Raw genomic sequence first — 140999 nt, forward strand, 5'->3', positions numbered from 1 at the left:
GCATCAGAGGTTACCAAGTATTATGTATGGGGGGGGGGGTTGCCAAAAAAAACATAACTGAGTAATAAGTATAGCTAAGACTAGATTTAAGCAGTTGGTAAAACCTGTGAATAGCAGCACATTAGCCGTTCCAGCTGAAAACTGTATTAATGTCCCATGCTCTGTAATCAGGTGGTTTAAACAGTTTATGTTATGTCTTTATTGATTTTAACTGTTTTATTTTGTTGTAATTCGCCCTGAGTCCGTTTGTGGGGTAGGGCAGAATATAAATCTGCTAAATAAATAAATACAGCATAATAAAGGAGTTCATAAACAAATGCAAGAACAGAATGATTTTAGCAATCTGCTGCTTCAGACCAACACAGCAATGCACCTGAACTTTTGTACTTACTTTATTTATAGGTTGCTTTTCTGATGGGGACTTAAGGCAGATTATACATAATGAGTCAGTACAAGCAACAAAACAGGACATTCAGTAACCAATGCATTAGGATATTAGAAGTCTGGGAACCACCAGAAAGAGCTGAAACATAGAGTAAGTATCAACACAGCTTGCTGTGGGGGGAAAGTGTAGATGACTGGGGAAGGCAATGGCAAACCACCCCGTAAAAAAGTCTGCCATGCAAACGCTGTGAAAGCAACGTCACCCCAGAGTTGAAAACGACTGGTGCTTGCACAGGGGACTACCTTTGCCTTTGTATCAACACAACACATTAAGTGGTACAGAAATTACATAACAGCAGGGCTTTTTTTTGAGAAGGAATGCAGTTCCGGCTGGCTTGGTATCAGAGGGTGCGGCCTAATATGCTAATGAGCTCCTGCTGGACTTTTTCCTACAAAAGGCTCTGTGTGAAACAATGGTGATGTCAGGGTGTGTGGCCTAATATACAAATGAGTTCCTGCTGGGCTTTTTCTACCAAAAAAGCCCTCTATAACAGAATCCTGTTTACAATAAGCTAGACATGGCAGAAAAGACCATGGAAGAAGCAAGCCGTGACTCATGAAAACTCATCCCCCATCACAAATATTGTCAGTCTTTTTGGACTCTTGCTCTTTCCTACTGCTACAGACAGATTACCACAGCTACCCGTGTTCAGGTTTCTGAAGAAGTGAGCAGTAACTCACAAAAGCTCATCCCCTGCTACAAATTTTGTCAGTCTTTACGGTGCTGCTGGACTCTTGCTATGTTCTACTGCTACAGACAGACTAATATGCCACCCAATCTTGATCTGTTTTGTACAGGGCAGCCCCTATTAAAGGAAAAGGTAGTCCCCTGTGCAAAGTCATTTCTAACTCTGGGGTGACATCGCATCAGGACATTTTCACAGATGACTTCTTTATAGGGCGGTTTGCCTTTGCCTTCCCCAGTCATCTACACTTCCCTCCCCCCACCCCCGAGCAAGCTGGGTACTCATTTTACCAACCTCGGAAGGCTAAGTCAACCTTGAGCCAGCTACCTGAACCCAGCTTCCACCGGGATCAAATGCATTGGGGAGGAACGGTGGCTCAGTGGCAGAGCATCTGCTTGGGAAGCAGAAGGTCCCAGGTTCAATCCTTGGCATCTCCACTAAAAAAAAAAAGGATCCAGGCAAATAGGCGTGAAAAACCTCAGTTTGAGACTCTGGAGAGTCGCTGCCAGTCTGAGTAGACAATACTGACTTTGATGGACCGAGGGTCTGATTCAGTATAAGGCAGCTTCATATGTTCAAGTCGTGAGCAGAGAGCTTCGACTGCAGTACTAAAGCTTTACCACTCTGTGCCACGGGGCTCTTTTACCTGTGCAGAAAAGCCTTTCCTGGGGGCACTGACTGTGCAGCCAGGAGTGTGGGAGGGAGAAAGGCTTGTGTCGTGTGAGCAAGCAGTGGGTGGGAGGAGGGTGTGCGGGCAGATGTGAGGGCGGTGAGCACTGCCAGAAGCCATGCTTCTCAGGGTATGCTGGTGCCAACTCACTCTTCTGGAAGGAAGTCTTGTGTGCCAATCTTACCTTACAAAAGGAGGCAGTTCCATGGTTTGGGGGCCAATCTGGTGCTCCTGAAAGTTCTGAAGGGCTTATTCTTGCTCAAAAGGGCCAGGCTGTATTAATGCATAGCTCTAGCATCACCCTTAAGGTGCTGTTTTGATACACACACTTAAAACCCGTAAAACCAAACTGTAAAAGCAAAACATAGATGTGGCCAGTTTTGTTTTGTTTTTCATCTTTAAAAAGGTGCTGAGACTCATAAAAAAAGGTTGCACTGATTTCCATTAATTTTCCCCTCAGGACTTGGGAGAGCCTCTGAAAAGGTGCTGGTAGTCAGTACTGGTGACGGCTGAACATCTGCTTTGCATGCAGAGGGTCCCAGGTTCAATCCCCAGCACCTCCAGTTACAAGGAGCAGGCCATAGGCTGTGCCTGAGATCTTGGAGAGCTGCCACTGCCTCTCAGGGTAGGCAAGACTGACCTTGGTCATGCAAGACTCTGACTCCGTATGAAGCAGCTTACGGCGTCTAGGACTTCAGCTTTTGCGGACTGTACTGAAGATGGCTCTGCAGTTGTTTTCTTGATGGTATCTACTTGACAGCAACTTACTAGGGTTGCCACGTCTGACTCAGGAAATATCTGGGGGCTTTGGGGGTGGAGCCAGAAGTAAGGTTGTGACAAACAACTGAACGCCGGTTCTGGAAATCACATTTAAAGGGACGCTGCTCCTTTGAAATGCCTTCCCTACATTGGAAATAATGTATGGGGACACCTTCTTTGGGGGCTCATAGAAATGGACCCTCTGGTCCAATCTTTCTGGGCGTTTTTGTTTTGTTTTTTGAGGAGAGGCACCAGATGCTATGCTGAAAATTGGTGCCTCTACCTAAAAAAATAGCCCCCCCACCACAGCCCCAGGTACTCATGGATTGATTCTCCATTATACCCTATGGGGACTGGTCTCCATACAGTATAATGGAGTGCCTGGCAGAACACCCCCCCCCCCCCCGCTTTTTGATTGAGACAGAGAGAGGACCTCCAAACATAGGATCCCCTGCCCCCAACTGGGGATTGGCAACCATACAACTTACAAGCAGTGTTCCCTCTACACTGAGTTAGCATGAGCTAGCTCACAGACTTTTAGCCTCCAGCTCACACATTTTTGTCTTAGCTCAGGAAGGACGCCCCAAAGCACAATAATTTATGCAGTAGCTCACAAAGTACAATTTTTGCTCATAAGACTCTGCAGCTTAGAGGGAACATTGCTTACAAGGTTGTCTAGGTGCTGTTTTCCAGTACATATGAACATTTGAACAGGTACAGAAGTGAGTTTTGCTGGATCAAACCAAAGAGCCGCCAAGTCCATAAAAATAAGAAAGTTGCAACCTTCTCCTATCGCTTTGCCCGCCAGCAACAAGTATTCAAAAATATACTGCCTTGGAACATGGAAGTTCTATTAGAGGTGTCAAACATGCAGCCCAGGGGCTGAAGTAGGCCCGTGAGCAACTGGCTGTCATCTGCTTCCTTCTTCCTCTCTCTTCTTCCTTCTGCATAACAGCTTGCTTTGCAAGGCTTGCTCAATTGCACAGAAGTTATGGAGCAAAATCTCTATTTTCCCCTTGGGGAGGAAGGGGTGAGGAATAGCTTGCTTTGCCAAGCTCTCTCAATCGCACAGCAGAGCTACTGAGCCATGCCCCTTTTTCTTCTATTGACTGAAGCTCTAGTCTCCCCCCCGCCCCCCCCCCCCGGGTTCCCTGGGGAAGGAAGGAAAGAGCCAGAGCTTCCTTTGCCCACTTCCCTGGATCGAATGGGAGAGATACAAAGACAGCACCATTAAGACCAACCAGTGCTAATGTCTTAATCATGTTTTATTTTTTTAAAAAAATTAATTGTGTTTGTTTGTGTCCTTTCTAAAGTTTATATCTCTGCTCCCTAATCTTAAATAGGAACACACATGGCACGGCTGACATGGCCCGGCACGGCCCGACAAAGTCTCGTTTATGTCAGATCCGGCCCTCATAACAAATGAGTCTGACAGCCCAATAGAATCTATTGAGTTAGCATGGCGAGCATCCCTTAATAAAACCCGGTAAAAGCGCACAAGACCCCCTGCAAGGTAGCAACCTTGTATTATACTCTCTCACGTCTCATCTCCCTGCAAGCTCTGCTCAGCACTCGCCGGGCTCCTTTGGCTTTAAGAGTTTAGCAGAGGGCGCGGCCCCTTTAAGCGTGTGGCTCCTCCCTGGCTCTGAGAAAGTTTCCTGTCGAAGCTGTGGCCGGTGGGAAGCCCAGCCAGGAGCCGGGAATTTGCAGGTACTTGAGACTTTTCCTGGGATGGGGTGGGGCGCGTTGCTGTTTGGTCTTTTCCCGTCCAAGCCTGGTCCCTATCCAATGTCAAAGTTTTTCTTCGGTCTTTTCTCGCTCTACTATTCTGGGGGCCTCTGCAAACTTGTTGGCGGCTGCGGGGGGAGCTTTTAGGAGTAGAAATGGATTTCCCAACAGCCTGCTTGGATGTTATATGTTGGGAAAGGTAGGCCTGAAAAGTTTCCCCAGATGTGAAAAAGGGCTGCCTGCCGTTATTCATTTGGGAACGCACCCTGCGCATGTTCAGAGGCACGCCTTTCTTGCTTAGGACTCGGACGTTGGCGCTGAAAGCCGGTGCCAGGTAAGCTCTGCTTCGCTGTACCTTAACCAGCACTTTCCCAACCAGCTTAACGCCCCCCCTCCCCGCCCCTTCAGGTTCTTTTACTTCAGAATCCGTGTGTTTGTTCCTATAAGTACCCGCCATCAGTTCCCAGAGTGCAGTGTTTTATTGAGTTGAGTCTGGTTTGTAAACTGCATTTACTTAATCAAATAATAGGTGCTGGGGTTTTGTTAAAAGGTAAGAGTTGTCCCTGAAGCCAGTTTTAAATGTGTAGTAATATTTCTATAATATATATATTTAAAAATGCACGTTTAGATAAACTCTTACATCTTTCATTGCTGCTAGAGAGTGATTGCAGTCTACTCTCAGACACTGGGGATTTTAGAGAGGACGTTTGAGGTTAAGATGTCGCTTTGAGGTATATTTGTATGGGACAACTATGCACAAGCCCATAGGAGCTGTGTTGTATCACATGTATCACGCCTTCCCGCCTTCCCAAGATTGTCCTGTATGGCGAACTCTCCACCGGTCATCGAAATAGAGGGGCACCAAAGAAGAGGTACAAGGACTCCTTGAAGAAATCCCTTAGCACCTGTCACATCAACCATCACCAGTGGTCTGACCTAGCCTCAGATCGCAAAGCATGGAGGCACACCATCCACCAGGCTGTCTCTTCCTTTGAGAACGCACGCATAGCTGGTCTTGAGGACAAAAGGAGATTGAGGAAGAATCGCACTGCTACAGGACCAACCCTAAATCAGACTTTTCCCTGCAGCCGCTGTGGCCGGACCTGCCTGTCTCACATTGGTCTTGTCAGCCACCAGCGAGCCTGCAGCAAACGTGGACTATTGCACCCTTCTTAAATCTTCGTTCGCGAAGCCAAGCCGAGAGAGAGACTGTATCACATGACCTGGAACTTACTATTTACTTAACTACTATGTCACTTTCCCTCCAAGGGGGACTGAAAGTGGCTTACAGAACATTCTCCTTTCCTCTGTTTTATCCTCACAACCACCCTGTGAAACCTTGAGAGTTTGTGACTGGCCAAAGGTCACTCAGCAAGCTTCCATAGGAGAGTGAAGATTTGAACCTGGGTCTCCAGATCCTAGCCTGAAACCTGATACCATTAGTACTGAAATCTGACTCTCACACTGCTCTGACAAAAATAATCAAATCTTGCTTGTAAGCTCCTAGGGGCTGAGACTGTCTTTCCTCAAGAGACTATGGGGCATCTGTTAGTTGGGGCAGTTGCTGTCAGTTTCCTCCTAGAGAATCTGTCTGCGTGCCAAAGTCATTTGGCCTTGTCTTGTTTATCTGTGCTAACCTGAAGAGTTATGTGCTTATCTACCAGAAGTCTATGTGAAGCATGAGGCGCTCAAGGAAGTGGTGTGCTGATTGTGTTTAATGAATTGTTGCTAATTGGCCTGTTGCAAAGGGCTTCCTAAGCTAGCCAAGGGGTTCTGTAGGGCTTGTTGGTTTCCTGATCTTGAACTGTGCAGCTGTATGTGGAAGGGTGGATGGTGAGAAAACAAAAGCAGGAATATAGAATCTCGAGGCCGGGTTCCTGGCATCCTTAAAAAGTGTTTGTCTTTCAGATGCCAGAGCCAAATGTATCTCAGATGCGTTTCCTCTTTGAGTGTGGGAAACTGGGAAGCAGTTGAAGAAGGGACTTGTGCGTGTTTACCTTCTCTGATTGGGTGGCTTTACTGGAAACAAGGCTGTAGCTAGATGGGGACTGAATATTCCAGATCTCTTCTCTGAATTTTAAACTTTCATGCAATTTTATCATTATTGATTAATATTATGAATGTCAAGACAAATCTACTGTTAGAATTCTGCTCCCAAAGAACCAAACCTGCACCTACTTTCCAAAGGATAACAAGCATTAGGCAATTCATTTATTTATTTTCTAAAAATTAGTATTGCTATGTACAGTTAGATGACTTTAAGCTACTGGTGTTTCTGGGAGGGACGGTGGCTCAGTGGTAGAGCATCTGCTTGGGAAGCAGAAGGTCCCAGGTTCAATCCCCTGCATCTCCAACTAAAAAGGGTTCAGGCAAATAGGTGTGAAAAACCTCAGCTTGAGACCCTGGAGAGCTGCTGCCAGTCTGAGTAGACAATACTGACTTTGATGGACCGACGGTCTGATTCAGTATAAGGCAGCTTCATATGTTCTGTTCTGGCTGCTTTGCAATGATTCCTGTTCTATTAAGCACACAACATTTGACTACAAGCCTGGCAAGCTAGCAGCTGCACAGGGACCCAGCCAGCTTTTTATTGCTGTGCTGATTATTCTATTTGCAGGCAGTTCTTTTTTTAACATAGGGAAGGATTCAAAAATGGGATTCCACTTCCACCTGCAGTCTGCATTAGTACTCTGTTGTACAACCTGGTTCTGCCACATACATAAACCAGACTAGTTGTACTGACTCGTCCCTTGCTAACCCTTTCCACTCCCAAACTCCCACTGGGATCTGTTTCATTCCCTCTTTGCTGCATTGAAAGCATTCTATACCTTCCAGGGCAGTAGCCTGTAGCCTAGAAGACTGAAGAGGAAGACTGCAGATTTTTACCCCACCCTTCTCTCTGAATCAGAGACTCAGAGCGCCTTGCAATCTCCTATAGGGAGGAAGGTAAAGGAGATTGTGAGCCGCTCTGAGACTCTTCGGAGTGGAGGGCGGGATATAAATCCAATTTCTTCTTCATCTTCTATATCTTCTCCCCCCACAACAGACACCCTGTGAGGTGAGTGGGGCGGAGAGGGCTCTCCCAGCAGCTGCCCTTTCAAGGACAACTCCTACGAGAGCTATAGCTGACCCAAGGCCATTCCAGCAGGTGCAAGTGGAGGAGTGAGGAATCAAACCCAGTTCTCCCAGATAAGAATCTGCACACTTAACCACCGCACCAAACCCGCCTAGGCTGAGTGTCCTTCATAGCGTAAGTGAGTATCCTGCAGTGCAGCCCTGAACAGAGTAACTCCAATCTAAACGGGTTTACACTGAAGTAACTTTTCTTAGAATTGCACTGCAAATTCTGCGCCGAAGGAAGACATTCTTCAATCTGAATGGATTATAACATCAGCCAGGGCTGGCCCTAGACTGTCTGGCACCCTTGGCAAGGTTAACTTCTGGTGCCCCGCCTTGCACTGATAACATCACCAAGTCACATAGGGGCCCCCAATTCTATGCCCCCAGAAGGCTGGTGATCTAGGCAGTCACCTAGTTTGCCTAGTGGCAGGGCCAGCCCTGACAGTAGTTTTTAGTTTTTGGCTTCATTGCCTGTAGGGTTAGCATCGACTGCAATGGTCTTAGATGTGCCCTGCTCTCCTGCATGTCTGCTTAAAGAATCCACAGGGGGAGGTGCAGGATGCCACTCTCCCACCCTCTAGTCTCATGCATTGGAATTTTTTTACTAGCTTCTGCAGTGTACCAGGCGCTGCCTACATGTTTTCATCTCTACATCCATGAGGGGTGGAATGTTGTTGTTAGTCCCCCCCCCCCACCTGACTGTAGATATTCTCACTTCTGTGCATAAGAGCAGTGATTGCATCAGATATACAGGAATGGCTAACCTCCAGACAGAATCTGGAGTTCTCCCAACGTTATAACTGATCTCAAGACTGCAGAGATTGGTTGCCTTGGAGCAAATGGCAGGTTTGGAGAGCGGGCTTTTATACCCCACTGAGTTCCCTTCTCTCCTCAGGAACCGCTTTCCATATCTCCAGGAATCCAAACTAGAGTTAGCAGTCCTTTGGTTGTACAGTGAGTTATTGATGGTAAATAGAGGATTTGTGCAGAATTTGAGGCCTTGTGTTCTAGGTAGGGTTGGTTGTTCAGTTTATCAACTTTCACTTCTTAAGAAGTGACCCGTAGAACAGACACCAGCCATACTGGGGTGTGTAGAAGTCAGAAATGATGACTCTGGAAAATTCCAAAAAGTCTATAAGGAGTACTACTACTCAGAAGTAAATTCCAAACGGAGTCCTTCCAATCCTTCAATTGAAATATATAATATGGGTGTTTGAGAGAAGCCGGTCTGAGGACCTTGTCAGTTGGCTTGTGAAGAAGCTGCAAATGCAGCGGAACGCAATTTAAGCCGGTGATTGCGTGAAGGCAAGATTTTCTCCTTTGGAAGCCGACATCAGTGGAAGGACTCCGTTTGGAATTTACTTCTGAGTAGTAGTACTCCTTATAGACTTTTTGGAATTTTCCAGAGTCATCCTTGGGAACTGTGTTTTTGTTTGGGACTTTATGCTCTCTATGTGATTTATATCTTTGGAATGAATTTTGGATGCTTTTGCACAATATAATATAGACTTCTGCAAATTTGTCTTAAGTGTTATGTATTTCTGACACAGTTGTTTTTTAGACTTCTGTTCACACTTGTGTTGCCATTCCTTACTCTGTTTGGCTGATACTGGGGTGTGTGGCTGTACAAACAGAAGGGACTTAGACTCCCCAAGGAAGGTCCTTGACTCTGCCTGAAGCAGAGAGCTCCCTCAGCTGGCTGCACCTCATTCTTCAGCTTCTTGGTGACTTTAGGTCAAGAAAGGTGTGGTTCCTGGTCAATATTTCATGGTTCGTGTCTCTTGCAAACTGCTCAGACTGGTCTAGGGCCTTGCTTGACTGTTTTCTCTGAGTAGTCAAGTCGCAGTCCTTGTCTCCTTAGATTCCTGGGGTCTCCTTCCAAGGCTTTCTCTGTAAAGGACAAATGGTGAACCCTGACTAAGGTTGGAAACTGGGTTGAAAGCTGTAAAATGCAACCGAAGGGTTCTGTTTATAAAGATCTTAGTAATTTAGAGGTCAAAAGGTTTATCACAGGGGTGTTGAACTCATTTGTTATGAGGGCCTGATTTGACATAAATGAGACCTTGTTGGGTCAGGCCATGTGTGTCATAAAATGTAATGCCAAGGAGTGGAGATAAATTTTATAAAGGACACAGACTAAAACAATTAAAGATTTTGTATCTCTCCCAGGTGATCAAGGGAACTGGGCAAAGGAGATGAGGAGGGGGCGGAGCCTCAGCCATTAGAAGGAAAAGAGGCTTGGCTCAGTAGCTCTCCTGTGTGATTGAGGCAATGCAAGCTCTTCCTCCCCAAGAAAGGAGCCTAAGCCAATGGAGAAAATAGAGGCTTTGCTCTGTAGCTCCTGTGCAACTGAACAAGCCTGGCAAAGCAACCTGTGATGCAGAAGGAAGCAAGAGAGGAAGAAGAAAGCAGACATGCTCGCAGGCCTGATAGGAACCCTCTGGAGGCCTGATCTGGCCCCCGGGCTGCACATTTGACACCCCTGGTTTATCAGAACTTGCAAAATCCAATGGGGGTCCAATGGCAATGTAATGATTGATGACATTTATTTCAGCAGAAAGTTTCATTAGTCTTTGAGGTGCCACTGGACTCCTGCTTTATATTGCTGCTACTCACTAAAATAGCTAGCTATTTGGAATGATACAGAGTAGAATGGTTTGGATGGGTTTTTTTTGAAACTTGGTACTCCTTTGTAAGAGCCCTGTGGCACAGAGTGGTAAAGCTGCAGTACTGCAGTCGGAGCCCTCTGCTCACGACTGGAGTTCAATCCCAGTGAAAGCTGGTTCAGGTAGCTGGCTCAGGGTTGACTTAGCCTTCCATCCTTCTGAGGTCCGTAAAATGAGTACCCAGCTTGCTGGGGGGAAAGTGTAAATGACTGGGGAAGGCAATGGCAAGGAAAGGAAAGGAAAGGTCCCCAGTGCAAGCACCAGTTGTTTCCAACTCTGGGGTGACGTTGCTTTCACAACGTTTTCACGGCAGACTTTTTACGGGGTGGTTTGCCATTGCCTTCCCTAGTCTTTTACACTTTCCCCCTAGCAAGCTGGGTATTTATTTTACCAACCTCGAAAGGATGGAAGGCTGAGTCAACCTTGGGCCAGCTACCTGAATCCAACTTCCGTTGGAATCTTACTTAAGTCGTGAGCAGAGAGTTCAGACCACAGTACTGCTGCTTTACCACTCTGCACCACAGTCTGCTGTGAAAACGTTGTGAAATCAACGTCACCCCAGAGTCGAAAACGACTGGTGCTTACCTTTACTCCTTTGTGGGAACTGGTGGGATGTTTACTTGCTTTGGTATTTTCATGCCTTAGTGGCTGAGCACCTGCCTTGCATGCAGGAAGTCCCAGTTTTGATCCCTGTCATCTCCAGCGAAAGGATTTGGAGTACCAGGTGTTAGAAAACAGTTCTCCCTGCATGAGACTCTGGAATTATTATTTACTTATGAAAACACTTATATACTGTCTTCTCTCATGGTTCAAGGTTGCTTGCAATTATAGGGTTTTTTTTTTTAAATCCCTGTTCAAACCAGAATAGAATAATCTCAGATTTCTCCCTCTTACTATTGCAGCTACCCATCAGAACAGACAGTGTTGAATTAGTTGAACCAGAGTTTTGACAGGCAGCTTCAAATGAAGGGAATTTGACGTTTCTCTCTCTCTCTGTGTTTCATTCCATAGTTACTATTTGATCCTTGGCAGGGGTTTTTTTCCTAGAAAAAGCCCAGCAGGAACTAATTTGCATATTAGGCCACACCCCATGAGGTCACCATTTGTAGAAAAAAACCCAGCAGGAACTCATATAATTTGCGGTAGTGTCCCTGGTGCATTCCCTGGCTGTCATTGTCTGCACATCTTTGATGTTGAACATTGAAATGATGAGCATTAAAATACAATTGAAAGTACAGCTAGCTGAATTAGTAAAGAGGAAATAAAATTGAATATGTACAACTATGAGGGCTGAAAAATAACGACCGGTAGGTTGGTGAAATATTGGCGGAGTACTTAAAGCATTAATCTATTAAAACTGTTGTAAAGGGACATACTGTAATTACAAAAAAATCATGAGAAGAAATCTAGCTGCGGTTAAGGGCTTTTGAGTCTGGTTGGAAAGAGATTATTAGTTTGTTTCTTATGGAAGTTGATAGGATTGCAACATTCTTAGCTTTGGATGGCTCACATCCTCAAGTAGGAAAGTGTAATTCTAAAGAATATAGCCAGCGATCGGTCGTGTCTTATCGTGCATTAGTTGTTTGCATTGGAAATGGAATGCAGACAACTGATATTCAAGAGTCTGAACTGTTCAGTTAGAAATGTTAGTTTTTTCTTTCCATTACCTCACCTGATTGTAATACTAAAATATGTTTTTGTGTGCTGGAAGAATGCTTTTACTCTTAGTCTTTTGTCTGGGTATCCTTTTTGTACTTCCACGTGATTAAATCTTTGCAGCAAATCTACCAGTCAGTACTATTTGAAGCTTTGTCAGATGATGTTTCCTTGTATCCTCTCCCATGCCTTTACCTTGGCCTGTTCTGTCTTATTAATTCCAGGAATAATTGTGTATTCCACATTATGTAATTATTATCTACACAACCAGGGGGTGGTGAAGAGGCTGTTTGTTTTACGCCAGGAAATCCCTGGCTTGAATTTCTGTTCTGCTGTGAACAAAATCTGAGTCCAGTGTGAACACCCCAAAACTAAGTATGGTGTGTGGGCCTTCAATGAAGCCCTCTTCAGTGCGCCTTCAGTGAAGCTCAATTCATGAAGGACTGTTAATCACATCCTACAAACAGCAGCTCATGTGAGAAGAAGAGAGCTAGGATAGTGTAGTGGTATCTGACTGGGACCCAGCTTTTGAAGTGTATATATAAATATTTAACAATACAGTAAAAACTTATAGATGTACACACACACACACCCCCAAGCAGGAAGAAGGTCCAGTAAGAGTTTATGGGGTGCACAGCAAATGAAACAGAGATGTCGTTCTCCCCCTGACATCAACAACATACCCACATCACTTATGGATGATGTTGTATTTATTTCTGGAGATGTCACTGTCCAGAGGGGAGGAATTCCTCCTGCCAGCCAGTGACAAGCAGGAGCCTGCAAAACCAGAGGATCCCCTACCCCCAACTGAGGAATGGCATCTCTACAGCTGCTGCTTTGGGCCCAGTGGTGAGAGACACCAGCAGCCGCTGTGGGTCCACCGGTGGAGGATACCGGCAACCGCTGCAGGCCCAGGCACGGCAGACACCAGTAGACACTTAGGATCTGAAAGCTATGTCAGCGGATACTGGCACCTGCTGCAGAGCTGGCAGTGGCCCATGTTGGCTGCAGGACTCAGTGTTGGGGTCTCGAGTCTCACCGGCTCAGCAACGGGAGGGGGGATATGGGATCCCCTCCCCGAGTCTTGCAGGCCTTTCTTTGTAGTTTTCTATTTTCAGTAGTTTTCAATTCTATCTTTAGTAGTTTTCAAAAGAATTGAGATGGATCCTTGAACTTGGGTGTTTGCTCAGTAGTTGAAGTTATCACAAGTAATGGCCAATAATTTGTTTTAAAATCAGATGCATAGCTTAGCTACGGTCTTTGGTTGCCTCTAGGTCAGGGCCCCCCAACATGGTACCTACCAACCCCTTTCCTGGTGCCCACGAAGTGTTTTTAGAAAGTGGGTGTGGTCACGTGGGGGTCTTGCCCAGCAAGGCTTCTGATTGGCCACTCTATATGTGCAGATTTTCAGTGGCAGCTGCCATTACACTGTTGGCTTTGTTCTCTTCTTTGTACTCCACTCTTTCCCAGGGTATTCTTAAGTTATCTCTCTTTTCCCCTGCACTTGGGCTTCCTCTGTGTGTTTAGCTCTGTCTGCTTCTGCAGTCATTTAGTAGATAAACCCACCACGCCATGTGAGAATTTCAAGGGCGTCCACAGGCTTTGTTTTTTGTTTTTTTTTACAATACTTTATTTTATTAATTTTTAGAAAGTCAACAGTTACAAAGAAAAATGAGAAAATAATAAATAAGAGGGATAACCAATATAAACAATATCAACATTAGCAAATACAAAAACACCAGGTAGGTAAGTGCACAATACAAATCAGAAAATGGAGTTTATGCACAAAGTATTATACTAAAGTCAGTTAATTTCTTTTTTAAAAGACAGGATTTTCTGGATATTGGTATTGAAAGAATATTGGAAGTAAATGTGATTGGCAAGTTTTTCCATGACAAAAAAAGTCCCAAATTATCTTAAACCATTTAGAAACTGTAAGAAGCCCTTCATTTACATCCACAGGCTTATAAAGGTTGGTGACCCCTACTCTAGAGCTGGTGAGAAATTTGCTTGTGTCCGTTCCTGTTGGTATATTAAATGAACCTGTAGTGGCTTGCTTGACCATAATACTCTTAATTTTCTTCTAGCATCTAGAATTTGCAGCAAGACTCAAGGGCAGAGGGAGGCGGTTTCTGGCTCCAAGCCATGACAGAGGCTGTTGACCTGTCCTTTCTCTCAGAGGCAGAGAGGGATTTGATCCTCCAAGTCCTCCAGCGGGATGAGGTACTCCGGAAAGCTGAGGAGAGGAGAATTAGGTGAGAAGACCAAATGGAGAGGTAGACATGGTCAACAAAGTTTGGCTAAGGGCTAAGTTTCCAAGGCTAGGAAGGTGTCTGCTGGGCCAAAAATGCACCTGTTGATGTGTTAGAAGACTTAACTTTGTGCAGTCCTATGCAGGTTTACTCAGAAGTTGGTCCCACTGGGTTCAGTTTGACTTACTCTCAGGTAAGTAGATGAAGAAGAGGGGGGCAGGCCTGTGGAATGAGAACATGGCGTGAAGAAGGCCTGTGAGACTCATGAGGGAGGTGTGTTTGTTTGACTCTTTGTATTTTTATGAGTGTACCCAGTGCTATTTATGTGGTCACCAAAATTGATAATATTTGTTTTGTTCAGGATTTTGGAAATGTACTTTCTACTTCGTTCTTATATTTGTCAATGTTTGGTATACAAAGAAATATATGTATATGTTGGTATTTGTTCTATTGATAAAGTTGAATTTAAAAAAAAGTGGTCACACACTCTCAGCCTAGCCTACCTCAGATGTGGTCCCCCAATTAAAAGGTATGTATATCTAAATTAATAGCAAAGTGAAAGGGTAGGACCATTCCTCTTGGTGTACAGTTTTCTATTTGCAGGGAAGGATATATATATATATATATAATGTGAGTGTTTGAGTGTAGGCTAGGCTGAGAGTGTCCACTGAGAGTGTAACTGCTTGATTAAATTCCTATTTTGGTTCTTTGCCTAGAAGGGCAAAAAACAGGACTTACCAAGCACCCAGCAGGGCCATCTTAGATGGCTGGCAATTGGTGGGTTGCACTTTGTGTCCTAGAGGATTCCGGGTGTTCTCCATCCACGTGCCATCTCTTTCACTGGCCCTTGTTGGTTCTGGAGGTCAAATTGGTTGTCTCTTGCCAGCCCCGCACGTGGAGAGTAACTACCCAGTTCTATCCTGTGGTTGTTAATAGCCCTTTGCTACGGTCTTCCTCCCTGTTAGGGCCCTGGTAGAGGATAACCATGTGGCATTTTGTGGAGGCTTTTCTTTACTGTCCGTTTAGACTCCTTGCAATGCTTCTATCCCTCCCCCTTTTCCCTGGGCTTTTATTTATACAGCAGTGTCAGATCCCTGCCCAGTAATAAAAATTAGAGGTAGGTGGTGGCTTTGCTAACAGGATAAGTTCTTGTGATCTCTTGTTCTTTGCTTGTTCTGTATAATCACCTGTTAATCTCCCTTTTTCTGCTGGGAGCATGCAAAAACTGCTGCTCATGATAATGTGCTTCTTGGTGATTTCACCAGCTGGGATTGGCTTGTGAATCTCTCCCATGCATTATGCAGAACGAGGTGGCAGGGAGAAATGGCCGAATACTGGAACATGCCATTTTAGATTCTAGGGTATGCATGTGACATATTTTGAATAGTCTTCTAAGGCTGTTATCACACGGCAGTGATTCTCTTCAGACCTTTCGCTGCTATTGGGGATGCAGAGTTGAATGCAGTGGGTTTACAGAGCATCCACACAGCTTCTGCCACATTTTCCTTATCTCACTCTACCCACAGCTGTTATTTCCTCCTGGAGAAGAGAATGGTGACTCACAAAAGTTCATATTAAAGTAAATGTTTATCTTGAAGGTGCTACTGGACTTTTGTTTTATTATCTACAACATACCAAAATGGCTTCCCCTTTGCAATCATTCCCTTGCCCCTGTCACTGGAGAGGATTTTTGGCTTTTGAACAAATTGGCAATTGCTAGATCTCTATAGAGCAACAATGTTAGAATGATCTACTGTTCGATCTACAAGCTATTCTGGATTCTTTTGTTTTCGGGATAATTTTTTAAAATGCAAATTTAGAATTAAGAGAAGCAGTAGATTTGTTATAAAGTTATAGCCCTATACTGATCTAGCAATTGTTGATTTTAAAAAAGGCCTTCCAGCGGCATGGGAGGAAACTGGCTATGGGGAAACTGATGCAAGGAAAATGGTGCTGACGTGGACCGGCCTTTCAAAATGCATTTGTTGTCCCTGACTTGGATAACTCAGGCAAGCCTGATCTCATCCGATCTCGGAAGCTAAGCAGGGTCAACTCTGGCAAGTACGTGGATGGGAGACTTCCTTGAAATACCAGCAGTTGGGAGGGCAGGGGCAGGTTGTATTCAGCCACATCTCTGAATATCCTCAAGGCCCCCAGTAGGGGTAAGTCACCGGAGGTTACCATAACTTTCAAGTGCGTGCACACACATACACATATTTTTTTAAAAACCAAAAATATCAAAAATGCATGTATTGCCATCTTCATGGTGTGCAAACTAGCTTTGATTCTGAACTTCCAGAAAAAAAAATCTCAAAAAAGTGGGGAAAACCCAGAAACAGAATGATTAGGGGACAACGTTGTATGGATGCTGCAATATAAAATCTCACTCTAGTTTGGTATGCAATTTGGAATGGAAACAACTGAAGTTAAAAGCCCTTTTCATGTCACCAACTTTTGGACTGGTTTAATGGAATCCTCTCCATGATGTGGTAGCTTTTTGCACGTAAAGAGCTGTTTCACAGGAAGGAGCATTCAAACAAACTGAACCCCTCTCTCCAGTGTAGTAGTGCAGCCCAGATTTCAGTCTGTTTATTCTGTGTAATGTGTAGCCCAGTTCTGGTGTCGCAGGGATGGACACACTCATTCACATATCTAAAATCCCTTTCCCTTCAAATAGAAAACTTTACACCAAGAGGAATAGTCCTACCCTTTTTCTTTGCTATAAATTTTGGTATACATGCCTACTTTTTTCTTTTTTGGGGAACCACATACATCATTGCCCTTTCCTCAGTCTAGGCTGAGAGTGTGTGACTGGCCCAAGATCACCCAAGCAAGCTTCCTTGACGGCGTGGAGATTTGAACCTGGGTCTCCTAAGTTCTAGTCCGGCTCTTAACCACTGTCCCATGCTGGCTGTCTTCTACGTTCCAAATTGTGAACTTCCATAATCTAACGCCTGAAGTGATGCAGTCTGTTCTGCCCCCCCCCCTTTGCAGCCAGCCATTTCATTCCCACCATGCTCTCCTGCATATATGAACCTGGCCTGAGAGGCAGGTGATGCTGTAGTTGTCCTCTGTAAGGCAAACCTGGCCTGAATCAACTGGTACCTGTGAACAGATGTGCTGAGCTGCATAATATCTGGGGGGGTTCAGGATTGCCTTGCCATTTGTCAACCTTGGGTCATGCCTCTTGTGTCTCTCTCAACAGGCGCCTGAAAAATGAGCTTCTGGAGATCCGCAGGAAAGGTGCCAAGAGGGGCAGCCAGCGCTACAGTGAGCGGACATGCGCCCGCTGCCAGCAGAGCCTGGGCCGGATCAGCCCCAAAGCCAACACTTGTCGTGGCTGCAACCACCTGGTCTGCCGGGACTGCCGTGCCTATAATGCCAATGGCTCTTGGCGCTGCAAAGTCTGCACCAAGGAGGCGTAAGTCCGATGGCTGCAGCTTGCTCTCACTGTTCCCATCCTGGTATCTTTTTTTGTTCTGTCTCTGACTCTACATGTGCAGCCTCGTTTCTAACATCTTGGACTCTTCTTTTCATTTAAAAGTGAGATTCATGATTTCATCTGGTTGTAGCAGCTCCTGCATCTGAATTCAGGATCTCTGATTTACCTGCTGGGGAATCAGATCTTTCCTGTCTTTTCCATTTACCAAGAATGGCACTTTGTCTTGAACGCTGCACAATCACTTCTGCAAAATCCCTCAAATGTTAAGGATGACAGTTTCAGAATTTATTGGGTGTGTTCAGGAAGATTAGTGAGGGCTAATCTTCTTTAAATGAATGTTGCAGTGTTCAGGAAGCTGAATGCACTGCTGCAAAAAAAAACTAGATTGAATATCATATTTTAAGAATGATTCCAAAATGCACAGGTTCAAATACAGTGAGAGACACTGTGGTCTTTCTGTTTAAAGGACAGCCATCTTCTTCAGCTAACTTTCATGAAGGTATTGGAAGGAATCTGATATCTCTCTATGTTAAAAAAACAACAGACTTCATTTAGCATGACCCACCTCAGCTTATCAGTTCTGGGGCTTCTCTGGTTTGGCATGTTTAAGATGTTTCCAAGTTTGTATGTTGGACTTCTATGGAATTTATTGTTTTTAGTTTGCAAAGAAATGTAAACTGTCCTAATGATTTTTGTGAAATCTGAGAGGGTTCCCCTTGAAACAGGAAGATTCTTTGATTCCCTTTAAATCGTATTTAAACTTCTACAGTTCTGTATTCTTATAAAATATGGTGATTTTACAAAAATTGGGTTTAGATATACTTTTGCAGTTCTGTGTTTACTTTTTGTTTGTACATACCAGAATTCATGCTTGCATGAAGTGGGGAAACGTGACCCTACGCTGTTCTGAGTGTTCTGTTGAAGCTCTTTTCTCTCCCTGCAGGGAGCTGAAGAAATCAACTGGGGACTGGTTCTATGACCAAAAAATAAACCGTTTTGCTAACAGGCTGGGCAGTGACCTCATTCGAATGTCCCTGCGGCGCAAGCCACAAGGTGAGGTATCTTGACAGCTATCCTTGTGGAAGAAAGCAGAAGAGTGAAAATCATTCCAAAACAGTCCTTCATCACGGTTGATACTATAGCCAGCATGTATTCTTTGCACGCTCCTGGCTTGGCTCACTTGCTTGAGCTATCTGGATCAGTTTACCTTGCTTGTATCAGTGAGTTCCTTTCCAGATCTCCTGCTGTGTTCTGAGGGATCATGCTTTGGAGCATTAGATCCTGGTGGATAAACTTGGGAACTTCTCAAAGTGTTCTCAAATTCAGACATCTCTTTCCCGGGTACAGAGGGTGGCTTTTGTAGGTTGCTACTTCAGGCTTCTCTTGACCCTGTTTCCTTTCTTAGCTAACAAAAGGGAGACAGTGGGGCAAGTTCTACTTCAGAAGGCCCAGCTCGGTGATCCCAAAGCCGGGCAAAAGAGCCCCCAGCAGCACCGCAAGGAACCCAGGTGAGTCTCCTTCCTGTTGATGTCACTGTACCTTTTTGAAGCCAAGACTGGAAAGCCCAGTAGTTTTCCATTGTGGAAATAAACACACTCACCCATCATGGGCCAATCATAGCCAGTTGAGCAGGGAGACCACCATTAGGGAGGGTGCTAGCTTCAGGATTCTGGGCTGTGGTCTGTTAGAGAAAGAAAACGTGTGGAAAGATGATAGAGATTCACTCTCAAAACAGTCCAATGCAAGGCTGACCTGCGCAGAATATGATGACAGGTGGATCTGGATGAATGGAGGAGGGGAAGCGCCACGAATTCAAACTTCGGGTGGATGACTAGCCATGAGAGCCAGTTTGGTGTGGTGGTTAGGAGTGCGGACTCTAATCTGGGAGAACCAGGTTTGATTCCCCACTCCTCCATATGCACCTGCTGAATGATCTTGGGTCAGCCACACATCTCTGAGAGCTGTTCTCTCACGAGCAGTTTCCTCAGAGTCACCTCAGCTCCATGTACCTCACAGGGTGTCTTTTTTTTTTGAGAGGGGAGGCAAAGGAGGTTGTAAACGGCTCTAAATCCAGTCTCCTCCTCTTCTTCATCATCTGTTTGTGAGTCTGGGATAGGCAGGTATTAATACTTGCCTACCTGGCAGAGCTGTTGGTGAGGATTACTGAGAGATGAGTTGGATATAGGGTAGTCAATCTCCAGGTAGGGACTGGAGATCTTGAATCACAACTGACCTCCAGACTACACAAGTCACTTGTTTGTTTTATTGATTTATTTAAAGCACTCATTCCATTTCACCTGGAGAAAATGGCTGCTTCGGAAGGTGAACTTTATGGCTCCACCCTCAAAGCTCTAACCTGGAGTTGGCAACCCTAGCCGGACAAGATGCTGGACGATCTGTGAATATCTCCTGAGCATCTGTTCTATTGTATAACTAGGATCTTTCCACTGCCCCATTCCAATTCACATCAGAGTCATAGCACTGGAAGGACACGGGGAGCTACTTTGTTCCATTCTCCTGATCCCAGAAGTCTGTTGGGGGGAACATACAGGCTACAAACAAGGCTCCATGTTTTCCTCACTGGGGCAAATAAGAGTTTTGGGGCTGTTCTGAACCTACAGGAGAAAATGAAATGTGCTTCCTCCTCCTGCTCCCCACCCCCCCATGGTGCACCTCTGACGCTATAGTAGCCCCTGCAGCTTCGATAGAACATTAAAAATGCAGTCATGGCTCTTCTAGTTATCGCATTGGATTTCACCCTTAGATACTGTATGGGGAAAGGCTCTGGACTTTCTCTGCAGAGCTCCTCAAATGCAGGGTCGCAGAAGCAGCAGTAGCATTTAGGGTACCGAATCTGGACTAAAATCTAGTAGTAGGGAGGGAGAGTGGGATAGAGGGAGGGATGGAGGAATGGCTAGAGGGAGGGAGGGAGAAATGGATGTATGGTTATTTGACTTTTAGGCTGCTCTTCCTTGTATAGAGCTCAAGATAGTGAACAACAATTCGACTCAGGTTATGTTAGGCTCTGGCTCAGCTGGAGGGAAATACTGTGGCTGCTTGTCTTAAGCAAGCATGCTTGGATGTGTCCCTTGCCCAGTCTCTTGGTGGCCCTGACAGCAGAAGGGCTAAGGTTCTTCTCCTGGTCCCATTTCTCTTCCCTTCCCTACCTCTCAAGTGGGGACATGCCCTGCTGCTCCCCAGGCTGTCCTTGTTAGTTTGACCTTGATCTTCCTTCCAGCCTGACCTCCGACTCTGTGGAGTCACGGGACGCCAAGAGTGATACGGAATCGACTGAGAACATGAGTCTGGATGGGTACCATCCTGCCTCTCTTCCTGCAGCGGCCAGGTGAGAAGAACCACTCCCTCCTGTTCATGTTTGTTGACCACCTTGGTCTGGCGGTCGGCTTGTTGTGGTCTGATGGATCTGAAACGGTCGGGTGGTGTGAAAGGGGAATAGCCAGCGGAGGAGTATTATGCCCTTCTCCGATTGTGCTTCTGTCCTGTTGCATTTTCTTGCAGCCCGAGGCAAGAGAAGACGAAAACCCTCAGCCCTTCAGGGTCCAACGCATCCAGCTTGACCATCCCTGTCCGCTCCAGAGAGGGCCTTCCTTCCGATTCAGACAGTGTAGGTTTCCTCTTCTGCTTCTCTTGGGGCTTCTATAGATGAGTGATGGATGGATGAAGTTGCCTGTTTGGAATTGACTTGGTATTGGTGTGCCTTCTGGATAAATGGCTTGGTTTTTAGCATTCTTCCTCAGCTCTCTGTTTGGGTTTGTGTATTGTGCTATTGCCCTGAGGGAACTTAGTTTTGACTTCACTTGCCCTTCGCCCACTCCACCGTGGAAATGTATCTTCCTGGTGTCCTCCTCCCAATCAAACAAACATGCCTGAGAATAAGAGTGGATTTTTGATCGGGGTGAGGGAATGATGGCCCCTTAGAATATTTGTAGGAGACAATGAAGAAGGCAAATGGATTGACCTAGATCATGATGGGTAGCCGTGTTAGTCTGTAGCAGTAGAAAAGAGCAAGGGCCTTAAAGACTGACAAAATTTGTGGTAGGGCAGGAGCTTTTCTGAGTCATTTCTCACGTCTTCAGGGGAAGTGAGTAGTGACTCAGGAAAATTCCTGCCCTGCCACAAATTTTGTTAGTCTTTAAGGCAGGGGTGTCAAACATGCAGTTCGGGGGCCGAATTAGGCCCCCCGGAGGGCTCCTATCAGGCCCCCAAGCAACTGGCCGTCATCTGCTTCCTTCTCCCTCTCTCTTGCTACCTTCTGCATAACAGCTTGCTTTGCAAGCCTTGCTCAATTGCTCAGGAGCTACAGAGCAAAACCTCCATTTTCTCCATTGGCTGAGGCTCCCCCCCCAGTCCCCTGGGGAAGGAAGGAAAGAGCCAGAGCTTCCTTTGTCTAGTTCCCTGGATCCTATGGGAGAAACACAAGGAAAGCATCTTTAAGACCAATGAGTGCTAATGTTTAAAGCATGTTTTAAGTTTTTAAAATATATATATTTGTGTTTGTCTGAGTTCTTTATAAAATTTATATCTCTGCTACTTAATCTTAAATAGGTACACACATGGCCCGACCTGCCATGGCCTTGCCCCTCCAGCTCTCATTTATGTCAGATTTGGCCCTCATAACAGATGAGTTCGACACCCCTGCTTTAAGGTGCTATGGAAGTGTGCAGTGACTTTCAAAAGCTCACATCCTGGCATAAATTTTGTTAGTCTTTAAGGTCCTACTGGGCTCTTGCTTTTTTTCTACTGATTGACCTAAAGAGAGAAGAAGTTTGTTAAACAAAAGGCTTTTTTGGTTCATTGATCATATCAATGAATAAGAGTCTTGTGGAAATAAATGAAATGAATGAAATGGTGTGAAGGATGAGGGGGATGTTCAGCTGTTTCCCTTCCAGGAAACCCGTCTGGGAAGCCGTGGTACAGCTTCAGCTGATGAGAGTGAAACTTTATTCAAGAAGAATCCCAGGAGAAGTCAGAGATCTTCAGGTAAGCAATATCATCATCGTTGCTTTATTACAGTACGTAACCAGCACAAAACAGTCCAGACATATTGAAAACCAATATCAAAGTATAACCATAATAGCGTAAAATTTAGAAGTCAGTGTAAAAATGGAGCAATAATGAAGCATTTACAAATAATTAAATAAAATATCTTAGAACCCGTATCACACCTTTACACACTGTTTAACAGATTCTGTAGACTGCTGCTAGATATTTGGCATACGCCAACGTGACCTCTGGATTAGAATCTGAAAGAAGCATGTTGCTTATTGCAGTATTTGAGAAACCTGAAAATCTTTCCTGGATAGGTTGTATGAATCTAGCACATACAAGCCAACAGGTGGAGAGTGGCAATTAAAGAGTGTTCATGTGATCAAAACCCATTGATCCCATCAGAGCATATTTTTCAGCTTCTGGAGCCATTCTTGGTATGAGATGCCTCTGCTCAAAGAAAGGTAACAAAGAAATTTTCAAAGAGTTGGTTTGATAAAGACTGCCAAAAAGCCAAGAGAGACCTTTAAAGATGCTTACAAAGCTTATAAGGTAAGCAGTCTTAAAAGAGAACCTCTCTTGATCTGTCTAGGTCTGTCCTCTGATTAGCGGCAGCTTTTTGAAGTCTTGGACAGGTTTCCCTGGCCTTATTAATCTGAGATGCTTCAAGAGCCGCTCTTCCATTTTTTAAAAACTTGAATGCATGTATGTTTACACATACACAGAGCTGCCTTTCATAGGATTATCATATTTTGAAAAGCAAAAAAGAGGACGTATTACCCAACTGAGTACTTTAAACAAACGATCACTATGACAAATCTCATTTTAAAAACCCCTACTGTTTAAGCTACGATAATTGCTACTAACTAGGAATATTTCAACTAACCTTCGAACCCCAAACGAGGACATTTTCTTCATTGTTTTAAAAAGAGCCCAAAATAGGATGGACATCAAAGACAGAGGACACCTAAAAAGAGGACATCTGGTAACCCTACCTTATAGGGAGCCAGACAGTTGGCCTGTCGAGGTCGATCTTGTCTGACTGGCGACAGATCTTCAGGGTCATCGGGTGAAGGTCTTTCACATCATCTGATATTACTTTAACTCAGGGGTGGAATTCTAGCAGGAGCTCCTTTGCATATTAGGCCACATACCCCTGATGTAGCCAATCCTCCAAGAGCTTACAAGGCTTTTTTTTTTTGGTAAGCTCTTGGAGGATTGGCTACATCTGGCCTAATATGCAAAGGAGCTCCTGCTAGAATTCCACCCCTGCTTTAACTGGAGATACCATGGACTGAACCTAGAATCTTTTGCCTGTAAAACAGTGCTCTACCACAGAGCTATGGTTCTCCTCCTAATGTTTTCCTTTGGCTGTAAGTGTGTGGTTCAGCCATGAAGAAGCCGCCAAGGATGGCATCTTCTTCCTTTAAGGAAGTTTGGACAAGTGCCTGTTGGGTGTCTTGGAGTGTCGAATAATCCTCTTGATTGATTAAAAAGGTTGTCTTACCATCTTGGCCTGCAGATTGCCAGCTCCTCTTTCCACCCGTGGAGCTGAAGTTGTGCTCCCTGAGACTGGGAAGGAAGAGGCTGCTTATTACTTTGGCCTACAGATCGTCCCCTTTTGTTTTGTTTCCCTGTTCTTAATTTCACAGCTGATTTTTATTTTTTTCGCTGGTGTGGTATTTTCTTCCAATTTTGCGATTTGTAGCAATAGCTGCTTTGCGTCCTGTATTTCAGGAGAAAAGTGGCATATAAATGTGTCAGATAAATCTGGGTAAATGGTCCAGGCCCACCCCCCAGCTCTGTGATGCTGAGACGGCTGCTTTTCTGATCTCTCGTGCCACCTCTGTTGCAGAATACACCAAGTCAGTGATTGACCTGCGACCGGAGGTGCCCACCAGTGAGAGTGTGTCTCTCGGAGACAGAAGCAAGTCTGTGCCAGGCCTCAATGTTGAAATGGTGAATCTCCGTCAGGAGGGAGTTGGGGTTACTATGAAGAACTGCTCTCTATGTGTCCTGTGGTTGTTTTAGTTTAGTGCCAGGTGGTATGGACAAGTTCTTTCAGTCAGTTTTAAGGCAACAGATGATGATGATGATATTTGATTTATATCCCACCCTCCACTCCGAATCTCAGTCTCAGAGCAGTTCACTATCTCCTTTACCTTCCTCCCCCACAACATACACCCTGTGAGGTAGGTGGGGCTGAGAGAGCTGTTGCAGCAGCTGCCCTTTCAAGGACAACTCCTGTGAGAGCTATGGCTGACCCAAGGCCATTCCAGCAGGTGCAAGTGGAGGAGTGGAGAATCAAACCCGGTTCTCCCAGATAAGAGTCCGCACACTTAACCACTACACCAAACTGGCTCTTAGAGAGATCAGGAAAGAGAATAGCCCCTTAAGTGGAGCCAGCGATGAGAGAAACAGAATAAATGATTGTTTGGGTATCAGAAACCCATGGTCATGCTAAAGCACTGAAGAGAGAGCCACCATCCGCCGTTTTCCAGAGGTGGCTTATAGAAGCAGTGGTGTGTTCCGCGACTGCAAGTGAGACCATTCTGATCTCTGGACGCAGTTGTAAAAGGGAGGTAGCACAGCAGGAGCAAAGACTCAAAACCAGATGACGGATGTTCTGATGGCTGCAGCGCATGGTTGAAGGAGGGTGGTGCGTGGGGATGCCTTCAGTTTGTTAGAAAGCAAAAAGCCTTGGCTCAGCATTGCCCTTGTGTGGGTCGGTGTGGTGCTGCGTAGGGATTTCACGGTTGAAACCAACTCTTGTCTTTCTTCCCAGGAGGAGGAGGAGGAAGAGGAAGACATCGACAGCCTGGTAGAGATCCATCGGCGGCGGACAGCCAGAAGCAGCATGCGCAGCGGTGTGTCCTCGGTGGGTCCCGGAACCGATTGCTATGGCCTACAAAGTTTAATAGAGCACAAGAGGGAGGCAAGAGTGAAGTGCACTGGAGAGAGAGCCTTCTTGATTGCTGCCCCCTGTTGGTGGAATTAGCGGCCGGAAGAAGTTAGGGCCTTGCGGGACCTCGCCTAGTTCCACAGGACCTGTAAGACAACACTATTCCGGCTGGCCTTTAATTGATCTGGAATGACACCTATTATACAGAACGCCATCTGAAATGAAACAATATCAAATGATATTAGCACCAGGTGGTTTTATGGTTTAATTTTTAATTTATGATGTAAGTAATAGTGAATTGTTTTGATTTTACTGGTTGTAAGCCGCCCTGAGCCTGCTGCGGCGGGGAGGGCGGGATATAAATCCAATAAACCTTACACCTTAAAAGAGGTCATTTAGAGGGAGGGCAAATGTCATGGAGGACAAGTGCCCCCTCCTGTCCATGAAGGGTGGAACAGAAGGTTTAAATGGCAGGGAATGTAGCTTGAACACTGGCCCAGAACCTGGTAGAGCTGAGAGCCATAGATGGGACAGGGCAGGTGAAAGGTGTTGCCTGAACGACATCAGTTCATATTTTTTTTCTTCCTCAGAGCACTCTGGGAAGCATGGTCAGCATTTACAGTGAGGCGGGGGACTTCGGCAACGTCCTTGTTACCGGGGAGATCGCCTTCTCCCTGAGCTACGAGCAGAAGGTGGAGATCCTGTTCATACACGTGAAGGAATGCCGTCACCTGGCCTATGCTGATGAGGCCAAGAAGCGCTCCAACCCGTGAGTGCCGAGGAGTTAGGCAGGCTGGGAGAGGGAGGGCAAGGCATGAGCCAGTGCTGGGCTCTCATGTCCCTTTCTTAGATGCCCAGGAGAATGCTGGTGGCCACTTTGAGGGTGAGGAAGGAATTTTCCTCCAGGGTTTTCTGTCTTTCTCTGGGCATAAAGCTGGGCTCTCATGGCCCTTTCTTACATGCCCTGGATCAGGCCTCAGATTCAGCAGGAGCTCACAGGAGCACAGCTCCTGAACCTTTCTGAGGGCTCCCCGTCCTCCTCCTCACCTACCTTGTCCATTGAATAGTTAGGTGCAGCTGCATAACAACCCCTGGATTAGGAGAGCAGGCAACCAGTCAGCCACCAGGGGCTTTGTCACACCCCCAGCAGCCCTCATTAACCCCTGGAGAAGCCCATACCGCCCTTTCTCCACGTCTTCTGTGATTTTGGGCAGCCTTTTGACTGTGGGGGGAGAGGCCCAGGAGAGCCCCAGGCAGGCAAGGCCTGCTTGGGTTGGCAGGATCTCTAGCCAGCCCAAGCAGGCCTCGCTCACCCGGGACTCTCCTTTCTCACATCGGGTTGCTTTTGGCGTGTGTGTGGCATGTGCTAATGAGTTATGCTAATGAGCTCCACCACCTGTTTTTCTACAAAACGACCCCTGCCCAGGGTAATGCCGATTGACACTTTGGGGTGAGGAAGGAGTTTTCTTCCAGGGCTTTTTGCCTTCCTCTGGGCATAAAGCAGGGGTCACTGGGGAGAATGGGGCACGATGGGAGGTAGTTGTGAATTTTCTGCATTGTGCGGAGGGTTGGACTAGATGACCTTTGGGATCCCTTCCAGCTCCATTTCTGTGAGTGTGTCAGAGGGGCGGGGGACAGCTGCAGCAGTAGGGCATGTCTGCTTACTGGGAAGGGGTCAGCTTGGCCCTTGTTCTGACAGGAAGGGGCCTGTTGAGTTTCGAAGCTGTGGGCACAAAGTTGGCAGCCCAGTTCACACTAGGCCCCAAAGCCTCTACAAGGAAGCTGAGCTATCATTTACCTTGATGTCAGAACAGACAAATATTAGTTTGTAAACCACCTTTATTCTTCTCCTTGGCTGCTTTCCCCTTATTGAATGCTGGGGATCAACCCTGGAGTTTCTGTCCTTGGGGGAGGTGGGGGGGAGTATTGCACTGCAGGTGTTCAGTCCCTGCTGCCCCCTGGTGGTGGAGTGCTGGTATTCGTTTAGGTAAAAGGGGTTTGGATGTATTCAGGGAGGGCAGGTCTGTCAGTAGCTGTTGGCCATGATGAATAAACGGAACCTCCATGTTCAGAGGTTGCAATCATTTGAATATTGATGTCGGGGGGGTGGGGTAGCAAAAGGGGAAGCTTTTGCCTCTCTGCCCTGCTTGTTGGCTTTCAAGGGATATCCAGTTAGCTTCTGTCTCTAACAGAGTGTTGAGCCTGATGGGCCGTTCTGATTTTATATGGGTGCTTTTCATTTAAAGGGATTATTAGAGACACTCAGCTGCAAGCCAAGGAGAAGTTAAGTTCAGGCTTAGCATTCAGATGGGTGCTCAAGTCCTATCACAGATGCTTTTGATAGAAGAGAGCTTTGTGTTGTCATGGTGACTGTATAGCAGGCTGGCTACATTTTGAAGCAACGCTCCAGCTTCACTGTTTCATACTTAGATGTTCTATTCTGAATGTATTTCTTAAAATCTAGAATGTATATTCTATCGGATTGGTCTTTGACCGTATTAAAACTATACTACTACAGGTTCACTGGCTTAGCGCACCAATGCAAACCATCTGAAAATGGTTTGAGGGCTTCATTGGAGACCTACATCCCCCCCCCCAGCATATTTATGAATGCACATAACTGCTTGACTCCAGGTCGTCCTGTCTCATGCACCTCATCACCCTTAAAAAGGGGCTGTGCAGACAGCGTAGGTGTGTTCATTTGCACAGCTGCAGATAGGTGGAGTGAAATGTGCCCCTTTGATTCCTTCAGGTATGTGAAGACGTACCTTCTTCCAGACAAATCCCGCCAAGGGAAGCGCAAGACCACCATCAAACGGAGCACTGTCAACCCCCTGTACAACGAGATGCTAAAGGTAAGGGCTCAGCTACAAGGAGGGACATAGGAGGACACCTGGGGCAAGTAAATACCCAGGGCTTCTTTTGTAGCAGGAACTCCTTTGCATATTAGGGCACACCAATCTGATGTAGCCAATCCTCCTGGAGCTTACAGTAAGCCCTGTATTGAGAGCCGTGTAAGCTCTTGGAGGATTGGCTACGTTAGGAGTGTATGGCCTAATATGCAAAGGAGTTCCTGCTACAAAAAACCCTCCTGTAAATACCCATTTCCCACGTGCTGGTCACCCTTTGCACATTGCCTCCCCCCAGAGTTGTTCTCTCTCCCTCTTCCCCTGCTTGCTTTGCAACCCCATAATGGCAGTAGAGATCTAATGGGACCATGCTATAAGATCTCAGTGGCCATTTGAGAGTTGCTAGGCGACCACAAACAACATGCTGAGGCTTTCCTCCCTTGGACAGAATGTGATACTTAGTTTGCTCAAGGCCTTGTGGCCATCTTCAATGAATTGAGAGAACATCAATGCCTTTTTCTGGTTGCCATTTTTAAAAAGTTGCAATGTCTACATCGTTGCTTCAGTGATTGTGTGTGAGGAGACCTAGCCTCCAATTTCTTCCTCCTTTTCTTTTTTTTATTAGGTTTTAATTTTTTTCCTGCAGTAACAATTGCCTTATTCCTGGGTGGTTCCATAGTGTGGGTGTCTTAATCCACACAGTTGGGTCATCATGGGAATTAGATAAGATACTTTCCTCAGCTTGCATTGAACAATTCCATTAGCATCTGATTAAGCAGGTACATTCCTCATGAAGGCACAAAAGGTGCAACCCAATTTTCTAAATTTACTTCGGTGGCTTCCCTGGCGTTTTAACAAATAACGGGGAGGCGACTGCTGTTCCACAATCCCACAACATTGACACCTGAACCATCCCAGTACAAATCCAGAGTGCCAAATAACATCTTATAATATCATTATATGAGGCGCTCAATAAGAATTTAAACCCGCAATCTGGATCCTGGCGAGTGAACCTGGAACCGTACTACATATTTTAAATTGCATGAACTGTGGAAATGTTTTAATGATTTTATTGTACTTTGATTTTAACACTCTGTTATTTTAACTGTTGTTAGCCGCCCTGAGCCCTTTAGGGGAGGGCGGGATAGAAATGCAAATAAATAAATAAATAAATAAGGTTTGCCTTCTTTTTGTTCTCTTTTTTCCTAGTATGAGATCAACAAATCTCTCCTGATGACCCGGACTCTGCAGTTCTCTGTCTGGCATCACGATCGCTTTGGTCGAAATACGTTCTTGGGAGAGGCGGAGGTTCCGATGGCCTCCTGGAATTTCGAGAACCAGTTGGAGGAGTGTCTCCCGCTGCATGGCAAGGTGTGTGCTCCACCCGTGGCCCCTTTTCTGACCTCGCTGGAGCTTAGTTCCTCTTAAGGGTGGAGTGCTGTTCCCCAGGGAAATGGCAGTGAAGTTGGCCGTGAGGTTTCGAGCTCTCTGTCATCATGTGGGTCTTTGGCTGCAGCCTCGGTAAAGAAACAAGTGTGGATAGTTATCTGCCAAAAATATGTATGGCACCCAGGGCTTTTTTGGTAGGAAAAGCCTAGCAGGAACTTATTTACATATTAGGCCACACCCCTTGACACCACCATTGTTTTGCATAGGGCTTTCTTGGTAGGAAAAAGCCCAGCAGGAGCTCATTTGCATATTAGGCTACACCCCCCTGACACCAAGCCAGCTGGAACTGTGTTCCTGTGCGTTCCTGCTCTGAAAAAGCCCTGATGGCACCTATATGGAAAGCGGCAAATGTCGCCTTAATCACAGAATACCTCAGTAAGGTGTGGCACTGGCGCACAGCAAAATGGGGAGAGCTAACAAATCCTGCTCATGCTGAGAAGCTTAGGCAAATCGGAGCTGTCATTAGAAAGGCGGATTGGAAAGAACCGTTTGAGTCAACAGGAGATGCATCGGTCGCGGTTTATGTCGACCAACGTCTTCAGTGCTAGGCATGGTTTCTTCCTGTTTGGTGTAGTGGTTAAGTGTGCAGACTCTTATCTGGAAGAACCGGGTTTGATTCCCCACTCCTCCACTTGCACCTGCCATAGCCCTGGCAGAGGTTTTTGGGGAGCGACGGTGGCTCAGTGGCAGAGCATCTGCTTGGTAAGCAGAAGGTCCCAGGTTCAATCACTGGCATCTCCAAAAAAGGGTCCAGGCAAATAAGTGTGAAAAACCTCAGCTTGAGACCCTGGAGAGCCACTGCCAATCTGAGTAGACAATACTGATTTTGATGGACCAAGGGTCTGATTCAGTATAAGGCAGCTTCATATGTCCTTGAAAGGGCAGCTGCTGTGAGAGGCCTCTCAGCCCCACCCACCTCACAGGGTGTCTGTTGTGGGGGAGGAAGGGAAAGGAGATTGTGAGCCGCTCTGAGACTCTTCGGAGTGGAGGGCGGGATATAAATCCAATATCATCTTCTTCTTCTTCTCTTTTTGCTTGATATGCAGCATGTATCAAGAATAACAAAAGTTGCCCTGACTGGGATAGCCCAGGCAAGCCCGATCTTGTCAGATCTCAGAAGCTAAGCAGGGTCGACTCTGGCAAGTACTTGGAGGGGAGGCCTCCTTGGGAGGCAGGGGCAGGCTTTATTCAGCCACCTCTCTGAATATCCTCCAGAACCCTAGTAGGGGTCAGTCGCTAGAGGTCACCATAGCTTCCAGGTGCTCACATGCACACTCTCACGCACACGCACATAAAAACACAAAGGAAAAAGGAATAGCAAAAGTTATAACAGGACAAACTATGGACTTACCTCTTTTCAGTTACATACGCTCAGGGGTGGAATTCTAGCAGGAGCTCCTTTGCATATTAGGCCACCCCCCTCTGGTAGAGCCAGTTCTCCAAGAGCTTACAAAAAAGAGCCTTGTAAGCACTTGGAGGATCGGTTACAACCGGGGTTTGTGGCTTAATATGCATAGAAGCTCCTACTAGAATTCCACCCCTGCATATGTTTTATTTTCAAGAATGACCACCAATATTAGGGCCGTAAAACTTCAGAATGGCTCTGTCGTCTTATTTGGTGTTTGTGAGGTGGAGAAATCAGTGTTGTGTAGTGAGGAAGGCCACACTAGGACACCCGAGAGATGCAGGTTCCTCTCCCCTCTCAGACATCAATTTCATTGGGGGACAGTGGGCCAAGCACACTCTTAATTGAGCCTACCTTGTAGGAGAGTTGTAAGGATAAAAGGCGGGGGGGGGAGGGAGAACCATTCTATGAGCCATACTACTTGTTACAACACCATATAGCGTAGGTTCTGGGTTCCCCTGATCTGACTTTGATTCTGACATTGTACTGATAAGCTACATGTATCTGACACGCACCCCGGGGCAATTTCGGGTCAGGAATTGCAACTCCTTCCTCCCCTGCACCAGTTATGATCCAAATCAGGCCCCTTCGGTGCTTGGAAAACATCCCTGAAGTCTTGACTGCCAAAGTCAGGTTGATGCAACCTAGACCTTATAGGATAAAAAAAAAAATGCAGCATGTTGTTTGGGTCTGAGATCTGAGGAGAAAGGGTGGGATGAAAATGCAGCAGACTTTCAGTTGCTCTTACGGCTAAAAATTGGAGCTTGCTCCTGTGTCTTTAATTCCTTTCCATTGAATCTTCCTTTCACTTAAATCTCTGCCCTCCCAGTCCTGCTTTTTGGAATCGCCCTCCGCCGATAATGCGGCTCCCTTTCTTGAAATCTTTCTTCCACCTTTTTGCAACCAATTTAGACACCTCTCCTCCAAACTATATATAATGCTATGCCCCCTGCTCTGCATTGTCTTGGATCAATCTTCTCTTCCAGTTACCTTTCTGGACTTAAAAAAAAAAATCTGCCCCCCCCCCCCCCGCATCAATCAGTGCTGCAAAAATTAAGGTAGTTGCATGGGTCTCCAACTCACAAAAAGCAGAGCTTATTTCCACATATTGGATTGTCTTTTTCTCTTCTAGGATGGTTTTGACTCAACTGCCTCCTCTCACGATAAAGGCGAGCTAGTGGTTTCCTTAAAATACATCCCACCTGTTAAGCATGCCAGTGCAGGGAATGGAAGAAAAGGTAAGGATTCAGGACACTCAAGCAGCAGCTTTTCCCCCAACTGCAACGTGAGCCAGGTAGATGACAACTTTCTGGTCTCTCGTCAGGCACTGCCTGATCATTTATGTTTTTTCCTGTGGGATTTAGAAACTTGATTTTGCTGTTTGATTTTTTTTTAAAAAGCCAAGGTTCTTGGAGTTCTCAAATTTCAGGTGCCTGGTTGCATGGTTAAAGGAAGCTTGTGGCATGCTTTTGTTGTGAAGAACTGTGCCTTGCCATAATTGTGCAGGCCTCTGGGCCTACACGGTTCCATGTTTAATCCCTGAATGCTTATCTGTACTTTAGTAACTGTTCACAAATAACCGTTCTGCCTCAGCTGCATATTCTGTGAGGGATGAAGGTTGCCAGTTAGCTGCAGACTGAAGTAACTTTTGCTTTGGAGAAGAGTCTGTGAACTGTGAGGAGGGATGGATAAGGTGTCTGCCTTTGAATAGCTTCCTGCCAGAATTCACATGCCCATTTGCACTGCATAATTAATGGCTTTTGGCTACCTGTTAAGGTGTGATCTGTTCAGTGTCAACCAGTTTTGGCAAAAGTCCTTCTTTGCTGTGACCATGTCTACCATTTCCAATAAAAGCCTAATTTGATTTACAGCGAAGAGGTGAACTGGGGGATAACCGCACAGGACTTGACATTTGTATCAACCTGGTGTCGTTCGTCTTACCACCCGTGTCTCTTGTAGGCAAAAGGGAAGAAGGTGGGGAACTTCAGGTCTGGATCAAAGAGGCCAAGAACTTGACAGCAGTCAAATCTGGGGGGACGTCTGACAGCTTTGTCAAAGGGTGAGTGAATGGGAGCCTTTTTGTAACTGGATGAGGAAAGGAAATGGAGCTGGAGGCAGCGACCGTTTGAGCTGGTGTTTCCCCTGTCCAGATGGAGCACTGATTTGGCTTGGTGGGAAGGAGGCAAAGGTTGGGGGCATTGGACCGCTTCCCTTGCATTGCGTTGCTTGTCTTGCATTCTTGAGTGAAGATTACACTACGCAATCAGGGACGTTGGGGTTTTTGCTGCCCCAGACTGCTGCCTCACCTGCGCCCCCCTCCCTGCCCCCCATGGGGGGGTCTTTAAATGGAGGGGAGGTGAGCTGCTTCTGCCTCCTCCCTGCTAGGCAGAGAAGCGGAAGAATTGGCTGATCGGCGGGAGTATTTAAATTGTGAGGAGGAGTCAGTGCTGCCTCTTTCGTCTGCCTCTTTGAGCAGCCTTGAGCAGGGGAGGAGGCCTTGATCAGGGCCACATCCCCTCGTTTGTCCGCCTGGGTCTCGCGTGGGCGAGCGAGGTGGTGGTGCTCCTTTGTCTCACTCTGAGGCTGCCTTTCCTCACAGGGAAGGCAGCCTCGGAGCGAGGCCGCACCGTCTCTTCTGTCTGTCTGGGTCTCAGGCTGGCAGAAGGAGCAGTGAGGCATGGGCGGCAAGTGGGGAAGGGGCACCTAATGGCGCACCTTAAGCCCAGGTGGCTTCCCAGGGAGCTGGCTACATTGCCTACTCCCACGCTCTGGCTGTGTCCACAACATGTTGGCTGTGTGTTATCTTGTAAAAAGCAAGCCAGAAGGACCACAATCTGGGCCCCACATGCCTGCTTCTTAAAAAGAATACTCCCAAGCAATTTTTTTAATGCAGCTGCCAGCACATCTGGCAGTTTGACCCTGAAGTTTCATGATCTCATGTGTGCATTAGTGTCAAGGGGAAACGAGGGGAAGGGGTGTACATCTCTGTTCTTAGTGCTGTTTTCCCAGATCAGGCATGCCCCAGCATTCTTCTCTCACGCTTTTAGCCTTCATAGGTGGGGGGAAAAAAAGAAAGGCATGACATGGGGACTTGGTTGTCTTTTCTCTCCCAGCTTGGGTAAAAGCAGCCTGGGTGGGCCCACTTTGATACAGGAACTGTACCTGGGGGAGGAGTTAATGCTGCCTCCTATAGCTGCTTTTCGAGAGGAGCTCCAGTGATAGATACCTGGGGTCCAGTATAGTTTCAAGGTTAGGTGTGTGGCCTCTGAAGACAGGGATGCCTTTGCTCTCATCCCTCCCCAAAGATAAGCACCTGATACCTTTTCGATACCCAGCAAGGGTCAAATTACATGTTCACACTGGAGGTCCATAGCTGATGTTGTGACTTGTATTTTAAACCTTAAAAAGCAGCTGCAAAGAGCCTGAATTTTGGAGTGGGCTGTGAGATGGTCTGGAGGCTGTTTAACCCTTTTGCAGATACCACTTCCCCAGTGCAAGTCACCCGCTATTCCCCAGCTACTTCTCACCCTGGTGGTGCTGAGAAACAGGAAAAACATGTGATGTACCTGTCTGTTTCCCTAACAGCAACTTTCCCTAATAGCAACTTTCCACCAGGGGAAATGTCTTGGAAAGAAAAGGATTGACACCCCGACTCTTGTTGTATAGCCTTGATACAAATTGGGGTCCTCCTCATGACTACCTTTTGAAGGTTAAAGTTTAACCTTAACCTTTTTAAGGTTAAAGTACAGATTGGTTGAACCAGTCAAAGCCTTCCTTGAGCACTCAGCGGACAACACTCCCTGTGCAATTCTATTGCCCATCTCCTTCGCAGCTGCCGGTTCTGTTGTACTTGTGGGCATTCAGGCTATTTGTTGCTTTAATTGATACAATTTGTATGTGACACTTGGGTGGCAAGCTGCCTTGATGGTCTTGCCACCCAAGGTGTGTTGAATGCCATAAAGAAATAAGCCTCTTGTCTGCAGGTACTTGCTTCCTCTGCGGAACAGGACCACCAAAAGGAAAACACCAGTTGTAAAGAAGAGCCTAAATCCCCACTACAACCATACATTCGTCTACAACAATGTCACTGCGGAAGAACTGCCCCACATCTGTCTGGAGCTTACCGTCTGGGACCGAGAGCCCTTGTCCAGCAACGACTTCCTGGGAGGAGTCCGGCTGGGGGTTGGAAATGGTGAGGAAGCTGCTGAGACCCAGTTTGGTGTTAGTGGTTGAGAATGCAGACTCTAGTCAGGGAGAACTGGGTTTGATTCCCTACTCCTCCACATGCAGCTACTGGGTGACCTTGGGCCAATCACAGTTCTTGAAAGAGCTGTTCTCTCGAGACCAGTTCTCTCAGAGCTCTGTCAGCCCCACCTACCTCACAAGGTATCTGTTCTGGAAAGAGGAAGGAAAGGAGACTGTAAGCTGTTCTGAGACACTGAGTGAATGGTGGGCTATAAATCTAGCTCTTTTACTTATTTGGCATGGTGGGAGGGTCTCCTTAAGGGAGCACATTGTTCTTGAGGTCTACCTGAGAGCCAGTTTGGTGTAGTGTTTAAGTGGGTGGACTCTTATCCAGGAGAACCAAGTTTGATTCCCCACTCCTCCACTTGCAGCTGCTGGAATGGCCTTGGGTTAGCCATAGCTCTTGCAAGAGTTGGCCTTGAAAGGGCAGCTGCTGTGAGAGCTCTCTCAGCCCCACCTACATCACAGGGTGTCTGTTGTGGGCAGGGGGGGAAGGTTAGGAGATTGTAAGCTGCTCTGAGATTCTAGAGATTCATAGGGTGGGGTATAAATCCAGTATCATCTTCTTCCACCTGTTGGTCTGTCTAGCTCGGTATTATCTAAGGTGAGGGTCTTTCCCAGCAATCTGAGATCCATTTCACTGGAGAGGACGAGGATTTGACCCTAGGACCTGTTGGGGCATGAATGGGTTCTACCCCATGCCCTAGTGACGTCCATAGCTGCTGGCTTAACTTCCTCTCTCATTGTTTTGCTCTGTTTTAGGAATGAGCAATGGCCACATGGTGGATTGGATGGACTCTACGGGTGAGGAGATCAGCCTGTGGCAGAAGATGCGCAAGTACCCGGGGTCCTGGGCGGAAGGCACGCTTCCTCTCCGCTCGACCATGGCTAGGCCGAAGCCCTAACCTCATTCTTGCCTGACCGGGGACTGAAAATGAGAGGCCGAGGAGAATCAAGGCTGCTGTTTTGCTGGAGAACAGCTCTCTTAAAGGGAAGCCGGAGCAAGACTTCCTGCCTCAGAGTGTGTAGCAATAAAGGGAATTTTGCAGTGGCCCTTGAAGCCAGCTCTTTCTGAAGGGTGGTTCTTGGCAGCCTGCTGTATTGGATGGGTCTTGTTTTGAAACTCGGTTGGAACAGGATTCCTTGCAGGCTCCCTGTGGATGCTATGGAGACCTTTTCCTGGGAGTGGGTGGAACCTCAAGTGCCTCTTAACTTGTTTTCCATGTTCTCTTTTTCTTTCTCCTCTTCCTCTGCCCTGTGTCTGTTTCCTTTTTTGTAAAGGCTTCAAGGGCAGCCTGCTTTCTCCATCTGTTCCTGCTTAATGTCATTTGTTTTAAGTGCTGGGCTGGGGTAATTGAAATAAAGTTCAAGTAGATGAGCTGGAGGCTGCAGAAATCAAATGCCGGTTAGCCTTGTGAGATCAAGTGGATAGAAAGGGAGAGAAGATGCACTTCAGCGTTTGGGGGAGTCAGCAGACAGTCCCCATTGATCTGTGAGTTGAAACCGACAATATCCACTTTGAGGGTTGTAGCAGTGTGGAAAGTGCCCTCTCTAACCAAGCTAGGAAGGGGAAGGAGCCTCTGGCATCTTGTGGGGAGTTTTAACAGAGGAGAGTGTTCAAATTAGTCGTTCTTCTCTTCATTTGTAATTTAATTCAGGGCTTTATTTTGTAGAAAAAGCCCAGCAGGAACATCTTTGCATATTAGGCCACACCCCGATGTCACCATTGTTTTACACAAGGCTTTGTTTGAAGAAAAAGCCCAGCAGGAACTCATTTGCATATTAGGCCACACCCCCTGATGCCAAGCTAGCTGGAACTGTGTTCCTGTGCATTTCTGCTCAAAAAAAGCCCTGTCTAAAGTTGATCCAAGCCTGTCCTATTGTATGCACAAGGCTAAGCTTTTCAATCTTAACAGTGTGGTGGGCTTCCTGGCTGAGCCAGAGCCAGCTGTGCTGCACATTTCCCCCTGCTTCCTCCCTCTTTCCCATGTGGACGCCTATCCTGATATCCTCTCTCCCCAGCACATTTGGAGAAGGCAATCACATCTGGCGGGAATATCTTCTTTGCTTAGAGGAGGAGAAAGCCAGAGTTGCAAATTGGTGGGACTCTAACACTGTTGGGTGGAATGACCCCTGCCAAATAAATAGGGCAGAAGACTGCAGAAACCTCACATTATATATTTCCATACTTTCCCCTGATTCATGTTCCTGTGTGCTGTTCAGCATATTGTTGCTGTGGTGTAGTGATGCACAGCAAAGCCTAGGGGTATAGGCAGCAAAAGATCTTTTCCTTCCCTGCTCCCAAGCTAAGAAGCTGGATCACCCTTCTTCTTTTAAATGACCTCTCCCATTCCCTCTTACAAAAGTCACAGGACATGTTTTTTCTGTTTGAAAGTATTGCTTCATTTCTTTATTGGTAAGAAGTCTGAGCCTTCTGTCTTCAAAGTCTGGCTCTCCTCTTGGTGATCTGGGTTACGGTCTAGAATTGTATTTGGTCTAGACTGGATATGTAACTGTACCATTTTGTGTGATGCAGCTAAGAAAAAGTTGTAGGCCCCTGCATCCGTTTCAACAGTTCTGTGTTAGTTTTCATCACTTTTTCAATGAGCCGAGGGAGCTGAAGGCAACGGCAAAACCACCTCTGCCCATTTCTTGCCCTGAAAACCTCCTGAAGAGGAACTTCGTAGGGTCACCATGCGTTGGTTGCAGGGCTTTTTTTGTAGCAGGAACTCCTTTGCATATTAGGCCACACACCCCTGATGTAACCAGTCCTCTGGGTGTTTACAAAACGCCCTGTAAGCTCTTGGAGGACTGGCTACATCAGGGGTGTGTGGCCTAATATGCAAAGGAGTTCCTGCTGCAAAAAAAGCTCTGGTTGGTTGCAATTCAACAGTATGCTTTAAGGGAGCTAAAATTGGGCAGAAGCAAAAGTGCATACTCTGGAAAGAGCAGCAGGTGTTCCTACTCATACAATGAACAGAACCAGAATGCAGCTTCCTCTGCTGGCTAAGGGCAAAGTGAGACTGATAAAACAGAACTTTTTGGATATCAGCTAGTGACCTCTGTGGTTGGGATCCTCCTTGTGGGGCATACATACCATTGCATAAAGCGTGCACGCCCAGCATTATACCCAGAATTGTTGGTCTCAAAGTTGCCACTGGACTCAGACTTTGTTCTGTTGCTTTAGACCAACATGGCTACCCACCTGAATCTGCCTTGCACAAAAGGTCAGTGGTGCAGTTTGGTAATCTGGATTTAATGGTCTTATGGGGGGGGGGGGGAGAACACCTTTTAGATGAGCATGTATACTTCATGTGTGAAGCTACTGCCTGCCTCTTCTCCTCCTCTTGAGCCCAGGAGTCAGGGCCTGGACTTCCCAAAGTTTGCAGAGTGGGTGAGCAGTGTAGGAGCCAGGTGTGCACTCTCATGCATTCCCTACAAGTCATCTTGATGTCTTGCCTCTGTTTGTGTGAATGGAGCCCAGTTTTCATAACTATCTGTGTTGTAGTGACAGAGCCCTGGAGAAACTACCTGCGCTCTTTCTGAAGGTTCAAAGTTGGCAATTCTTCTTTCCCCCGCAGTCAAGTACAATGCTTAAAAGGAAAGGCCCAGTTGATTCTTTAGCAGCTGACGGAGTCGGAGATCTGTCGATGCCCTTGCAGGTGGCGTGGCTACTGTCAATTGCACGTGTCCCTATTCTGCTCCCTCTGGAGCCCTTCCTGGCTGGTCAGCAGGTAGGTATCGACATAGGAAAAGAGCTCTTCAGGGGAAACGGGCTGGATGTAGCGGTCGCGGTCCACACCGTCTTTGTCGACGAACACCACGTTGAAGCGGGAACGGGTGATGTGCAGGAACTGCCTGCAGAAAGAAGAAAGGTCTTGAACAACCTGTCTTGCTGCACACGAGAGAGAACGTGACAGCTGAGAAAAGGAGTTGTGGTTTGAATTTTGTTTATTTAGAAGGTTTGCTGCCTCTCTAGGAAAAAGTGCCGAGGCCAGCTCAGGACACCATTGCAGTTCCAGCTTTTGCAGCTGTCAGTAGTAAAATAGAAGCAGCTGCCTAAAAACAAGGGTGCAAAGTCCCCTCAAAATCAGCAAATGAACTGATACTTTATCTATGAAGCCCTCCTAAATAAGCTGCTTGAAGGCCTCTTTTGTGTCCACTGCAAGAATGGACTGTGGCCATTCTCCTTATAGAACACGTTAGAAGGTGGGAAAGATGTGTACTTTAAGATGGAAATAGCTTTCATGCAGAATCAATCCTTAACGGCCAATCTCGAGAGCTGGAACTCAGACACATCTAAGGTATTTCCCATTGTGACTTAAGACCCTGGGCCTTGCTGTGACTTGGCAGAAGCCCAAGACGATTGCAATCTGCTGTACCTTCCAGCGCATCTCCATTTCAAGTGGCGCATTCTGTTCACTTTCCTCATTTTTATTACCATATCCTTGTTCTGTCCTTTCTGGTTGAATCTCTCAGTTGCGTGTGGCAGGTTCTGCTGAAAACTAGTATCTACCGAGGTCGCCCCGCTCAGTGGCCGCTCTTCATTCCCGAGTGGGGATTTGAAGCCGTCTTTCTGAGTCCCCGTGCACCATCTGCCATACCATCCTGGCTGTCTTACATTGAACAGCGGAATCTGCTTATTAAAAAATGCCAGCGCCCAGGGCTTTTTTTTGTAGCAGGAACTCCATTGCATATTAGGCCATGCCCCCCTGACGTAGCCAATCCTCCTGGAGCTTACAGAAGGCCCTGTACTAAGAGCTCTGTAAGCTCCAGGAGGATTGGCTACATCAGGGGTGTGTGCCCTAATATGCAAAGTTGTTCTTGCTACAAACCTCGCCCCCTGCTGGCACCATTGCCTTGCCCATCCTTAACTTGCTTGCACTCACCTGAGCCCTTCTATGACATCATCTGAGAGTCGGTGTTCATGAATCCGTCCCACCTCGTGGGGGGGCATCCCCACCAGCTCGATGACAGTGATGTGACGCAAGTCCAGCCCACAGGTGTCTTGCTGTGTAGAAGAGAAAAGGGCTTGGTTAGAGCTGCATCTGTGGGGTGGGCGAGTGACAATGGGGATACAGAAGGCCCAGACACTCGCCTGCAACATGGCACTCTGCATCTTGTAGTACCGGTCAGAAGGGTCAGGGGCAGAGATGATGAGCAGCCGCCGCTTCTCATAGAACTGGTCCATGAGGCCGGCTACGGAGTTCACATCCACGTTGATCTTCATGGCTAAGGTAAAGGGGAAGGAAGACAGGGAGAGAAGCAGAGAATTTTTTTCATGGCTTTTTACTTTATCAGGAGAATCAATAGAATCCGTGACGTTTCTAGCAGCTTGGAGGAAAGCTGCCAGTGTTATTGTATAACTGATGCCAGGGCGAGGTGAAGTCAAACCCTGATGTCCCTGGGTGTGGCCAAGATGGAAACTAGCAATCCAAGATGAATCTGGGTTAATGGGTGGAAAATACCATTTTTTTTAAAAAAGTATTTTTATTAAGCTCTATTAGTTATAACAAAATATAAAACCAAACACTACACCTTATAAATGTGGCCACATAATTACAATTTATAATAATAATAACAACAAGAACAACAAATATGAAAAAATAATAATAAAGATACCACTTATTAATGATATTAGGAATCTCACCCTAAGAGATCAAATATTCCAATATTGGAGAAAATATCAATTTAACATGGCAGTTGAATCTACTACTGCTACCCTGAGCCAGGACTGTTTTTGTAGCAGGAACTCCTTTGCATATTAGGCTACACCCCCTGATGTAGCCAATCCTTCAAGAGCTTACAGTAGGCCCTGTAAGAAAAGCCCTTTAACCTCTTGGAAGATTGGCTATATCAGGGGGTGTAGCCCAATATGGAAAGGAGTTCCTGCTACAAAAAAGCCCTGCTACCCTACATATCATTTGTTCCAAATCACACCTACCACTGATACCATCCTTGCAAAATGCTACATGGCCCTACTGAGTAGTGCAGTATTTACTATGTCAACCAAGAGCTGGGGAAAACTAGAGCTGAAATCTCAACTTGGCCAATTATTGGGTGACTTTGGGACAATCGCAACCTAAGCTCCTTCATAAGTTTGTTGTGAGGAAAACATGACGATGGGAAGAATTATGTGCACCCTTGGAGGAAAACTAGGATTTTTTAAAAAGGCATAAATCTTAGCAAAACCACTTACGGGTGCAAGTAGGCTGAGAGCCTGACCATTGGCGGTTGGACTGGCAGACTCGCAAAGAGGCACCCTGCTGTTCGTAGCCACCGTCGCAGTGATACTCGCAGGTGGCTCCGTAGTTGTTGCCGGCTGAGGTACAGGTGAGGTAACCGTGTTCTGGTGGCTTCAGAACGGGACAGTGGATCACTGAAGGAGAGAATACTAGTCAGCTTTGAGGACAGACAGAAAACCCTCTTTGGTTTAACGGAAGCTATAGAAGGTCCAGGAAGAACTCCTCAGCTGCTTCTTCAGTATTCCATGTTTTTCCACAGTTGCTTCCTATATCAGGAAGTGAAGACTGGCCACTGTGAAACTGTTAAATACTGGCAGCTGTAACCACAAGGAGAAACTGCCTGGTTGCTGCACTGTAAATGCAGAACTGGTATGCTAATAGAGGTTCCTTAGCCTGAGTGATGAATCGGGAAATCTTGATCTGAATTCCCGTCATGGACTCATGAAGTGGCTTTGGGCAAACCACTCTCTCTGGTAGTCTCATCCTCCCCCTCAGGTAGTCCCATTTTCCTTCTAGTAACTTACAGCCTTGTTGTAAGGGTTACAAGAAGATAATACACATAAAGCACAGTATGGTTTAATATGGTCCAAGACTAAGATAATACACATAAAGGTAAAAAAAGGATAAAGATAGTCCCCTGTGTAAGCACCAGTCGTTTTCGACTCTGGGGTGACGTTACTTTCTACGGGGTGGTTTGCCATTGCCTTCCCCAGTCATCTACACTTTCCCCCCAGCAAGCCGGGTACTCATTTTACCGAACTCAGAAGGATGGAAGGCTGAGTCAACCTCGAGCCGGCTACCTGAACCAGATTTTGCTGGGATTGAACTCAGGTCGTGAGCAGAGGGCTCCGATTGCATTATTGCAGCTTTACCACTCTGTGCCACGGGGCTCTTACGCCACATACTGCAGGATATTTGAGCTTGGCCCCTTCAAAATAGTCAATGGGCAAAGGTAGCTGCTGGCCAGGGTTCTTGGAATTCGCTGTAGCTACGTGGCTAGCCTGAAATAGGAAAGTTCCAACCTCAGAGATACTGGGATAAGATGTATGCAAAAGTCAGTGTCCTCTTCCCTGTAACTTACCATGGATCCTCACAGCAAACTTGCAGGTGGCTCGGTTGCGTGCCTGGTCGTAGACGGTGTAGCGGATCACGTGCTCCCCTTCAGGAAACTCTGAGCCTGGTTCTGGGCCTCGGAGGATCACGCTGGACTCAAAAGACAGAGGGCTGAGTCAGGATGGGATGATGGGTGAGAGGCGGCATTTTGCCCCAGTAGCACTTTGTTCCCAGACTCAAATGTAGCCCCCCTCCCCACATAGGAAGAAGGTTCTGGGGGCCATTCCCACAAGCTCACTGTTTGATGATGCCGTCAGCAGAATCTGTGGCCCGCGGGGGGTCCCAGTACACCGTGGCTGTCAGCTTGTCGGGCTCAGCTATCCGCTCTCGTGAGTCGGGGCATCTGAGTTTTGGAGGGTCTATATCTGCTTGGGTGGAATCGGAAGGAAATCCATGGAAACAAACCACAAGTGGGAAAGAGTTTCTTTGTCAGGCTAGATTATGGCAAGTGACTGTTTCTGTTCTCTTCTGTAATAACGTGACTTGAGTTACTGGCTCGAGTTATCTATGCAGTAAGAATTCCCATGCTGGATTATACCTATAATTCATCTGAGTACCCTCCACATCAATGGTCATAATCCTCAGCAATGTTCCCTCTAAGCTGTGGAGTCTTGTGAGCAAAAATTCTACTTTGTGAGCTACTGGCATTAAAGTTTTGAGCTACTGCATAAATTAGTTTGCTCTGGGGCCATTCTTCCTGAGCTAAGATAAAAATGTGTGAGCCAGAGGCTAAAAAACTGTGAGCTAGCTAACACTAACTCAGCTTAGAGGGAATGCTGATCCTCAGGCATGTTTATGAACAGGTTACAATCAGGTCCTTCCCCTATTAAATCTGCAGTGTTTGGCAAGCAGAAGATTTCTTCCATTTCTAAAATTACTATGGACTAGTAGCCATCAGGAAGCGAATTCCTATTGATTTAAACCATCATTCTGTCTCCCTAAGGCTTTATGGAAAATGCAGTTTAGAGGAAGATGAAAAGGTATTTTTATAAAGCATTCTTACTGCCTTCTTGAAATCATAATTCCTAGAGCTAGCAAAGGGTTGGGGGACAGCCATGACAGTGAAACTGTGAAGAATGTAAGAACAGCCCTGCTGGATCAGACCAACAGCCCATCTAGTCCAGCATTCTTTCTCCCACAGTGGCCAGAGAGCTCCTCTGGAGGTCTGACAACTGGGGTTGCCAAATATTTAAAAACAAAATAGACACATTAAGACTGTGCTAATTCCTCCTAGAGCGCACTGTTTGCGGTGGGCGGAGCAGTCGGCCCATTTGTGCAGCAACAGCAGTGTTTCTATCAGCCCCTCCTCCCTTCCTGTCAACACAGACAACACCAAGCACGCAGTTTGCTCTGGCAGCAGCACCCAGCCCCAGAGCAAAGCAGTAGCGGTAGCTGTTGTTTTACCCTTAGGCTTGGCACTGCCTCCTCACAGGGTGAACAGCACGAAACACTCTGTTTGGGCGAGGAGGAGGTGGTGCCAGGGCAGCCCAAGTGCAAAGGAGCATTCAAATGTCTGGTGTAAAGGCAGCATCTAAATATTTTAAAAAGGGCCTTTTTTTGGTAGAAAAAGTCCAGCAGGAACTCATTTGCATATTAGGTCACACCCCATGGTGTCACCATTGTTTCACACAGGGCTTTTTGGTAGAAAAAAGCCAGCAGGAACTTATTTGCCTATTAGGCCACATCCCATGACGTCACCATTGTTCCACACAGGGCTTTTTTTGCAGAAAAAGCCCACCAGGAATTAATTTGCATATTAGGCCACACCCCCTGATGCCAAGGTAGCCAGAAACTGCGTTCCTGCTTTTAAAAAGCTCTGGTTTTAAATAAACCATGGGAGGGATGTCTGAGGACTGTAGCAGTGACATGGATCTTGGGTGTGTGTGAGAGAGAAAGCTTAAAGCTGCCCCCAAAATAGGGTGAGAATTTACCTACACAGATTGGGTCACTGCCACTCCAGTACCCGTCTTCCAGGCACATGCGCCTGCGATCCCCCTCCAGATGGTATCCAGGTTGGCAGGTGTAGGAACATTGAGAGTCGAGCTTTACCCCGTTTGAGCACTGGTACGAACCATGGTATAGCCCCGACAAAGCATGGCATCGGATTTCTAAAGCCAGAGAGAAGAACTGAGACTTAACGTTGGCACAACAGCTTTCAAATACATAACCATGCTCTCCTGATAACAACCTTGTAAAGTGGGAATTTAGGAGCCCTGTGGCGCAGAGTGGTGAAGCTGCAGTACTGCAGTCGGAGCCCTCTGCTCACGATCTGAGTTCGATCCCAGCAGAAGCTGGGTTGAGGTAGCTGGCTCAAGGTTGACTCAGCCTTCCATCCTTCCGAGGTCAGTAAAATAAGTACCCGACTTGCTGGGGGGTAAAGTGTAGATGACTGGCGAAGGCAATGGCAAACCAGCCCACTGTAAAAAGTCTGCTGTGAAAATGTTGTGATGCAATGTCACCCCAGAGTCGGAAATGACTGGTGCTTGCACAGGGGACTACCTTTACCTTAAAGTAGGAATTACGATCCCCATAGTGTGGGGTTGACGCTGAGAGAGTGTGGCTCGCTAAGAAGCCTTTAGAGCAGGGGTCCTCAAACTACGGCCCGCTGAGGACGTTTATGCGGCCCGCCGGGTTATGGCAAAATCAGACCGGAAGTGACATTCGACCTAAACTCGCGTTAGCAATGCACACTTCCGGCACTGGGCTGAGGCGGCAGAGACAGAGTGTGAAGCGATACCGAGGTGAGGTGAGTTCCCAGGCTGGGGTGTGTGGTGTGGGGAAGGGAGAGAGATGCAGAAGACGGAGAACTGACGGCCCGCGGCCTTGTACAGTAACGGCAGCCACCACAACAGTCCGGCCCTCCAACAGTCTGAGGGACAGTGAACTGGCCCCCTATTTAAAAAGTTTGAGGACCCCCTGCTTTAGAGGGTTCATAGTGCAATTTGAAGCAGGAACTTTCGGATTCATAGTTCAGCTTTTATACACCACTTTGAGCCTGGTCATGAAACTTCAATCCCCAGGATTCATTGGAGGGAAATTTGGCTTCTCACTTGTTAAAGCCCTGTAGTGAAGAGGCAATCTGAGAACAAAACCTCTACATAACACGTCTACCTATTTACTTGTCTTTTTTACCTGGGGACTGGATCTCAGCATTTTGCTGGTTGTTTACAAAGCGGTGTTTAATTCTGAAAGACTTGGTGTTTCGGAAATGAGATGAAGATTTGCTGAGGACAGCTCCGAACAGCAAATCATTAAAAAAAAAAAAGTTCCTCTTTCTTGTATTCTTATGCCCAGAAACACAGCATCAGCTGCATTCCTTTAACAGCTGCAAAAAATATCAAAGCCCAACCAGAAAACAATTATGACCTCAGTTCCCCACTTAAAACATAATTTGATGACATCTAGGACATAAGGAGGCTTTTTACGCCATCAGACCAAAGGGTCAGTATCTTGCTTCCCATGACTTAGCAGATGTCTGCGGAGTGTTACACCTCACTCTTCTATTTATCATGTTATCGTAGCTTTTCCTCCAAGGACTTCAGGGCAGGATACAAGATTCCACCCTCCACTGCTTCATTCCCTCCCAGCAGCTGAGGCTCAGTGGTATACTGTCTCTGAATCTGGAGGTTCCATTGCTCTGACCAATAGGAGCTCAGAGCACTATGCCAGGAATAATTTCATTCTGCCTAACAACCCTTTTAAGAGAATAGTGTCTGGATGAGTGGTGGCTGCCTAGGTACACTTAGTCGATGCTCCACTTTTGAATGCTCTCCTTATATCTATCTTGCGGACAGCCAGTCTCAAGCTGTCAGGTGAAGCCACAGCTACCATTCAGGCATTCTGCTGGCTTGCATGGTTTATGAGCAACTGCATTTCTGTTCTTTTTTTTTTTTTTTTAAATGAAACTAGCTTTTATAATTGATGTAGCTCCACTGCTTTTTCAGCTGGTCTTTGGCTCATACTGCTGGTCTTTGGCACTACACACAACTCTTGGCGCATAGGCTCTGACTTTACTTGATCAATTCTGGACTATGTGGTGTACAAAAAAACACTGAATGCTATAGGTATGCTCTTGATTAAGACATAAGGCTATAGAACAAGAGGTCTCAAAAATACCTCTAAGCCTTTGTCACTTCACTAAATTTCCTTGTGGTCCAGCATTGTTCTATTGTTTTATTTTGTTCTGTATTATGAGCCAATATGTGCACTTACCTTTCTGACCCCTGAAGAAGACCAATTTAGGTCGAAATGCATCAGGTCAAGTTGAGTGGGTTCCCATTGAAGTTTTATGATTTTACATAGGCTAGAGGCTTATGATGGGCCCTTAAATGGTTTCAGCTTTCAACAATAAATACATGTATGTTGATTTATGATTTTTTTACACTTTGTTTTTAATGTTCAGCCCTTTAATTGCATATTAACCTTTTAGGTTTCTTACTTTAGCTCATGAAACCAATTTGCTGGGTTTTAAGGTGCCATGAGATTCCTGTTGTTTTGGCTGTATTTTGCCTAACTTCAGTCTGCTAGTTTTGGATGTTTTAAAAGAGGGGCTGCTCTATTCTTACATGTTAGTGATTTTATTATTATTTTTTCTTTAACCTGCTTTGCAACTGACTTAGGCAGGGGTTTTTGTGCAGTCTTTATTAATAATATTTTCAGTGGCTCATGTTTTACTTTCACTTGTAGGTCATTTTGAGAGCCAAATTTGCCTGTGAGTTTGCAGAATGTTTAAAAACTAATTCTAAGAAACAAAAGCAGATGCCTTGACCTGGATAGCCCAGGCAAGCCCAATCTCATCAGCTCATAGAAGCTAAGCAGGGTCGACTCTGGCAAGTACTTGGATGGGAGACCTCCAAGGAATACCAGACCCAGGAGGCAGGGGCAGACTTTATTTAGCCACCTCTCTGAATATTCTGCCCTGAGGCACAGAAGTGGTATAGCTGCAGTACTGCAGTCGAAGCCCTCTGCTCACGACCTGAGTTCAATTCCAGCGGAAGCTGGTTCAGGTAGCCGGCTCGAGGTTGACTCAGCCTTCCATCCTTCTGAGGTTGGTAAAATGAATACCCAGCTTGCTGGGGGGAAAGTGTTGATGACTAGGGAAGGCAATGGCAAACCACCCCATAAAAAGTCTGCTGTGAAAATGTTGTGAAAGCAACGTCACCCCAGAGTCGAAAATGACTGGTGCTTGCACAGGGGACTACCGTTACCTTTTTACCTTAATATTCTCCCTGCTTAAGGGTCAATCACCAGAGGTTGCCATGACTACCAGGTGCACATGCACACACAAAATTACCCCTCCCCCCAACAAACAAACACAGGATCATACTGTGGTACTGGACAGTGCCTTTGGTGCCCATATAGCTGCTGTAAGTCTGATGCAACTTTGATTTCCTCTGAGCATAGATACAGGTCTGTTAATCGTAGGGGAACGATGGACTATGGCACAACTTGGGTAGGATTTGCTGAAAATGACCATGGTTACCTGGGTGAGGCAATAGGTCACAGAAACTGGTCTAACATCCATACACAAGTGGCTGTCACTTACGCCTGCAGTAGGTCATCCCAGACCAACGACGGTTTGGCAAGCACTGGATGGACCTCCGCCCGACTAAGCGGTACCCCCGGTGGCAAGAGAGCTCACAGCGCGTCCCCATGCTGCTGCGGTAGTTCCCTCCGCGGGGAGAGTAGCAGGTAGCCTCCCCGTGTTGAATATTTAATCGATGACACCACTGTGCCACTAGAGGGAAGGAGAAAGAGAAGCCTGACTGTAGGGTCAACAGCAAAAGCTGCAGTGATTGCAACCCTGAAGAAAATCGCAAGGGGCTACCAAAATAATTCTACAGCTTTATTTTCCTTTTCCCACATCCAGCTAAAAATGAGAGATGTCAAGGTTTGGGTCAACCAAGGAACTGGGACAACTAATTGGAAATCTTTATTTTAATCCAGCTGTGAGCAAGAGAGTCACTTTACTTATGCAGAGAATGAGAGGTAGAATGGGAAGGATCGTGGAGGACTGCATTTTTGAAATGGTCTCCTATGTTTTAAAGCAAAACACTTCTGCAAATAGAAAACCAGCCCATCAAGCAAAATGAAGGGGGTGGAATCTTCCTTCCTTCTTTACTGTTCTCTGGGCTTCTTTTTTTTTTTTGGTATGGATTTCTTTTAATGCGGAAAAAATGTTCAAAACTGGAATCCACTACCTGTCATTCTGAGGGTGCCGTCAGTTCTGCTACTTCACCATTCCACCCTTCACTGCCCTGCATGTGTGAACCAGGCCTCGGTGGCAGAGAACAAGTGTGGGCCCAGGTTCAATTCCTAACACCTCCAGTTAGTAGCACCTTGGGGTACTGGGCTGAGAAGCACCTTAACCTGAGGGCTCGGAGATCTGCTGCTAGTTAGAAGAACAGGGCTTTTTTTATAGCAGGAACTCCTTTGCATATTAGGCCATACCCTCCTGATTTAGCCAATCCTCCAAGAGCTTACAGGGCTCTTAGTACAGGGCCTACTGTAAGCTCCAGGAGGATTGGCTACATCAGGAGGGTGTGGCCTAATATGCAAAGGAGTTCCTGCTACAAAAAAAGCTCTGATTGGAACAAATAATAGGGAGAATCTGAGACTCTCTTTAGTGTGGTTTACTATATTCTGATGTGTGAATTAGCTGTAGTTCTTCACTGGAGTGAGAAGGTATTCTGCACATGGGCCTCCCTTCCTGATTACTTCTTAACTTGCTCCAAAGATTGACAACAGGACTGTGGCCTTGGCTCTGTCAAAACTGTGCTCAGATTTAGCCTGTATACTTCCCCACCAGCTGTCTCTAATTGGTTTCAGCAACCGCAGTAAATTGGATTTGTGTCGACTAATTTCTTCTTTTTAAATATCCATTATTTCTTGAGACCGACCCAGCTGCAGATTAAACAGCAGTTGTTGGCTGTCCCCACTGGATCCCATGGCTGGCATTCTCCAGGCTGACTAGGGAGGCCTGTTCCCAGAAAGGATGAGAGGACACACATGATGGTTGCCTGGCAACTTCCATATGAGTTCCTCTCTCTTTTGTCCTCATGGTACTATGGAAAAGGTTCACTGGGGACACAAGGGGTGACAATAATATTAGGTGGTTCCAGAAGAGAAACATTCTCTAAAATTGCAGTTAGGGGACCTTTCCACTGGTCTTTAGTCTCCTTGGCTTTGTTCACCTTCAGAACTAGGGATTAGGCTTCCAAAGAGATGGGATTTTGCTGTGAATATTCCCGACTGATCCTATGTTTCCCCCCAAAAATCAATACAAATACTATCCAAAACAGCAGATTAAGAATTTGCAACAAAGACTTTAAAACAAAATAAGCAAAAACACTTGAAGATAGGTGGTAGATTCTTGGTTAACTGACCCAAAGGAAGGAAATTAATACATTCATATTGAGAATAATAATTTAAAAAGACACGGGTTACAATGTTGGTTTAGAATAACTAATGTCCGTACAATCTAGGCAGGACCATCCTTTCAAGAAATCCCCTCCCCAGACGGTTTAAGAACAAAATTCAAGTCCAGCGGCACCTTTAAGACCAACAAAGTTTCATTCAAGGTAAAAGCTTTCATGTGCATGCACACTTCTTCAGATACTTCACCCTAGGGGGCTGTTGGTTGAAAACCTTTACCTCTGTACTCCGGGGGAGAAACCTGTGGAGTTTCCTCAATGTACACTTCATTGGTCTGTCTTTCTGCAGCAGCATAGCCAGATCCTAGAATAAGGGACAGGAAACCAGACTGTGACAAACTTCCAGAGAGTTCTTCTTTCTTACTTAGGAACATGGTTTCATAGTGGTTTGCGATGACAAATGATCTGGGATGATTCTGATGATTAAAGCACTGTCCCTGTTTTGACGCTGTCTAATTTCTTTTTAAAAGTTTGTTACTGAAGGCAAAAGCAAGATCAGTTTAACTAGAGCAGGAGTCACCAATGTGGTGCCCACTGGTGCCATGACACCCACCAATACCTTTCCTGGCACCTACTAATATCTTTCCTGGTGCCTGCCAAGTGTTTTCAGAAAATGGGCATGGCCAGGTGTGGCTTTTGCCCAGAAAGTCTTTTGATCAGACATTGGGGGTTTGATTGGTTCTGCAGCTGCTGCCACCACAGTGCAGAAATGTCCACAATGTGACTGAAGGTAAACTCATGGCAGCCATTTTGTGGCTGTCTCTGTCTGCCTCCTGTGGCAGCCATTTTGTGGCTGTGCTCATAAAGCTATGTCAAAATTCCAAAAGTGCCTGCTGACTCAAAAAGGCTAGGGACATCTGTTCTGCGGAATCTGGGATTGTCTTTCTGCTGGTAAAGTGGGGAGGCTATGACAAGAAAGGGCATTGTGGATGTCCTGGTTGCAACTTGTTACATCCTGAAACATCTCTGGAAAGAGGGCTGCTGAGCCAGGATATGGTGAATCACACACCTAGAGACACACTGAACTATTCCATATGTAAAAAATCCATTGTGAAAAGCAACCTGGGTTGACTTCAATGTGTCAACAAAGGATCTGTGTGTAAACTGGCTTCCCAAAGCTATAGCTGAGGAGCATATTCTCAGAAAAGGACTCCTATACAAATATTCCCCCCACTCTCTTACCTGGCAACAGTTTGAGTAAACCTGCTGTCAGACTAAACAGTTTATTGTGCCAGGCTTATTAAGTATAGGAAGTAAACAGGGTTGTAGCCAAGATTTAAAATTTGGTGGGGCCACAGGCAAGATTTTTTGTTTAGGGGGGCTAGGCTCTCAGTGTCAACTCTCAGAATATCCTGTGAATGCCTCTAAAACGGGTGGGGAACAGTGGCTCTCCAGATTTTTTTTGCCTACAACTCCCATCAGCCCCTGACAGTATGGCCAATGGCTGGGGCTGATGGGAGTTGTAGGTAAAAAACATCTGGAGAGCCACTGTTCCCCACCCCTGCTCTAAAAGAATGCCATATTATCCTTTTTATTATCACAAAATTATGCACAAGCTTTCATCTTCCCCTGCACTTTTTATCAGGCTGGATGGTAAGGTGGGGAAGGATAAAGAAAAGGGTTAAGGCCTCTTGAACAAAGCGGCAGCGAGGAATGAGGGACTGACTGGAGAAGCCAGAAAGGTTACACAGGGGGTTGATTGGTGGGGCCTGGACCCTTGGGGCCCCACTGTAGCTACAGGCCGGGAAGTAACCCTTCCAAGCAAGGCAGTTTCTTGCTCAGTGAAAGGCTTTCCAATAGCTATGTTATAAAATGGCATCAAGCTCCTTTCTTTGTTCTTTTGGATAAGGACCCTGGCCTAAAATGCTAGATTTATTGACGTGAAGGATTCTTGAGAGACTGCATTGTAACATTGTCATTTATGGGATACATTTTGAAAGTGATTCCTTGCCTATCAAAAACTTGTGCTGGAGTATTTGTGTCACTTTTCCAGACCAAGATCTAAGCAGAAACTGGGGTCTTACTTATATTATTATGATAACTGAAAAAATGACAGTGATAATTTATTCCATTGCCTCTTCACCAGACGAACTGGCACACTGAACCACTTCGAAGGGCTTTCCTTTCTCTGCTGAACATTAGATTGCTTAGTAATCATTCATGTAGATGAAACTCACCCAGTTTTTCCACTGTTTCTGCAAAGATCAACAGAGCAGGAATGTGAATGGAGACAAAAATATCTTCGGTGATGAATGGCCGTAAATTAATCTGCTGGTGGCATTCCAGATATATGAAGTCACACTCTCACTGGGGAGAGGGCATAGTTCACTCTCCCCGCTTTCCTGGATCCTTCCAGTTCTCACTTGTGAATGTACCAAAATGTCTTTATCTAATTTTAGTTGCCATGCCTGAGTGGCTGCATAATTGCTACATTAGCCTCAAACCCACAACTTTCCTTAGGCAGAATCCCAGATGTTTCAGTCATTACGGTTGATATCACTTTTAAGAGAAAAATGCCAAGGCTCAAGCCAGGTTCACTGCCATGCTGAGTGAGACGAAAGCCCTCCTCCGTCCCCAAGTATGACCTGCCTGGGATGATGCTTTAGGATTAGACGAAAGGCATTCTGCCCAAGATCAGAGGCACTGCAGTCTATTTGAGTATTTCATGTGATTCAGGAGTGCGCCCACAGGCTGAGACTCAGCAACAGTTCAGCACCTGGATAAGAGGAACCTGACTGAGAAATGAATGACACTTTGCCATTGCTGTCTTGCTGCTTTGAAATGACTTTTGTTTCCTTCTTCTAAATTTCACTGCCTGGATTACTTTTAGGAGGAGATCTGCACGTGGCAAGGGATTTCTTTCCTGTCCTGCAGTTTTTTGGAGTGGGGGAAGCATCTTTAAGCATTTTTTATCCATCAAAGGGGGAACAATGAGGGGGGGGGGGTTGTGTTTACCAATGTTCCCTCGAAGCTGTGGAGTCTTGTGATCAAAAATTCTACGTTGTGAGCTATTGCATAAGTTAGTTTGCTCTGGGACCATTTCCCCTGAGCTGAGACAAAAATGTGTGAGCCGGAGGCTAAAAAACTGTGAGCTGGCTCACACCAACTCAGCTTAGAGGGAACACTGGGGGTTACCTATAGGGTTACTGCAGTAGGAATGAAAGCAGCTCAAGGCTATCCTTTCCCAGCAACACTAGCAGGAGAGGAAAGGGCTAAAGTTTCCATCTCTCCCTGTGCTCTCCTCTTTGATTACTGGAAGAAGAAAACTGTATGGTGTAGCTGAGCCTCCACCATGGGATCCTCAGCTCCCGTTCACAGGTGCGAGAGAGGCCCCATTTCTTTACTTAAAGTACTGACATCCTGCCTTTGCACGTTGCAGACGATGTTCTCTCTTTCATACACACTAATAGAGTCAGACAAGATAAACAAAACCTCAAAAGGTGTCAACTAATGAGAGCCAAAAAAACAAGCTAGCCGCTATGAAGTATAATGGAAGGGCTCTCAACTTGCCTGTCACTAAAAAAAAGCCTTACAATAAAAATGTTTTAAATTGGGGCCAAGGGAATGTGTCTAGGAAAGCTATTATGGAGTCCAGGCACTGTCACTGAAACAACTGTTCTCCAGTAAAAAGGATATGCATAGTTTTGTTTTAGTTTTTTCCCCTCCTAAACAGTCATTTCGTTACATGCATCTAGGTGAAAATGCCCTGGACGGTGTCATTTCAAACTACAAGCAAAGGGTCACATCTCCCTCCTATTTTTTTTTTTTAAAAGATCCTCATGTTCATGTTGTCTGTGTTATCTGTTAAATTTCTATGTTCTTCCCATATGTTACTGTCTGCCACCTCCTTCAGTATGAAATGATACATTCCAGGGACTTTTTTTAACCACAAGATGAGTTTTGTCTAGACTGGGCCTTCCTCCTTTCTAAGGTGCCACTATTGTTCAGCAAAGTAAAGCTGCCGGGACAGAGCCTAGACTTTATATTCACCGCAGGGTTCCCATGGCAATTGTGCGTGCTGTGTGTCACAGATTCCTGTATTGTACCATCTATGACTACTGGTCTCCAGCCTCAGGAATGTGGGATGTCTGTCATCCCATTTCTTGAAAAGAAAAGGCTGAGCCAGCCTTCCTGAGATATCTTTAGGGACTATAAGTATGGCCACCATGCAGTCTTGCCTCTCGGGTGGACTTCTGAAATCAAAACTGGCTCTTTCTGTAGCTAAATTTATTGGTGGTGGTGGTTAGGATTATTTATGCTAAGCATTGGAAGAACCAGATACATCCCAATAAGAACAAATGGTTGTCCAAAGTTTATGACAGTCTCTGAACAGTAAAACTAACTGTGCAGCAATGTTTTGGGAATATAAAGTATGAGGAATAAAGCTTTAATTAGATATAGTAAGTAGAGTAATGCATAGGATAGTGTGGTCTGTTAGAAATCAATGTCAGCCGTTGACTTTCAAATTGAATATTGTTTTGTACAATTGTTCTTTATGAAATGATAACACAATGGGGTATTTTTTATCAAAAATAAAAAATGGGGGGGGGGGAGATGCAAAATTGTCTCTTTCATGTGTGGCTCATAGTTGAATGCCTAAAGGTATATCAGGTTTGTTCCAACCAAGCCCAGTGTCTACTGACTACTCACTTATTTAGTATGCTTGTGCTCTGCTCTTCCTGCAAAGAGCACAAGGAGGCAGTCTTTCATCCAAGCAGCAGAGAGCCAGTTTGGTATAGTGGTTAAATGCACAAACTCTTATCTGGGAGAACCGGGTTTGATTCCCCACTCCTCTACTTGCAGCTGCTGGAATGGCCTTGGGTCAGCCATAGCTCTCGCAGAGCTGTCCTTGAAAGGGCAGCTGCTGTAAGAGCTCTCTCAGCCCCACCTACCTCAGAGTGTGTATGTTGTGGGGAGGGGGGGGGCGGAAGGTAAAGGAGATTGTGGCCACTCTGAGATTCAGAGTATAGGGCAGGATATAAATCCAATATCATCGTCTTCTTCAGCATTCAGGAACAAACCTGCTTGTTATGTACTGAATTTAATGCTTTGTGGGAAGCTTCGTGCATGCCCGGGCAACCATGGGAAATACTAGAGACTCTTGATTGAACATGAAGCAGTAACCAACAAGTGGTCTTGGTATGAAACTTGACTGCTGTGATTTGGTATGGGAATCGGGGTGTGTGTGTGTGTTCATTTGCATGTATATAAGCGGGGTCATAGCCCTGCCATGTTGTCTTAGTATGTAGCTATCAATAAAGCAAGTTCCTGTTTGACCTCCAATGCATCGAACCCAGTATTTAACACTGCTGCAGCAGTGCCATGTCCTTTCAACCCACTCCCTGGCTCTGTTTGGCTATGCTTGTGTCCCTGACCTTTTTGAGTCTGTGGGCTCTTTTGTTATTCTGACACAGGGAGTACTGGGTGGAATCCTAATGTGGCTGCCTATATAACTCTTAATAGTCCCTCTCCACCATTTTGGGCAGAGGTTCTGTTTAACATGAGGCCTTTTAATCTGCTCAGCCAATCAGAAGCCCTGCTGGGCAAAAGCCCCACCTAGACACGCCCACTTTCTAACAGAACTCGGCAGGTGCTGTAGTGCCCATGGGCTCCATGTTGGGGACCTCAGAGCTATGGTAGCCAATTAGTACTACCATTGAGGGTGACCTTTCTACCACTCCTTAATTTATGTGCTGAAGAAGTCTTGGGATTACGTTATTCACATGAGCTGAAAATGGAGTTTCCAAAGAAGTAGGAAGTACACTAATGAAAATTAATAACCCATTCAAATGCAGTAGAGGCATTCCTAGATGCTTGTCTCTTTGAGGTGGCCAAGAGAGGAAGGAGGTATGATTCCCTTTCCCCTCATTGTGAAGAGAAACAGGTAAAACCATTAGCTGAGGAGAGGAAAAGAGTGCCTCATGTTCACTAGGGAACTCTAGAAATTTCCACAGCTGGCCTGCACAGTTCTCATTGTGTCATGGTGTTCACCTTTAAGAATGTCAGTTATAGTTAGCTGCTGTCTCTGTTTTTTACTATCTTAAAACATGGATGGAAGAAGAAAACAGGCCAAGGTTGCAATCTCGGCTTTTTCTGGCGGAGCTCCTGCACTGTGTGATGGGCAGAAACATTTGTGGCTTTTCTTGGCTTGGAGATTCCGGGAGAAGCTTTTCATGCCAAAATTCTTCCTGTCTTGCATCTATTAAAGTTGTAAAAGTCTTACCATGACAAAAAAAAAAAGAGATTTGTCTACAGGAAAGATTTTTTAAGTCTCACATACATCCAGCTGTGCTGGTCTGCTGCAAAGTCTTTATGGCAAGAACCATGACTGCCTTAGAGTCTGAAAGGAAGAATCATGACAGCCTCTTCTCAAAATAACTTTGCTTGCTACTAGTGACTAGCCAGGGATAGGTTTTTAATATGATACACAAGCCAAGGAGCTGAAGCTCGGCGTCTGAGCTGAGGAAGGAAAGCGGCGCTTTCTCTGCTTACTGTCTGTAACCAGTCCAGACAAACCACCTCTTGCCAAGTGCTCTCCCTGCCAACAGTCAGTGGCATGTGGAAAAGCTTAGCTTTTGCGGTCATGAGGGGGAGGTGAGTTATTCAGTCATCTCTAGAGATGGTCCTAACCCCAAAGATTCTCACCCAGCCTCCCTCCCTACCTCACAGTGAGGCAGATGCCACCACAAGCCCAGGAGGGCTTCTAAAGCGTTGATTCATTGCCTGATGACTTTCCCCTTTTGGTCACTCATCTCCTCTGGTTCCTTTGACCAAGTTGGCTGCTTTCGAGAAAGAACCTAACTGATATCCTGTGGCCAGTTAAACATGTGGCTTCTTTGAACAGTTGCCAAAAATGAAAAGAAAGGTTGCAGTCCTGAGAACTCTTTCCTGGCAGTAAGCCCCATTGGATAAAGTGGGACTTATTCTGAGTAGACCTGCTTAGATAGGGTTGCCAGGTCCTTATCCCATACTGGCAGAGAGGGAGACGGCGGGGCTCCACCCCCAAAACAGCTATGTTGCTGACATGATGATGTCATGTGGAAGTGATGCCATCATGTCAGGGACACACTGGTTTGAGGGGAAAACTCTATGGTAAAATTGCCCTCAACCCGTAGAGTTTTCACCTCAAACCACAGCATCCACATACAACATGCCTGGTGTGATGATGGCACTTTCATGTGACATCATTGTGTTGGTGATGTCACTTTGGGGGTGGAGTTTCCCCGCCAGCCAGCTGGCTGGCAGCAAGGAGAAGCCCCCAAAAGTGGGGGATCTCCTGCCCAGATCTGGGAACTAGCAACCCAATCTAGTTTGGTCACAAAATAAAACAGAAGTCTGGGGGTAGCTGAAAGGCTAACAAAATGTATTCCAGAAGCACCCTAACCTGGCTAGCCCAGGCAAGTCTGATCTTATCAGATCTCAGAAGCTAAGTAGGATCGACTGTGGTTAATTGGATGGGAGACTGTCCTTGACCCAGTTGGGAGGGATGGACAGGGTTATTCAGCCACCTCTCGGAATATCCTCCAGGCCCCCAGTAGGGGTCAGTCACCAGAGGTCAACATGACTTCCAGGTGCACTTGCATGGACACACAGATACAATATTTAAAAATGTATTCCAGAAGCTTCAGTGGAGTGTACCTCCTTGTGTGTGTCACGTTGCTTCCAATTCATGGTGCCCCTATGAATTACTGACCTCCATAACATCCTATCACGGACAGCCTTGATCAGGTCCTGCAAACTGAAGGCTGTGACTTCCTTGACAGACTCAGTCCCTCTACTGCTGGCTCTTCCTCTTTTCCTGCTCCCAGCACTGCTGTCTTTTCCAGTGGCTCTTGTCTTCTCATAATGTGACCAAAGTACAATAGCCTCAGTTTGGTCTAGGGGTGTTAAACTTAAGGCCTGGGCGCTGGGACTGGCCAGTCCAGGGTTCTTATCTGATCAGTGGTGTAAGAGAGGGAACAGGAGCCTCTCTCCTCTCCCCGCCATCTGGTTCGGGGCTATCAGAAACTAGGGGAAATTACCCTCCCCATAGGCAAAAAAGGGAAAGTAAACATGACATGCTTACGTCACCCAGAAGTGACATGGCATTTCAACTGATGCTCTGGTTTTTGGGCAAAATGCTATGGTTTGAAGCTAGTTATACCATTGGTTCACAACCTAGAGTGTCCATGAGTCAGGATGGAGTTGCTCTGACCCAACCCACTTTTTTGCAGCCCCGTGGCAGCTGTGGGTAACTTACTTATGCAAGTGCTGCAAAGCCCAATTTAGATTGGGACTGTGGCAGAAGGGAGGGGGGCCATTTTCTCAGGCTGAAACAGCTGTGGGAGAGGAGATTATCTGCCCATTGCAGGGATACACATGCACTGAATGGGGGAGGCTTGTCTTAGCAGTAGTATGTGTGAAAAGGATCTAGGGGTCTTAGTGGATAATACGCTGAACATGAGTCAACAGTGTGATGCAGTGGCTAAAAAGGCAAATGCAATTTTGGGCTGTATCAACAGAAGTATAGTGTCCACATCACGTGATGTGATGATATCGCTTTACTCTGCACTGGTAAGACCTCACCTGGAGTACTGTGTTCAGTTTTGGGCACCACATTTTAAGAAGGATATAGACAAGCTGAAACGGGTCCAGAGGAGGGCAACAAAGATGGTAAGAGGTCTGGAGACCAAGTCCTATGAGGAAAGGTTGAAGGAGCTGGGGATGTTTAGCCTGGAGAGGAGGTGACTGAGAGGTGATATGATCACCATCTTCAAGTACTTGAAGGGCTGTCCTATAGAGGATGATGTGGAATTGTTTTCTGTGGCCCCAGAAGGTAGGACCAGAACCAATGGGTTGAAATTAAATCAAAAGAGTTTCTGGCTCAACATTAGGAAGAACTTCCTGACCGTTAGAGCGTTTCCTCAGTGGAACAGGCTTCCTCGGGAGGTGGTGGGCTCTCCTTCCTTGGAGGGTTTTAAACAGAGGCTAGATAGCCATCTGACAGCAATGAAGATCCTGCGAATTTAGGGGGAGGTGTTTGTGAGTTTCCTGCATTGTGCAGGGGGTTGGAGTAGATGACCCTGGAGGTCCCTTCCAACTCTATGACTCTATGAATATCCATTGGATTTTTCAGCTGCATGAGAGGCTGAAATTCAAAAGCCAAGTTTTTCCTGGGGTGGAGCCAGAGGTTCTCCATTTGCTAAATTTATTGGCTGCATAATAAGCAGAAAAGGCCATTTCTTCTTCTTTTCCCCTGGCAGCTTCACTGGCTCAATTTCTTAGCAGGAATTATAAAGGTGAGCTCTTCTCAGTCCAAATGCCTACTGGATTTCTGTGTGTCACCCAGCTGTCAAATGCAAGAAAACTTTGCCAGCAAAAAAGGGATTGCTCCTTTGAAAATTCTGCATTGGACAATCAGTGCCTACCTTCATACCACGAGGATGATGCTACCTTGGCCCAAAGAAACAGCAGGAAGCCAGATGTGCCTTGAAGCATCCTAGAAGGGAGAGTTGGCTGAATAGGTCCAGCAGATAATGCAGAGCAGGATACAGCACAAGCTGAGACCAAGAAGAGGAAAAATGAAGTTAAAGCAGCCATGACCATCTACCAGGCTAACATTCGAACATCAAAAAGATATAGCATTTGCTTCTAAATGACTGCTGAAATGAAACAAACCACGTGCTTGAAGCATCACCATATTTTCAAACATTTGAAAACAGTATCTCTTCATTCATTTCTGGATTAACTTTTGAAACATTTAAATTTTGGTTTTCAGATTGAGCGTGGGATAATCAGATAGAATATTAGACTAGGAAACTGAAGTTCAAATTCCCAATCAGTCATGAAGCTCACTGGATGACCTTAGATAGAGCCAGGCAGGGCTTTTTTTGTAGAAAAAGCCCAGCAGGAACTTATTTGCACATTAGGCCACACCCCCTGACACCAAGCCAGCCAGAACTGCGTTCCTGCTCAAAAAAAAGCCCTGGATCCAGGTGGGCAGCCGTGTCGGTCTGAAGCAACACGTCTGATAAAGTGTGCTTTTAGTATACAAAAGCTTACATTCTAAATGAAACTTTGTGGGCCTTATTGGATGACCTTAGGAGAGTTATTCTATCTCAGCCTAGCCTGTCTCCAGTGCTGGATTAAGCCTTGTGGAGGCTCCTAGGAAGTCGAAATCTTGGGGGCCCCCTCACAAATTATTTAAGTCAGAGCACCTGCCCTGCCACCCACAGCCCTCACTGCAGCCTGCAGGCACCTTCTTATAAGCCCCTTTTGCTAAGCTGTGGGAGAGAGGCAGAGAGAGGCAAACTGGGCGACAATGCCAGAAGCAGCCACACCAGGCAAGTCGGGCAAAGAGCTGCTCAGTTGCTGGCTATGTATGCAGGTTGGGAGGGCTGCAAGCAGGGGGGAAACCGGGGGGGGGGGGGTGCAGGGAGGAAGCCAGCCTGGGACCCCTAAAGGTGTGGGGGCCCATAGGCCAGTGCCTACTTGGCCTAATTCTTAATCCAGCTCTGCCTGCCTCACAGGGTTACTGTGGGAGAGAAAATGGGGGTGGGGGAAATGTCTACTGCCTTGAGCTTTTTAAAGGAAGTCCAGGATAACAATGTGATGTAATGGATAAATCTTCGGTTTGATGGATAATGACAACCAATTAAGAGGCACTGATCCAAAGCTGTAAGGACACTGATGCTGAAAACAAAATATATTATTGGATATTGCATAGATCACTGTAAACCACTCTGAACACTTGGAAAGGCAGTATGTACTTACTTGAAATGCAAGTGTAAATAATAAAATTAGACACTGAATGACCCCAAACTTGGGGAGTGGTGAATTTGGGGGAAGGCTTCCATTCTGATGAACAGGTGAGTAAAATCAAAATACGTATTTGCTGTCAAAAGTGTGGTTTGTTACTTGTGAAGCAAAAGAGTTTGTATAATGTTATTTAAAACATTTTTATGCTATCTCTCTACCTGATGTAGGATCCCCAATCCAGTAAACAATCAAAAACATTAAATCAAACATGGATAACAAATATATGTAAAACTATTAAACCAACTACACAGATGGAAAACAAGGCCAGTGAGGGGCCATTAAACAACACAGAAAAGTCTCTGCCTGCAAGCAGAAGGCAAGGTAACTTTGTATCTGCAGATGACCTGGACCAGGGGCGGCCAGCTTGCTTAATGTAAGAGCAACATAGAATAGACGCCAGATGTTTAGGAGCCGCAAGACATGAATGCCGGATGTTTGAGAGCCACAAGGAAGGAAGGAAAAATTGAAAAGTGGAAAGAAAGCAAATAGATGGGGAGAGGGAGCAGGAAGGGAGAGGTGGAAAGAAAGCAACTTTAAATGCATTCTTCAAACTGCCAGTGGGCTTGGTTTGGAGAATTGATTTATAGAGAGAAATGCCATCTCCAATTTGGCTGATGGGGCAGTGAGGGCTTCAAGAGCCACACAATATGTTTGAAAGAGCCACATGTGGCTCCCGAGCTGCAATTTGGCCACCCCTGACCTGGACCCTCCAAGATCTTGCTTTCCAGGACTCTACAAGTAATTACAGACTTCAGCAAGCCAATTTCCCTACCCTCTTCTGCCTTTCCTTTAACTCTCAGTTGCTCCCATGGTTTCATGCTTCCTGGAGCACTGCCGGTCTTCATCAGGATGCTTTTGTTTGCCTTTAGGTTAATTTCCAAAGTCATATTTTTCTCCAGTCTCGGGGAGTTTCCCCCAAGCAGACAGGCAGCCTGGTTTTGCTGCATTCATGATCTCGAACGGGACTGCCCTCTTTGCTTTTAGAGTGAATCAAACACTCAGAGTACTAGAACACTGGCCCTGTTTCACTGGTCCAGTTCTACCCTTGTTTATGTAATAAGAGCCAAAAGTGACTGTTGGTTAACATGGAGGAACAGGCAGGAGGCACAGGAAAGGGGGAAAGGTCCTCAGAAGAGAGGCCCGCAGCAGGCACTGCCAGTTAATAGCACATCTGTCTAGCTCAGGGGCGGGGAACAGTGGATCTCCAGATGTTTTTTGCCTACAACTCCCATCAGCCTCAGCCATTGGTCATGCTGGCTGGGGCTGATGGGAGTTGTAGGCAAAAAACATCTGGAGAGCCACTGTTCCCCACCCCTGGTTTAGCTGAGAATAAATCTAGGTGGGCAGCCATGTTGGTCTGAAGCAGTAGAACAAAATTTAACTCCAGTGGCACCTTAAAGACCAACCGAGTTTTATTCAAGGTATGAGCTTTCGTGTGCAAGCAGACTTCCTTAGATACATTGAAATGGAAGTTAACAGTTCATATATATATAGACAGATGGCTTTGTCTGAAAATAAGATAGAGCCAGTCTTATGGGAAAGGTTTCAGCTGCACAAGGAGAGTGAGGATTTGCCCTCCTTGCTGAGCAATTTTGCTTCTTGAGATCTGCATTGCCATCTCTGGGTTGGGAAACACCTGGAGGGGTGGAGCCTGGAGAGGGTGGGGCTTGGGGTGGGGAGGGACTTCGATGGGGGTATAACGCCATAGAGCCCTCCTTCCAAAGAAAAACCATAGGGGGAGAGAGGGAGAAATAGGGTTGCCAGCCTCCAGGTGGGGCCTGGAGAGCCAGTTTGGTGTAGTGGTTAAGTGTGCAGACTCTTATCTGGGAGAACCGGGTTTGATTCCCCACTCCTCCACTTGCACCTGTTAGCATGGCCTTGGGTCAGCCATAGCTCTGGCAGAAGTTGTCCTTGAAAGGGCAGCTGCTGTGAGAGCCCTCTCCAGCCCCACCCACCTCACAGGGTGTCTGTTGTGGGGGAGGAAGGTAAAGGAGATTGTGAGCCGCTCTGAGACTCTTCGGAGTGGAGGGCGGGATATAAATCCAATATCATCATCATCATCTTCTGCTTCTACAACTGACCTCCAGCTGGCAGAGATCAGCTCCCCTGGAGAAAACAGCTGCTTTGAAGGGTGGAGTCTGCGGCACTGTGCCATGCTGAGGCCCCTCCCTTTGCCAAATCCCACCCTCTCCCAGATCCATCCCCAAAGTCTCCAGGTACGTATTTTCCAACACAGACCTGGCAACCTGAGAGAGAGAGAGAGAGAGAGAGAGAGAGAGAGAGAGAGAGAGAGAGAGAGAGAGAGAAACCTGATTTTTTGGGGGGTGGGGGTGGTAGTTGAGTAGCTGGAGATCTTTGCAAACAAATGATGAATAACAAGGCGTCTCTAACCAACACACAGAAGCAGGCAGCCCACGCAACAGCTTGATAAATGGGAGAGGAGGAAGTGGAACAAATTCAAAACAAACTGGGAGGTCCAGCTGTCCCCCCACCGCCCTTGGTGCCAGTTTTGTGTTAAACAAGGCAGTAGGCTTTTCTTTTAAAAGAGTGGTCCTTTTCCCCAAGGCCCTATGGTGTAATGAAACCCTTTGTACCACCTGCCCCTCTCCAAGTACCCAAGTGCCAGTGTGGTGTAGCTATCAGAGTGCAGGACTAGGACTTGGGCAGGCTTCATTCAAATCCCAAGCACCTGTTATGTTTCCCTCAGGGATCAGGATGGAGAGAAAGCATCACCAACCTCCAGGTGGTGGCTGGAGACCTGCTATTTCAACTGATCTCCAGGTGACAGAGATGACAACTGGAGAAAATGGCCACTTTGGAAGGTGGTTTCTATGGTGTTATACCCCACTGAAATCCCTCCCCTCCCTTCTCAAGCTCCACCCCCAAGTCTCCCAAGTATTTCCCAGCCTGGAGTTGGCAACCCGAGGCTGCGAAGTTCTGTATCTCCAGGCACACGTGGGCCCAATTCAGATTCACGTGGGCACATACAGAGGAGACGAGATTCTCCCCCTCCTCCATGCTGTTTTCCCCATCTGAAATGGTGCAGAAGGTCCTATTTGCCTGCTGGGGATCTGCGAAAACTGATGAGCAACATATTATGTTTCCAAAATGGGGCAACGAACAACCCCCTGGCTTTCAGGTTGGGGAAATGATGCAAGGGTAAGGTGGCCAGATGAGGGCTAGCGACCCCCAGGGGCTTTGGGGGCAGGGCTAGGTGTTGTGTGATGTCAAGGGACACTGCGACATCACCTCCAATCATTCAGTGATATCATGTGTTGCCATGACACTCTAGCAGTCCCCCAGATCTCCAATTTTTTTCTACCATGGGGGATTGCTAGAGCATTTTTCTCCTGCCACTGCATCGGAGGCCAAGTCAGAGCAGCAGGTCTCCTGCTATAATGGAAACTGGCCTTTCTATGCAATGGGGAAAGCTCTGCGTGTTGGGATCCTGAGTGGAACCGGTTCTTTGTGCACCAGGGTTCTGCTGGGCACTCCACTGCACCCTATGGAGACTGGTTTCCATAGGATATAAAGCAAAATCAATTCAAGGGTATTGGGGGCTCTGGAGGAGGGCTGTTTTTTGAGGTAGATGCACCAAACTTTCAGCATAGCATCAGGTGCCTCCCCTCGAAACCCCTCCCCCAAGTTTCAAAAGAAATATGAATTTTCTACTTTTTTGGTTTCTTATTTGAGGCCGGTTCCACGGAACCTGGGGTTCCCCTACTTCCAATGGGAGGAAAGGCATTTAAAAGGCACTCAGTCCCTTTAAATGCGATGCCCAGATCTCCCTTTGGCGTTCAATCCTGCTTGTCACAACCTTGCTCCTGGCTCCACCTGCAAAGTCCCCAGGTGTTTCTTGAGTCGAGCCTGGCAAACCTAGCCAGTAAATGCTGGATGCCCGTCCCTGGCAAATTAGTAGAAAGTGTAGTCAAAGATAGAATTCAGAACCTTCCTCTCTGTTCAGCCCAAGGCCATCCTCAGAAACATAACACACCTTCAGGCCCTTCAGCTGCGGAGTTCACGTGGGGTCAGTTGCACTCTTTCTCATCCTAACTACCTTGCAGGGTTGTTGTGAACAGGGCTTTTTTTCCGGCAAGAGGGTGCTAGAACTCTCAAGAGGGAAATGAAGGATAAATGCATGGGTGCCTCTTATCAACTTTCAAACAGGTTTTGGGAATTTGTTTCCTCAGAGAGATTCTGGAACTCCGTTCCACTGCGTTCCCTGGGGGGGGGGAGCCCTGGTTGTGAGGATAAAACAGAGGAGATGAAAACTGTACCAGCTGCCCTGAATTCCTTGGAGGGAGGGTGGTTGGGATGAAATAGCTGGATGGCTTTGTCTGCTGGCAGAGGGTCAGGGCAGAGAACCTTGTGGTCCCTTTCTGCTCTTGTATCATTTGCTAATAATTGTCTGTCCTGACCTGCAGAGCTAGCCTGATCTCATCAGATCGAAGAAGCTAAGCAGGGTTGGCCTTAGTTAGCATTTGGATGGGGGACCACTAAGGAAGCCCAGGGTCGTTACGCAGAGGCAGGCAATGGCAAACCACCTCTTGATTTCTCTTGTCTTGAAAACCCATAAATTGCCTGCAACTTGATGGCATTTTCCACCACCAGTGAATGCCTGATTAACAGCAGTTCTCCAGCATCTCAAGCAGACACTCCTCCTACCTGAGATTCTTTACCTGGTTGGGCCTTGTTACATGGAAAGGAGGCGTGATGTCACCGGGGCATCATCCCTCCCCAGACTTCTTTCTGTTTCATTGACTATTAATAATATGTCGAACGTTACCTTAGAATGTGCTATTTATCGACGGCTGGCTATACTTTTAATTTGCAAAGTATTTTACAAGCGAGACTGCTGAAACCTTTCAGGGTAGACTACTAATATTCCCAGTTTACAGATATGGAACTGGAGCTAAACCTGGCGATCTCCCAAAATTATAATCCCTAGACTACGCAGGAGAAACTGGTTACTTTGGAGGGTGGACTCTATGGCGTTTATACCCCACTGATGTCCTTTTCCTCCCTTACCCTCTCCAGGTCCCACCTCCAAAAATCTCCAGGAATTTCCTAGTTTAGAGTTGCAACCCAAACTGGAGCTGAGAAGTAGGAACCTGCCCAGACCTGCTCCATATCCTCTGTTAACTCAGCTCTTTATCCAATGAGGCAGAGTAGCTGCTCTTACTGAAGAGCTTCATGATACTTCAAAGCAGAACAATCATTGTGCCTCTCAGCTGGCAGAATGAACCCAGAGATGCTGCTGTGCATGTGGATCCACTTCATCAGCTAAGGCGTGGATCTGGACTCCCGTCTCCCCAGTCAAAGTGAAGCTACCTTATATCAAGACAGACCCTCTAGCTCGGTACTGTCTGCTTTTCAAACTGGCAACAGCTCTTCAGAGCTTCAGGCTGAGAAACGTTTTTCTCAGAACTTGTTACCTGAATTCATTTAAGCATGCCAGGGACTAAACCTGAGACCTTCTACTTGCAAAACAAGGATTCTTTCTAAAGTCTACCTCGTTCTGACTTGAAAAAACAACAACAAATGCTATGATTCTTTGTTTAATAATTAAATTAGCTTTTAACAGCTAATGGGGAATGCGACCACCATACCTCAGCACTGAACAATACTACTGTATGCAGCGTCAAATACGAATTGGATTTTAGGACTGAAACAGTAAATGTATTGTATGTATATAATGAATTTTAATGATTTCATTGTAATTTATTTTAATAGTATTTATCTTAATCTGTTGTGAGCTGCCCTGAGCCCAACAGGGGAGGGCTGGATATAAATATAATAAAATAAATAAATAAATAACAATTCTTCTGTTGGGTTCCAATGAAGGAGAGACCATGTGTGCTTACGAAGGGGCTCAGAGGAACACCTGTCCTTCTCACCGACGTGAATTATCTTTAATAAATAACCTGGCAAGGCACTTGTGACTTAACCACAGCCACTTCCACCAAGATTTATATGACTCTTTAAAAAAGTTTTACTAAATGTTGTTAGCCAGTATATCAGTGTTTGCTTTTTTGTATCTCCTGTGCTAAATTTCACAACTCCGCACTAGATCTTTAATCCTGGTCCACCCTGTTCCCAAACTGATTTTCTATACTAGAATCATAAACTCATAGAGTTGGTTTCTACCATTCCATGATTCAAGAGAAGAATGTCAGTTTGGGGACAGGGCTGAACCAGGATAAAAGGTCTAGTATGTGGTGCTGAGAAGAATCTTGAGAGTCCCTTGGACTGCAATAAGATCAAATCAGTCAGTCCTGAGGGAAATCAACCCTGACTGTTCCCTGGAAGGTCAGATGCTGAAGCTGAAGCACAAATACTTTGGCCACCAAATGAGAAGGGAGCACTCACTGGAGAAGATCCTGATGCTGGGAAAGGCAGAAGGCAAAAGAAGAAGGGGACGGCAAAAGATGAGATAGCTGGACAGCATTACTGATGTAACTAACACGAATTTGAGCAGACTTTGGAGGATGGTGGAAGACAGGAGGGCCTGGCGTGACTTTGTCCATGAGGTCGCCAAGAGTCAGACTCGACTGTGCGACTGAACAACAAAATGGAATTCAACACATATTCAACTGGAAATATGCCTCCTCACCAACACTGATACATTGGCTAACAACATTTAGTAAAACTTTTTAAAAGAGTCATATAAATCTTTTGTACACATTATTAACAAGGTTATTAGTATATCACAGTGTTTGCTTTTTTTTTTTTGTATTTCCTGTAATGCAAACTGTGATCCCAGGTTGCTGGGAATTCAACAGAGTTTTCCCTGGCCTAGAATGACAATGATGGGCAAAGCTTCACCTGTTGAATGTCTGCTTCTTAGTTGTTAAAAGCACAGGAGTCCTCTCGGGAAGAAGGCAGTAACCTTATCTATCTGTGTGTCTCTGCATGTAGCTGATTTCCATGTGTGCAAAAGCAGCTGGCATGCAGGCCGCTCCCAGCTCTTTCTCCTGCAATAGAAGGCAAATGGCTAGCAAGAATAGCTTACCTGCCAGGCGCTGTGTCTAGCTGCTGCCTCTTGCTCCTCTCTCAGTCCATGCAAGGAACCTTCCCTTTAACTTTTGCAAAACAAGCTTCTTGTTCTCATAGGCATCCCAGACTCAGCTAACATTGCCCAGATGTGGAGCTGCAAGTGCCTGCCAGATGTTTTTTCAAGTTGTAGTACCGTCTCTCAGAGAGGAGGAGAAAAGAGCGAAGGCGGGGGGGGGGGGGAGGGAAGGCCCACAAACACAGCCAGGCAGGAAAGATTTCTGCAGAATGCACAACAACCCCCGCAGGGTTCAAGTAGAGCTAACCCTTTCCAGTATTCCCAGATGTACAATGCGGAGCTTTGCACGGTTCATGAGTCATAGATTTGTGGCTGAAAGAAAAGCTGGATCAAGAAGCCAACAGACCATAATTGCACAGGGCTACGGCAACATGCAAAGGAAACTGTATAACCACATTCCTTGCATGGTGGAAAATATAGTGCAGAAAGCAGAGCAGTGATGACATGCCAGGGCAGTGGTCCCTCCACCCCACGCTGCAGTGGTATTAATAAGGCAGTGGTGTGATTCTCTCTATCATGGTCCTAGGTCCAGGTGGGCAGCTATTAGGGTTGCCAGGTACAACTCAAAAAATATCTGGGGACTTCAGGGGTGGAGCCAGGAGACTTTGGGGGTGGAGCCAGAAGCAAGGAGGTGACAAACAGGATTAAACTCTGAAGGGAGTTCTGGCCATCACATTTAAAGGGACTGCACCCCTTTTAAATGCTTTCCCTCCATTCAGAAATAATGGAGGATAGGGGCACCTTCTTTGGGGCTTATAGAGTTGGACCTCCTAGTCCAATCGTTTTGAAACTTGGCAGTGGGGTGTGTGTCTGTGTTTTATGGAGAGGCACTGGATACTATGCTGAAAATTTGGTGCCTCTACCATAAAAAACAGGGCCCCCCAGAGCCCAAGGGATCTATTCTCCATTATACCCTATGGAAATCGGTCTCCATAGGTTATAATGGAGTGCCCAGAAGACATCCCCCCCCTTGCTTTTTAAAAACCCTGAAGTGGGGGGAGGGCCTTCAATCTGGGGGATCCCCTGCCCCCACCTGGGGATTAAAGCCCGAAGAGAAACCGTGACAAAATAACGAACGCAATTGTTAATTCATTTACAATTATTTAAGTATGAAACTTCAAAGCACCGATTATTATAATCCAATTCAACAATTAATATATCAAGGTAAGTACATGTAAATCATTTCCAAAACGCATCTAAGAACACACTTCATTATTGCTTAAAGTGCTTAGTGCTACAAAGTGCTTGTAGGTCAAAGTGCCTGTGCAGATTTTTCTTTCCAAAAGGAATGAATCCAAAAATTCCCTGACGTCCCTCTGACGGAGCCGGGAGCTGGCAGGACTCTTATCGCACCATTTCCACTTTCTTTATCAAAGAGGGATATCCAAATTGATGTATTTCACGATGGTTTCATAAAGCAAGCAAATGTATCTTAGGTAAGTTTCTTTAACAATACAAAATTCACACTGGCAATTAATACAAACAACTTACCACTATTAGCAAAGACTAAAGCTAATACAAGCAAGCAGTATCATTCCTAAGGTGTATTACCGCAACATACATCAAACTCGACGCATATTTAAAGGGACATCGGGGAATCTTAGACTTCATTCCTTTATATAACCTCTTATATATTTTCTTAGTGTCCCCTGTTCCTCAGGCACACCATTTTGGGGAGATCGGGGATGAAGGCGGGGGGGGAGGAGGAAGGAGGAATGTTCCACTGTGAGAAAAGTCTGGACATGAGTAGAAAATGGAGTTTGGATTCAACCCTATGCTCCTAATTTACATATAAAAAGGTAATGGTAAAGGTAGTCCCCTCTGCAAGCACCAGTCGTTTCCGACAGTGGGGTGACGTTGCTTTCACAATGTTTTCACGGCAGACTTTTTTACAGGGTGGTTTGCCATTGCCTTCCCCAGTCATCTACACTTTCCCCCAGCAAGCTGGGTACTCATTTTACCGACCTCGGAAGGATGGAAGGCTGAGTCAACCTGGAGCCGGCTACCTGAACCAGCTTCCGCTGGGATCGAACTCAGGTCGTGAGCAGGGGGCTCTGACTGCAGCACTGCAGCTTTACCACTCTGCCACCCCCTTAAAGCTGTTAATTTGTTCCACTGTCTCATTTCATCCTGCATTAGTTTTGACCTGGGCTAGTCTCTTCCGTGCAAGCAAAAGCTGCTCTTGATAAATTTCTGTCTGTTTGGCATCTGCTCAGTGCAAATTAGTCCTAAAGAGGGAATACCTTGCTTTAAAACTACCACACTATATTTCCAATGTATCTTGTATTTGTTTTTATGCTTCTGAAGAAGAAGAAGAAGATGATGATGATATTGGATTTATATTCCGCCCTCCACTCTGAAGAGTCTCAGAGCTGCTCACAATCTCCTTTACCTTCCTCCCCCACAGCAGACACCCTGTGAGGTAGGTGGGGCTGAGAGGTCTCTCACAGCAGCTGCCCTTTCAAGGACAACTCTTGCGAGAGCTATGGCTGACCCAAGACCATTCCAGCAGGTGCAAGTGGAGGAGTGGGGAATCAAACCCGGTTCTCCCAGATAAGACTCTGCACACTTAACCATTACACCAAACTGGCTCTCCACCTGAGATATCTTGCTGTCCCCTGCATGGAAATATTGCTGTCTCTCTGTTGTTTGGTTTGGTTTTGTCTGTTGAAAAAACTGTAATAATAACATTTATGTCTTCATGAAACTATTAATTTAAAAAAAGTCTAAAGGGGGAATACCTCAACCTTCGTGGTCGAGAATTTATCCGATTTTTAAGGGATGACATGTTTGAATGGCGCCATCTGCTGGTAGAAAATGAACGTGGTTTACTTACAGCCAAAGACATGCGTGTCTTCCCTAAAACGGGCTGAGCTGTCGGGAATATTCGACCCTTCTCGTGGATACTCGGGGGGGGGGGGGAATTCAGACAAGGGGGCGTGACTTCAGAGCCTTTCGTATTTTCTGGCCTTGCGCCCACAAATGACCGGGAGATCGTTCCTCGGCAATTTCCGCCAAGACTCGGCAACTTCCGCTGAGAGAGCCGGGACTAGCGGCCGGACTTATTTCTCGGCACTTTCCGGAAAGGCTCGGCTCCCCTTGTCATTGGCAAGGCAGGGGCTAGCATCTGGCTAGCTTTCGGGACCTTCCGGAATAAGTCGGCTCGTTCCGCCCAGGCTCGACGCTGGCAGGCGGCGGAGGGGCTTTGGGGAGTCGTCGGGTCGTTTGCGGTGGGGCGCGGCGGCGGGGCGGCTGGCTCGGGCATGGCGTCCCCCTCGCGGAGGCTGCAGACCAAGCCGGTCATCACCTGTCTCAAGAGCGTCCTCATCATCTACAGCTTCATTTTCTGGGTGAGCTTTCTCGACTTCTATGCGAGCCCCCCCCCCCCCCCCCCCCGTTTGGCTGCTCCGGACTGCCATAGAGAACAATGGAGCAGGCGCCCCCCTTCCAGCCCCATGGAGGGCGGCGGGGCAGGAAGCTTCTTGCAAGGCTCAGCCCATAGATAAAAGAGTGGGAGCAGTGTTCCCTCTAAGCTGTGGAGTCTTGTGAGCAAAAATTCTACTTTGTGAGCTCCTGGCATTAAAACGGTGAGACGCTGCATCAGTTGGTGTGCTCTGGGGCCATCCTTCCTGAGCGAAGACAAAAAGGTGTGAGCTGGAGGCTCAAAATCTGTGAGCTAGCTTACGCTAACTGAGTTTAGAAGGATCACTGCTCTTGAATCCTGTCCCATTTCTGATGGCACAAGAGAGCAGGCGGGGTTTCTCTTCTCCCATAGAGGAGAGTGGGAGAGACTCTTATTTCGGAGCACAAATGATCCCCCCTCTCAGGGCCAACGCTAGGCTTTCTGGCTCCCTAGGTGAATCACCCACTAGCGCCCCCCCCCTTATTTAAAAATATAGGGAAAATGAAGAGCATTGAAACTTGAAACTTTTTACATTTTTAATTTACTGATTTTTAATTAAGATTTTGTTTTTACAAAAATGTGACATGTTATTTTAAAAAATGTGAGAATAAGTGCTTGCTGGACACACCAGGAAAGAGGGTGGCGGGATAGGATGAGGTGGGAGACCAAGTCGCACATTGGGGAGAGGGGGGCGGGCTTGGCTTTGTTGAGGGCAGCTTGGTGATGGGAGACGACAGTGGTCAGGAGCCAGCGTCTGGGAGGGGGCACCCAGTGGTGCCCCCTAGGCCAGGTGGCGCCCTAAGCGACTGCCTACTTTGCCTACTCCCATGCACCAGCCCTGCTCCCTCTGACCCCATAGAGAATATACTCCCCCCCCATGTCTCTCCACCCTTATGAGATGCTGCCTGTCCCCTCTCGCCTCTGATCCCCATGTCTGTGTGTAAAGTGGAGTAGAGTTGCAGCCAACTTTCAGCCACCTCAGCAAAGGGCTTTTAAGGGAAGTGAGAAGGGGGGGGGGGGCTTGCTATTGACCTCCCCTGCAGAGTCTGCCTCAGTGGCCTCCCCTCCAAGGACTGCTTAGTTTCCGAGATTGGGCTATGCCTGGCTCCCCCCGCCATCCTCCTAGAGGACAATAAAGAAGACTCCCTCTTGCTTCCATTTGCTATCCACTTCCTGCTCTATTAGGACAGATGTTCGCTTCGATGCCCTTTCCCCTAAACAGCAAAGGGGACGGCCTCCCCCTGTAAAGCTATTCCATCCCTGGAGTGTGTGTGTGTATTGGGACTGATGGTTCCTCAGGCTGCAAAATTGTCGCTTCCAGGCCCCCCCATTCTGTGTCCCCTAACAGCTCTCTTTCATTCCATGTCTCCCAGCCTCCTAGAGAACAATAGGGTAGATCCCCTTGTCTCTCTGATTGCAATCCCACCTTCTGTCCTAGTCCCTTCTTCAAATCCCTCGGCTCCGTAGACGGCAGCTGGAGAGGTTAGCCCTACAAACCTATCTTGTTATTTTAGAGCGCTTTGAGAGAGACAGTAGTTGTCCAGGTCTCACAGACAAACAATAGGGTCATTTCTGTCTTCACAGGCAGACATCTTTTTTCTGCACTTCCTAACCCCAAACATATAATCTTCTCCCGGTTTCTCCCCCCCCCCCCGCCTCTGTATCTTCATTCTCTACAGCAGGGGTTGCCAATGGTAGCTTGCCAGATGTTTTTTGCCTACAACTCCCATCAGCCCCAGCCATTGGCCATGGTGGCTGGGGCTGATGGGAGTTGTAGGCAAAAAACATCTGGAGAGCTACCATTGGCCACCCCTGCTCTACAGCAAATAGGGCAAAGACCACAAGCCCTATAGTATGCAGTTTCCCCTTCCCCAGCAACTTTTCTGGTAAAAAGATCGAATGTTTTAGCACCATTGTAATTTGTAAATTTTAACTTGTAATTTGTCTTAATTTGGATTTTATTTGCAATTTATGTAATCTGATGTATAATGTATTTTATGTTGTAAGCCGCCCTGAGCCTGCTTTGGCGGGGAGGGCGGGATAGAAATTAAAAGTTATTATTATTATTATTATTATAAAAAGAACAAGTCTCCCATCTTTCCTTTGCACTCTCCCCCAGACCATATAGGGAGAGAGACATTTTCCCTCTCCCCTATGTTCCTTCTCCTGCAACCCCGTAAAGATCAATAATGCAACTTATGCTTCTGTCAGAAACCTTTCCCCTGCTTTTCTTTCCCTTCCTGCTTTTTCCCCCCGCTGTTAAATTGTCTTTATTAAGCAATTTCAATAAAAAACACAGAAGTTCATTGCTCTGTATTTCCCTCCCCATCTCCATAAAGTGTGATACAATAGATTTGGAGCCAGAAAGAAATGACACCTCTCTCTCCTTCCAGCATCTCCACCCTTGCTTTTTGCCTGTCGAGGAGAAACCTTCAGAGGCGCTTTGCCACTGCCTGCCTCTGCATAGTGACCCTGGTATTCTTTTGGTGGCCTCCCATGTTTAGCTCCCAAGATTTGGTGAGATTGGCCTGGGCTGGGCTATCCAGCTACCCCTTAAGGCACAACTGAAGGCAAATCCTCCCTTCCCTAATAAGACAGCCTGGCATAATTGTGCAAGTGGCACCTGTGGCAAAAAGTGTGATGAAACTGTTGATGTGCCTTTCCATGCCAAAGCTCCCCTGCTGCCAATATATATATCCCCTGTGCTTTGTTGACCCTTGTCTGTGGATAGCAAATAAAATGTGGAATGCATTCAGTAATCCTGTCCTTTCCTTCCTCTGCTGCTTGCTTCAGGCCTCTGAGTCAGGTGAGTGTGGCTTCCCCTTCAAGGAACAGGGTCGCCCTTTACCCTGCAGCCGTGCCCTTTTGGAGTCCACATGACTGCTTGAAGAATGTTGTCTTGGATTTGGGGAGGTCTGATTGGCCCTGGCTTTTGCTGCTCCCCTCTACCTATAAGTATGGACCTGGTAGCTTCCAGCTCAGTGTATCTGAAGAAGTGTGTGTCTTCTGGCTCCACTCCCCAAATCCCACATATTTCTTGAGTTGGCCCTGGCAATGCTACTGTGGCCCTGGCAATGCCCTGGCACACAAAAGCTTATACTTTGAATGAAACTTTGTTGGTCTTAAAGGTGCCCCTGGACTCAAACTTTGTTTTGATTTTAAAGGAAATAGGTAATTCATTTGGTTCCCTAAGGCATGGATACCTTTGAGATCTGTTATAATTATTATTGTTTTATTTAGAGTTATGAATTGCCCAATCTTTGCTACTGCAGGGCTCTGGGAGATGTTAAAAACATGTTAAACATGTTAAAACATCAAACATAAGAAAAAAATATATAAATAAGACTAATACCACAAATGTAAAAAGGATCAGATGGCAGGTTTCATAGTTACTTCCCCAGTTTCAGACTGCTGACTACCTCACAGTAGGGTTGCCAAGTCCAACTCAAGAAATACCTGGGGATTTTGGGGGTGGAGCCAGGAGACTTTGGGGGTGGAACTGGGAGCAAGAGTGTGATAAGCATGACTGAACTCTGAAGGGCGGTCTTGCCATCTCATTTAAAAGGGACTTCACGCCTTTTAAATGCCTTTCCTGCATTTAGAATAATGAAGGATAGGGGCACCTTCTTTTGGGGCTCATAGAATTGGACCCCCTGGCCCAGTCTTTTTGAAATTTGGCAGGTGGTTTGAGGAGAGGCACCAGATGTTATGCTGAAAATTTGGTGCCTCTAGCTACAAAAAAAGCTCCCCGAGAGCCCCAGATACCTGCAGATCAATTCTCCATTATACTCTATGGGAAGCAGTCTCCATAGGGTATAATGGAATACCCAGCAGATATTTCTTTCTCTCCATGCTTTCTGATGACCCTGAGGTGAGGGGGAGAAGGCCTCTAAACTGGGGGATCCCATGTCCCCAACTGGGGATTGGCAATCCTGTCTCACAGGTGGGGGTGGGGAAGAAGGGCAAGGCAGGTACAGAGAACAAGGGAGGGTCCCAGGCAGAATGGAAATGGTCTCTGTCCTCAACCAAAAGCCTGGTGGTGGAATGCTACTGGGACAAAGTGAGAGAAACCCACATTACACAGTGGTTTCCTGGGCTGGTGGCTTTGTTTTTCCTGGGACAACAAGTTTACGTAAGTTCTTCCTGAAGTCTTCTTTCTGGAACTTCTCCTGTTTATTTAGTGTGATGCATGCAGTCTTCTCTGCTCATGAGAGCCCTGCAGGGGAAGCCACTGTTGATCTAGCTGTGTGCTGGAAAGTAAGCCTGAGCACGCCCCGCTCAAAGTCGGACAGCACATTGATGGGGGAGGGGGTAGGCTTACTTCTCTTATCTCCTGGAGTGCAAATGTGAGATAACATGGAGTTGTTGTCCCTTGAACCACTTTGTTGAACTCGAAAGACTGGGGAAAGATTGTTTCTAGTCTGTCAGTGAATATTTAGGGTGGAAGAAGCCAGTGGATCCAGCTGGTACAAATTAGTAGACAGCATGAAGATGTGATCTTGTGTCTCTTGTGCTTGTTATTTATCATTGGGTTATCCTTTCACAGAAACTTTGTGCCTTTGCACAAGCTTTCCCAGAAATCTCATTGTGAGTAACAAGAGTTCTCTTCCCCCCCTTCTGCTTTCTCCAGTTCTCTGGCATTATCCTCCTGGCAGTTGGCATCTGGGGGAAAGTGAGCCTGGAGGTGTATTTCTCCCTGTTAAATGAGAAGGCTACCAATGTCCCCTACATCCTGATCGGCGCAAGCGGCATTGTCATCCTTTTGGGCACCTTTGGTTGCTTTGCCACTTGCCGGGGGAGCACATGGATGCTGAAACTGGTAAGGCAACAAAAAGAGAATCACGGCGGAAAGTAGCAGAAGATAACCATAAGGTTCTGTGATAACCAGCCTCCAAACAAACAAACTGTTGAATATTCATACAAAATGACTTATATAATATTCTAAACATTCTCACAAACCTTTCTTTTAAACGTACCCTGATAAACAGAACACCTAAAGTGAAAATAAAGGAAGAACACATTGGTAAGATGTCATGGGCTGAACGGTACACAGGGAATCTTTTCCTTCCATTGAGGTTCTTGGGAGTCCGCTAGCAGCTGTCTGCCCTGTTCTCCCTTTTCTTTCTCTGACTCTTATGTAGAATTTTTGGAAATTTTGAAACTGGGGGAGAAAACCCCCTTTTCCCCCTTCTGGGAACATGGGGCATCTTGGGAAAAACTGAAATGTGTGCAATGCTTCCTGTCCTATCAAACCAAAATTATTTTACAACTGTAACAACAGATAATGCATCTTTTAAAAAGATAAAGGTCATCAGTAGGTACAAGCAAAATTATAAAATTTTAAATTGTAAAGCAAAAATATAAATATTCCCAAGATGCCCAGTATTCACTATTTGAGAGTGTGCTGCAAACTGCTAATACCTTGGCGCAAGTGTCTTATCTTTTGCCATCTCAGAGGTAGGAAGAAATAAAACTTGGAAATTAGGAAACAAATTTTGTAGTAAACAAGTTCGTATTGTTTGGACAGGGACAGCCAAGTACAGTCATCATATCAGCATTGGCTGTGAAGTTGATGCTGCTGAAAACACTGGTCTTAAATATCATTTTCAGAGTCATTACAATGTATTAATTGTTGCAAAAATATTCCCATTGAAACAGTGTAATACCATTGTTGTTGCCATTTCAATAACAACTTCATCTGAACTCTGGCCATGTGCCAGTATGCTGGGCAAGCAAACACGCACTGGCTGTGTCATATCTGGGGCAAACAGTTTCTCTATATGTATCTTACTAAAGGGATATGCTACATTTATCCTGAGCAATAGTAATTTCTCGTACAGATTTAAAAGGCCTGTTCTTGGTCTCTTACAGCCCATGCTTCTTACAAAGGCTCAAGGTGATTTTTTTTAAAAAAAGAATAAGTGTATATATAAGATTGTTCTGATGTGTTGAGGTGAGTTTGATAAATGCAGGGCTTTTTTTGGTGCAGGAGCTCCTTTGCCTATTAGACCACACATCCCTGATGTAGCCAATCCTCCAAGAGCTTACAGGGCTCTTAGTACAGGGGCTCCTGTAAACTTCAGGAGGACTGGCTACATCAAGGGAGTGTGGCCTAATATGCAAAGGAATTCCTGCTGCAAAAAACTCAGGAATGTAATTTCCATGCTGGTGGAACTGAATGATACCTACATACTTCATGCAGATTCTTTTGGGCCACATATTTAAATATGTTTACTCGCTGCTGAACTTGTAACTGGTTGGTTGTTTTTTTTTTTAAACCAAAACATTCAGCTTGCACTGAACTGCTGCCTGGGTACATGAAGACGGCAGGCGGTCGCCCTCTCTGTGTGCCCATTTGTGCTGCAGAGATGTGGCACAAATGGATAAGCTGGCCTGTGGCCACAAGACTTTTCATCCAGGCTGACTTTTCTGCACACGGCAAAAGCAACGGGTGACATTTCAAACATGTCCCTGTGATTCATTGTCGGTTCCAAGGTCTAATGGTGCAATTCTGAGGGTGTGGATTCATTGAAAGGCCGAGTAGCAAAGTTCAGCTAAACATAAGGAAAACGTAACATGAGCAAACGCTGTCCCTGCTCTTTTTGCAAGTACTGAGTTGCAGGATTTTATCTCAGAGTGTGCACGGCCCTAGTGTCTAAGGTTAACAGTGTAGATCTCTGATTTTTGTATTGGTAGTGGGTGGGATGTAGTTTTACTGGTCCTGATTTCTTTTTTTTTTCTCTGTCCACAGTATGCCATGCTCTTAACTCTCATCTTCCTAGTTGTGCTGGTGGCGGCCATTGTTGGCTTTGTTTTCAGACATGAGGTGAGGGATTTTATTTCTTGGGGACGTCATACGCTGGGCTTTGGGAGCATGAGCTTGCTTTTCTTCCTCCCAAATGCGTGTAGCAGGATGTGTGGTTGTTTTCTCAGAAATGGGGGATCTTTGCTGTTGATGCCAATGTTAACATCCTAAATTTAGCATTCAGGGTCTGAATGTAACTTCCAGGTTGTGAAATGTAGAAAAGGTTGAGTATGAAAACTTTCAATCATAGAACAACAGACTATTTTAGCAAAGCTATGGGAAATTTTTTTTCCTTGACTAAATAAGGGTCAAGTTGCAAGCTGGATTGTAGTCCGGGGTACTTGTCTTTAGTTGCTTTTTCATAAACGCCACAATGGGGGTGGTGGGATGGTGGCATTTGACTCTGCAGTCCTTACGAAGTGTACTGTGACTGAAGAAAATTTTTTTTTGCTCTAAGAACAGGGGGTTCAAGAACGCATCACATGGACATTTAAGTTTACTGACTTCGATCCTAATCTCTGCCCATGGACTTCTGCTCACAAAATGGAGCTTTGCCATTGTTCTCTCTAAGTCAAGTGTGGCAAAACTGCTGCTTGGGAGCCACATGTGGCTCTTTCACACATATTTTGTGGCTCTCAGAGCCCCCAACACCCCGTTGGCCATGTTGGAGAAGGCATATCTCTCTTTAAATCACTTCTCCAAGCCAAGCCAGCTTTCTTTCCACCTCTCCCTCCCCGTCTATTTGCTTTTTTCTACCTTTCCTTCCTCCGTTCCTTGCATATTTTGCAGCTCTCAAACACTTGATGTTTGTATCTTGCAGCTCTCAAACATCTGACGTTTATTCTATGTGGCTCCTACATTAAGCAAATTTGGCCACCCCTGCTCTAAGTTTTTCCCCCTACTGAGCAGAGCAGTTTACATCCTGGGCAGAACAGAGCTGCTGAATCTTAAAATGGACAATGGACTGTGCAAGACCCTGCATGGCTTCAGACTACTGCTGAGCGGGGTTTGCCAGGTCCCCTTGTAACTTTGGTGGGGGCATTTGGGGTGGGCGTGGCTGCCACATGACATGCTAATGTCGCCCAGAGGTGACATAATTACTTTGGCAACACCGGGGAGGCGATGCTCTGGTTTTTAGGTGAAACTCTCTGTTAAATTTGCCCTCCAACCATAGAGTTTTGCCCTAGTAAACCAGAGCTTCCTCATGTGACATCCCTGTTTAGGGGCGGGGTTTCCCCCACTGGACAGCTGGTCTGCAGCAGGGAGAACCCCCCAAAATTAGGGGATCCCCCTGCTCAAACCTGGGGACTTGCAACCCTAGCTTCCTGTGATAGCAAGTGGCCACTCATGCACACAGCTTCCTGCTTGCACCCCCTGAAAAATCACTCCTGGGGTGGAGCAGTTTGAGATCTAGCAAAGGAAATGGGGAATTAATGCAGAAAATCAGCAAGTTTTGCCCATTTGCTTGTGCGAGGACACTTTGGCACCCAAGCTTCTATGAAGTTTCTCTTGCCATATCAGCTTGGCTGTTGGCTGGTGTCAGTCCTGCTGTTGAGGCAAATAGTTCCATTTTGCTTCAGACAATTTTTGCAGCAGCAGAAGATGTCCTTCCCGGCACAACTGCAGCTTCTGGAGAACCCACCTGTTCCAGCAGAGCTGTCTAGAAAGGTCCTTCTGCAGGCAGGACAGCAGTGTTCAGTTTTCACTGTAAGACTGGTTTCCTTAAAATGAGAGATGCTCTTGATAGTTTATGTGGCACATTTCTTCAAAAGTGTCTATTTTTAATAGAGGCGATTATAAAAATTGTGGCTGCTGTCTTTGAGGAAGGACTCCTCCTTCTAAAAGGGCAAACGCTGCAAAATGGGTAGGAATAACAGCATGTGGAAGGTTCAGTCCCAGACATCTCCAGTTAAAGTGATCCAGTAGTAGGTGCTGGTAAGAACACCATGTTGCAGAGTGGTACAGCTGCAGTACTGCAATCCAAGCTCTGCTCACAATCTGAGTTCAATCCCAGCAGAAGCTGGGTTCAGGTAGCTGGCTCATGGTTGACTCAGCCTTCCATCCTTCCGAGGTTGGTAAAATGAGCACCCAGCTTGCTGGGGGGGGAAAGGGTAGATGACTGGGGAAGGCAAGGGCAAACCACTCTGTGAAAAGTCTGCCAAGAAAACATCATGATGTGATGTCACCCCATGGGTCAGTAATGACTCAGTGCTTATACAGGGGACCACCTTTACTTTAGTAGGTGCTGTGAAAGACCTTTCTGTCCGAGACACTGAAGAGCCTCTGCCAGTCTGTGGAGACAAGACTGAACTTGATGGACCAATAGTCTGATTCAGTATAAGGCAGCTTCATGTGTTCATATGACAATCTAAAAAAAAAAGGGCACGTTAATGTGAAAGTGTTGTTTTCGGTTGTGCTGGACTTAATCCATTAACATTCATATACCTGAATAATATTTAATGAAGTGTGATTAACAGGGCTTTTTTGTAGCAGGAACTCATTTGCATATTAGGCTGCACCCCCCTGATGTAGCCAATCCTCCAAGAGCTTACAGGGCTCTTAGTACAGTGCCTTCTGTCAACTCTTGGTTGATTGGCTACATCAGGTGTGTGTGGCCTAATATGCAAAGGAGTTCCTGCTACAAAAAAGCCCTGCCCATATTTATTATCCCAATGAAGATTGTCCCTTCCAACTGGTGATTAGTATCTTTTTTTTTTTTGCAGATCAAGAGCAGCTTTAAGGCTACCTACAAAAAGGCTGTGGAGGAATACAAGGGGATCCCAGATGAACGAAGCCGGGCGATTGATACTATCCAGAGCACAGTTAGTACCCGCGCCTGTCTCCTTATGTGGCATAGCTAGTGGGCTGCATGTCTCATTCAGTGTATTGTGTGTTCTCCTTTTCCATTTGGGCAAGTGCTCGGAGTTATAGAGTGGGAATATTCTTCAGAATGAGACTTTAGAAAAAGTGACACTTATTTCTACAGATTATATGGTGAGGCAGCAGAGAGGCTGCAGAAATGTTGTTGGTTCCAAGTTGTTCAAACTTCTTGGATGCTCCCATTCTCCCTTTCCTCCTCTGCTGTATGTGCATTGGTCACCAGAAGAATCCTGTAGATTATGGTGCGAGTAGGGTTGCCACCAGTGTTCCCTCTAAGCTGCAGTCTTGTGAGCGAAAATTCTACTTTGTGAGCTACTGATATTAAAGTTGTGAGCTCCTGCATAAATTAGTGTGCTCTGGGGTCATCCTTCCTGAGCTAAGACAAAAATGTGTGAGCTGGAGGCTAAAAATCTGTGAGTTAGCTCCCGCCAACTCAGCTTAGAGGGAACACTGGCTGCCACCCTTCAGTATCTCCTGCAAATCTCCTGCTGTTACAGCCAATCTCCAGAGATCACCAAGTTCAGTTCCCCCGGAGAAAATGGCTGCTTTGGAGGGTAGACTCTATGGCATTATACTCTGCTGCGGTTCCTCCCCTCAAATCCTGCCCTCCCCAGATTCTGTCCCCCCCCAAATCTCCGGGTATTTCCCAACCCAGAGCTGGCAACCCTAGGCACAAGGGATAAAAAAGTTTTTTGTTTTTTTAAAAAAAATAAGGTTAGGAATGTAAGAATGGCGTATTTTAGATGCACATACCCCCTCTGTTTTTTCCACAGCTACACTGCTGCGGTGTTGCAAACTTCTCAGACTGGGAGAAGACAGAGTACTACAAAGACAAAGGAATACCCTCGAGCTGTTGCAGGACGAAGCAGAACTGTACAATGGCAGAGCTGAAGGATCCAGACAGAGCAAAGGGAAAGGTGTACGAAAATGTAAGCCAACTCCAAAGCCACATCCTCCTTCCTGAGTCCTGGCAAGAGGTGTAATGTGAGCCTAGGCCGCTGTCGTCGAAGTGAGGTTTGGTTTCCGGCGGAGGGTCAGACTCCATTGCGAAGGTGGGGACGGAAAGCCAGGGAGTGTCTTTTGTTCAGGCCAGGGGCTTCACGCTGGCAGTCATGTGTGAACAAAAGCTGAGATGCTTGCTTCTTTCCTGGTGGAGGAACCGGCAATTACTGCCTGTGAGCAGGCCAGCATGGGGTAGGAGCTGGAGTTGTTTTGGGGGAGGTGGAACATAAGAGAAGCCATGTTGGATCAGGCCAATGGCCCATCCAGTCCAACACTGTGTCACACAGTGGCCAAACCCACCCCCCCCAAAAAACCCCAAGTACTATCAGGAGGTCCATCAGTGGGGGCAGGACACTAGAAGCCCTCCCACTGTGCCCCTCCCCCAAGCACCAATAATCCAGAGCATCACCGCCCCAGACAGAGAGTTCCAACAATACACTGTGGCTAATAGCCATTGATGGAAAATCTTACCGTGCAAAGCTCTGAGAGCAAGGAGAGCTTACCTTTGTTATATGCTGGGCCAGCAGTTTTCCAAGTATACTGGGGGAGAAAAAAAAGTTCTGCTGAGGTCAAAGCACTAATACTGGCTCAACTTGCCATCTGTGCCTCTGGGCATAGAGCAGGGGTCACTGTGGGGGAGTGGAGTGAAGTGAACTCCCAGCATTGTGCAAGGGGTTGGAGCAGATGACCCTTCAAATCGCAAACTAGACTGGGTCAGATCAAAGGACTTTTTGCAGCAAAGCTAACTCCCAGCGCCTGAATCATTTGTCCAGGTTTGAGGGCTGTGCATGCATCTGGCTTTTTAAAATGCAGATGTTGTCGGGAAGCTCACTGGTGTTTTATTCCACCCCCACCCCCTCCATAGGGTTGCTTCAGTATGGTGACGCAGACCATGGAGTCCAAACTGAGCATCGTAGCTGGGATCTCGTTTGGCATCGCTTGCTTCCAGGTAAAGTCTTCTTTCAGAGGGCTTCTTGTTTTCTAATGGGTTTGATTCTCCCTCCCTCCCCTTCTGAGTCCTCACTTACCTGGGTTCCAAGAACACAGCACGCTTCAGAGAGGAGGCAAGGTGATCTGGCAGCAACCGACTGCCGTGCTGATAAGACCTTGCCTTTTCCCTTATGCAGACGCCAAAGGTGGCTGGCTCCTCGCCAGGAGTGTGCTGGGTATGGTTAAGCAGCCACCCACGGTATCAGTGTGTGAACATTGCCTGCCAGGCTGTTTTTGTTTTTTAAACACCATGTTAGCGGTGGTAGAACTGTTGTGTTGTGAGCTGGCTTACTTCTGCAGAACTCTTCCAGGACTTTATCTAGATGGCCATCTGACAACAATGCTGATCCTGTGAATTAGGCAGATCTTGAGAAGGAGAGTGGGAAGGGTTGCACTGGTGCTTAGTTCTTGTGACCCTTTCTTACACGCCCGGAGAAATGCTGTTCGACACTCAGTCTGCATTTTTTCTCCAGGCCAGTTTGGCTGGGGATCCTGGAGGTTTTTGTCATCTTCTGGGCACGGAGCAGGGGTCACTGGAGATCAGACCCGTAGCCACGGGGGGGCGGGGACGGCCCTTCATTAACCCCCCCTTCCCCCTGTAGGGCCCCTCCATCCAGTGCACCTCTGTCGCCCTGTCGCCGCCCATCCCTTCCCTCCCCATTGCAACCCCCTCCCATCGCTTTGCCCGCTGCCACAGCCTGTGTCTCCTCTGCCAGACCGCCGCCCCCCCAGTGCGCTGCTCACCCACCATGGTGGCCTGTGCCTCCTTCGCCAGCTCACCACGGCCGCTACTGCCACCCGCCCCTCTTTCTCCATCTCTTCCCGTCGCCCCCCCCCCCCCCCGTGCGATCACAGGGCCCTGCCCAGATCTATTAGTTATTGCAAGGGCTTAAAAGTGACCCAGGTGCGAAAGGCAGGCTGACTGGTGCACTTTCTATGGCAAGAAATATCACTCGACTGCCTAAAGCAATTATTGCATCAGCTCTTGCGCTATTCATTTTTGTTGTGCTCATAGCTCTGCTCTTTCTCTGGAGGGCTCAGGGCTGTTTATGTTGAACTCTCTGCAGGTTTGCCTTTCAGTCACTGATCCAGTCCACACCTGTTTAGCTTTGACAGAAATAAAGTACTAGGAACTCCCCGGGGCAGCGGCCGTTGTCATGCTGGACTGAATATGCTTCTTTTTATGGGATACTGATGTAACAATGGATAATCTTACACTCCGGGCTGGCCCTAGACCAGGGGTGACCAAACTGTAGCTTGGGAGCCACGTGTGGCTCTTTCACACATATTGTGTGGCTCTCAAAGCCCCTACTGTCCTGTCAGACAGCCTGGAGAAGGTATTTGTCTCTTTAAATCACTTCTCTAAGCCAAGCCAGCCAGCAGCTTGGAGAATATATTTAAAGTTAAAGTTGCTTTTTTTCCACCTCTCCTCCCTCACCCTATCTATTTGCCTTCCTTCCTGTCTTGTGGCTCTCAGACATCTGACGTTTATTCTATGTGGCTCTTACGTTAAGCAAGTTTGGCCACTCCTATCCTAGACTGGCCCCCTAGGCAAGGTGCCCCCCCCGATAATGTCAGAGTCCTATGATGGGTGCCCATTTTGTCACCCCCAGAAGGCCAGCGCCCTAGGCAGTCACCTAGTTTGCCTAGTGGCGGGGCTGGCCCTGCTTACATGGTGGGATAACAAGTCCCCTGCAACCTATCAGTCACCTTGCTATGACTTCTTTGAGTCTGCTTTATTTATATTTATTGCTTCACCACCTTGTTATCCTGGACTTTCTGGAAGAAACTCAGGATGGCAAACGTCTGTCTCCTTGCCTCCATTTCATCCTCGCAACAACTCTGTAAAGCAGGTTACTGGAAAGAGTGGCCCAAGGTCACCCAGCAACCATTACTCCAAACTGGCTCTCCTTTATGGTGATTGAATGTCATTCAGGGGTGGGGTGGGAGGAATTCAGCAAGGGCTTAAAAGTGACCCAGGTGTGAAAGGCAGGCTGACCTACCACTGGTGTCTACATATGGTCCCAGGTGTTTTCTGTAGACATTTAAGAACAAAAGAACATAACAGAAGCCATGTGGGATCAGGCCAATGGCCCATCCAGTCCAACACTCTGTGTCACACAGTGGCCAAGAAAACCAGATGCCATCAGGAGGTCCTTCAGTGAGGCCAGGACACTAGAAGCCCTCCCACTGTTCTCCTCCCCACCCCCAAGCACCAAGAATACAGAGCATCACTGCCCCAGACAGAGTTCGCTGTGGCACCTCTGTTCCATATGCTTATATTGTTCACAGCCATTCGGTACTGATCCGCAGTGTGCACCATGTAGGCAAGGCCTACATTGAGATTCTTTGAGATTAGCACATTCTTTGAGATTAGCACAGCCAAATACCTTGCTGTGGCCTCACCTTTCGCTCACCTACATAATCCATAGCATAGACAGAAATCTCCAATGCGGGTCAATATTAGGCAGAGCAAAACTGGAGGAAAGCCAGGAGGCGATGAAGGGAGAATTGCTTGGAAGTCACACCTTTTTCTGAAGTTTAAGGAAGACCTTTGAACTTCATCAAAAGGATGTCAGTTGGGGCTGGGGCTGTGAACTTTGCTTAGGATAGGGGGCCGTTGTGCCCTCTGAGTAGGCAGTGGAAGTCCTCTTGACTGCATTGAAAACTTAGTCCCGTAGAAGGAAATAAAACAATAGGGCTACTTAAAAGCACTCGTGTCCTGATGTACAGCCAAAAATGTTGGTGTGAACAAGGTCCGGATTAGCTGGATGAATTGCCGCTTTTACAGGAGGGCGGGGAAGGTACCTTTCCTTTCTGGGCTATAAGTTCGGATGCCAAGGCCTTGCGAAGTACATCCGTGAATCTCCCTCCGTCCCAGATCCAATTAGGTGCTTCCTGTTTGAGCTTCCCCTTGCGTTGCCAACATTGCTAACAATCCCAGCGCAGTAAGCGTAGGGGTTTTCTGGGCCTATTTTTTCTTCTTGAAAGCTTGCCTCAGGCGCCCATCTCCACAAGACCGTGTGCGCGCTGCATCCTAATCGGACTGTTGATCTGGCAGGAAATGAGAGGCCACTTGAAGGAAGGAGAGACATCCTCTTTGGACCACGTTTCCCCTGCAAGTGCATATAGTTGGACAATTATAGTATGAGTCTTAAGTATTGTCAGGATGGTTGGCTCTTGAATGCTCCCTGATGCTTGGGCTCCCCTGCCGCCTTCGTGTCCCCCCTGAAACAGCAAAAAAAACAACCCCAAATCCGATGTGTTTCATTCAATCCAGGCATCAGTAGGAATCCACATGGCTTTATTTACTTCATCTGTATCCCGCCACTTATGGTGACCCATAGCAGCGTATGTTTTTCTCTTCCCCTGGATTTTCCTTTTCAGCAACCCTGTGAGGTAGGGGAGGCTGAAAGTGTGACTGGCCCAAGGCCACCCAGCAAGCTTCCATAGCAGAGTGGGCTTTTTAAAGTGAGTCTCCTAGACTGACACCCTAACCAAGACTACACTTGGCTGTCTCCATGCAGGATGGGGTAGTAAAATTCTGAACTGTATTTTCTGAGATCGCAGGGGATGGGAAACAGCCTGATTTTTGAGTGTGTCCCTAGGTAAACACAGAAATGCAGAAGACTAACCTATCAGCCTAACACACTTGTTATTGCCCTGCTTTTGCTCTAAGGACTTCAGGACCATCCATAACAGGGGTGGCCAAACGTGCTTAGCATAAGAGCCACATAGAATAAATGTGAGATGTTTGAGAGCCACAAGACATGAACGTCAGATGTTTAAGAGCCACAGGGGAAGAAGGAAGGAAAACGGATGGGGGAGAGGTAGAAAGAAAGCAGCTTTAACTTAAAATGCATTCTCCAAGTCACCAGCTGTCTTGGCTTGGAGAAGAGATTTAAAGAGACAAATACCTTCTCCAAGTCAGCTGACGGGGTGGTGGGGGCTTTGAGAGCCACACAGGATGTGTGAAAGAGCCACATGTGGCTCCCGAGCTTCAGTTTGGCCACCCCTGGTCTATATGAATCTAAAGCAGGGGTCCCCAACCCCTGGGCCGTGGACTGGTCCCAATCCGTGGCCTGTTAGCAACCGGGCTGTTAGTAGTATAATTATTTCATTCTATATTACAATGTAGTAAGAATAATTATAATAACAAGAAGACATTGGATTTATATCCTGTCCTCCACTCTGAATTTCAGAGTCTTAGAGTGTCTCACAATCTCCTTTATCTTTCTCCCCTCTCCCTGCAAGGTAGGTGGGGCTGAGAGAGCTCTCCCAGAAGCTGCCCTTTCAAGGACACCTCGGCAGAGCTATGGCTGACCCAAGGCCATTCCAGTGGCCGCAAGTGGAGGAGTGGGGAATCAAACCCGGTTCTCCCAGATAAGAGTCTGCACATTTAACCACCACACAAGACTAATAGAAATAAAGTGCACAATGGTATCACCCCAAACCATCGTGCCCCTCCCCCACCCCTGTCCATGGAAAAATTGTCTTCCACAAAATTGGTACCTGGTGCCAAAAAGGTTGGGGACCTCTGATCTGAAGAATTTCTAGCACTGGGAGCTTTTAGGATCTATTTCTGATTAGGCTGGCTACATTGATTTGACTACATTGGTTTTATACAGCCTTTTAAAATAATTTGTGGCACTTAGGATATGCCCACGCAACATCAGTGCTTGCAAGCAATTGCTAATTCAGCTTCAAGCTTTCCTGGATGAAGTGGATTGTTTGGATCCTTTCCAGTCTTGTTTTAGGCCTATTTATATGACTGGAACACCTTGATCAACCTGGCGGATAACTTATGCCTGGAGATGGACAGAAGGGATTGACTCTGTTGATTATCTCGGACCTCTCAGTGGCCTATCTGCACTGGGATTGGAGACACCACTTTGTAGTGGCTCCGGACCTAGCTTGAGGGTAGTTTTCAGAAGGTGCTGGGGGACAGCTCCTCAGCTTCTTGGCCTTTGGTTTGTGGGGTCCTGCAAAACTCTGTCTTGCCCCCTGTGCTCTTTTCACATCTGCATGAAACTTCTAGGTGAGGTCACCCAGGTATTTGGGTTGGGTTCTCACCAGTATGCCCTCACCTGTATAGCACAGGCTTGGCTGATCTAGTTAGATCTTGGAAGCTAAGCAAGGTCAGCCCTGGTTAGTATTTGGATGGGATACCATCGAGGAATTCCAGGGTCGCTATGCAGAGGAAGGCAATGGCAAACCACCCCTGTTAGTCTCTTGCCTTGAAAACCCTATAGGGTCGCCCTAAATTGGCTTCGACTTGATGGCAGTTTACACAGATGTCTATTACTAATATGCAGTGACACTCAGCTTTGCCTAGCATTTCTAGCAGATCCCCAGGAAGCTGTGGGAACACTGAACTGGTGGGAGACCTCCCTCTCTTACAGCTCTCAAACATCTGATACTTTTTTCCCGTGGCTCTTACGTTAAACAACTTTGGCCACCCCTGATCTAGCCACTGCGGTACATGTCACAATGATTTATTTATTTAATTTAGATTTCTAACATGCCCTCCCCACAAGTGGGCTCAGAGTGAGTAACAAGAAGTAGCATAGAAATAAAAGCATCAAGTCATCTTGGCCCATCTAGAATGGCTTCCAGTCTGTTTCTGGGCACAATTCAAAGTGCTGGTACTGCTGACCCAATCTTACGTGGTTTGGGATCAACATAACCTGAATGACCACCTACTCCCTTATTAATCCTCCTGACAGCTACTGTCATCTTCTTAGGCCCTGCTTTGGGTGCTTCACCTTCTGATATGAGACAGGTGGCAACCTGAGAGACAGCATTCTTAATCATGGCACCAAAACTCTGGAACTCTCTCCTCAGGGGGGACTTAACTGTCCCCATCTGTTACCATGTTCTGCCAGCGGATGAAGATTTCCTTTTTGTTTGAGTTGTTCCCTCAATGATCTTTTCTTTCTCTCCTATGTTTTGTTGTTTTTTATGTTGTTACATATATTTTAGCTCTGCTTAAATGGTTTTAGTGTATTTTTGTTGGTTTTTCATTGTTTTTAAGATGTCATTTTATTAATTTGTTAGCCACTTTATGAGGGCTGAGAGGCAGGGTATAAATTCTGTAAAACAAATGAATTTAGTTCTGCCACTTTATTTTAAATGAAACTGGAAATCATTGTTTTGCCAACATACCCCACCAACTGTCAACAGATGACAGTTCAATGGCCCTGCAAATATATTCTGCAGGGGAAATAATATATCTTCTTTTTTCCAAAACAAGGCCTGTAAAGAGTTATTGAAGGGACTGAGTCCAACAATATAGAAGTGTTTATATTTTTGGCATTTTACTATATGTGTACTTTTATGAATCAATATAACCTTCCAGAGACCACTGAAGACGATTATTTAGTTGAAACGCATTTGATCTGCATTATTTTATATATTTTACTACTTTGGTCTGCATGTAATTTTAACTAAAAATATCTTGTGTATTAAAGCAGAATTGTTCTACTAGGATTATATATGTCAGGGGTGGCCAACGGTAGCTCTCCAGAAGTTTTTTGCCTACAACTCCCATCAGCTCCAGCCATTGGCCATGCTGGCTGGGGCTGATGGGAGTTGTAGGCAAAAACATCTGGAGAGCTACCGTTGGCCACCCCGAATATGTGTTTGTAACATATCTTATCCGTTCCATAATCCTTTTCAGTCTATTTGGTGTGTTCATTGTAGGTTTTTTGTTCTGCTCTCATGCTCAGAACCAGGGCTTTTTTTGTAGCAGGAACTCCTTTGCATATTAGGCCACACACCCCTGATGTAGCCGATCCTCCTGGAGCTCACAGTAGGCCTTGTACTAAGTGCCCTGTAAGCTCCAGGAGGATTGGCTACATCATAGATGTGTGGCCTAATATGCAAAGAACTTCCTGCTACAAAAGAAGCCCTGCTCAGAACAATTCCAGGTCTGCCTCTCGTGGTCTTCACCAGCTTGCAGAATGCTCTTCTGTTTTGTTGATGATTACATAATTGGCTCCAATAGTAGTCAAATCTCTGTGAAATTGGCGGAACAGCAGATGATCCATTGTGTGGGGTCTGACAAGATAGAATGTTGAGGCTTCGTATTCCGAGGAGCCAAGAAAGCCAGTCCTGGGTTCCTTCTTGTATTGAAGCTGCAATAAAAGAGGATCCTGGCTTCTGTTTTTCTTCAGAACCTCATCCCAGTTTTAACTTGTGCAAACAGTTGGCAAGTCGTCTTGACTTTGGACCCTGGCCCAGTCACAGCAGTTGGCTTGGAGCTGGAGCTTGGGTATGTGAATCAGCTAGCTACTGTCATATTTAACCTCACCTCTCCCACCTTTGTTTCTTTTTAGTTGGTTGGGATCTTCCTTGCCTGTTGCCTCTCCCGGTCCATCACAAATAATCAATACGAGATGGTATAACTCTCAAGGTTGCATCTCGCAACAAGGTACAAATGAGTCTGCTGTGTCATCTAGCTGCACGTGTAGTGGCACGTTAAAAACCTGCAGTTTTTGTATGTGTTGCATGATTTCAATCCAGTGCAGAGTTCAGTGGGGGCTACAGAATATTGAGTACCTTCACGGTTATTTAAAACACAGACACATGCATATGCAAGTTCCTAGTCCTTATGGATGGCAAACTAGGCCAGTGCTTGGTGAAACCTAACTCTGGGCTGTGGTATGAATGCATATAGTGCTAGTGGGTGGGAGAAAGCTTTTTATGAACTTGTCTTACCCTGAATCAAACCCTTGATCCATCAAGGGTCTTTATTGTCTACTCAGACTGGCAGTAGCTCTCCAGGGCCTCAGGCTGAGGTCTTTCACATCTCCTCTTACCTGAGCCTTTTAAGTGGAAATGCCAGGGATTGAACCTGGGACCTTCTGCCTGCAAAACAGAGGCTCTGCCACTGAGCCACAGCCCTCCCCTGCTCTACTTGATTAGTAGAAGCAGAACAGAAAGTGCAGGTTGAACAAATTTGTATCGCAGATGGTGGAATTTGGTTTGGCTTAGTCCCCAGGCCATTTGTCTACACAGTCCTGTGCCCGGGATGCTGAGCCTGGATCAGTTTGCTGTTCAATGAAAGGGCTTCAGTGTAATAATCTTCTATTAAAAAGTCATGCTGCTTTGTATTTCAGTGGAGCTTCACATGTACCTGTGATATTATATTTTCTTGGAAGTTCCTCAAATGTATGATAGGATTTGGTTTGAGCACCCCTCCCACTCACTAATTTTTTGCATTCTTCATTATTTCTTTTCAGAGTTTTGGGACACTTTATAAAACAAACACTACAAAAATAACACTTTTGGGAACCACTTCCTTGCTTCCAACCTGCCGAAATCCTGTTTGATTAGGCCGATCTCTTTTGAAGCTGTCTGTTCTTCGGGGAACCGAATGCAACAATGGATGTATTCTCCTTTGGGGATGTTGTCATGGCGGTATATTGAAAGAATGCCGAATGGGACACTTAGCTTTAGGGGAGGCTGTGAATGGGTCTTTCAAGAAGGGACAGTGGTTTACTGCATGGCTCCAGGCATACTGTGAATTGAGGAATTGGTTTTTTGAGCTCAGGCCTTCCGGCAGAAGAGATTTCTCTTCGGGCTGTCGACCAATGAAAAGATTCTTGTCTCTCGTGTTTTAGTCACTTGATTGATTGGCTGTTTTATCTGGTTTCCTGGAAACTGTGCATTACTATAATTCCGCAAAAATCTGAAACGAGGAAGTTAAAGAGCACGTCAAAGCACCAGCTCCCACTCCTTGCAGTAAACCAGTGTCCTTGCTTTTGGGTTTTTGGAAGCCACAGACAGTTGAGAACACTAAGGTCATATTTTGCACAAACAGTACTGAACCTAAAATGCATGCTAAGCCGATTCCGGCTCGATTTTCTCTGAAGCGAGAGCAGCCGTGGGAAAAAAGGGATCCCCCAATACCCCTGAACTGCACTTCCTTACCTCCAAGGATGACTTCCTTTGTCCCTTCCCAGAGCACCTGGATCAACTTTTCCTACTGTAATGATTCCTGTCAAAGGATTTGGTGCTCTCCTATTCCTACAAGACACATCCCAAATTCAGTTAGCACTAATTTCTTGAGGTCTTCCCCGGATCGCTTGCCTATTTTGGAAGGAAACGTGCTGACGTCTTTCATTCTCTCGAGAGGGTGGCTGTCTCCATTCATTGATTGCTCCCTCCTCTCTTGGAATCTCATAGTGCGTGCTTGTCTTGTCAACAGGCAGCTGAATGCTAGTCAGCAGCAGAGCAGACGGCCACGGTGAGGAAAAGGGGCAGTCGTTCCTTTTTGTGTCAGTCGAAACGAGCCCCAGGCTTCCCAACCTGGGCCTCTGCCTTTTGGCAGAACCTCGGCTCGGTTTCCTTCATCCTTCCCCTGACTGAAGCTTTTTCTATTTCCTCCCCCCCCCCAAAAAAGTACTTTGATAAAACCTTGGTTTTTTGGTTGTTGTTTTTTACAATTGGGCTGTAGCGATCTTTGTGTGTGTGCTGCGAGGTTCCGCGGGGAGCCATTAGCCTTAGCAGTTGCCGCCCCGATTGGGTTGGCGTGATTTTGATCATCAGTATTATGGGATGTTTCAAACACACGGGGATATTTTGTATCAAATAGAAATCCTCTTGTCTTGAAAACAAAATAAACCATTATGCGCTTTTATCCTTCGTCTGTCGCTTCTCAAGATTGGGTTCCTTTGGCTTATAGGGCTGGATTTGGACATCCTGAACAAATCCTCCGCACCACCCCCAGCCTGGTGTGCCAGTCATGAACCTGTAGGAAAGAGCGAGAGTCGCGTAGCACCTTAAGGATGAACTAAATTTCAGGCAGGGGGTGAGCTTTTGTGAGTCACTTCTCCCTTCTTCGAAACACAAACCTGGTGAATTCCCTGGCCAGCTGCCTCCCATGCTTCCTCTTCCCTTAATGCTGAGACGGAAGATTTCAGCCAGCAAAAGTTTGTCATGGCTTCAGAATGCAAGCTGAAGTGTGTTTCTTTCCCAGCAACGGTGATTCTGAACAAGGATTTCCCTAGGGTTGGAGAATCTTAGTTACTGGGAAAAAAACAAATTCCAGTTAAGGAAAATAACTTGAATGTTAAGAGTAACTGGACTTTGATGGAAGGCTTCACTCCTGAAAGATGGTGTCTGTGTGTATGGGGGCGGGGAGAAAGCGTCTGAGTGATCCTGGCAATCAACCAGATTGACAATTGTTGCAAAGAAAAGTTCATGGTGACAAGAGGTGAGCCTATATTTCTGGCACTGATTTAGGTTTTTTCAGAGGTGGAATTCTAGCGGGAGCTCCTTTGCATATTAGGCCACACACCCCTGATGTAGCCAGTCCTCCAAGAGCTTACAAAAGAGTCTTGTAAACTCTTGGAGGACTGGCTACATCGGGTGTGTGGCCTAATATGCAAAGGAGCTCCTGCTAGAATTTCACCCCTGGGTTTTTTTGTATATCAAGTGTCTGTGTGGGAGTACACAGGCAGAAGATTTGAGTCTTTCTCAGGGCGGGCTCCAGTGGAGATTAGGCTCACGGCTTGCATGTTTGACTTGCCTAATCTTCATTACTGTGGGGCTCTAGGCAATGTACAAAATTATGAAAACAACAAAAACAACATTAGAAATGCAGTACATTAATTTAAGATTAGGAGGCGGAATTTACAGTACCCTCCCATTTCTGGCTTGTGGGCACCTCATGGACATGGGGGAAAGGAATTAAATCAGTCAAGGGGAAAAGAATGGGTGGGTGCCAGCCGTGGGGTAGACCATCGCTGCCCTCAACCAAATGCCTGGTGGAGCATCTCTGGTTTTGGGGCTCTGGGGGGAAGGTGGTGTAGTGCCCTCCGAGAATGATCCCCCTCCAAATGCATCCTAAACCAGGGAGAAGAGTAGAACTCTTTTTATGTTCCTTTAAGCCTCATCGGTGCCAGCAGGGCTTAAAAATACAAATTGCCTCTGTTCCCCCCTCCCCCCTGAAGGAGATTCCCCCCCCCCCCCCCCGGCCACTGCAGGGTCACTAGTGCCTTTGAGGTGAACTATCCCTGGTGGAAACAGATGAGCCAAGCACTTCTGGCAGAAGGCCCACCATTGACCAGAGCCTGAGCACATATCCCACTGTGCTGCACTAACCCTTTGCAAAAAACCCCGTTCCAACCACTGACCTTCCCCTCATAATGAAAATAAAGACAAAACCCAGAATATATATACACATTTTAATGTGTCTGTTCCTGGAAATTCTATTTTTAAACGTTCACTAAAAGCAAAACAGCAAGATGCTTCGGGCTGACAAGCTTTTGAGGGCTGGGGTGATAAACAAAAGTTAAATGCAGAGCGGTATATACAAAGGGAGCAAAAAAAAAGCCAATTAAGAGCTAATCCTAAAGCTTTGATCTGCCTGAGCAGCTATATAGTTCCAATAATCTTGTAAGGCGAGTCCTTAATGAAAAGGAATTGCATTATTGTCTATGCTAGTTAGCCTTTAGGGGGTGCCAAAGGCCTTCTTTTGGGTCTTTCTAGACTTCTGAACCCTGACGTGCTATGCTTATACTCTGCAGCCAGACCTTTTCTTCCCTTAAATTTTTGTTGCAGACTGCATTTATCTCAGCATTGAAACTGCCGTCTTCTGCTGCAAAGAATTATTCTTCTCCACTTAGCATAAGCAGAGGGCACAGCTTATGGCTTTCACGGGGACTTGGAAAGTTCCTAATGACAACACCACCACAGAGCCTTCCCCTCCTCTCTGCAAACTCTTTTCTTTTCTTTTCCAAAGTTAATGTATTGGCATAAAGAGAAATCGATAGGGCGCTCTTTAGACTTTGCCTTTAGACTGAATCCCTGTTCACAAGTTACAGCGAGCGCTCATATACTCAATGTGCAGTGGACAATTGATTTTTTAAAAAACATATGCATGTTGCATCATGGTACATTCAACGCATGTGTAGGTGAACATGTGCTACGCATCTCCTCCCCTCCCCAGTTTAGCCAGGCACCGGTTCCTGCTTTCAATTGCAACGTGGATGTATGTTGGCTCTTTCTTACAAATAGATGTGCCCATGTACGTGCAGGATGTACACTGGAACATGAACAGGGCTGATGTGTTTGTCTCCACAGGGAGTCCCTTAAAGGAAGGGAAACGGGCAAGGTTCTTGGCAGGAAGCGCAGCTAATGAGTAGCAAAGAGCCCTTTGTCGGCTGGCAGCACCTCAGCCAGGCTAAGTGATAAACCAAAGCCTGGTCAATTTTGTTCTGCTCCCCCCCCCCCCCGGTAAAATTGACAAAGCGCACCGTAGGGAAGGAGAGATGCAATTTTTCCTCTCTGGTGCAACTTCTGCATTTCCCCAGACCCTGTTCTGAAAAGGTAGCATAGCATGGCTACTATCCTGCAATCAAACATCCCTGTATGTCTCTGCCCAAAGGGGGATGAGATACTGTAGTGTTTTGTGGGGCTTGGCCAGAAACTCACAGAAAAGGACATAACCTCCAACTAAAATGACTTGCTTTTCAGGGGAATCAAGCAGTTATTCTTCTGCAAAGAAGTTAAGCATATGAAATTTATAGCTAAAGGCTGACTTCTTGTGGATGTTGAGCGGAATGCAGGGAAGAGTTAAAATACCTTTCAGCAGAAGATCATAGTGTCTTTTTTGTTTAAAAAATGTGCAGGGCAGTTGTGTGGGTTGCAGCATGCACAGCTTTCTCTTCCTCTCTCCCTGAGATGACCCTATGCTGTGAGTCAAATGTGCAAGTCCTGTCTCTTCACCTTACTGCAGGTAAGGATTCCCAGACACCTCTTGGGGTGGGACCAGGGGAGGGATGGTGATACCTGCTTTCCTCACAACCAGAAAGGGGGAGAAGGGATGGTGATGCTTGGCTCACAATCATAAAAGGAAGAGAGCAGCCTGCTGTTGAAGTCCAGCAAACATCACAGAGGTTCTCTGAAACCTATTGATGTGCACCAGAAGATGTGTGGTGGATAAAGGTATGCCTGATGCCTTTTTGGCATACAATACCTCTTCATGCAGGTCTGCAATCCAGGAGTGCAGTTCTGGCTGGCTTGGCTTCAAGGGGTGTGGCCTAATATGCAAATGAGTTCCTGCTGGGCTGCTTTTACTAAAAAAAGCTTTGCTGCAATCATTTCACATGTCTTCTCTAGGAGATCCCTTCTCCATGAAGAAGACTTGGAATAATTGTTGCCTGGGGAAGAGTGATACTAGGAAGACCCGAGGAATCAAACACTTTCTGGAGCACTTCAATAATTAGGTTTCTTAGGACCGTTTTGAGTTCTTTCCCTCCAGCTTACAGCTACTCGCTCAAGCTGCTGCTGCTACAGACATTAGGAGGCAATTGGGGTTGGGAGCCAGTGCTAGGCTTTCTGGCACCCTAGGCGAATCACCCACTCGTGCCCTCTCATTATTAAAAAAAAATAGGGAAAATGAAGAGCACCAAACTTGAAACGTTTCACATTTTTAATTTACTGATTTTTAATTTAAATTCTTTTTTTAAAAAAATGTGAAATGTTATTTAAAAAAATTGTGAGAATAAGTGCTTGCTGGCCACACCAGGAAAGAGGGTGGCGGGACAGGATGAGGTGGGAGACCAAGTCGCACATTGGGGAGAGGGGGGTGGCTTGGCTTTGTTGAGGGCAGCTTGGTGATGAGAGAAGACAAGGTGACAGTGGTCAGGAGCCAGAGCAATGCGTCTGGGAGGGGGCACTCAGTGGTACCCCCTAGGCCAGGTGGTGCCCTGAGCGACTGCCTACTTTGCCTACTCCCATGCACCGACCCTGCCAGCAGGGCCCCTGCCCCTTTTGGTGGGGGCCTGCTGGCAGACACTAGGAAGGCTTTTAGTACAACCCTTGTTTATTTCAGTATGGCTTCTTTCCAGTCATGGGAGTGGGAGCTAGAATATTAGTAGCACACATGTGCCTTTGGGGCTGGTCTAAGTGTGTCTCCTGGACTGTGGTATATTTTGTGCTGGAGTTCCCTGCCCGCATCAATTCAGGTTTACACACGCCCCAGCATCCGTGCAATCCACCAGTTACAGGGCATAATGACACGGCAAATCACTCTCCCTCCCTGGTAACAGTAGGGGTATGGGTAATATCCCAGCAGAGGCTCACACACCCTCCGGCAGTATTGATGGGCACGGCGGCAGCGGGCGCAGCAGTATCCTCTTTCATCCCACATGGGGTGGAACTCGAGCCCGTTTTCTGTCTAAGGAGGGAAACGGAATCGATTAGGTACAAAGTCTTGGGTCTTGTTTACAGGGTCAAGATGAATTTAAGTTGCCCTTCCAGGCAATGATACACAGGTATACAGTGGAAACACCTAGAAATAACTTTACTAATGTTATTGGGGGGAGCGTTCTGAGTGTGGCTGAAGAACAACTGGTTAGCTTTGTCTGTCTTAATCCTAGTGGTTGTTGCTGCTTCCTTAACTTCTAGAAAGGTGAAATCAACTTTACAAGTTTGCTGGGAAGTGCTTTTATAGTCAGTGTCACTCCCAAAGGCAACAACGTGGTCCCTCCCAGCAGGGAGCAACTTTGGACTTTTCCTGGGTAAAAAAGGTAAAAGTAGTCCCCTGTGCAAGCACCAGTCATTTCTGACTCTGCGGTGACGTCGCATCACAATGTTTTGACGGCAGACTTTTTTACGCGGTGGTTTGCCATTGCCTTCCCCAGTCATCTATACTTTCCCCCCAGCAAGCCGGGTACTCATTTTACTGACTTCAGAAGGATGGATGGCTGAGTCAACCTCGAGCTGGCTATCTGAACCCAGCTTCCACCAGGATCGAACTCAGGTTGTGAGCAGAGAGTTTGACTGCAATACTGCAGCTTTAACACTCTGTGCCACGGGGCTGCTATTTTCCTGGGTACGTCATGGAATTCTATGAAATCCTAGTTTAAGCAGAAACCGTGGTAAGAGATAAAAAGAAATGTATGTGAGCTCAACGAATCTATGAAAAGTATATCCTCCTCTGGAAATTCTAAGGTTTAGCATAGAATATCATTCTCAGGGTTTGATCCCGGAGACTTACATAGTCGTTCACAGGTAAGTCCTGTTCAGTGAGTTGGCGAGCTCGCCGTCTGGGGCTGGGTCTTGCTTGCTTGGCCCAATGATTCTCTTTCATTTCCTCCTGGCCTGGCCTGTTTGTAGGGAACTGATCACCTGTCTCCCCTTCACTGTCAAAGTCGAGGGGCTCTGGTTCTGAAAGGAGCATGAGAGGAGCAGTTATCCCACAAACAGCTTTTCCAGCAGAGCAAACAAGGGCATGGCAAGATGGCCCGGAGTTTAAGAGTCACATATGGCTCCTGAACTGCAGTCTGGCCACCCTTGCCCTAAATAAATGTTACACACATTTGCACACAGAAAAAAGCCTAGCCTTGCCTTTGAGTAAATCCTGAAATTTGTTGCATGGCTTATTGTATGTATTTTCTTGTTTCTATTGCATTGCCTTCTTGCAATCCACAAGTTTTTTTTTGCATTGCTTATGGTATGCTTCATCCCTTTTATTGCAGTCTTTTAAAAAATTTTGTCATCTGCTTTGAGTCTCAGGGCGAAAGGCAGGCTATAAATGAAGTCAATACAGGAACAGATTAATCCTGGTTTAACAGCAACCTCTGAGAAGTTTATTAGCAGTTGGAATGCCAGGGGTGGGAAATACCTGGAGATTTGGGGAATGGGCTCCTTGGAGGGTGGGGCCAGGGTTTGGGAAGGGGAGGGAATTCAATAGGCCACAGAGTCCACCTTCCAAAGTGACCTTTTTCTCCAGGTGAACTGATCTCTGTCACTTGGAGATCAGTTGTAATAGCAGGCAGAGCTGGATTAACAATTAGGCCAAGTAGGCACTGGCCTATGAACCCCCAATGCCTTTAGGGCCTCAGGGCCCCCTTCCCCCCTAGTTTCCCCCCTGCTTGCGGCCCTCCCAGCCTGCATGAGCAGCCAGCAACTGAGCTGTTCTTTGCCTGACTTGCCTGGTGTACCACTGCTGCTGGCATTGTCACCAAGTTTGCCTCTCCCCTGCAGCTTAGTAAAAGGGGTCTGTAGGCTGCAGCAGGGGCCATGGGTGGTGGGGCAGGCACTCAGACTCTGAGATAATTTGTGAGGCCCCCCCCCCAAGATTTCGACTGCCTAGGGGCCTCCGTAGGGTTTAATCCAGCACTAATAGCAGGAGGTCCCTTGCCACCACCCAGAGGCTAAGCAACCAAAGTGAGACATGGATAAAGGGGCAGGGGATCCAAAGCAACGTTTCTGTGTACTGTGTTTGGAACTATAAGAAAGCTGTAACTATGGCTCTTTGTTGAAGTGCCTTGTCACAACTGAAGCTTAGAGAAAGCGTGGGAGGTGAAAATGGGTCCTGAATGTCCAGAGACCTTGTTTAGCTCTTATCAATTTCAAGAATGAACGACACTGCACAATGTAAATCCTTGTTGGCTGCCTAGGTCGTCCATTCTTTGGCGTTCCAGAGGTGGTCTTTTACTGCATTTCATTGCGGGAGCTCGGTACTTGCACCTTCTACAGGAAAGACTTTGGGATAGAATAGTGGGACAAGAAATTTACTAGGCGTTTTGTTCCTTTCTCCCTTATCTTTCATTCACTTGTGTAAATTGTAATGTCTAAGCTTTATAAATATTTGTTACAGAAGTGAATGTGAATCTTTATAGCTTTAAGAGATACGTTTTAAGATGTTCTGGTACACGGAAGCGTTGCTTTCGATCCCCCGCTACCTGGAGGCTGGCCATCCTAGCAGGCTCATGAAGCAGGCTGCTGTCTTCTGTTGTAAGTGTCTGTGGTTTAGAAGAGATATACTCCCTAGAGCTGTGAAACGGGAAGAAGAAGAAGGAGAAGAGTTTGGATTTACTTCACTTACAATCTTAAGTGGTTTACATTCTCCTTCCCTTCCCTGCCCCACAACAGACACCCTGTGAGCAGCGTTCCCTCTAAGCTGAGTTAGCGTAAGCTAGCGCACAGATTTTTAGCCTCCAGCTCACACATTTTTGTCTTAGCTCAGGAAGGATGACCCGAGAGCACTTTAATTTATGCAGTAGCTCACAGCTTTAATGCCAGAAACTCACAAAGTAGAATTTTTGCTCACGCGACTCTGCAGCTAAGCGGGAACATTGCCTGTGTGGTAGGTGGGGCTGGGAGAGCTCTGACTGAGAACTGCTTTCGAGAGAAACAGCTCTGAGAGAGTTATGACTGACCCATGGTCACCCCAGCAAGTGCATTCGGCGGAGTGGGATATAAAACCTGGTTCTCTCAGATTAGAGTCCATGCACTTAACCACTACACTAAGCTGGCCCAGTAATACCTAAAAAACTAAATTCCAGCATAAGTTTGTAAGTTAGAACTATCAGATGCATTGGAGTATATATCCATTTCAGCAGTGGCCAATGGTAGTTCTCAAGATGTTTTTTGCCTACAACTTCCAGCAGCCCCAGCCATTGGCCATGCTGGCTGGGGCTGATGGGAGTTGTAGGCAAAAAACATCTGGAGAGCTACCGTTGGCCACCCCTGTGTTAGGTCAATGCAATGAACACAAAGGGCCTAGAAAATATTTCCCAAAGACTTATTTCATTTTTTCAACAACAACAAAAAGCTGGAAATACAAGAATCACTTGGAAAATGTTTTAAACAAACCTTCCTAGGATATAGTTTCCCTTTTGGAATTAGTGAAATGCTTTGTAAGGCAAGTTTTACTCACTCAAAATGTGTGGTGTGAAGATTTTTATGTCAGACGATCTATAGTATTAGATAATTCTTGCATGTAATATATGCTATATATTTTGAAGGACAGGACAGTTTAAATGTGATGAATTTGGACATACTTATTGTGTGAGATAATACACTATTGAAACAATCAGTGCTTAATCTTAAAAGTTTAATGATATATAAATGTGTTGCTAGTCCTATTATGATTGTATGAGACAGTTTTTGTCCAAATACAACTTTCTTTCGCGTACTGCAAAATGTGCACTTTCTATTGTCAGCTTTATTGTTACCTCCCTCTCAGATGGCAAAAAGAAAGATACATGTGCTAAAGAAGCTTAACTTATAGCAGTTTGCATCCTCTCGGATTGGGTATATTTTCAGTTTTGCTTGTAGAAGCTAAAGCATTTATATTTTACATTTCAGCATTATGCTAAATAGTACAATTTTGTAACTGAGTCGTAACTGATGCCTTTTATCTTAAGGCCATAAAATAAGCCTGGTTTTTATAAGGATTATATATATTTCAATTTCCCCTCACATTTTCATTTTCTTTCTGGAAATTTCTTTTTGCTCACAGTTTCATAGGGTTCCACATGGAGCTCAGAATTACATCTGATCTCCAGGCAACAAATCAGTTCCCTAGGAGAAAATGACTCCTTGGGAGGGTGGCCTCTGAGGCATCATACCTCACCGAGTTCTCTCATGGGGATTCTGATCTCCCCATCGTTCACCTCCCCAAATCTCCACATTACTAAGACCACTACCACACACAGAGTCACTAATAACTTTTGACAGAGTTATCTAGCATGAATTGGCAAGACTGGATCTACAGAGTTTTTGAGGGGGGCAAAATTAAAAAATGGTGACCCCTTATGGGCTAGGGTTGCCAATCCCCAGGTGAGGGCAGGGGATCCCCCGGTTTAGAGGCCCTCCACCCGCTTCAGGGTTGTCAGAAAGCGGGGGGAGGGGAGGGAAATGTCTGCTGGGAACTCTGTTATTCCCTTTGGAGATTTATTCCCATAGAAAATCATGGAGAATTGATCCACGGGTATCTGGGGCTCTGGGGGGGCTGTTTTTTGGGATAGAGGCACCAAATTTTCAGTATAGCATCTGGTGCCTCTCCCCAAAATACCCCCCAAGTTTCAAAAAGATTGGACCAGGGGGTCCAATTCTATGAGCCCCAAAAGAAGGTGCCCCTATCCTTCATTATTTCCTATGGAAGGAAGGAAGAAGAAGATGATATTGGATTTATATCCCGCCCCCCACTCCGAAGAGTCTCAGAGCGGCTCACAATCTCCTTTACCTTCCTCCCCCACAACAAACACCCTGTGAGGTGGGTGGGGCTGGAGAGGGCTCTCACAGCAGCTGCCCTTTCAAGGACAACCTCTGCCAGAGCTATGGCTGACCCAAGGCCATTCCAGCAGGTGCAAGTGGAGGAGTGGGGAATCAAACCCGGTTCTCCCAGATAAGAGTCCAGACACTTAACTTTTGACAGAGTTATCTTAACTGTCAAAAGGTGTGCTGTCCCTTTAAATGTGAGGGCCAGAACTCCCTTTGGAGTTCAATTATGCTTGTCACACCCTTGATCTTGGCTCCACCCCCAATGTCTCCTGGCTCCACCCCTAAAGTCCCCAGATATTTCTTGAATTGGACTTGGCAACCCTATTATGGGCCCATTCTACCTTATGGGCCTATAGAATAGAGTAGACTCCATACCCAATTTGGTGCCCCCCCTCCAGTGGCACCTGGGGCAAGCACCCCCCTTTGCCCTCCCCCTAGATCCGGCCCTGTGAATAGGTCCAATACCCACCCCCCACCCCAGCTGAAATAAGAGACAAGCTCTTTTTCTGGCTTTTGGAAAATGCAGTTCTTTGAAGGAAACAGTTGCTTTTTTTTTTTTTTTTAAGTTGCACAAAGCCCTCTGCTGCACAAAAGCTGATAAGGAACTACAGCTGGCTTCTTCGTAGGAGAAAGACCTGACTTGGCTGCCCGAATGGCTTCTGCCACACTGAAATCCAGCTTTATCATAAGTTCAAGCTGTGGTTTTGTGTCTGCATTTCGCATAGTGGTTTCAGTTTAGGAAACAGCAACAAAAACATAATCACAGGATGGACAAAAGGGGGGAGGTCTGTTAACGTTGCCCAAAGCAGTACCTGTCAGAAAGGTTGGGTGCATCCAGTATGTAGTCACATTTTTGCAGAGGTCAAAAATCTTGGAGTTCTCCAGGAAATCTTTGCTTTCAATAGGCTTCTCCCCTGGAACCCAGACCACTGATTGCTCAAAATAGGTGGTGACTTCCTCACTCTGTAAGAAAGGAAAGGGCTTCTATCGTATGCTGTTAACCCATGGCAGCAATTGCACAGCACTTTTAACTGCACTGGTGTTGCCCAGCACTTTTAACTGAGTGGAGCTGTATGGCTTCCCCCCCCCCCCCTTCGTTACCAGTTGTGTTATGCTCCACTCTACATAGACCACAGATACATATATAAAGTTGGATCCCACTGATCTGTTCCACTAACTGTGGTTTTGCTCCAGTTCTACAAGCCCTCCCCCAAGGCAAAATGTCCATCCATTGGCAGAATCCCCAGATCAAGGATGGGACTGTGGTTTCTGGACAACAGTGAGGCTTCTAAGATTCTCCTGCACCTTTCAGCTCTCGCATGGACCATGCTAGGAATCCTGGCATCTCTCTTCCCTCTCTTGGAATGACATCGCTTCCCATGCATTGAGGGGATGGGGCCTTGTCCAGGCTGTCTTGGATAAAGTCAAACTGTTGGTCCCTTTAACCCGGGGGTTCCCAACGTTTTTGAGGCTGCGGGCACCTTTGGAATTCTGAAGCAGTGTGGTGGTGCAAGCCCAAAATGGCCACTGCAGCTTACCTTCGGTCACATTATGAAGACACTTGTGCTGTGGTGGCAGCTGCTGCTATTGCAACATTTTAAGAACATAAGAGAAGCCATGTTGGATCAGGCCAATGGCCCATCCAGTCCAACATTCTGTGTCACACGGTGGCCAATATATTTTAAGAAAAACACAGCTAATCAAATACACCAATGGCCAATCAGAGGAGGGGGAAAGGGCTCCATGGTACCCACGGGGACCACCTTGGGATCCCCCACTCTAATACAGAATTGTCTACACTGGTGATAGCTTTCTGGAGCCTCAAACCAAAGTCTTTTCCTATCCCTTCAAACTAGAGAGCCAGTTTGGTGTAGTGGTTAAGTGTGTGGACTCTTATCTGGGAGAACCAGGGTTTGATTCCCCACTCATCCACTTGCATCTGCTGGAATGGCCTTGGGTCAGGCATAGCTCTGGCTGAGGTTGTCCTTGAAAGGGCAGCTGCTGTGAGAGCCCTCTCAGTCCCACCCACCTCACAGGGTGTCTGTTGTGGGGGAGGGAGATAAAGGAGATTGTGAGCTGCTCAGACTTTTGAGTGGAATATAAATCCAATGTCTTCTAGATAGGGTAGAGATTGTGCATGGAACCTTCTGCCTGCATTCTACCACTAACTAAGGCATGACTAGGGTTGCCTGGTCCTTCCAGGCCACTGGTAGGGTGTGCGGTAGGGTTGCCAGAACCAGGGTGAGAAACTTCTAGAGATTTGGGGGTGGAGCCTGGGAAGGAGCGGGACCTCAGTGAGGCACAATACCACAGAGTCCACCTTCCAAAGCATCCATTTTCTCCAGGGGAACTGATCTCTGTAGTTTGGAGATGCGCTGTAGTTTTGGGGGATTCCCAGATCCCACCTGGAGGCTGGCATCCCTACAGCGACCCATGTATGTTTCCAACATAGTAGCTAAATTTTTCAAGACGCACTTGTCAGGGTACCAAGATTTAGAATCTGCAAAATAAAAGATTAACAAAAGAAATGTGGTAGGTTTTGTATTTTGGAGGAGCTGTGCAAGGGGGTGGGGGTGGGGAGATGAAATTCCACTCCCCTGTTTTCGCTGGGCCAGTTTCAGCCTTAAAACTGATTCCATCTGGACAGCTTTAGCTGGGCCTCAACACGCGGGGGGTGGGGCAATCTGCCTGGTCTGTGAGCAATTTAAAAGTTAATGGGATTGCTCTCAGTCTGTACTTTCCATGCAGTCGTGAATCCCTGGCACTCCTTGGAGTTTCATTGAATTCCATAAATTATTTCATTCTGCATACCTCAGGCTTCTCTGCTTCCAAGTTCGATGTTTCTGGTATCCCTTTCATTTGACTTCGGATGAAGCATTTTGGATCGCCCACAAAAAAGATACTGGTTATACCCTAATGAAACAAACAGCCAGGTGAAGTGGGAATGGTGTGTATGTGTGTAAATCAACTTCATGCAGCCTTACCCAGCCTCCACTGAATAGAGCTAGCATGGTAAAGTAGTTAGGAGCAGTGGACTCTACTTTGGTAAACTGGATTAGATTTCTCACTCCTCCACGTGAAGCCTTCTGGGTGACTTTGGGTCAGTCACAGTTCTCAGAGAACTCTCTCAGTTCCACCTGCCTCGCAAGGTGTCTTTTGTAGGGTTGCCAGGTCCATCTCAGGAAATACCTGGGGATTTTGGGGGTGGAACCAGCAGCAAGGCTGTGACAAGCACGATTGAGCTCTGAAGAGAGTTCCGGCCATCACATTTAAAGGGGCCGAGCTCCTTTTAAATGTGTTCCCTTCATTGAAAATAATGGAAGATGGGGGCCTAATCACACTGAGGGACACTACTATAACCTTCTGATCAGACTACCGTAATGTACTGTGTGCAGGATTGCCTCTGAAGACTTCTCAGAAGCTTCAACTGGTGTAGAATGTGGCAGCGGGACTCCTGTCTAGAATCGGTGCTTGGAATGTAGAAGACCAGTGTTGGGTCAACTGCATTGGTTGCTACTATGCTTCTGGGCCCAGTAAAAAGTGTTGGCTATCACCTTTAAAGACCTTCATGACCTGGGACCCTCATACGTCTTGAACTGCATCTCCCACCATACTGCCAAGATTGCCTGTTGTGCTCCTCAGAAAACCTTCTCTTGGTGGCACCCTCAATTAGGGTGGCCCGTTTGAAGAAGAAGACCGCAGATTTATACCCCACCCTTCTCTCTGAATCAGAGTCTCAGGCTTACAATCTCCTTTATCTTCTTCCCCCACAACAGACACCCTGTGAGATAGGTGGGGCTGAGAGAGCTCTCACAAAAGCTGCCCTTTCAAGGACAACTCTTGTGAGAGCTATGGCTGTCCCAAGGCCATTCCAGCAGCTGCAGGTGGAGGAGGGTGGAATCAAACCCGGTTCTCCCAGATAAGAGTCTGCACAGTTAACCACTACACCAAACTGGCTCTCTTTGACAACAATTTAGTCATGGGCATTCTCTGTGGCAGGTCCTTTCCTCTGAAATGGCCTACAGGAGTCGGTATGGCAGGAATCTTGCTGAATCCAGGAACATGGAAGGTTGCGTCTGTTCCGGAGGGTATTGAGTAGAGAGTAAACCTTCTTTGGCTATATTAACTCTGTTTTCTGGCTTGACGCTATGGTTCCCAGCCTCCAGATGGGGTCTGGAGATCTCCCACTTTTACAGCTGAACTCCAGCTGGCAGAGGTCCGCTCCCTGGAGGAAATAGCTGCTTTGAAGGGTGGGCTCTATGGCAGGGGTGTCAAACTCATTAGTTATGAGGGCTGGCTCTGACATAAATGAGACCTTGTCAGGCCGGGCCATGTGAATCATAAAATGTAATGCCAGGTAGCGGAGACATAAACTTTATAAAGGACACAGACAAACACAAAGGTTTTTTTTTAAAAAAAACCCTTAAAATAAAACATGCTTAAAAGCAGGGTGTTTTTTTTGGAGCAGGAATGCAGTTCTGGCTGGCTTGGCAGCCTAATATGCAAATGAATCCCTGCTGGGTGGCCTAATATGCAAATGAGTCCCTGCTGGGATTTGTCTACAAAAAAGCCCTGTGTGAAGCAATGGTGATTTCAGGGGGTGTGGCCTAATATGCAAATGAGCCCCCCCTGCTGGGATTTTTTAACCAAAAAAGCCCTGCTTAAAATATTAGCACTCTTGCAATATTTTATTTAACAGTCTCTGATAACTGAAGGAAGCAGACTTGCTCACCGGCCTAATAGGAGCCCTCTGGGGGCCTGATTTGGCCCTCAGGCTGCATATTTGACACCCCTGCTCTAGGACATTGTACCATGATGAGGCCTCTCCCCTCCCTAAATCCCACCCTTTTTGGGATGCACCCCCAAAGTCTCCAGGTATTATCCAACACAGACCTGACAGCCCTACATTTCACTTTCAGTTTTAATTCTATGTTGGGTTTAACTCATTGGACACTTAAGGTTGCCAACTCCAGCCTGAAAAGTTTCTGGAGATTTGAGGGTGGTGGCTGAGAAGGGGGCTCAGCTGCCATTTCTTCCTGGGGAGCTGATCTCTGTAGTCAGGAGTTCAGCTGTAAATCCAGGACAATTCCAGGCCTTGCTTGGGGGATGTCTGCCCGACTTACGAGGTCTATGTCTTACAGCTTTTGCTCTTTAGTTAGCTGCCTTCTGTTTGTGGGGTTAAAACTTGAGTTTTTTAAATAATACAAGCAAATGCTACATATTCCTGTTGAGTCCAGGACTTTCTTTGAATCCTGTTGATCGGGAGAAAATGTTTTAAATATATTTAACTACATTAACTGAGAGCCAGTTTGGTGTAGTGGTTAAGTGGGTGGACTCTTATCTGGGAGAACCAGGTTCGATTCCCCACTCCTCCACTTGCAGCTGCTGGAATTGTCTTGCGTCAGCCATAGCTCTTGCAGAGCTGTCCTCGAAAGGGCAGCTTCTGTGAGAGCTCTCTCACCCACCTCACAGAGTGTCTGTTGTGGTAGAGGAAGGTAAAGGAGATTGTAAGCTGCTCTGAGATTCAGAGTGAAGGGTGGGGTATAAATCCAATATCTTCAGAATCTTCTTCATCTTAAAATATTAAGGTGGGACAAGGATTTCAATATCTACGTGGGGAGACTCGACAAAATTTAAAGGCCAGCTTTTGTATGTATTCCATGATTTCTTCTGCCACCCCCATCTCCCAGCAGAGTGTATCAAAAGCGTTAATGGTTTATGGCTCATACTTCATAAAATAGCAAAGCTATGATGAAAACAGGTCAGATGCCTTGTAAAAGAAAAGGGAGTTGTGCCTTTAGCATGCATACCTAATGCATAAACCCATGCAATTGTTCTATCACTATTGTCATTTACTGTGCAGAATCGGTAGAAATACAACTGCTGAAGAATATGTAGTTGGAAAGGGGGTAGAGTGATCTCTCCCTGCCCCTGGAAAAAGGGCCTCCTTTAACTTATGCCATGGGGAGGGGGGACACACATACATACGTTTTTGAAGTCATGTATTTCCAAAACTTCTTCACTGCCCTTTCCAGTTTGAAAGATCTCTGTCCTGCTGACAGGGTCGATCTTCATGAATATCTTTTGCATCTCTCCTTGGCTGACAAAGGTGTGCTCCATGCCGTAAATCTGGAAGGACAGACAGTGTATTGGGTGTCGTGGTGCGTGTGCCTGGTATACAGACACTGAGGCAAACCCCCTTGGTGTGCACGTGGATCAATTCTTTGGCCTTTCTAATGTGCGCACAGTATGGAAAGTTTAAGATGAAGGTTAGGAAAGAGAGGCACGCTGCCTCTTTCAGTGCTCTCCAAGTACAGGCTGTGCTTTCAATCAGCCCAAGCGGCATCTGAAGACACCTTGTAAAAGGCTTATTGGCACTCTGGTTTTTATGCAAGGAATGTTTTTCCCCCCTTACGACTTTGGCTGATTGTCTCCTTTCGGAGGTATCCCCCCTCCCAAGAGTCCTTTGCAATCCTGGTGAAATCTGAGCTTCAGAGCCTATGACTCAAACAGACAGGATGTGTGGAGTACTATGAATGGAGGGCTTTTTCTTCTTTTAAAATCAGGTATTTGGGACTATGGCATGAAGGAAGGAAAGGGTTAAGTTTCTCTTTCATTTCTATGACCAAAAACCACCCTGGGGAGCCACTCTTTGCCTTGCCTGTTTGCTGTATTATCGATACCTGTAAGGTTCCCCAACAGGGCAAACAGTGGTTAATTGGAGCTGTTTATGGGTGGGAAAACGGCAGGGTGGGAGTGGTTTAGTCCCCTCAGCCATGATCCTTATCTGAATGGGGGTTCTGAGTGCCTGATGTGCCCAGCACAATGACATCACCTGGAAATGATCTAATTGCACCGGGCATGTTGTATGGGGGGCACTCTTTAGCATTTGAGTAAAAATACTCTATGACACCATAGAGTTTCCACCAAAATGCTAGAGTGTTCCCCACACAATATACCAGGAATGATTATGTAACTTCTCGGTGACAGCACTGCGTCATGCATGAGAACAGTCCCCCCCTTCCCCCGCCGGATGCCAGGTAAGTCCTGGCAACCCATATAAATATGTATGTGAACACACACACACATCCTCTCCACCCAGGGCTTTTTTTGAGCAGGAACACACAGGAATGCAGTACTGGCTGGCTTGGCATAACGGGGTGTGGCCTACTATGCAAATGATTTCCTGCTGGGCTTTTTCTACAAAAAAGCCCTGTCTCCACCCCTATCTGTACAAAGTGAGGGCAGTCCCCAATGCCGGCAGCCAGGTAAGAGCTGGCAACTCATATATCAGGGGTGGCCAATGGTAGCGCTCCAGATGTTTTTTGCCTACAACTCCCATCAGCCCCAGCCATTGGCCATGTTGGCTGGGGCTGATGGGAGTTGTAGGCAAAAAACCTCTGGAGAGCTACCATTGGTCACCCCTGCCATATATATTAGATACAGGCCTCAGATTCAGCAGGAGCTCACAGAAGCACAGCTCTTGAACCTTTCTAAGGGTTCCCCCTCTTCCTCCCCACCTACCTTGTCCATTGAATAGTAGGTGCAGCTGCATAACAATGCCTGGATTAGGAGAGCGGGCAGCCAGCCAGCCATGAGGGGCTTTGCCATGCCCCAAGCAGCCTTCATTAACCCTTGGAGAAGCCCGCGCCACCTTTTTTCCACTTCTTATGTGATTTTGGGAGGCAGGTGGCTTGCTGGCCTTTTGACTGGGGAGGGGAGGGCAGCCAAGGAGAGCCCCAGGCAAGTGAGGTCTGCTTGGGCTGGCTGAATCTCTAGCCAGCCCAAGCAGGCCTCGCTTGCCCAGGGCTCTCCTTTCTTGCATTGAGATGCTTTTGGTGGGGGGGGGGCAGTGGTATATGCTAATGAGCTCTGTCACCTATTTTTCTACAAAATGACCCCTGATTAGATAGATATATATCTCCACCTCTACAAAGCCCCATTGTGCAAATTTTTTGATCCACACTCTGGGGCCATTGTTCAGAATGGCCCCAGAGTGTGATTAGATATTTTGATTGCTGATACCTGGAGTGCCAAACACTTGTTCTCCTCAACAGCCAGGCCACCCCGAAGTCTAAACTCAAGGATCTGTGGGCCAGAACAGCAAAATTACCTACTTCATGTGCCAGCAGTTCTGGTACACTATTCGTCCAGTCTTCTGCTCTTACAAAGGGGAAATGGAGTTTCACAGAGTAAGCCTGAATCTACACACCCAGTTTCTGGTCAAAGGCGCGTGTTCTACTACCTCCTGACTTTCCGGCAAGCAGAGCAGGGATGAAGGTGTAGTGCATCACTTCAAATGGAAGCGCAGGGCCCCCTTCTTGGTGCTTGCTTATGGATTCAAGGCTGAAAGCTGTTTTCTTTTTGCAACGTTTTGCTCTGCTTCTTTATTTGGGTTTCCTCAAGCTGGCTTGACATTGGAAATCAAGTCCTGGAGGCGTTTGTTTTTCCTGGAAGGTCGTCTGGATGGCTGAGCAAACAGTTGTTTCCTGATGTTACAAGGGCAGCAAGACGAGGAGGAGAGAACTACATACTGTCTCTTGAAAATGTCATTGGGGGGTTGGCCTCCTTCCCGCATCTCTATTTCTGAAATTCTGCAGGATGCGCAATTGTCAGTCGTCATATATGTATGTTGACAGGGGTGTCCAAATAGACTGGGATGAATACATTGCTGATCCCTCCACAACTGACTGGTAGAGATGTGGGCTGCCAGGGGCCCTGAAGGCCAATGAAGGGCAGGGACCATGGCTTTGCAGTAGAGCATCCGCAAGGTTCAGTCCCTGGCATCTCCAGTTAACAGGCTCAGGTAACAGGTGGTGTGAAAGATCCGATGCCCTGGAGGGCCACTGCCTGTCAGGAGGACAATACTGACCTTGAACAAATGAACATATCAAGCTGCCTTATACTGAATCAGACCTTTGGTCCATCAAAGTCAGTATTGTCTTCTCAGACTGGCAGCGGCTCTCCAGGGTCTCAAGCTGAGGTTTTTCACACCTATTTGCCTGGACCCTTTTTTGGAGATGCCAGGGATTGAACCTGGGACCTTCTGCTTACCAAGCAGATGCTCTACCACTGAGCCACCGTCCCTCCCCTGGCAGACCAATGGTCTGATTCTACACAAGGCATGTGAGTAAGCATAAATAATTCTCATTCATGTGAGTAAGCATAAATGAAGTAAAACAAATTCTACAAAAATAGCCCTGAAATGAAGTAAATAATAAGTAACCAATCACTCTTGGTGCAATGCATTCCAGGATCTTTAGAAATTCAACATATTCTTATGGCTGTTTGGAATAGGGTTGCCAGGTCTGTGTTGAAAAATACCTGGAGACATTGGGGGTGGATCCAGGAGAGGGTGGGGTTTGGGGAAGGGAGGGGCCTCAGCCACAGAGTCCACCCTTCCAAGCAGCCATTTTTTCCAGGGGAGCTGATCTCTGCCAGCTGGAGATCAGGCATAAAAACAGGAGATCTCCAGGCCCCACCTGGAGGCTGGCAGCCCCAGTTGGAAAGGACCTATTTATTCCAGTTAGGAATGTCAATGAATTTTGCTGGGCAGCTCAAAATCCCCTTTTTGATTTCGCGTGGGAGTTGAAGCCATGAATCTTTATTTTCATGCTGTTTTCTTGTGCGCTGTGTGCAATTTAGGCCTTCCATTTAAGCATTATTTTGACATTATTGTGATGTATAAAGAGCCTATAGCATAAAATAAAAGTAAAAAAAAAATGACTTGGAATGACCAAAGTGGAAATAGACAAACCAAAAAGGCTCCATTTGACCTCCTAGAAAACAAAAGAAGAAATGAGAAAGTCTGTATTTCTCCATTCCTAGTCCCCAGCGGGCATCCTGTCACATTCCTTTCATTTCAGATTCCAGGGGCTGGGCTGGGTCGCCATTGGGAACTGGCGATGGATTTGCAGCTAAGCCCTAGTACCTACTTGCTGCGTGGCGAAAAGACCTGAGGATGAGATGTGCCTGGAATGCAAACGACTTCTCCAGATGTAGCTTCTGAATAGCAGCAGCTGATGACAAACAGATGTTGCTGTCAGGTCGGACAATGAAGGAAAGTAAGGCTGGGTTGCCTGGCAGCTTGTCGCTGGCAGAAGCCTCCCTGCTGTCTCCGCAAAAGGCATCCCAGCTTGTGCTGCCTGGCGAGATCTCACAAATCTTTTGCTACCTCTTGATTCTCTCGGGGTGAAAACAGGCTTGGCCCTGCTGAAAAGGATGCTGCTTGCAAGCCTGTGGAAATGCACTGGGCTCCTTCTCTCTGGCTCTGGGAATACGGTGACTGCACTGGGCGGCATCAGGGGAGCAGTCCCTAACAATCAATGGTCAGCAACTAATCCCTCTTGGTTTGGTGCATTTAGTGGTCATCAGGGGTAATTTCGTAGCAAAAGAGGTGTCGGAGCGCATTAGCACAACCCATTCGCGTTGCTCATTTGCACATGCCACATAGCCCTGTTGACACCAGAAGATATCAGCTCATCATCTACCTTAAAATGCTTCTTGAATTATAATTGTCATAATAAAACCTTACTTCTATCATACTTTTTCAGTTTACTTTCTCCACAGTGGCATGAGGAAGATTTCCATCTGTCTTCTTGATATGTTTTGGTTATTTCCCCATTTTTTGCGAGGAAAAAACGTTAGAACGTTTGTCAAATCTTAGAGTCCAGCAAAATTCTTACAGGGGGTTTGAACAATGGAGCCCAGAAGCAAGTATTTTTTTTTGGGGGGGGGGGTAAGAAAGAAAGAACACAATGAAATTTAGAGGTTCCGGAGCTCTGCTCTTGTGAACTCCTGCCCAAAATGAGGCCTGGTGGTCAGGTGGAAGTTCTCTGTATCCTCAAGGCCATTTGGAACTTGGTACCTGTGCATGCTGAGACAATGTGGCCTAACAGCTAGAGTTTCAGGTTAGAGTCTGGGAGAATTGGCTTTGAATTCCTGCTCTGCTGGGAGACTCCTTGGGTGATCTGGGGCTAATCTCCCTCTAACCAATCCATCTCAAAGAGGAAGGAGGGGAAAGCAATCTTGTAAGTCACTTTGGATCTTCACTAGGGAGAAAGGCAAGGCATACAATAATTAAAATAAGCTAAATTCCAGGGATCATTTGGTGTTCTACTTTATTTGTGTGTCTTGAGTGTACTCTGTGCTACCCATTCCCAATGAATTTGTGGCCATGGCACAGAGTGGTAAAGCTGCAGTACTGCAGTCCAAGCTCTGCTCACGACTTGAGTTCAATCCCGGAAGAAGCTGGGTTCAGGTAACCGGCTCAAGATTGACTCAGCCTTCCATCCTTCCGAGGTCAGTAAAATGAGCACCCAGTTTGCTGGGAGTAAAGTGGAGATGACTGGGGAAGGCAGTGGCAACCACCCCATAAAAAGTGCTGTGAAAATGTCATGATGTGATGTCACCCCAGAATCGGAAATGACTGGTGCTTGCACAGGGGACAACCTTACCTTTTTATTTTGTTAGTATTCTCTGACAATTGTGGAGAAGGGGGATGAACTACATCAGACACTGAAGCCACAGACCCTGACCACTAGAAACCCTTTGGCTTTGGTGATTTCACCTGGCCTATTTTTTTAGAGGAATGTTTCTCTTTAAAAAAAACACCCACCCCTCCGAAAAGTAAGAATCCGACGGTGCTGCAGTTCTGCAACCAGTCCTGCAGAATGGAATGCATACAGTTTGGGAAGAGAATTGCCCCAGGGTTTAAGAGGAGCACTAGAGATCATGCTTTTATAGAACCTGTGCATTCAGGAATTGTGGTCTGAATTGCCCAGGTGAATCACTGGCAGTGGTTGGGCTGTTGGGTGAAGACCGAGTCTTCCCTTTGCAAATGTCGGGTAGCTTTGGTTGCTCGCAGGTGGGATTGTGGCCGGCAGGTGGATTTAGCAAGTGGACGAAGGTCAGCAGCTGCCTCACCTTGAGATATGCTGACCCTGGTCCTGAGGTGTAGGTAAATTTTGAAATGCGATTGGCATAAAGTGGCTCTGGATACTGCTTAACGAAAGAAAAGAACACAGCAGAGCAGATCTCCCCCTTTAAGAGCAGGCTTGCCTCCTGGCCCCTTCATGCCGCAGACGCATTAAAGTTCAAAACTCAATCCATGGTCATCAATCACCCGCCAGATTTGGCTCCTTCGCCTGTAATGTGGTGGCATAATGGGTTCCCCACCCACTTCTGGCAAGATAATTGAAACAAAATGTGAACATACTTTCTTGCAATTAATTGCGCGGCCGATGCTGTGGAGGTTTTTGTGGCAAAAGCCCCATCGGGTTTTTTTTTCTTTAAAAAAAAAAGTTTATAAAGCTTTCCATAAAAATCACCTTGAGTATTCAGAGTTTGGTTTTCTAAATAAGGGGGGGGGGGTGGCCTTAGGGCTAAACAGGGGCTAAACAGAACTTTTGTGGAGAGAAAAGAAATATCACTTGCATCCAAGTGGGAAAAGAGAACTTACTTTGTTAGGCGGTGGATTCCAAAAGTAGTGGACGCCTAGAAACGTCAGGATGAGAGAGAGCACCAGGATAAAAAACAGCACCCCACAGATCTTGTATCTTTTGACAAGCTCCTTCTGGGCTTTAGAAGTTTGTGCCTAAGGGTAAAGAAAAGGTCAAAATGAGAAAAGGTGTTGGGTCAAGGCAAGCAGCAGTGGAGGATGTACATATGCATGGGAATATAGAAACCCCGATTTGCAAGAAATCGGGACACACAAAACACCCACTCTGTAAAAGAGAATAAAACCCACTTACATCTTGGATGCTGAAGAGTCCCTCGGAGCTCTCTGGGGGTTGCTTTCTCATGTTGTCTTCCCTCGGGGTGAAATTTCCTTCTGCATGCAGAGAGAGGGCGAGAGCACTGAAGCTGAGGTGGAGTCACACTGCCTTGGCTCCAAGTGTGTCAGAGAGGGAAAAGTTTGCTCTCTGTCTCGGGCTGGCTGTGCAAAATTGTGCTTTCCCACAGGGGGTGGTGGGTTCTCAGGGGAGGGCAGGATGCACCAGTGTGGGGCTGCATGAGGGTAAGGGGAGGATTTGTGCATTGGATGGGAGGCGAGGTGTCATGCGCCAGCTTTCGTTATGAACTGGCAATGGCTGTGGGTGTACATTTTATGTGCCTACTGGGAGTGTGTGTGTGTGTGGGAAATGCTGCCCCTCCCTCTAGGCTGGGGGATTTTTGTTTGGAGCGGGCATTGGTGGTGGTGAGGTGCTGAATCCTTTTTATCTGCCTGCCCCCAAAACCATCAATGTGGTGATCAAATCAAGTTCAAGCCATCTGACATAGAATCTGCAGTAAAGAAAACTTACTTGGGAAGCTTTTGCTTTGGCCGTCATGTCGCAGTCGACTTACGGCCACCCCATGGGTTTTTCAAGGCAAGAGATATTCAGAGGTGGTTTGCCATTGCCTGCCTTTGCAGAGCAACCCTGGAATTCCTTGGTGGTCTCCTAAACAAGTACAAACCAGGACCAACCCTGCTTAGTTTCCAAGATCTGACAAGAGCGCGCTAGCCTGGATAGCTCAGGCAAACCCAATCTCATCTGATCTTGTAAGCTAAGCAGGGTTGACTCAGGAAAGTACGGTACTTGGATGGGAGACCTCCTTGGAATACCAGCAGTCTGGAGGTGGGGGCAGCTTTCTTCAACCACCTCCCAGAATGTCCTCCAGGCCCCCAGTAGGGGTCAGTCACCAAGACTTCAAGGTGCAGACACTCACACATGCACATATACACATGGACCCCCTTCCCCCCAAAAAAAGAAGGAAGGAAGGAGATATTGGATTTATATCCCGCCCTATACCCTGAATCTCAGAGTCTCAGAGTAGTCACAATCTCCTTTACCTCCCCCTCCAGCAGACACCCTGTGAGGTAGGTGGGGCTAATAGAGCTCTTACAGCAACTGCCCTTTCAAGGACAACTCCTACAAGAGCTATGACTGACCCAAGGCCATTCCAGCAGCTGCAAGTTGAGGAGTGGGGAATCAAACCTGATTCTCCCAGATGAGAGTCCGTGCATTTAACCACTACACCAAAACTGGCTGAAAGAAAGAAAGAAAGAAAGAAAGAAAGAAAGAAAGAAAGAAAGAGAGAAAGAGAGAAAGAGAGAAAGAAAGAGAGAAAGAAAGAAAGAGAGAAAGAAAGAGAGAGAGAGAGAAAGAAAGAAAGAAAGAAAGAAAGAAAGAAAGAAAGAAAGAAAGAAAGAAAGAAAGAAAGAAAGAAAGAAAGAAAGAAAGAAAGAAAGAAAGAGATCAGGCTAGCCTGGGCAGTCCAATTAAGGAGGTGATAAGGATATCAAACTCTTAAAAATAAACAGCTACTTGGTGACTTGTTGAGCAGATTTATTAGTCAGCTGAGGACCGTCGGAATAAAAGAGTCTTATGTTGCATTAAACAACAAATAAATGTCTCCTGAACGCTTCTAAGGAGGGTGTTTCACAATTGGGGTGCCACCACAGAAAAGGCCCTGTGCTAGGAAGCTACTCACCTATGTTTGGAATGCTGGGACGTGGAGAACAAAGATCTCCAGTGAAGATCTCAGTCCTGGAGGATTGGCTATGGCAGGGGTGTGTGACCTAATATGCAAAGGCGCTCCTGCTACAAAAAGAAGAAGAAGATATTGGATTTATATCCTGCCCTCCACTCCGAAGAGTCTCAGAGCGGCTCACAATCTCCTTTACCTTCCCACCCTGTGAGGTGGGTGGGGCTGGAGAGGGCTCTCACAGCAGCTGCCCTTTCAAGGACAACCTCTGCCAGAGCTATGGCTGACCCAAGGCCATGCTAGCAGGTGCAAGTGGAGGAGTGGGGAATCAAACCTGGTTCTCCCAGATAAGAGTCCGCACACTTAATCACTTAAAAAGCCCTGTTTAAAAAGCTGAGGTATCTGCTGATTGACTGGAAGGGACATTTTAGCTACCTTTTTATGGATAGATCTTGTGCTTCCATGGACAATTTTTAAATCCTCTCCTTCCTCTTAGGAGCTTAGGGCAGCAGTACACAAAGTTCTCTCCTCCTTCATTTATTCTGGCAACAGCCTGGTGGTGACATAGATTAAGTGGAGTGAGAGGTCAAACACTGAGCTCAATGGCAGAGGAGAGATTCGAATCCAGGTCACCCAGCTGTAGCCTGACACCATAACCACCGCATGACTCCAGCTGTCCGATGTGTTATTTACTGGCATAAGAGCATGAGAACGGGAATGGCATGCAAACCAGTATTTATATACAAATGTGTATCTTCCAGGCTTTCAGCCTGCCCTTCTGAGTTGGTGACTCGCATAAATATAACACCTCGACTGAAACTGCACAAAACTGATGATAATTTAATAATTATAACAAAGATAACCTTTTTCCGTGAGTGGCAGCTTTTGATACGTACGTTACTTCACACTTCCTCCAGGATCTTGCAGAAATGTCTGTGGTATGCTTGTCACTTCTCCAAGTGGCAAGAAGTTCCAGGGACTGCATTCTTGCTTGGATATGAGCAGGCAGAGGTCAGCTGGAGGCACAAGGGCATTCCTACAGAACAGCACAAGACCCAGGCTTTCTTTGTAGCAGGAGCCCCTTTGCATCTTAGGCCACACACACCTGATGTAGCCAATCCTCCAAGAGCTTACAGGGCTCTTGGTACAGGGCCTATTGTAAACTTCAGGAGGATTGGTTACATCAGGTGGATGTGGCCTAAGATGCAAAGGAGTTCTTGTAGTCTAGGGCTGGAGTCCTCAACCTTTTTGAGCCTGCAGGCACCTTTGGAAACCTGATCCAGCATGGAGGACACAACCATGAAAGGTCAGAGAATGAGGTTATGCATAACTCTAATAGCAACTCCTCAACGTTTTAGGCAGAAGCTCTGCTTAACAGGATGCCTTTTAAAACAAATATATTGTTTTAAAACATATTTTTTGCTTACACCATTGGCAGCCATACCTTCTTGCTGAGCAGCAGTTTATAGACAGAAAACCCTTAAGCATCCTCTCTCTCTCTCTCTCTGCCTGACCAAAAATGACACAACATGCACTTTCCAGCTGGCTTTTACTGTGTGAACTGGCAATATCCAGTTGGCGTGCACTGAAAGTGAATTGAAAGTGCATTATTTAGTGTGTGTGATTGCAGCCATAGTTAAGAAGTGTGGGAAAGAGCATCTGGATAGCTAACAACCTTATTTATTTATTTAGTAGACTTCTATTCCGCCTTTTCCCATAACGGGCTCAGGGCGAATCACAACATACATTGAAAAATAAAAACCTACCATTCAAATTGAAAACAATACAATAAAAACCAGAACAATAAAACAATCAAACAAAATAAGGTGCATCACTGGTGGAAAAGGCACGTTTCACAAAATACAGCAGTTTTTGGCCCAAGAAGAAATGATGGTGTTCTCTCTCCACCCTAAAGAGATGCATAATTTATGATAATAGGTCTCCCAAGAAAACTATATCCTCACCTTGGATTAACCTCACCCACACCCAACCTCACTTCCCTGAGCCCATGTACCCTAATTCAACAAAACTTAATACCATTCGCAAAACCTGGTAGCTTTTCCCTGTTGGGTACTTAAGAGGACCATTAAGCAGCATTAAGCACCTATAGTCCACTCAGTTAAACAAATCAAGCCTCTCCCAAATCATAGTTCACCTCCAAAAAATCAGTCAAGTTATTCTTTTGGGGGCAAACACATCAGACTGCCTCAGGAAGCATTTCCCCCTATAACTGTAGCACTCTGCTCCATAACACTGTGTGTTCTTGGTACCTGCAGCATGCACCCCCACTTTGCGGGTTTCTTCTCTTCCCCCTGTGAAATGCTGGCCATTTTGCTGCTGCTTTTGTGGACCTCAAATCATAGAATCAGAGTTGGAAGGGATCTTCAGGGTTATCTAGTCAGGAAGTGTAGGGAATTTAAATACCCCCCCCCCCACACACACACCAAGTTCTGGCAATTATAGTCCTTTCCCCCTCAACTATTCCCACGCCTCCCTGATTTTTTCTCAGCTAGCCTTGTATGTGTTTAAGTGTGTGTTTAACCTTTTTATTTCTCTTTAATTAAAAAAAAGCCTTTCTGGTTGAATGTCTGCCTGGTTTATTTCAGAGTTCTCTTAAGTTCTCTGAGCCCATCTGGGAAAGGGCGGAATATAATTATCTAAAATAAATAAATAAAATAAAGGGAAATCCTGGCATACATTGGTGGCGATTCCAGTTACCCACCTCTTGCTCTGTCTCCTTAAGCTAATTCCCCCAATTAAACAGGAGACTACCTCTTGGGGTAACAACACATTATTGACCTTCAGTCACATTGTGAAAATTCTTATCCTATGATGGCAGCTGCTGCCAAAGCTCTGGTTTATTTTTATATATTCCCACCCAATCAGATCCCCAGTGGCCAATTAGAAGCCTTACGGAAACTACATGGCAGGCACCGACAGAAGTGTCAACAAGGACTATGGTCCCTTGGGCACCATGATGGGGACCCCGGCTTTAGTTGATTGAGGCAGGGCTTTTTCTGTAGCAGGAACTCCTTTGCATATTAGGCCACACACCCCTGATGTAGCCAATCCTCCTGGAGCTTACAGTAGGCCCTGTGCTAAGAGACCTGTAAACTCTTAGAGGATTGGCTACATCAGGGGGTGTGACCTAATATGCAAAGGAGTTCCTGCTACAAAAAAAGCCCTGGATTTGGATCACTCTGCCAGGCTCTGGTGGGTGCTTGGATAGAACCATGTCTTGACAAATGAGATCAATTGAGGAGCTATCTGCAACGGGTAAGATGCAATGTTGTCACAGTGCCCCCCCCCCCCCGGCACTGTATGCCAAGCACATTCACAGAAACCAGACACCATACTCACAATCAATGTTTCCTTTAACCTACAGAGTTTTGTGAGCAAAAATACTACTTTGTGAGCTACTGTCATAAAGTTGTGAGCTGCTGCATTAATTATTGTACTCTGGGGTCATCCTTCCTGAGCTAAGACAAAAATGTGTGAGCTGGAGGCTAAAAATCTATGAGCTAACTTAAGTTAACTCAGCTTAGGGAACATTGCTCACAATGCTATCCCTTCTGGGGTTTGGTTTGGGGCATTTTTTTTTTTTTTACCTATCAGGCATTATTTGGTTTATATGTGTAGAAGTCTTTTATGGGAATCTGGTATGGTTTGCTATTCAGGCAGACAAGCCACATGTGCAAACTGTAGAACTATTCAAAGACAAAGGGTCTTGTGCTGCTTGACCACTTGCAAAATTACAAGAATCCTTTGGTTGTAATTAGGCAATTTACAACTCTTTCCAGTTCCCAGCGGATAAAAGCATTTATGGTTCTTATTGGATGCATCTGTTTGGGGACTGTGGACAGAAGTTAATAGCTGTTCATTTCACCCTTTCTTTTCCAATTCCTCTTAGAGTCGTTTTTTAAAAAAATGTGTAATCCTTTATCTTAACTTTTTGTACTGGTCGAATGCCTCATGCGGGTTACGCTTTTAAAATTCTTGTTTTTTACAAAATGATGCAACCAGGGTTGAATTCAGCAGGAACTCACAGGAGCACAGCTCCTGAACCTCCAGCCAGGATCTGCATGCAGCGGGGAGTTCTCTTGGGATGATTGTTTAACCAGTATAAGGTGGGTGATTGTTTAACCAATAATTCTTCCAGTGGGGAGTTCTCTTGGAGACTCAGGAGTTCTCTCCTCACTGCACATAGATCCTGGGGCATATGCAAATGAGATCTGCTTCTGTTGCGTATCACGCAGTACGTTTTACCAGTGCTCCTGCCTGGGCTCATTGGAGCCACGTGGACTGAGGCTTGGGGACTCAGGAACAATGGGGAGTAGGATCCAAATCCCTGCTGCCCTGGTCCAATCACAGGCCCCCTGCTGGTTCAAATGACCCAATGGTGTTCTAGTGCAGGAAGCTTGAACTGTATATAGTTGGCTTCGTTGGCCCAGTTCTCCAGCCTTAGAGTTCAGCCACTACTATGCTGTACTGAATAAAGAGAGCTATGATCATGGCAGCCTTGTCTCTTCTATGCATTGAACCCACTATATTATAGCTAGTGAGCTCCTGCACCTTTCCCCCCTACAAAATGACTGCTGGATGCAACGGTGTGTTTTTTTTGGAGGAAGACCTCTTCCACAGAGGCTTTAGTGCTATGCACATCCAAGCCTAAAAGAGCATATAACCATTTCAACGCTTCGTTTCGGCACTGATCGATCAATTAATCAAATGGTTATTTAACCACTTAAGTGCTTATAAGGTGGGTGATTGTTTAACCAATAATTCTTCCATTGGTAGAACATATTTTGATCCCAGTGGCACCTTTTAAGACTAACAAAAATTTATTCAAGGTGTGAACTTTTGTGTGAATGTACACTTCTGCAGATCAGCTCTAAAGAAGTGCATGCATGCATACAAAAGCTCATATCTTGAACAAACCTTTGTTGGTCTTAAAGGTACCACTGGACTCAAAATCTGTGACCAGCATGGTTGCCCACCTGGATTTCTCTATCACTGGTAGACAGCCCTGGAAATTCATTTTTGCTATTTATTTCAGCTTGTCAGTGGACCACATGACTGTTCAGCGACACCTGCTCGAATGAGCATCTTTGGACGCTTTTCTGGGCTGGCAAGACCTCAGAACTGCCCTTCCCTCCTACGCCTTCCTGTTTATAGCTGCTGGCCTGTTTTAGTGACGATCCCGGTCTGTTTCAGTGGGAGAACTCCGACACACGCAATGCTGCTGCCATCTGGTGTTCTCCCATGAAACAGCAAGAAAAGACTGACCAACTTTTTTTTTTTTTTTGGCTGTCAAGTTGCAGCCGATTCACAGCAATCCTAAAGGATTTTTAAGGCAAGAGACAGTCAGAGTGGTTTGCCGTTGCCTGCCTCTGCCTGGCAATCCTGGCATTCCTTGCTGGTTTCCCATCCTAATGCTAACCAGGGCGTTAAGACCCTGCTTAACTTCTGACTTTTTAAAAGGACAAATCAAAATTATTGAAAGAGAGGGACTAAGCTTTTGAGTCCCACAGAACTCTTCATCAGGCCAGATGCTCAATACAAACAAATAGAAGTGGGCAGGGCTTTTTTTTGTAGAAAAAGCCTAGCAGGAACTCATTTGCATATTAGGCCACACCCCCTATCATAACCATTGTTTCGCAAAGCATTTGCATATTAGGCCACATCCCTGGTGCCAAGCCAAGCCAGCCAGAACTGCATTCCTGTGTGTTCCTGCTAAAAAAAAAGCCCTGGAAGTCCGGAGGGGGACAGGGAGAGAAACCAGCACTGTAGTTTGTTGCTTACCTGAAATTAAGAGCAGAAGGTGGGGCAGACTTCATAAGATTCGATGGCTCTGGATGGAAAATGGATTTCCAGTTGTGTGTGTGTTCCATCGGCTCTTGGAAGAGATTTGGGAATATGGAGGTTATTAAACAGAGGTTAGGTGGCCATCTGACAGCTATGCAGATTCTGTGAACTTAGGCAGATCATGAATGGGATGGGTTGCATCAGGGCTTTGTTCTCCTGGCCCTTTCTTATATGCCCAGGGCAATGCTGATCACCACTTCGGGGTCTGCAAGTAATTTTTCTGCAGGCCAGTTTGGCCAGGGATCCTGGAGGTTTTTTGCCATCTTCTGGGCATGAAATAGGGGTCACTGGGGATGCGTGTGTGTATGGAGCGGCTCAGGCTGAGTGGATTGAAATTAAATCCGACGAAGACGGAGGTCCTGTATCTGAGTCGCCACGGTTTGGGCTCAGAGGTCCGTTTACCGACCTTCGATGGAGCGCAGTGCACGCTGGCGCCCAAGGTTAAAAGCCTAGGGGTGCTCTTGGATCCTTCTTTAACAATGGAGGCCCAAGTAGCTGCCACTGCCAGGTCTGCCTTTTTCCATCTGCGGATGCCAAGGCAGTTGGTCCCCTTTCTCGAACGCGACGACTTGGCAACAGTGATCCATCCTACGGTCACCTCGAGACTGGATTACTGTAATGATCTCTACATAGGGTTGCTCTTGTCCCAAATCCAGCGACTCCAGCTAGTGCAGAATGCTGCAGCCAGGCTGCTTATGGGAGTTCCTTCACGGGAACACATCCAGCCTGTGCTGAACGTGCTGCACTGGCTACCGATAGGGTACCAGATTCGCTTCAAGGTGCTGGTTATTACCTTTAAAGCCCTATATGGCCAGGGTCCTGCATACCTTAGGGACTGCCTTTCCCTGCACATGCCCCAGCGAGCACTTCGGTCCGAGTCTCAAAACCTGTTGACAGTTCCCAGCATCAGAGAAGCGAAGCTCAAAACCACGAGAGCCAGGGCCTTTTCCGTTGCTGCCCCTAGCTGGTGGAATGAGTTGCCGGAGGAGGTTAGGGCCCTGCGAGAGCTCTTGCAGTTCCGCAGGGCCTGCAAAACAGCACTCTCCTGCCAGGCATTTACATGAATGGTAACATCTGGAGAAATGGGACTGGCCCATAAGAACACCACCAATGGCCTACTTCAATGCGCTATGGCGGTCCTGAGACCTCTGAGTATAGCTAACCACCAGAATGAAAATCTCTGCCTGAAATTACGATAGTAGCACATGCAATTGTTTAAAAATTGTTTTTATGTTTTATTGTTGTTTTTTGTATGGGTCACACTAATGTGTTTGTGTCGACCCTTGGTTTGTGAGCCGCCCTGAGCCTGCCTTTGGTGGGGAGGGCGGGATATAAATTAAATTAATAAATAATAAATAAATATTTGTGAATTTCCTGCATTGTGCAGGGGTTTGGACTAGATGACCCTAGAGGCCCCTTCCAATTCTATGATTCTAATATAAATGCTGGCAGTTAAGCAAAATGAGGAAAAGGAGATGTGTGTGTACGCATGCATAGACAGGGGAAAGATCAGCTATTTTTTTTGCTTCTCCATCCCAGCATACTTTGGTACCTCTTTCACATCTAGAAACACTTATGGTGTTCTTCCCAATGTTTCTGGCTATGTGCTGATGCTACCATAAGCAACATTAGTGATATGGTGGGAATAATGGTAAATGGTGGGCATGCTTTGAAAACAAGCTGTGAAGTCTAAGGAGGTGGTCTTAGGCAAGGGACTGTGGCTTAATGTTAAGCAGAAAGATTGCACACAGAAGCGTCTGCAGTTGAAAAGTATCAGCTAGTGAAAAGCCTGTTCAGCAGACCTTGGGGAATCAGTGCCGATCAAGAAGACTGTTTCAGAATAGGACAGATCCTACATCCATTCTTTGGGTGAAGGCAAAGGAAACGTATGTGGAGCACAGTGGCGATGATCTGGAAGCGTGTGTGCACTTTCAATGCTAAGGTATCTTTCTCTCTCTCACACAAGGGAAGCTCTGAACGAATGTCTTTTGCAGCTTTTCGTCTTGCACGAAGAAAAGGCAGCTGGGGATGGGGCTGATTGGCTAGCGCCTAGGCCATCCTTCTCTCCGCCGCCAAATTCCCGGAGATGCTATTTTTCGCAACTGCTTTGCATTTTTTAAAAGGAAGTGAAGCCACATACAAATTGTTTCCCCCAAGGCAGATCACCTGACTGAAACAAAGTTCAGCTGGTGGATGCGAAGGCCTCCAAGGCCTGTTGCGTAGCTGGGCTCACACCATAGACGAAGGATCCTCTGTGAGAACTTCAGGCCTGTCTTCCCCCTTTGCTCAACCCTACTGGCGGGGGTGGGGGGGTGGGCAGGGAGAAGAAAAAATAGTTAAGCGATAAAAAATGGAATTAAAACTTTGTGTCATCCAGGGTGCCTTCTTTCTGGAAAGCTTTGTGCTTCTTTTTGGAGTGGCTGAGAGGAGCCAAATGAAAGTTCCCAGAAGGAGGGATTCTTTAATTTGGCCATCAATTTCAGTGACTGCTTGCTGCCTATTTCCTCGCGCTCTCTGACGAGCTGTGCAATAAAGAGATCCCGTTTCTCCCCCCCCCTCCCTGACGGGGAAGCTCTTGTTTGTCATTTTTATAAATCAGCGTTTATAGGTCTAATTATTGTAAATGCAGAAGACAATAAAGGTGACTGCGATTGCCGGGTCTGAGAATGAATTTTGCAGCAGACCCGCTGAGCCGAAGTTGGCGACGGGAAGGACATTATGCCAGCGTGAGCGGCAACCGGGAAAGAGATTGGTGGCTTTCATCTCTCCCGAGCAGGAAGGCTCCAGCAGGGCCTGCTGTTCACGCCGGCTACCCATATCGGAAGCCGTCTGAGCCTTGTCAGAGAGAGTGATGCTTCCCATATTCTGAAGGAGACAGCGTGGCTATGGTGGTTAGCCTATTGGACCCACGCCTGAATTCCTGCAACTGAATACCACATCCCCCCAGGAAATTCACTGGATGGCCCTGGATCAATTGCCGCCCTCTGTGCCCTCCTCACAGGGTCGTTGGGAGGATAAATTAAGAAAGGGGACCAAGTGCACCACTGCAGTCTCCTCAGATGAGAAGAAGATGCCAGTGAGCTGAAGAAGAAGACGACATTGGATTTATATCCCGCCCTATACTCCGAATCTCTGAGAACAGTTGCAATCTCCTTCACCTCTCCCCCCCCCAAAAAAAACAGACACCCTGTGAGGTCGGTGGGGCTGGGAGAGCTCTTACAGAAGCCCTTTCAAGGACAACTCCTACAAAAGCTATGGCTGACCCAAGGCCATTCCAGCAGGTGCAAGTGGAGGAGTGGGGAATCAAACCCGGTTCTCCCAGATAAGGGTCCGTGCACTTAACCACTACACCAAATTGGCTGAGTCTAGTGGCACCTTTAAGAACGGCTAAGTTTGGCCTTAAAGACTGCCACTGGACTCAAACCTTGTTCTGCTGCTTCAGACCAACATGGCTACCCACCTGGATTTATACAATAAAGTTTTGGCAAATTGGCCTATAACATGATAACAGCCTCTGTCTAGCAGTTTGAATGACTTTCTTCTATTTGCTTATATCTGAAGACAGATCCATGCACATGAAAGCTCATACCTTGAATTAAACTTTGTTGGTCTTCAAGGTGCCGCTGGGCTCAAACTTTGTTCTTTTGCTTCAGACTAACAGCCACCCACCTGGATCTATGTCACTGAGTTATAACTGACTTATGGCCACCCCATCTATAAGCCTTTCCGGCAAGCGAGGAGCAGGAGCAGCTTGCCATTGCTTTCCTCCGCGTAGCAGCCCCAGTTTTCCTTGCTGGTCTCCCATTCAAGTACTGACGATGGTTGACCTCACTTAGTGCCCAAGCTCTGCAGGACTATTCCAGCTCAGGCCTGTAGCCACTGGGGGGGGGGGGCTGCCACCAACTTCCAGGCTGGCCCTCCAACTTCCAGGGGGCCCTCCGGGATGCAGCCTACTCTTTTCTCTCTTTTTTGCCACGACTGAACGGGTGAAGCATCATCAGTGGCAGCTGAGCAGGGCACAGTGCACAGTAGCAGCAAAAGCAGCAGTGGAGAGCAGCGAGGCGGAGGAGTGGGAGGCGGAGGAAGCCATGTGGAATGGGCCAGGGAGGGAAGTACCGATGGAGCTGCTGGCTGCAAAGCACCCGGAGGGGGGGGGCGGGGAGATGGAGAGGGAAAGAAACCCCTCTGCTTGAGTCCCTTCCCTGTGGAGGCCCCTAGGCAGTCAAAATCTTGGGAGATCCCTCACAAATTATCTCAGAGTCTAAGTGCCACCGCCGCCACCCCCTGTGGGCCCTGCTGCAGCCTCAGCCTGCAGGCAACTTCTCAAAAGCCCCTTTGACAAAGCTGCAAACTTGGCAATGACGCCAAGAGGCAAACTTGGCAATGACGCCAAGAGGCAAACTTGGCAATGACGCCAGCAGCAGCCACACCAGGCAGGTCGGGCAAAGAGTGACTCAGTTGCTGGCTGTGTGTGCAGGCAGGGAGGGCTGCAAGCAGGGGGGAAACTGGGGGGGGGAGCTGCCTGGGGCCCCTAAAGGCATGGGGACCCACAGGCCAGGGCCTACATGGCCTGTTCATCCAGCCCAGTCCCTTCCTGACTTCAAAGTTTTATGGTTGGCTGGCTTGACTTGGCCACTTTCAGAGCCTTCAGCTTTGGCCCCTGCCCCAGAAAGCTTCTGAGAAGCAGCAAGCCCTGCAGTTAGGGTTGCCAAGTCCAGTTCAAGAAATATCTGGGGACTTTGGGGGTGGAGCCAGGGGACTTTGGGGGGTAGAGCCAGAAGCAAGGGTGTGACAAGCACAACTGAACTCCAAAGGGAGTTCTGGCCATCACATTTAAAAGGACTGCACATCTTTTAAATCCCTTCCCTCCATAGAAAATAATGAAGGATAGGGGTACCTTTATTGGGGCTCATAGAATTGGACCCCCTGGTCCAATCTTTTTGAAACTTAGGGGGTATTTTGGGGAGAGGTACTGGATGCTAAGCTGAAAATTTGGTGCATCTACCTCAAAATACAGGCCCCCAGAGCCCCAGATACTCGCGGATCAATTCTCCATTATTTCCTATGAGAATAAGTCTCAGGGAATAATAGAGTCCCCCCCCCCACCCCGGTTTCTCTCTCTTACTCACACACATACTTAACTGTCTCTGGTGCCTCTAAAATGAGGTCTGGAAAATACAGGGGCTATGCTGCTCTCTTTTACACACACACTCACTTGTCTGAAACAAAAGCAAAACAACAGGGGCTGCACTCTAATGAGGTCTGCTGTTGCTAACCCTTCCCCATGAAGTAGTTCCTGCTCCAATTTAAAGGAACACACACATTTTAAATCCAGACCTGTTTGCAGGTTCTGCCGGAGATCTAGAGGTACATGGTGGCTGTGGGGGGAGGGGCTTCCCCGCTGGCCAGCTGGCTGGGAGCGGGAGGAAGCCTGTAGAACTGGGGGATCCCCCACTGGGACCTGGGGATTGGGAAGCATACCTGCAGTGGATGGGAAAGGGTGTCCCTCGATTTCAAAAAAGCCCCCTGACTTTTAAAATCCTGGCTAAGCCCCAGTTCCAGCTGCTTCCTTGGAGGGTAAAAATGTCCTCGATAGACAGCCGAACCTACTTTACAGTGCTGTTGTGAGGATACAATTAAGAAGCTAAGAAAACATTTTCTCAAGCTCCTTGAAAGAAGAAGGAGGTAGAAGCAGGATTGCTGCCTAACACCATGGTGATTTCTGGGGCCTTGGGCAGGACAGGCCCCAAGAAACACTGCCACCCCCTGCTGCACCTACCCCCAGCCCCTGGAGTCCAAAGCAGGGGTGGCCCTTGCCCTGTATGAAGTGGGTGGAGCCACTGCTGCTGCTACGGGGAGCTGACTGCTTGAGCCTTGGATGGGGTGAGTGCTAGCAGCCACTGTCGCCAAGCCGGCTGCCCTTCTCCATTAGGGGAGGGACCACTGGAAACTGGGTCCCCATAGCAGTGTCTCCTGTGACCCATTGACTAAGACCATCCCATGTATGACAGTATGTTATTGTCATTATGTAACTGTCAATAAAGCAGCCCTGTGGCGCAGAGTGGTAAAGCTGCAGTACTGCAGTCCTAAGCTCTGCTCATGACCTGAGTTCAGCTAGCCGGCTCCAGGTTGACTCAGCCTTCTATCCTTTTGAGGTTGGTCAAATGAGTACCCAGCTTGCTGGAGGGAAAGTGTAGCTGACTGGGGAAGGCAATGGCAAACCACCCCATAAAAGCAACGTCACCCCAGAGTCGGAAACGACTGGTGCTTGCACAGGGGACTACTTTTACCTTTTTAATTGTCAATGTGTTTTGTCATTTGTGTTTGGTTTGGGATTCCTCGGAGCCTCTTGGGATGCAGCTGTGTCTGGAGAAAAGAGAGAAAACATACATGAAAATGGCAAATTCTGCACGACTCTTTCCAGGCGAGAAAAGCAGATTACAGGAGAGGGTGTCCTCAGACGAGCCTCTTTCGCTCCTTGTTTCATGGTCTCGGTCCACTCGATGGTGCCTCGCACAATCGTACAAGATCCATGCCCCCCGTTAACCTTCTGGAGAAAAGAGAGGGACAGAGTGTAATTGGTCCTTGGATTCTTCAAGTTGCTGCTTGTGGGTGAAGAGCGGATGGGTGGTGGCACGTGTCCACACTTTTGATGAAGTAACCTTGGGGAGGCGTTTCAGTGCTGAGATCATTAAAGCCTCTTAGAAAAGCATCAAAAGCTCTTTTCTGCCCCATCAGCGCCAGGAGGGCAAAGGTCTGTGGGGACCTCTTGCTACCATCTAACATCAACAGCCTGTTAAGTGCAGTGCTGAGGAGGAGAAAGAAGGGTATGCTGGTATGGAACAGAGAGCAATATTTATGCTCTGTGGCTTCCTTAGGTGTGTGTTGATTTACATTACCAACATCTTTCTTACAAAGACAGGCCAAGACTTTTTTTTGTAGAAAAAGTCCAGCGGGAACTCATTTGCATATTAGGCCACACACCCTGATGCTACCATTGTGTCACACAGGGCTTTTTGTAGAAGCAGCCCAGCAGGAGCTTATTTGCATATTAGGCCACACCCCTGGTGTCACCATTGTTTCACACAGGGATTTTTTTGGGTAGAAAAAGCCCAGCAGGAACTCATTTGCATATTATGCCACACACCCCAAAGCCAAGTCAGCTGGAATTGCATTCCTGTGCATTCCTGCTCAAAAAAAGCCCTGAGAAAGGCAAATGTGATAGAGCCGTATGCAATTATGCACAGGGAAGAGAAAGTGGAGAGAAAAGAAACATTTTTCTGGGGGAATACTGGTAGGTTCAGGTCAGACACAGAAGGTGCAATTTCTTTCCGCATCACACCATTAACTTGCGGAATTCGCTGCCCCAGGGTGTAGTGGACACCAAGATTAGTTGGCTCTAGAAGGGGGTTCAGAAGTTTATGGAAGAAAGCTCCATCAGTGGCTATTAGCCATGACTGCAAAACGAAACCTTGTTACAACCACCACCACCACCACCTTTATTGGCATAGCAACCGTATTAATAACAGAAAAGGAAGAAGGGACCATTCAAACAGTCATGGCCAGTCTATTAATACATTTCTTGCCTCACAGATGCAAGGTACAGTTTCAATTTAGCCAGTTTCAATCACCATTTAATTCTGAGGAGAGAATAGAAAAAGGGTTTTGTGTTCATCAGATTGCCCGCTCCACAAGGGTTCAATAAGTATGGAGCGTATATCAAGATAGTGAGTGCAATGCAAAAAAAAGAGATGAACCCTTGTTTATGTTTGCAATTTAAATGTGTACCCCCATTTTCCTCCCAGGTGAGGACCCAAATCTGATTACATTGTTGGTTTATTGTCCACCATTTTATCCTCATAATAACGAGGCTTAGAAGGAGAGTCACTGGACCATTATCTGGCAAACTTCCATGGCAGAATAGAAATTGGAATCTCGTCTTTCCAGATCTAGTTGGAGACTCTAACTATGAGGCCATACTGGCTCTGTGTTCAAAGGCAGCGTATCTCTGAGTGTGTTGCTGAGAGGTAGCTATAGTGGCGGGGTGGGGGTGGCCTTTGGCTTGCTGAGACAGCCAGTTTGGTGTTGTTAAGAGTGGTGGACTCTAATCGGAAGAACTGGGTTGGCTTTCCTACTCCTCCCTGTGCAGCTGCTGGGTGGTCTTGGGTCAGTCACAGTTCTCACAGAGCTTTTCTCCCAAGAGCAGTTCACTCAGAGAGCTCTCTCAGCCTCACCTACCTCAGTGGGTGGCTGCTGTGGGGAGAGGAAAGGAATGAGATTATAAATCACTCCAAGTGGAGGGCGGGGTATAAATCCAACTCTTCTTCTTCTTCTTCTTCTTCTTCAGAGCACAATGCTGTAGAGTCCACCCTCCAAAGCAGACATTTTCTTCCGGGAAGGGTGTGTGTGGTAATCTCTGTTGTCTGAGGATTAGTCTCTAGGCTTCACCTGGAGGATGGCAACCTCACACCATATTCTCAAAAGCCGTAAAATATGTCATCAGCAATTCAGAAGGTGCTTCAAGCACTGCAGTGCTAATGGGGTCGTCAACCGCCTGGAGAAAAAACAACAACACCACATCCTGTCCTTTGAACAGGAAGCTTAATGGGATGTTATTTACTGCCTGATGTCATTCATCTCCATGCCATGAAAAACTTCCACTGCTCACTTCTATACATTAAGGCTCTGTTAAAGGGGAAGGATGTTTTTATTCATGCCTGCTGGAAACCTTACCTGGTGGGGAAGGCACTGCTCGGTGCCACAGAGTTCACACACAGGTTACCTGTGCTGTTGGAAATCAGCGGTGTGTGTTGCCCTTTAAGACTTCAGGATGAAAGTGAGGAGAGGTCTAGAGCTGCCTGGGGGGCTCCAGAGATCCCAGCTTCTGAGGAGAGATGAGGGAAGCTTCTGAGGGAAGCTGGCAGAGTCTCAGGATATTTTTCTAGCCTCTGTACGACCTGGTGCAGGTGAGTGTGGAGAGAAAAAGGATTTTTCAAAGTTTAATCTATACGGGGGTTATCTTATGTATTATGTATTTGAACTGCAGCTGGGTTTTACACTGGGTGCCCCATGTTAGAGTTTTGATTGGGGGGGAGCGGGGCTGCCTTAGCACTTGGCACAGACTGTGGAACAAAGTTGGAGTCCAGTGGCACCTTTAAGACCAATGAAGTTTAATTCTGGATATAAGCTTTTGTGTGCATGCACTAGGGTTGCCAGGTCTGGGTTGGAAAATGCCTCAAGATTTTGGGGGTGGAGCCAGGAGAGGGTGGGGTTTGGGGAGGGGAGGGGCCTCAGTCACAGAGTCCACCCTTCAAAGCAGCCATTTTCTCCAGGGGAGCTGATCTCCACCAGCAGTTGAATGGCAGAGAGATGAGGAAATGGAGACGTGAGAGGAAATCCTTGTGATACTTTGGCAACACCATGGCACCAATCAGCACCCTTCTGGGTATATAGATAGAAACGTTGTATCTATACCAGGGATAGCCAAACTATGGCTCAGGAGTCACATGTGGCTTTTTCGAAGCCCCCACCACACCATCACCCGGCTTGGAGAAGGCATTTCTCTCTTTAAATCACTTCTCCAAGCCAAGCCAGTTGGCAGCTTGGAGAATGCATTTAAAGTTAACATTGCTTTTTTTCCACCTCTCTTTCCTTCCTCCATCTATTTCCCTCCCTCCCTCCCTTCCTGCCTGCCGGCCTATCTGTCTTGTGGCTCTCAAACATCTGGCATTTACGTCTTGCTGCTCTCAAACATCTGATGTTCATTCTATGTGGCTCTTATGTGAAGCAAGTTTGGCTACTCCTGATCTATAGAGTTTTTAAACCGAAAGCTAGGATGGGCTGTTGGAAGATCTGCAATGTGTTAGAAGTTATTAATTCTTATGAACTGTATGGGCAAGCCCAATTTTGTCAGATCTTGGAAGCTAAGCAGGGTTAGCCCTAGCCAATATTTAGACAGGAGACCTCCAAGAAATACCAGGGCTGTGACGCAGAGGCAGGTAATATTTGGACAGGAGACCTCCAAGAAATACCAGGACTGTGATGCAGAGGCAGGGAATAGCAAACCACCTCTTAAGGTCTCTTGCTTTGAAAATCCTATGGGGTTGTCATAAATCAGCTGTGACTTGACAGCACTTTTCACCACCATTTAGGTTTCCGAACGGCCATCACAGATCACTATAGAAGTGAATTGTGAGATATTCTTGCCCTAATAACGATGAACAAGCCAAAGGAAGAAAAGAACCCGGTCCTTCTTTAAGCAGCCTCCCATTGCCATTCTACTGGTCCTCTCACCTTGCATGGCAAAAGAGGGTGGAGGTGTGTCACCCTTGCTCTTGATGCTTTCTTATGAACATCAGTCCCTCCTTCAAAGCAGCAGTAAAGATGGCAGTTTTATAGGGGCTTGAGACCCAGGGTTGCTCAGCCTATGCCTGGACCCCAAGTATATTTTTGGAGTGACACAGTGAGTCTGCACCTGACCCTGGAAGTGATAGTGACACTCTAAGGACCTCTCCACATCTCTGTGGTACAGAGAGATTTGGGGGGAATTCCTAAAGTATCACCCAAATGTGATGTGACTTCTAGAGTTGGACTGTGTCCCCCACTTCCTTTTCTTCCACTGCAGCCAGCAGTGGCAGAGGGCAGATTACAGTGGCAGGCAAATGACCTTCAGGGGCGGGCAGTTGGCAAGCCTAGTCCCACCTCAGGAGTTGGAGAGCATCACGGTAGAGGACTCATGTTGTCAGCAGAGCTGGCGCTGCCACTAGGCAAATTAGGCAATTGCTTAGGGTGCCAGACTTCTGAGGGTGCCAGCCTTCTGGGGGTGCCAAACTGGGCACCCCCCATGTGACCCGGTGATGTTATCGGTTCAGGGTGCCAGAAGTTAGCCTTGTCTAGGGTGCCGGCCAGTCTAGGGCCAGCCCTGGTTGTCAGCAGCTCCATGTGCACTTTATGTCTATCAAGCAGTGCCTTGAAGAGTGAGAACACTAGCCGATCATGATAGCCACACTGACACAAGCAAGGCTTTTTTTAAAAACAGGAACACACAGGAACGCCGTTCCGGCTGGCTTGGCATCAGGGGGTGTGGCCTAATATGCAAATGAAACCCTGCTGGACTTTTTCTACCAAAAAAGCCCTATGTGAAACAGTGGTGACACCATGGAGTGTGGCCTAAGATGCAAATGAGTTCCTGCTGGGCTTTTTCTACCAAAAAATGTCCTGGACACAAGGCATCCCTGAGAGGCAAAAAGAAGGCTGCATTTAAAGGTCTCAGATTTTGAAGTTCTGAATTACCTTGCCTTGTTTCTTAAGTAGATATGAAGTGCATTAAAATTCTCCTTTGTTTCATTTTTAAAGTTTCCAAAGGTTGCATACATGCACAATTTGGCACATCTTTCAGTTCCTGTTTGGTGCCTTTCCCTTGTCCTTTACCCTCACTTGTATGCATTGATAAAACCCTGCAACGAGTGTGTCTGTTGGTAGTGAAGGGCTGTCATATAGAGGATGGTGTGGAATTGTTTTCTGTGGCGCAGAGTGGTAAAGCTGCAGTACTGCAGTCGGAGCCCTCTGCTCAAGACCAGAGTTCAATCCCAGCGGAAGCTGGTTCAGGTAGCCAGCTTCAGATTGACTCAGCCTTCCATCCTTTCGAGGCTGGTAAAATGAGTACTAGCTTGCTGGGGGGGAAAGTGTAGATGACTGGGGAAGGCAATGGCAAACCACCCTGTTAAAAAGTCTGCTGTGAAAACGTTGTGAAAGCAGCGTCACCCCAGAGTCAAAAATGACTGGTGCTTGCACAGGGGACTACTTTTACCTTTATGAAGATTTTAATGTTCTTTTACCATTGCCAAGGGAGCGTGTGTCTATGCACTCATGTATTTGATCATGCCAAGCCTGCTTTTTTGCAACATTTTATCCATGTGCAGTGGTTGTAGTGAGGAGTAGGAAAGATGCAAATCAGAAGAAGGAACTGAAAATTGTGCAAATTGCTCAGGCTCTAAACCAGGAGTCTCCAACCCCGGGCCGTGGACCAGTACTGGTCCATGGCCTGTTAGCAATCGAGCTGTGAATTGTATAATTATTTCATTATATATTACAATGTAGTAGTGATAATAATAATAATAATAATAATAATAATAATAAGATGACATTGGATTTATATCCTGCCCTCCACTCTAAACTTCAGAGTCTCAGAGCAACTCACAATCTCCTTTACTCTCCTCCCTCACAACAGACACCCTGTAAGGTGGGGCCTTTTCAAGGACAATTCCTTCCATCCTTCCGAGGTGGGTAAAATGAGTACCCAGCTTGCTGGGGGGGAAGTGTAGATGACTGGGAAGGCAATGGCAAACCACCCCGTAAAAAGTCTGCCGTGAAAATGTTGTGAAAGCAACGTCACCCCAGAGTCAGAAATGACTGGTGCTTGCACAGGGGACCTTTCCTTTTTCTTTCCATTTCAAGAAGCCAGCTGGGATAAATTTAGGAAAGCTTAGCTGGAATCGCAAAGATCAGGCCTAATATTACCAGCTCCAAACTCATCCACTGCTGTGACATGTAATAAACATAAAAATGAAGAATTTTTTTTTAAAAAACAGATCTAAGCTGGTCTAACAGAATTTAGAGAGATATATAGGATTGTTAACATTGCCAAAGCTGTTCAAACAAGCCATTCTCCTGAGAAATCTTGCAAAAGTGGCACTGGTCAAAAAGGTGTGCAGATCCCATCATTAAAAACTGAAAACCAGGTCAGACCAGAGCAGGAAACAGCTCAGATTGTCACAGCTATCTCCTTGAAACAGAAGCAGGGGACCTTCCTGAAATCTGGCAATTAATATCAAACCGGGGCTTTGAAATGACAGGGAAAGATATTGCGAGAGGAAAACTTCTAGCCTTTTTTTAAATAGAAGAAAAGAGTGTGAAGCTAAATAAAGAGGTTAAAATTGACTTAAAGGATGTTGGACAAGGAAGTAATGCTGGAATGAAGGAGGAGCGCTTTTTAAAAATTGTCAGAAGCTTGAAGTGTAAAAGTTATGAAAAAAAAACTGAAGCAAGAAACGATCAAGAAGGTAATAAAATAATACTGGATGACCAAGTTATCACCTACAGCAGAAATCGGCAGTTGTCAGAGTCTATCAAAAGAAGAAGAATTCCTTCATGAGGTCCTGAGAACACTTTGAGGAGTGCCTGAAGGATGCCCTAAGCTTACTCCCATTTCTCAGGCCAGAAACACTTTAGCCCCGCAGGGACTGCTGGTTTAGTCCTATGTGATGGCAATGAGGTGAACAAGTATAGGCTTGCCCAGTGGGTTGGCCTACACCTGTTGCCGTTAGAATTGCAGCATAGGACTGCTGGGTCTCTCAGTGGCAGCCCCTGCCCCCTTGCTGCTACTTGGTAGCCTGGTGCAGGGCCGGCACCAGGCTATTTGTCACCCTAGGTAAGGCCCCCCTACCCCACCGGCCTCCACCTCCCACCCGCTGGCAAAGCACCCCTGCAATGGGCGCCTGGCCTGCCTCACCTCAGTGGGCTCTCCTTACCTGAGGAGTGTCCTGGTGTGGCCTGACTGTGGGCACCACCTCTCACCAGCTTCCTTGACTGCCCCTTCGCTGGGCCTGCTCAGATCACCAGCAGCAGCCCAGATGGATGAGGGCAGAAGCAGGCTGGAAGGGAACTGGCACTTTGTTGGGGCTGAGGGGTGGGGAGCCCTCCCCCCACGGAATTTATTTATTTATTTATTTATTTATATTAAGATTTATACCCCGCCCTTCTCACCTAAGTGTCTCAGGGCGGCTTACAACATGATAAATTAGACAACTTCAGATTGAAACATTTAAAATACAATTAAACTATAGGTTAATAAAAACATGATAAAATAGGATAATTAAAACCGGCGGCCTATAAATACATTTTGTTCCATCCAAGATGTTTTCATTGTCAGTTAATGTCATAGGCCTGCCGGAAGAGGACTGTCTTACAGGCCCTGCGGAATTGCCCTAGATCCCGCAGGGCCCGTACCTCTTCCGGCAGCTGGTTCCACCAGTAAGGTGCCGTTGTTGAGAAGGCCCGGTCCCTGGTGGATTTTAGACGGGCCTCCTTTGGCCCGGGGACTACCAACAGGTTTTGTGAGCCTGAGCGTAGTACTCTCTGGGGAACGTGTGGGGAGAGACGGTCCCTAAGGTAGGCAGGTCCTAGGCCATATAGGGCTTTAAAGGTGATGACCAACACCTTGTACCGGACTCGGAACATTACTGGCAGCCAGTGCAGACTCTGGAGCCCCGGCCGAATGTGCTCCCATCTAGGGAGCCCTAATAATAGCCGGGCAGCAGCGTTCTGCACCAACTGCAGCTTCCGGGTCCGGCACAAGGGTAGCCCCATGTAGAGGGCATTACAGTAGTCCAGCCTCGAGGTGACCGTAGCATGGATCACTGTTGCCAGGTCGTCACGTTCCAGGAAGGGGGCCAACTGCCTCGCCCGCCTAAGATGAAAAAACGCGGACTTGGCAGTGGCTGCTATCTGAGCCTCCATCGTCAACGAAGGCTCCAACAGCACCCCTAGGCTCTTGACCCTGCCCGACGCTGTTAGCGAAGCGCCGTCAAAAGCTGGCAGGGGGATTTCCCTTCCCGGGCCGCAGCGACCCAAGCAAAGGACCTCTGTCTTCGCCGGGTTCAGCTTCAGCCCGCTCAGCCTAAGCCACCTAGCCACTGCCTGTAACGCCCGGTCCAAGTTTTCTGGGGCGCAGGCGGGTCGGCCGTCCATAAGCAGATAGAGCTGGGTGTCATCAGCATATTGATGGCAACCCAACCCATACCCCCGGGCCATCTGGGCAAGGGGGCGCATATAGATGTTAAATAACATCGGGGAGAGGACCGCCCCTTGAGGCACCCCGCAGTCAAGCGTGTGTCTCCGGGACAGTTCCTCCCCAATCGCCACCCTTTGTCCCCGACCGTCAAGGAAAGAGGAAAGCCATTGCAAGGCCAGCCCCTGAATCCCTGCGTCGGCAAGGCGGCACGCCAGAAGCCGATGGTCGACCATGTCGAACGCTGCCGACAGGTCCAACAGCATCAGCACCGCCGAGCCGCCTTGATCCAGATGTCGCCGAAGGTCATCCACCAGAGCGACCAGCACCGTCTCCGTCCCGTGGCCCGGGCGGAAGCCAGACTGGTAGGGGTCAAGGACAGAAGCATCCTCCAGGAAACTCTGTAGCTGCAACGCCACTGCCCTCTCTATAAGTTTGCCCAAAAAGGGCAAATTCGATACCGGCCGATAGTGTGCCAATTCGGTCGGATCTAACGTTGTTTTCTTCAAGAGGGGACGGACCACCGCCTCTTTGAGCGCTGATGGAAAATGTCCCTCCAGTAGGGATCTATTTATGATATCCCGTATAGGATATCTTAGCTCCCTCTGGCAGGTCTTAATAAGCCAGGAGGGGCATGGGTCCAATTTACAAGTTGTTGGGCGTGCAGATAGGAGGATCCTGTCAACTTCTTCCAGGCTGAGGGCGCCGAAGCTGTCCAAAACACAATCCGAAGACAGGCACGGAGCCTCAGGTTCACTAACTGTGTCCAATATGTCCCCAATGGGACAGTGGCAGACAACCCCACCCCTGGTGACCCTCTGCTCCTCTGTCATCATGCTCCCCCTCCCCTGGCCAGGCGCACTTCTCTGCCATGCCACAAATGCTGGCTGGCCCCTGCCTTGCTGGATGCCACCACCCATCCCAGCTGCTGTTGCCCCCAGGCCCATTGCCTCTGCCTCTGGCCTGCAGTAGCTCACCCCATCACTAGATGGCACCCTAGGCAACAGCCTACTTGGCCGACTCCCTGGTGCCGGCAATGGCTTGGTGTGGGGCAAATGGGGGTGGGGGGAGGGATACCATTGTTTAAACATGTGATATCACTTCTCTCATGAAACCAGAAGTGATGCCATCACATTGGGACAGTGCTTTAGGATTCCCCTGAAATGTTATGGTTTTACAATAGAGTTTTGGTGGGATCCCAGAGTGTCACCTTGGCAATGATGATGTCACTTCTGGTTTCTTGCTGAAGGTGACCTTGCATGATGACGTGACGCACATTTCAATGTCTCCGCCCACAAAGACCTCCTGGGGGTTGCTGGCACTCCAAGGCAAGCGGCCTTGCCAACTCCCCAGGGGTCAGTCAGTTTACCCCTGACTACTGGTGGCCCAGCAGGGCAGTACCATCTGGCAGCTTTCCTAGGAGGAGGAAGAAGAAGAAGAAGAAGAAGAAGAAGAGTTGGATTTATAGTTTGCCCTTGACTTTGAGTCACAGAGCGGTTTATGATCCCCCTTCTCTTCCTCTCCCCACAACAGACACCCTGTGAGATAGGTGGGGCTGAGAGAGCTCTCAGAGAACTGTGACTGGCCCAAGGTCACCCAGCAGGTGCATGTGGAGGATTGGGGGAATCAAATCCAGGTTACAGTCCACTGCTCTTAACTGACTACAGCTGGCTCTCCCAAGTTAAAGGAGCATAGGTTAGGGCTGGCAACTTTGTGTTGGGAAATTCTTGGAGGTTTGGGGGCAGAGCCTAGTGAGAGCAGGGTTGTGGAGGGACCTCCGTGGGATATAGCCTACCCTCTGAAGCAGCTATTTTCTCTAAGGGAACTGATATCCCTAGCGTGGAGATCTGTTGTAGTTCCAGATTTACAGGCCCCACCTGGAGGTTGGTAACTCCAGCATAGCCCCACCAGTGCATACAAATGTAATAGATGGATAGTACACTCGATGCTATTGGCAATAGATGGATAGACGCTCAATGCTATTGGCTCTTCCGCTTGCCTGCCTCCTTTCTGTCCGCTATCACATCTAGGGTTGCCAAGTCCAATTCAAGAAATATCTGGGGACTTTGGGGGGTGGAGCCAGGAGAGTTTAGGAGTGGAGCCAAGAGACACTGGGAATGGAGCCAGGAGCAAGGTTATGACAAGCATAATTGAGCTCCAAAGGGAGTTCTGGCCATCACATTGAAATGGACTGCACACCTTTTAAATGCCTTCCCTCCACTGGAAATAATGAATGATAGGGGCACCTTTTTTGGGGGCTCATAGAATTGGACCTCCTGGTCCAGTCTTTTTGAAACCTGGAGGGTATTATGGGGAGAGGCACTGGATGCTATGTTGCAAATATGGTGCCTCTGCCTCAAAAAACAGCCTCCCCAAAGCCCCAGATACCTGTGGATCAATTCTCCATTATACCCTATGGGAATCGATCTCTATCAGGTATAATGGAGTGCCCAGCAGACATTTCCCTCCCCGCCGCCCGCTTTCTGATGACCCTGAAGCAGGCGGAGGGCCTCCAAACCGGATCCCCTGCCCCCACCTGGGGATTGGCAACCCTAATCACATCTTATTGCAAGCCAGCCTCAGAAGCGTTAACAAGCCACTTTATAATGTAGTCGCTGCAAGACGCTGGCTCTCAACAGCTCTTGGGTCTCTCCCTCCTCCTAGCTGCACGCTTTTTTATGAAGTGAACCTTTTAAGGTGAGGGACTGCTTGCTGGCAAAGGGATGCTGTTCTTGAAAGGCTTTGCAGTTGAGATTGGGTGGGTGTTTTTTTTTTTTTTTTGCAGTGGCGGTGAGGAAGAGAGATTTATTTTGCTGTATTAGCAGAGTGTTTACTTTGCAAGGAGTGGAGCTGTAATTATTGGAAGTGATTCTGGGCGTTGATGGGCCATCAGAGGGATCATCTTGCCCTCTTTACTGCCACTGGCAGAACAGCTTGCATTAATACCTGCCAGAGCACTGGATGCCTTTTTTTTTTAAAGAAGCTCAAATGATTGTAGACACATGGCAATAAAGTGAAAGCTGCTTTTGCAGGGAAGGAAGGGGGGAATTGCAAATGGGTTGCCCCTTCCTCTCCCTTTATTGGAAGGAAATAAATTCCACTTTTGTGAATAGAGCTGATTAGATGAATGCTGGAGAAAGAAAGAAAGGGTAGCTAATTCTTAATTGCACACTCATGCTCACATACATACACAAGGTTGGCTCAAGCTCTGAGTTGCCACTTTTCATGCCATCCAAGTGGGAAGCCCAGGTAATAAATCCTTCTGCAAGCTATGTTGAACCACTGGTGGTAGAGATGCAAACGTACAAGAGGCATGCTTCCTCCTTTGCTTTCTTGCCAGGGTGCCAGCTGGGGATTTGAGAAAATACCTACCTTGAACCTAGGGTTGCCAGCCTCCAGGTGGGGCCTGGAGATCTCCTGCTTTTATAACTGATCTCCTGCTGGTAGAGATCAGCTCCCGTGGAGAAAATGGCTGCTTTGAAGGGTGAACTCTCTCTGGCATTGGAGAGAGTTCTATTCACAACACACTGTGAATAAAAACAGACACACTCTTATTGACTTCCTATAAGATTAAGCAAGTAGCAAACAGATGTAAAAAAATCTTAAAACATCACAAAATGTGGCCAAACGAATAGAAAAAAACAAAAACAAAAAACTCACCCCAAAATATTGCCAATTATAAATGATATACGTTAACAGGAAAATATTTTCAGAAATAGAAGATATTGGATTTATACCCTGCCCTTCACTCTGAACTCAGAGCGGCTCACAGTCACCTGTACCCTCCCCCCCCCCCCCACAAACAAACTCCCTGTGAGCAATGTTCCCTCT

General features: G+C 46.8%; 4 protein-coding genes across 6 annotated transcripts; 2 read left to right on the forward strand and 2 right to left on the reverse strand.

Annotated features, from left to right (window-relative positions):
- Window positions 1-4166: 4166 nt before the first annotated feature.
- SYTL4 (synaptotagmin like 4) lies at window positions 4167-36658 on the forward strand. Of its 2 annotated transcripts, none has more exons than XM_060249824.1 (17): window positions 4167-4269; window positions 13817-13984; window positions 17187-17402; window positions 18367-18476; window positions 18829-18931; window positions 20662-20769; window positions 20943-21048; window positions 22334-22424; window positions 24286-24389; window positions 25219-25308; window positions 25923-26101; window positions 28085-28187; window positions 29391-29552; window positions 32168-32273; window positions 32995-33094; window positions 35019-35227; window positions 36043-36658. In XM_060249824.1, exons 2-17 carry the CDS (start codon window positions 13875-13877, stop codon window positions 36183-36185), a joined length of 2040 nt encoding a protein of 679 aa, XP_060105807.1. In that variant the 5' UTR covers window positions 4167-4269; window positions 13817-13874; the 3' UTR covers window positions 36186-36658. The 2 variants fall into 2 exon arrangements, with proteins under 2 accessions (XP_060105807.1, XP_060105808.1); XM_060249825.1 differs by having other exon boundaries at window positions 25222-25308.
- A 2068-nt stretch (window positions 36659-38726) lies between these two features.
- Window positions 38727-68063, reverse strand: SRPX2 (sushi repeat containing protein X-linked 2). 2 transcript variants are annotated; one of them, XM_060249827.1, is made up of 11 exons: window positions 67881-68063; window positions 59479-59610; window positions 50292-50375; window positions 48184-48375; window positions 44570-44746; window positions 42877-43003; window positions 42607-42728; window positions 41480-41659; window positions 40375-40512; window positions 40170-40287; window positions 38727-39138 (listed from the first exon to the last, which is right to left on the reverse strand). In XM_060249827.1, exons 2-11 carry the CDS (start codon window positions 59546-59548, stop codon window positions 38958-38960), a joined length of 1389 nt encoding a protein of 462 aa, XP_060105810.1. In that variant the 5' UTR covers window positions 59549-59610; window positions 67881-68063; the 3' UTR covers window positions 38727-38957. The 2 variants fall into 2 exon arrangements, with proteins under 2 accessions (XP_060105810.1, XP_060105809.1); XM_060249826.1 differs by lacking the exon at window positions 67881-68063 and having other exon boundaries at window positions 42877-43006; window positions 59479-59563.
- A 2865-nt stretch (window positions 68064-70928) lies between these two features.
- On the forward strand, window positions 70929-92663 carry TSPAN6 (tetraspanin 6). The gene is made up of 8 exons (XM_060249829.1): window positions 70929-71290; window positions 75974-76162; window positions 78095-78169; window positions 80872-80970; window positions 81802-81957; window positions 82896-82979; window positions 90358-90452; window positions 91264-92663. The coding sequence occupies exons 1-7, from the start codon at window positions 71204-71206 to the stop codon at window positions 90424-90426; spliced, it is 759 nt and encodes a 252-aa protein (XP_060105812.1). The 5' UTR covers window positions 70929-71203; the 3' UTR covers window positions 90427-90452; window positions 91264-92663.
- A 4335-nt stretch (window positions 92664-96998) lies between these two features.
- Window positions 96999-115060, reverse strand: TNMD (tenomodulin). Its single transcript, XM_060249828.1, has 7 exons — window positions 114799-115060; window positions 114507-114641; window positions 108035-108175; window positions 104858-104959; window positions 102859-103009; window positions 98031-98200; window positions 96999-97208 (listed from the first exon to the last, which is right to left on the reverse strand). The coding sequence occupies exons 1-7, from the start codon at window positions 114847-114849 to the stop codon at window positions 96999-97001; spliced, it is 960 nt and encodes a 319-aa protein (XP_060105811.1). The 5' UTR covers window positions 114850-115060.
- Between the last annotated feature and the right edge of the window lie 25939 nt (window positions 115061-140999).

The sequence above is a fragment of the Heteronotia binoei genome, chromosome 11 (genome assembly GCF_032191835.1).
Source record: "Heteronotia binoei isolate CCM8104 ecotype False Entrance Well chromosome 11, APGP_CSIRO_Hbin_v1, whole genome shotgun sequence".
NCBI lineage: Eukaryota > Metazoa > Chordata > Lepidosauria > Squamata > Gekkonidae > Heteronotia > Heteronotia binoei.

What these genes read in the sequence shown, in the direction of transcription:
- SYTL4 (XM_060249824.1), top strand. Translation starts at nt 13,875, where the DNA reads ATGACAGAGGCTGTTGACCTGTCCTTTCTCTCAGAGGCAGAGAGGGAT. An exon ending in GAGAAGTCAGAGATCTTCAG is followed by an intron (nt 22,425 to 24,285) that starts GTAAGCAATATC and finishes CCTCTGTTGCAG; the next exon opens with AATACACCAAGTCAGTGATT. An exon ending in TGCGCAGCGGTGTGTCCTCG is followed by an intron (nt 25,309 to 25,922) that starts GTGGGTCCCGGA and finishes TTTCTTCCTCAG; the next exon opens with AGCACTCTGGGAAGCATGGT.
- SRPX2 (XM_060249826.1), bottom strand. Translation starts at nt 59,548, where the DNA reads ATGCTTCAAGGCACATCTGGCTTCCTGCTGTTTCTTTGGGCCAAGGTA. An exon ending in CAGTGACCCAATCTGTGTAG is followed by an intron (nt 43,007 to 44,569) that starts GTAAATTCTCAC and finishes ATTCCACCCAAG; the next exon opens with CAGATATAGACCCTCCAAAA. An exon ending in GATGTCATAGAAGGGCTCAG is followed by an intron (nt 39,139 to 40,169) that starts GTGAGTGCAAGC and finishes TTCTTTCTGCAG; the next exon opens with GCAGTTCCTGCACATCACCC.
- TSPAN6 (XM_060249829.1), top strand. Translation starts at nt 71,204, where the DNA reads ATGGCGTCCCCCTCGCGGAGGCTGCAGACCAAGCCGGTCATCACCTGT. An exon ending in GCTTTGTTTTCAGACATGAG is followed by an intron (nt 78,170 to 80,871) that starts GTGAGGGATTTT and finishes TTTTTTTTGCAG; the next exon opens with ATCAAGAGCAGCTTTAAGGC. An exon ending in TTGATACTATCCAGAGCACA is followed by an intron (nt 80,971 to 81,801) that starts GTTAGTACCCGC and finishes TTTTTTCCACAG; the next exon opens with CTACACTGCTGCGGTGTTGC.
- TNMD (XM_060249828.1), bottom strand. Translation starts at nt 114,849, where the DNA reads ATGAGAAAGCAACCCCCAGAGAGCTCCGAGGGACTCTTCAGCATCCAA. An exon ending in GACTCTTCAGCATCCAAGAT is followed by an intron (nt 114,642 to 114,798) that starts GTAAGTGGGTTT and finishes CTTTACCCTTAG; the next exon opens with GCACAAACTTCTAAAGCCCA. An exon ending in TGGAAGCAGAGAAGCCTGAG is followed by an intron (nt 103,010 to 104,857) that starts GTATGCAGAATG and finishes CCTTTCTTACAG; the next exon opens with AGTGAGGAAGTCACCACCTA.